The following is a 144,179-nucleotide window of genomic DNA, read 5'->3' as shown; positions in this document are numbered from 1 at the left end:
TGTAGATGTTCAATAGATGTTCAATAGATGTTCAATAACTGTCAACAACATTTCAACTAACACTCCACTAAAGGACTATTTATACTCTATGGAGTCAGACCCTACGGAGCGTAGCACAGTGTCGCAATGTTGTTTTTCATCACAAAAGGGGCAGCTCCTTGTAGCGCCCCCCGACATTCTACTTACTCCAGTGCCACATGAAAATTGTAATGCACTGTATCATTCCTTGCATAGCCATGGGGGCAGTGTTATGTAGACAATGAGGCTCGCTTGGTTCTTGATCTGATCTATAGGTTATGGTTAAGTAAAATAATCTCAGCGACTGTTCAAACAATAAACCAAACAACATTGTGGCCTTATTAGAATCCCCCACAGAATTATTTTGTTTAGAAGTAATAACTGTTGATTCCAGGCTATTGGTAAAAACAGCTGCGAGATATGTGCATTTTCTCTGTGACCAAATCATGATGACATTCTATTTTTAGCTAATATTGGAGTGAATACATTGAAGCGGTATATCAAATTGGGATAATATTGTAGGTTACACCAGCAAGTATAAGAATATTTTCCAGGGCATATTATTTCATTATAAATCGGATTATTTCACATGGCGATGTGGGAAGCTAATCAACTCCAGAATCACTTCAGCTTCAAGATTGCCATCTTGGTTTAGCTTGGCATTAAATAAGCAGCCTACAGTGCATTCGGAAAGTATTCAGACCCCTTCACCTTTTCCACATTTTGTTACGTTACAGCCTTATTCTAAAATGGGCTCAATTGTTTTTCCCCCCCTCATCAATCTACACACAATACCCCATAATGACAAAGCAGAAACAGGTTTTTAGAACTTTTAGCACATTTATTAAAAATATAAAACTGGGCCTCCTGAGTGGTGCAGCGTTCTAAGGCACTGCATCGCAGTGCTTGAGGCATCACTACAGACCCGGGTTCGCTCTCAGGCTGTGTCTGGGAGACCCACGAAGCGGCGTACAATTGGCCCAGCATCGTCCGGGTTAGGGAAGGGTTTGGCTGGCCGGGATTTCCTTGTCCTATCGCGCTCTAGCGACTCCTTGTGGCGGGCCGAGTGCCTGCAAGCTGACTTCGGTCGCCAGCTGGATGGTGTTTCCTCCGACACATTGTTGCGGCTGGCTTCGGGGTTAAGCGAGCAGTGTGTCAAGAAGCAGTGCGCCATGGCAGGGTCGTGTTTCAGAGGACGCATGGCTCTCAACCTTCGCCTCTCCCGAGTCCGTAGGTGAGTTGCAGCGATGGGACAGGACATTTACATAAGTATTCAGACCCTTTACTCAGTACTTTGTTGAAGCACCTTTGGCAGCTATTACAGCCTGGAGTCTTCTTGGGTATGACGCTACAAGCTTGGCACACCTGTATTTGAGGAGTTTCTCACATTCTTCTCTGCATATCCTCTCAAGCTCTGTCAGGTTGGATGGGGAGCGTCACTGCACAGCTATTTTCAGGTCTCTCAAGAGATGTTTGATCGGGTTCAAGTCCGGGCTCTGGCTGGGCCACTCAAGGACATTCAGAAACTTGTCCCAAAGCCACTCCTGAGTTGTCTTGTCTGTGTGCTTAGGGTTGTTGTCCGTTTGGAAGGTGAACCTTTGCCCCAGTCTGAGGTCCTGAGCACTATGAAGCAGGTTTTCATCAAGGATCTCTCTGTACTTTGCTCCGTTCATCTTTCCTTCGATCCTGACTATTCTCCCAGTCCCTACCGCTGAAAAACATCCCCACAGCATAATGCTGCTACCACCATGCATCACCATAGGGATGGTGCCAGGTTTCTTCCAGACGTGATTCTTGGAATTTAGGCCAAAGAGTTCAATTTTGGTTTCATCAGACCAGAGAATCTTGTTTCTCATGGTCTGAGTGCTTTAGGTGCCGTTTGGAAACTCCAAGCGGGCTGTCATGTGCCTTTCACTGAGGAGTGGCTTCCGTCTGGCCACTCTACCATAAAGGCCTGATTGGTGGAGTGCTGCATAGTTGGTTGTCCTTCTGGAAGGTTCTCCCATCTCCACAGAGGAACTCTGGAGCTCTGTCAGAGTGACCACCAGGTTCTTGGTCACCTCCATGACCAAGACCCTCCTCCCCCGATTGCTCAGTTCGGCCAGCTCTAGGAAGAGTCTTGGTGGTTCCAAACTTGTTCCATTTAAGAATGATGAAGGCCACTGTGTTCTTGGGGACCTTCAATGCTGCAGAAATTTTTTGGTACCCTTCCCCAGATCTGTGCCTCAACACAATCCTGTATCGGAGCTCTATGGACAATTCCTTTGACCTCATGGCTTGGTTTTTGCTCTGACATGCACTGTCAACTGTGGGACCTTATATAGACAGGTGTGTGCCTTTCCAAATCATGTCCAATCAATTGAATTTACCACAGGTGGACTCCAATCAAGTCAACAAAGGAAATAGGATGCACCTGAGCTAAATTTTGAGTCTAATAGCAAAGGGTCTGAATACTTATGTAAATAAGGTATTTCTGTTTCTAAAAACCTGTTTTCGCATTGTCATTATGGGGTATTGTGTGTAGATTGATGAGGGAAAAAATGAATTTAATCAATTTTAGAGTAAGGCTGTAATGTAACAATTTGTGGAAAAGGTCAAGGGGTCTGAATACTTTCCGAATGCACTGTATTTTGCATTGATAACCAAATATAATTTCAGCAACTGTTCAAACAATAAACCAAACAACATTGTAGCCTCATTAGAATCCCCCCAAAAGGTATTTTGTTTAGAAGTGATGATGTTATTCTAGGCAATTTGGAAACCTAAAAACAGATATCCTAGTGCTTTTTTTTTCTCTGTGACAAAAGATTATGACATTCTATATTTAGCTTATATGGGATTTAATACATTGAAGCAGCATATCAAATTGGGATAATGTTGTAGGTTACACCGGCAAGTATAAGAATATTTGCCAAGGCATATTATTTCATTATAAATCTGATTATTTCACATGGCGAAAGGCTAGCTGGCTTGCAATGTTTAGCCAACTTGCTAGCAAGGGAATACAACAAGACACGAATACAACAAATGAGAATACAAAAGAAAACCTCTGTCACCCCCTTGTGAATGTTGCTATTTGAGAATCTGGATCGGTGAGGTATCATGTTACCAAAAGGTGCACGTTTCTCAAAAAAATCTGACTCCACCCAGCGCATGCACGCGCATAGATCTATGCACGTTAAGTGTGTGGAAACCTTAACCCTAAGCCTAGCCCTAACCTTTACCCTAACCCTTATTCTAAACCTAACCCTAACCTTAGCAAGCAGTTGCTTATCAACAGATAGTTTGTTGATAGTATGGCCATCTGTAGATCATCTATATGGGACCATCCAAATAAAGTGTGACCAAAATATGTGAACAGCATATGCAGGAATTGTATTTGGGTTATTTCCAATGAGAGAGCATTAAAGACATCCTGTGACTCAACCCTCTGTCATTACTCTGAGTTTTTACTTAGCCAAGGTGTCACCTTGACGGAAATATACACTTCATGAGTAAAAGCCTCACGACTTGTGTAATGAACAAATAGAAAATGGGTGCAGTGGATGTATGCAAATGGTTGCCCAACACGTTTAAGATATGTTTTCCTTCCTTTCTCCACTTTCCCATTGACTGAGATAACATACATTCCATAATTCACGATGAGAGGACAGGGTATTATAGGCTTACATAGAGGCCATCCTGAAAGGACAGGATAACTGAACAGCCAGAGAGAGTTGGGTATTCTTTTCAGCCAGTGGATTGAAAAATTTTAACAAAGTCCCTGTGCCAATGTGTATTTGTTTATGTATTTGTTTATTTGGATCCCCATTAGCTTTTGCAGAAGCAGCAGCTACTCTTCCTGGGGTCCACAAGAAACACAAAACATGACAAGTAACAAAACACTGATACACTGATAGACAAGGACAGTCACAGAAATGTTAAACAACGATATACAAACAATACAACAAGCAAATGGTGTGTTAGAGTGTGTCTGTGTTCGAGTGTGTTTGTGTGTGTGTGTGTCCCCTCACAGTCCCCGCCATTCCATGAGATGTTGTTTAATCTCTTTTTTAAAGGTCATTTTGCTGTTTGCTTGAGTAATTGGCGATGGAAGGGCGTTCCATGCGATCATGGCTCTGTATAACACTGTGCGTTGCCGTAAATTCGTTTTGGACTTGGGGACTGTGAAGAGACCCCTGGTGGCAAATCTTGTGGGGTATGTATGGGTGTCTGAGCTGAATGTTATTTGATTATGTAGACAATCTGGAATTTTCATCACTGTTAAATTTTTTTCATACAAACTGGAAGAGAAGCAGTTCATCTCTCCTCAACCCTCAACCAGGAAAGACTGGCATGCATGTTGTTGATGTTAGTTCTGTTTGTGCAGTTAAGGGCAAGGCGTGCTGCTCTGTTTTGAGCCAGATGCATCTTTGCTAGGTATTGTTTTGCAGCACTTGACCATATTACTGGACAGTAATCAATATGGGACAAGACCAGAGCCTGAACAACTAGTACAGTTGATTTCTGTGTCAAAAACGCAGAAAATATTTTTATAACAGACATACCCCTCCCCATCTTCACAACAACTTTGTCAACATGACTTGACCATGATAATTGACCATCCAGTGCTATACCTAGGAGTTTAGCTTCCTCAATTTGTTCAATAGTCACACCCTTTATCCACAATTCCAGTTGAGGTTTAGGTCTTACAGAATGTTTTGAACCAAATACAATGCTTTTAGTTTTAGATGCATTTAAGACCATTTTATTATTAATCACCCATTCTGATACTGACTATAACTCCTTATTTAGAATTCCAGTGAGCTCACTGGCTTTGGGTGCTGACATGTAGAGTGTGGAATCATCTGTTTGCATAGTCATTCTAGCTTTGTGTAAGACCAGTGGCAAATCATTTGTAAAAATAGAGAAGAGTAACGGCTCAAGGCAACTGCCCTGAGGGACACCGCACTGTAAATATCTGATGTTAGAGATGCTTCCATTGAAGAACACTCTCTGGGTTCTATTGGATAAATAACTCTCCAACGATGTAATGACAGGTGATGTAAAGCCATAGCAAGTGAGTTTCTTCACTGAGCTTCTTCACTGATGTCATTGAGATAAGGCCATAACCTCAGTGACAGCAGGGAGAGTGATACATATTTTCCCCCAGACCTCATCCTCACAATATTGTTGTCATGCCAAATAATGTCCCCCGGCCAAAAAGTGATTTTGGAGATCATTACAGCCTAAATTATGTTATTTTCATCATCGCTATGCAAACAACGCTGATTTCCGCGACAATTTTGCTGTTTAAACTAGTTTTGTTTAGCTAATAAAATGAAAACATTACTTCGAACTACTTTTGGGTACCTTGTTAACATTACAACATGAAATCCATGTCTTAAACGTTGCTACGTTTCGGAAATGGCAAAGAAAATGTGTAATCTGCTTGACACGTTAAAGCTACATACCTTACAGATCACGAAGTCAGCTAATTTCCACTCCATTCATATGCAAATACAAGGCTTGTCTGGCTGTCATGTTTTTATTTTAACCTGCCCTTCCCTTATTTACACTGAAATAATATAATTTCAGTAGTCCTCTATTATGATTCATTTTTTTCTATCTCGCATAGCTCATTAGTACACCTTTGTGGTGAATATATATTTACATTTTAGTCATTTAGCAGATGCTCTTATCCAGAGCGACTTACATACAGTGAGTAAGTGCATTCATTATTTTTTTTATTTTTTTCATACTGGCCCCCCTTGGGAATCGAACCCACATCCCTGGCGTTGCAAGTGCCATGCTCTACCAACTGAGCTACAGGAGGCCTATGTATTGACATTGGCAATATTTTAGATTTTAATACATAAACTGATTTTTTTGTACACTTAGATGGCAATCATAGACTAAAATACTGAATTTTGGTGTGTGGAATATTGAGGAGGTGGTTGCTGTGTGGGTGGGAGGTTCTGCCTGTCACTTGTTCTCAACAGGCAGCCAGTCTCGGAAGGGTGACTTGAAGAGGGAGACTGCAAAGTCCAGGCACTGCTGCTCTCTTTGTTCTGAGTGTTTGCAGTGCTAGTGTTTTTAGTTAATCTGTGTATCTCACATATAATGTGCCCAGTATGATAGAGCAAGAAAACTAATGACAACATGACAATAACAGTAGCTGTAGATGATGTAATGAAAAGTTGGAGAGTGGTTGGTAATGGAGGACATCAGGTGGATCCACATCTGGTGTTGGGCAGAACCCCTTTGTCCTGGAGAACAGGAGCAGAGTTAAAGGGAACAGGGTAGGAGACAGAGACGTAAACAAGCAAACACACAGGTTACACTTCACTGTGCGAAAATTTGATGGATTAGTGCAGTGTTATAAATGGGTGATATGTACTTCCAACACTTTTGGAAGGTATAGCAAGCTGGTCCCCTTCCAACTCAGAGCACAGACAATCAGACTGATCCGAACTCACTGGTTCTGGTGGATGGGATACCTGTTGGGGGGCTCGGACAGTCGATGGTCCTAAAGTCATTTGGAGTAGTAAATTGAAGAGGTACATTTTTATAAGCTCAGCATAGCTACCATTTCTTGCTTTCTCAAATGTCAAGCAAAGCTTAACATACTTTGTCTATTGGGCTTCACCGAAGTGTAGGGCGTTAGTGCTTTCAGTGGTCGACCGTCCAACTGCTCAAACTGGAGAAGATTGTTGGCTTCCACCGAGGTAACCCTAGGAAGACCGAAGGACTCCCGAGTGGCGCAGTGGTCTAAGGCACTGCATCGCAGTGCTAGCTGTGCCACTAGAGATCCTGATTCGAGTCCAGGCTCTGTCGCAGCCGGCCGCGACCGGGAGACCCATGGGTGGCGCACAATTGGTCCAGCGTCGTCCAAGGTAGGGGAGGGTTTGGCCGGCAGGGATGTGGGTTCGTTTCCCACGGGGGGCCAGTATGATTTTTTTAAAATTATGTATGCATTCACTAACTGTAAGTCGCTCTGGATAAGAGTGTCTGCTAAATGACTAAAATGTAAAAAAAAATGTAAATGTAAGACAAAGAGAAAAATATCAGTGTTAGGGAAACTAAAACTAGCTTCAGGTTATTTTGTGTGCAAATGCAAATAGTTATTATCTGATATTTTTATATTCACCTTAACAGATGGTGACCCCAGCTAGGAGCAAAAGAGCAGCAAGGATTCCCAGGTCTCGCCAAGTAATTTACCCGGATGTCGTAGCACTTGGTCCCCATCTTGATTCTGCTCGGGTAGCTCTCCTTCGGTTTCTCCTGAGCCTTTCGATGTTCAGTCTCACCTTGATTGATAACAGGAATAAATGCAATTATATTTCATATTACAAATACATTTCTTACATATCTCTTGGAGGGCCAGAAAATAAATTAACAGCGGACAATCATTTTTACCTGGTCAAAAACCTCCACATCCTTCTCAGTCCGTGCCTGAAGGTGGTCCTCGAAGGCATTCTGATCTGGTTCGACAACATCCACCACATCAGGAGGGGTTTCAGTGATCTGAAAGTACATTATACAAAAATAACAATAGACAAACAACAACACATTTACATTTACGTCATTTAGCAGACGCTCTTATCCAGAGCGACTTACAAATAGACACTAAGTCAATGACAAATTTGAAAGAATACAGTATATGCAATAATTGTATATACAATTACATTGTTTACCTCAGTCAACAGCTGCGGCCCCCGTCCATACTCAGTGGAGGCCTGGATGCTGCTGTTGAGTGCGAAGATAATTACCTTCAGGTTGTTCTCCCACCCTTCCTGGTACCAATCACGGGACTTGCCCATGGAAGTGTTGAGGGTCTGGTTGGTCCGTTCACCAAACCTGGAGGAGGGGGTAGGAAAGCGATATCTATTGACAATGTAAGATATTGAAATATGTCTGATTATGTACCACGTAAAAACTAAAACAAATTGTAAAAAATGAAGAAAACAAATGTCCATCATCGCCTTGGAGGTGGCTTCGCCAGTCTCGTCCTTGATGGGTATCATACAAAACGAAAAAAGCTATTTTTGGTTCCAAGCACCCTTTTTAATGGGTTACAGAAGGGAATTTAGAGTTAAGCATGTAAGCTTCCTTTACTAACCTTAATGGGTATTGCCTCCACCCACTTGGTAAAGTGATCTGTCGCCGTCAGACACCAGCTGTTGCCATTCCTGGATTTCGTGAAGGGTCCGATGAGGTCCACCCCTAACATTTAAAGTGTTAGAGAGAACACTTACCCGTATCTGTCATACAGTATGCAGATTTTCATATTTGTAAGGATACTGACACACACACACACATTCTATAATATTGAACTCTGCTGTGGTTAAATAAAGCAACCATTACAAAACAACTTATCAGGGCAGAATTTTTATTGGGACACTTACCGATCGATCACGTGCCATAGTGAAACAACTTTGATGGGCTTCAACTCAGGCACCACAATCTTCGCCCTCTAAAACTTCTGGCAGGCTAGACAGGGTACTGACCTTTAAGCAAAAAGTGACAAATTGAAATATTGTGTGCTCTCTGATATGACATTCTTTGAAATCATAATAATTTCAGATATAATAGAATGTGATTGATAAACAAAAGGTTATTTCAATTGCCCAGCTGTCCACCTCCTTGACAAATCCCCGTCAGAAGAAGCATAGGTGTTATGACTTCCTCCGAAGCAGCCTCCTCTCCTTGTTCGGGCAGGCTTCGGCATTCATCCTCACTGGCCTTCTAGCCTCTTTTCATCATTCCATTTGTTTTGTCTTGTTTTTCACATACACCTGGTTCATATCCCCTCATCAGTCTCTGTATAAGTATTCCCTCTGCTCCCCATGTCTTTGTGTGTTATTGTTTCCATGTGGCAGTGTCGCTAGCTCGGTTGAGCATTATGTACTTTTATCGCCGGGATATTCAACCGTGTGTTTTTGTTTCCCAGTGCGCATTGAAGGCACACTGTATTTGGTTTACGCATTGCTGCTAACTGCTGTATTGGATGAATAAACCATATTCTGTGATTCCACCTCCTGCGCCTGACTCCGTCCGAATCACCCGCTACCGTAGGTTGATATTTGCAATCATGCACTTCACTCCGAATTGGCCAGCATGCATCTCGGTCAGCACGGCCTCCTTCTCCTCCTTAGTAAAAATCACCCTCCTGTGTGGCTGGCCATCCTTCCCCCGTAGGTACATTTGATTGCCTAACAAGTTGGAAGAGAAGAGTTGTTGAAATATTCGAGTCTGAGTACATTTGTACTGCTGTCTTTCTCTCTGTGTTTCTCTTTGTCTGTCTTCCTCTCTCTCCCTCTCTCACTTTCATCCTTTCTTTCTCATTTCCTTCCTTACCAATGGAATGGTATCAACCACGTTCGATACCATTCCATTTACTCCATTCCAGACATTATTATGAGCCATCCTCCCCTCAGCAGCCTCCACTGAACTATATGTATAGCTAGCAAAATGTAGTTGACCAACTAGCTAGATGGAAAATGGTTGTTGAAAAATGTTTGTACATAGCTAAATCCGTCCAGTTACCTAACAGAAGTTAACTGCTTAACGTTACCCTGAATTTCTCTGAATGTTGCGCCTCTTGTCGAGATCAGAGGTGCCTTCATAGTACTTAGTTTGGTTGGAAAGATAAAATAAAATCTCCTCAAGGGATGCCATTGAAGTGCATGCTACATACAAACAGAAAGCTACAATAACAGTTACAGTAGCTAGCTAGCTAACGTTAGCTAAATAAAACTGTCTGGCTAGCTAGCTGGCTAGCTAGCCAGCTACTGTAGCTGGCTAGCTGACTAGGCAGGCTGAGATAAATAAGTACAGTAGCTAGCAACATCAATCTAAAAACAGCTTAAATTATTTCTTCCTATTTAACAATATTTTCTTAAATAAAGACAAATATATGGTAAAGGAAGAGTGTTCTCTTTCCAGTCTTTTCGGTCCTCTAAAGCAGCAGGTAGTCAGCAGGTTGTCACTGTCAAAAACACCGTCCTTGGAGAGAAATTCTGAGGTAATAACTTTGCCCGCGTCCTCCTTCATTTGTGACCGCTACGAGGTAAAATAGAGCCAAGCAACCAGCATAGCAATGGACACTTTGGTTCATTACGTAATTTTGCAAGTTCTAGCAACAGCCCTAGCAACAGAAGCTAGAACTCATCGAATCCCATTGTGACGCAGGGGGGGACACTTTTTGGCAGGGGGAAACTATTTGGCATGACTGGCCCCAAGAAAAAAAGAGCGAGAGAGAGAGAGAGAGAGAGAGAGAGAGTGCGTGTATGTATGTGGTGCGCATGTTTGTACCATGCTATTTATTTACAAAGCCAAAGAGAAGAAAAGTGTTCCCATTTTTTTATCCCTGCCACTCTAACCAGAGTAAACAGTATGGGTGTGAACTCTGTACAGTGTGTGTTCCGGATTGCTGATACCCAACTGATTGCATCCGTGTGTGCTGCCTGATACCAGGGCTGTGAAATTCATTCCCATTTCCACTCTGTTTGCATGGCTTGAGACGCTGGTGTAACACATACATATACATACACGCATTCACAGCATTCTCACTGGGCACAGACGTCAATTCAATGTTTGTTCCCCATTGGTTCAGTGTAATTTCATTGAAATGACGTGGAAACAACATTGATTCAACCAGTGTGTGCCCAGTGGGTTGTGCCTGGTCAGTATTAGCTGTTGTTCTTATCTCAATGAGAGTTGCGATGGTTTGTGTGCTGACCATATTCCTGTGTGTTTTTTTCCCATGTGAGACTGGCCTTGGTTTCCTTCTCAGACAAGAAGGACATAGATAGACTATTGGGAAAAGTCTGACTGGGCATTTGAAATTTAAGGAGCAGTTCTCCATGGGTCATTTCCATTGGGGTTAACGCAGTTCATCTATGGTAATTAATTGATTAAAAAAACATCTGATTAAAGCTGGGATGCTAAATGGTGCAATATAAAGTCAGTAATGGAAAAACACACTTGCCAAGAGAGCACATCTTCAATAAAGACTGATGTAATCAAGTCAATTTACCTTACTTTACCCTCTGAGGTGTTCTTTAAAGTTTGTGCAATGCCTATTTGTAAGTTTCAATGGAGCTGATTAACTTTTGTAAAGCTGTAGCTGACTGTAAGAAGTAGAACGTAGCGATGGATTTAATGCTACGTCTTTCAAGCTCTGTTCAATGGGTAATTGACCTTTACTTTGATAGTGTAATCCATCACCAGTACCAGTCTTTGTGAACAGTTGTCAGTACTTACTGAGTAAATTGCAGCTTTGTATAATACTGCTGCAACACTGATGGACAACCTCTTAACAGTCCTGCATGGCACAATACCCTCTCAAACGTAGCCCATAATAGAATACAATATTTTCAGAAAGATGACTAAACATATATAATACTAGAAAGAATGCGTTCTTTGTGCATTTCAGTATGTCTGGCGTTTCCCCGTGTGTCTGAAAGGATCTTGGGAAAATACCTTTTTCCCATAGTTATAGTAATATTGTTATGTCTGGTATCCTAGAATATCATCAGTTAGAAGCAATGTTCCCTCCAAGCTGTGCTCATGCACGACCGCGCACCTCCTCCAGGACTGCCTCGCAGAAGAAATGCCAGGCCGTGCAGAGACACAAGAGATTTAACTTCACTGAGTTAGTATACTGTAGATCAAAAAAATTTCTGTGATCGAATCATCGTTATATATCAGTCCCTTTTCAATGCAATAAACCAAAACAGATCTAACTTTGCAAGATTGAGTCTGTGATTTTGTTATAGGCAGAGCCAGAGTGCAACGGAGTAGAATTCTATTGGCAGGGGTAGCCCACGAGCGGTCTTTCAATCTCCAGAGTGTGAATGCGCTTTTCAGAGAAGTTCAGATCAGAGCAAAGAGCCACGCATGTGCACATTTGTTGATATTCTTTGCTAGTTAGCGAGTTATTAGCCCAGTTATAGATAAGTATAGGTCAGCAATGGGGAGTTACTGCTTCCTACAAGAGCACGAAACGTGTAGGCTACATTTCAGACCGTCTTTTAAAAGCCAGACAGATGAAAAGCTCATGTCATAATTAAAGGGGCAGTGTGGTATTTTGAGACAGGCTTGAATATGCAAATAAGCCAATGGGCAGAGGGGTAGCCTACATTGTCTAATTCTTTGTATGGTAGTAATAATACATTTTATTTTGTAAAGTTGTTTCTTGAATCATACAACCCAATACAATGCAATTTACAGTCACCTATTTGGCCCATGGTGTTACAGACCAAGTAAAAAATCCTTAATTAAAAGTCTCATGCAATGTAGGCCTGCATTGAACACCACGTATAGGCCACAGTATGCTATATCATAGGCTATATCATAGAAATCAAAAGCTTTTTCCATGTGAAAATGTTACGGGATTTGCGCCATTGGTTTTGTTGGTAGGCCTACAATATGCTCAAATAGCCACAACTGTCTAAAACTGTAAGGATACAGCCTCAGTGTTCACTGTAAACGCACTCCGGAAGTTGTACAAAATTCTCACTACATTCAAGTTTCTGCTCACAAGACCAAAAATTAGCTCAGTGCCCAAAACATTAGAGGGAACATTGGTTAGAAGCCAATGAATTTGTTTCCTTCATGAATTGTATGTCCCTCATGGGTTTCTATTCAGAGCAGGAAATTGATTATGACTTCATATCTTTATATCCTTTGATCTTCACCACTATATCATATCATCAGCACTAGGTGATATGGTTCATTATAGAGGCCAATTTGACTGTAAATGACTTTTACCTGCTCATATTCCTGCACACGATCATCTTTAAGGGAATGAGCCCATCAGTATACGCCATGGACAAGATAAACATTATTAAAATGCTGCCATCATCTCAGGAGTTGATATTACTTCCCTGTTCTAATGATATTGTGCCCAATAAACCATTTCCCTGAGCCAGAATGGTAGCGCTGTCCAAATCCTCTTAGGCCCTAAACCTGGCCATTCCAAATGAGCTATCATTAGCATAATAGTGTCTGGTGCTGCTTGGTGATTTATTTTAATCAACCCCAGAGTCACTGGTAATTAGTACTGTGCTAGTAATGGATGCTGATGGACACACTAGCATCCTGTCATTTGTCACTGATCATTTTACATCATCCTCACAGTGGGTTCCGTGTAACCCTGTAGATAGGCTGATATCCCGTTTAGATTTCTTTAGCACTTTCCTTTTTTGGTCCCTGATATGAAAATATTGCAATTATGAATTTTGTCATGGTCTCCTTAAAGAGGATTCTGAAGAAGGCACATAAACGTGTCGTCATAGCACCCATCTAAACTCTTCATATTACTCACTATATCCCTAGTAAGATCTGCATTACAAATGCATCATCAAGTTTGAGCACTTGAGCTGTGAGATTTGACATCCAACTAATATTCCTCTAAAGCCGAGGACAGTGTGCTCAGAGCGAATTGGAGGAAATTTGCATTCGCTGCAGTGTTCCCGTCTTTGCCAGAGTCACTCAGCATTGTTTTTCCACAGGACCTGTAGTGATTGGAGTTGTGAAAGATAATAACAGGAATAATATCCAGTAGTGTATGAGACACAGAGGGAAGAGTCTCAGCTGATTGAGAAGGAAAAAGGTTGTTAAAATGCATAGGGTGAATAAATGGAATCAACTGCAGAATACATTACACAGCATCAGCTGTTTCAAGGACACGAAAGGTCAGCCTGTCTGGCAGTGGATGGAGCCGCTGGGATGATATTGTGTCAGACAGGCTGATGGTGGAGTACCGGGTGGTAGCTTAACATACCTTGCTTGGTCCTCGTTGAAGACGCTCTCTCATCTCTCCATCGATGATCTGAGGTGACAGACGATTGTTGGGACCACTCTGAAAATAATCCTTGGTTACCTTTCATTCAGAGCATACTGACAGCTTTGCTCAAAGTAATGACAACTAGCTAGCTAAATCAAACAAGAAGCAACATCGCTATTTATCTGAGAAGTCAGCTGTCAGCTTCAACGATGATTGACTGCGTGCGTGTGTATGCATCCCTTTTCGCCTGTGCACTTGTTCACACCCCCTCAAAGATTAAAAGGAGTTGATTGGTGTAACTGTATTGGTAGACAATTAATCTATACCTATCCAATGCTTTTACATCTTTGAGGGGAGTGAAGGCGAGTGGCCAGGGCTAATGATAAATAACTAATGACAGCACGATGCCTCTCGCTTCCAACAAGTTTAGGATAGGATATCGACTGCTTTGCTACCTAAAATCGAAATAATTCTGAACTGCTGAAATTACTGCAATACAGTTAATATATTTTGATCACTTTGCATGTCATTTTGGCCAGCTAATAGGCCTACCCACTTATCAAGCAACATCGAAAGAAAGTGTGAACCTTTTTTAAGCATGAAAAACACAGAGACTGCCGATAGGTACTTATCACAGTGGGAGGCTATTCCTTCTCTTGCTAGAACAAAAGCGGTACCTGCTGCGTGCCAACCCCGTAGCGACGAACCTGTAAAATTGCAATGCTAGTCAGTGGCCAACAACTTGACTTTGAGCCAATCAGAGAGCACAAACTCCCGCGTGGGGGAGCCAACCCCCGAAAACTAATTAAAAAATGCATTTTGTCCGTACATCCACGGATGAGCCAGTCACACTTCATATGTAATGTAGACTAATGCACACAAGACTAAATACTTCCTCCAAGCTAGCTAACCACTGTAGCTAGTATTGTCATTTTATATAATCACAATGGATTAACTAGTTTCCATGAAACAGCTACCTGTGTTAGCTACCGAATTAGTGCAGTGTCCTTTGCTACCTTGATAGCTATGTTGTGCTAGCTATCAAATATGCTAATGTTAGCTAGCTAGCTAAATGGCAGAATGGGCTTATGCAGAGTGAATTAAATTGTTTATTCATCATCTTGCTAGGTAGTTATCTAGCTGTGGCCATCTGGTTAGTATCAACAAGGGCTTTCTACAAAATAGCAACATTAGTGAAGATAGCTTGGAATCTAGACCAAAAGCATTACGTACGGATATGCATTGCCAAGTGAGCTGTGACACTCTCAAATCAGGGAAGTGAGCCAACGTTTTCACATTGGGCATGCTAGCTAACATTTAAAAAAACTTGGAAATTAACTGTTTTCCTTAATTAATCATACAAGTATTTTTACATTACAATAAAGTAAAGGGTTTAAAGTATCCAACACAACACAAATCTCAATTTCCACATTAACAGATTTTTGTTGCATTTTGGTTGCAACGAAAATCCGGAATAGAAATATACAGTATATACAGTGAGCTCCAAAAGTATTGGGACAATTTTGTTGTTGTTTTGGCTCTGTACTCCAGCACTTTGGATTTGAAATGATACAATGACTATGAGATTAATCTGCAGACTGTCCATTTTAATTTGAGGGTATTTTCATCCATATAGGGTGAACTGTTTAGAAATTACAGCACTTTTTGTACATAGCCCCCCCCATTTTAGGGGACCAAAAGTATTGGGACAAATTCACTTATGTGTATTAAAGTAGTACAAAGTTTTGTATTTGGTCCTATATTCCTAGCATGCAATGATTACATCAAGCTTGTGACTGTACAAACTTGTTGGATGCATTTGCTGTTTGTTTTGGTTGTATTTCAGATTATTTTGTGCCCAATAGAAATTAATGGTAAATAATGTATTGTGTCATTTTGGAGTCCCTTTTATTGTAAATAAGAATATAATATGTTTCTAAACACTTCTACTTAAAGTCTGATGTTATTTTATTTTATTTGTATCCAGCCAGGAGGGACAGAGCTTGTCTAGAACCTAATCTGTCCCACAGCTGTGATTGATGCAGCCGGTGGCTTAGAGAAGTCCAACGAGGGTATGGTCTCATTGGTATCTCAACAGGATGTATAATGGCAGCTTTGCAAATGACTGACTTTGTTTAATCATGGATTGATTGGGACAATAGTTGCCCGGGAAACCCGACTACCATGCATTCAGCGACTAGTCAAACTAGCTTCTGCTGCTCACTATCCCTCTAACGCTCTTTTACTCAGCTATGCCTATTGCACACAAACATTCATATAAGCAAACAAACACACACACACACACACACACACACACACACACACACACACACACACACACACACACACAGACAAGTATTTTCAAGCTATCACTCTTTCTCACTACTTTCTCCTTCCTCTCTCTTGCAGCTACCAACCCCCACCCACACTCTCCTCTCCTCCCCTGGGAAAAATTGTTTCAACATTGGCTGTATGGCCTGGGAGGCTCAACGTACATGTCTGTGAGCCCCTCCCTGCAGCTGTGCACCTGGAGTTGCTCTCATTCCTGTATGGCAGTGAACCCACACACCTGTTCACACCTGAGGCCTGCACCTCCACACCTCCACTGCCTCTCTCCTGTCCTGCCTTTGTTTCTTCCATCAACTCAGGGGATTGACGCGAACCAAGCGAACAGGCTGTAAATCTACTCTGATGTTGTCATAGGAATTGAATGGAATACTTTATGTGCAATACTATCAGTCCTAGCTGTGTCTCTTCATGGGATTGTGAGTATGGCAGTAGATGTTCAATAGTTCAACGAATTATACAAACACATTAGGAGGAGTATATAGTTGCATTGGTATATAGTTTTCACATCAAGCCAAGCTCACCCAGCCAGTTGAGCCAGACCCATACAGAACATCTTGGCATTGTCAATCAAAATGTTATTGTTGCTCTTAGTTTAACCTTTGGGTGTTAATCAGGATCGTAAATAACTGGCTATGGTTTTGGTTGAGCAATACAGGTTCACAGAGAAAGCAATGCCCTTCTATGGTAAATTGAAGCTGTATGTATTGTCAATCCCTGATTGATCCCTTTCAGGTGTTACTGTCTGTGCTGTTGTTTGCTGTGATCATTGGCCTCGGTTTGAACCTGGTAGGCTCATTCTCCATTGTCCTGACTGAGCTCTGAAGTGTCATACCATGTGTGACACTGACAGGGGTCTTCCTACATACCAGACACTGCTAATTTTAGAGAGTGGTGAATGTCCATTGAGACTGCTTAGCAGTTGTCTTTGGCCTGGTATGCTAAATACTGGGGGATTTCACATGGATTTGGCATGAAGAATTTTAATCTCAGGCATTTATCACATTACTGCTTTGTAAGCCCAAGCAGTTAGAATGTATGGGTATGCTTTATCCGTTATATCTACCCATCCCATCGTAAATCACTTTGGACTATTGAAGGGTCTTTCACTGTGGGTTAAAAGTAGCTATGCATTCTGTTGTTGGGCTACAACCACACCGTCCATGCATTATCATATACAATCCAGTGATCATGAGATTGTGAGTTGTTTTTTCAGAAGTTGACCCTCTGACCACCTGTCACAGCATCCCATATGGGTGGTGTGGCACTTGTTTAACACTAGGATGACACAATTTGCCATTGATTTGACTCCTCAAAATAGAGCAGGGAGGTCTAACAAACCCTGGTCCCACCTCTCTCACCCGCCCCACACAGAGGCTAGGGCTGTTGACAGGTATCTCACCATGCCATCTGTTGCTCTCTCTCACTGGGGCTCCAACTCAGCACACAAACATTTAATTGATTTAGCGGGGGATGTCTGCGCATCTGTGGAGGATAAGTGCGGAATTCCACGCAAACAACAAACTCTCCACATTTCCATACAAACATATTTGCTCCATTATGATGTTGGAGCTTGGCTCTTTATAATCAGCGCAGAGAATGGCATGCTTGATCAAATAATTAGAATGCATTACTGAGCGAAACAGGAATGTTCCAACAAAGATGACCTGTAAATGTCCTTAATTGGAGTGTGTCAGCCATGCACCTCTGTTAGGGGTGAAACATCTCTCTAATTTGGCCTGATTCCCAAAGAGGTAACTCTGGAATAAGGCTCCTCTATTTTCAGCCCAGTCCCTTGGAATAATAAACTTTCTCACACTGGTCTATTCCTCTGTGCACAATTCTGCGTATTAGCCGGCCCTGTCACTAGTGAGAGGCCAATTAGAGGGCCATTCTGCCTGGGCCGGCCCTCAGGGCTTGTTACCCTCTCTCTGTGTTTGGGGAAGCCAGTAGCCTAGCGCTGCCTTATTCATTGTGGTCATTAGGAACTCTCAGGCATCTCAGGCCCAGCTCAGACTCTCACTACTTTAATTATTTTCTGTTGTCTCTGAATTGATTAGTGGGTTGTCCAATGATAATAAGGGCCATTCCCATTCCCATCCAGAGCCCACTACATCCAGGTGCTTTGCTATGGAGGTCTCTCAGATACAGATGCCACATCAAAGCTGCTACTGACCAAGCTTAATTGGCTAGGTAATTTGTTTGAAATTGTCCCTTTTATCTGCCCCCCTACCCTCTTTATCTGTCTTTGAGTGTGTGTGTGCATTTTATTATGCATTGGATAATTAAATGCAGCATTCTCTATCCCTTGACAAAGTAAGACACACACATCTTGTTGCTTCTATGTATACTAGTCTGCTTTCCCAATATTCATACTTTCTCATGGGTGTTTGATTGTAGAGTGGCATATTTTTGACTCTCATCGCCATAATAGGAAAATAAACGGATGACGTTCTTAAAAACGGAGAAGTTTGTACGTGCAATGGAAGTTGGGGTCTCCTCAGTGGAACGGTAGCATATGGCCTTGGTAAATAGACCCACAGGGGTCTGAATAGAGGGGGCGGAAGAAAGGCCCTGAACTTTAGCAGTCTACAGAGGCTCTCTGGGCATCCCTTAGGCAGTGGGCCCCGTCAACACCACAGAACAGAGCTGCGTCTGAAAGGCTTTGAATAAAGAGCATCTTTAATGGGGCCCCTGTGAACAGCTCATGCTAATGCTATGTCACGCTGGAAACCTAATCAACTCTGGGCTGTCACTGGGCTGTCATTACCATACCTTTATCACAACAGTCCTTCACATACAGAGATGGAGGTTATGAGTGGGATGCATCTTCAGCTCAGTCTGAATAACAATGGATAAATATCCATCAAGCAAGCTATAAATCTCCTCACAAACATGTCCATCAAAGCAACATGCGGCAGGTAGCCTAGCGGTTAAGAGCGTTGGGCCAGTAACCGAAAGGTTCAGAGTGCCGTTCTGCCCTTGAGCAAGGCAGTTAACCCCCAACAACAACTGCTCCCCGGGCGCCGATGACGTGGACGTCGATTAAGGCAGGCCCCAACACCTCTCTGATTCAGAGAGGGTTAAATGCGGAAGACACATTTCAATTGAATGCATTCAGTTGTACAACTGACTAGGTATCCCCCTATCCCTTTCCCTAAAATTCCAAAACATCTACATATACACTGAGTGTACAAAACATTAGGAACTCTTTCCATGACATAGACTGACTAGGTGAATACAGGTGAAAGCTATAATCCCTTATAGATGTCACCTATCAAATCCACTTCAATCAGTGTAGATGAAGAGGAGACCGGTTAAAGAAGGATTTTTAAGCCTTGAGACAATTGAGACATGGATTGTGTATGTGTACCATTCAGAGGGTGACAAAATATTTAAGTGCCTTTGAACGGGGTATGGTAGTAGGTGCCAGGCACACCGGTTTGAGTGTGTTAAGAACTACAATGCTGATGGGTTTTTCACACTCAACAGTTTCCCATCGAGAATGGTCCACCACCCAAAGGACAACTTTGGGAAGCATTGGAGTCAACATGGGCCAGCATCCCTGTTGCATGCTTTTGACACCTTGTAGAGTCCATGCCCCAATGAATTCAGGCTGTTCTGAGGGCAAAAGGGGGTGCAACTCAATATTAGGAAGGTGTTGAACAGAACTACAATATCACATTAACTGGGAAACCAAAATCCTGTATTTTCTACAATAAATGTGCCTATTAATACATTTACAAAATATAATGAATAATACTATGCAGTAAACTTTTGTTATATCTCTGACAAAATGCATTCAGTTACATTTTCAAGGCTTTGTGAATATCAAACAGGCATGTGAAGGACAATAGTACCCAAGAGTATAAATAATGGTTTTCGGCTGATTCGGAAGTAAATTGATGACATATTTCATCCCATAACCCAGAAATAATTTACTTCACATCTTCTTCACTACATACACATCATTGTCGTGCATATTATCGGACGTAATGTATTGATATTAGGGCACTTTATGTCATTGATGACCACACAGCGTTTTCAGAGAGACATAAACCAAGTTGTTTTTAAGGATTAGAGGATATTCCCGAGGTTAACCCATGCAAACACACACGCCCACACACACTCAAACACACACACATTCTGCCCAAATGCCATGTGTTCGTCCTCTGATAATGTGGATATCCAAATGTTATTCTTGGCCTTTCTCCACTGAGGAATACTTTTCTTCCAACATCTGCTTAACAGTCACGTAAACTGAAAAAGTGAACTATCTTTAATTCCCCCAAATCTGCCAGTGTCCATGCATAATACTAACTTTAACTGAATTCAAATCAAGGGATATGAGAGAAATGCACATCCAAAGAGCACTGCCAGGATGTGGACTTGCTGCCTCTGGCCCTCCGGCCTCTATTGTCTCTGATCTGGAATGAAACCAAGCAAGACCATTTAACACCATCATGGTGATCTGGGGTGTGTTTACAGTATGTTGAAAGTAAACATTACACAGTTATAGATGAACATATGATAAATTGTCCACACAAAGAATGTAGCAGCTGTAAAGGCCTCCAAGTTAATTTTTAACTCATTTTGTACAGCCATTGTTTATCAAAGTAATTTGGGGTAAATTATTTTCATTTATTTTCATTGTCAGAGGGCAACAGCACATGAAATTATACAACAGAAAATCACGTCCCAAAATATAATTTTGCCTGGATGTTTATCACTGGGATGTTTCTCTGCCACACATAGACTTTGTTTCTGTGTTTACGATTCTTATCAGGTCTGACAGCTCTTTGTCACGGCAATCTTCATGCCTCATAATGCCTACATCTTGATCTACCACAGACAAAACAGAAAGCAAGAGGAAATCGGCAAAACAAGATGGAATGCAGGATGATATGTCTTTTAGTCTTTTCACTACTGCTTATGAAAAGATGTGATAAGGGACTTTATTGTTATTCATTCGCTCTGCTGCAAAGGCAGATGAGGGCTTGTCGTAAACACCCGGAGATGTCTCTCTCGCTCTTTCTCTCTCTCTCTCTCTACCTCTCTCTCTCTTTCTCTACCTCTCTCTCTCTTTCTCTACCTCTCTCTATACTGTCTCTCTCTCTCTTTCTCTTTCTCTCATTCCCCCTCTCTCTCTATCTGCATGTGAGAACCACAGCCACCTCGTACCAGAATGCACCTCTGCAGAGAGAGGCCCTCAGCAGCACAGCAGCAGCTTTTTTTTTTCAATGGGTTCGGGGGTCAGCCTTTTCCCACCAGATAATTATTTTTCAATTCATATACGATGGATGCATTATGGCCTCTCAATGAGAGGGAGGGCTTTCTTTCTGCATTCCTCCATGTTTCTGCTCTTGCAGAGGCCGGGTGAATAAGAAATCAGCATCTCTATAAAATGCTTTTCTACTCACAATCCACTCCCCCACTCCACCAACCCCCTAGCACCCCCCTCACCCCTCTGTCTGTGAAGTTGGGAAACCATAGGACGTTTATTTGCGATGCAAGCGCAAGTGTGAGAACGCTGGGCTTGGGAAAATTCTTCCCTGCGAGCTGAATAGATGCACCAAAGGACTCAGCGTCCCTCTGTCATTTCCAAATTGGACGTTTCAAGCCCTTTCTCAGGAACTGCTTCAGCAACAGAGTTTGTTCTGTGTCAGCAGAACAAATCATGGCTGTTGTTTTTTAAAACAAAAAACACAAGCTACATTACTGCCTACTTTGATTGAACTCTTTTGTGATGTAAGATTTTCTCTATTAATGTAGTTTTGGCCTTCTTTATCCTCTCTATCCTGTTTTGTCATTTGCATATAATAATGTAACTGCAATGGTTTTGTTTATGCAAAGGAAATGGCTGGGGAGGCAAAACAGTGTTAGAGGGCACAGATCGGATGCTTTCTGCATGGCTGTGGGACTGCTTAGCTACTGCCTTTCACAACTGAAAGGATACGATGCCAGTCACACAGTGGTCCCCAGCAGTTTCATTCAATTCTGCACCCATTAACTCTTTCTATTGGAATAAAACATCAAAGCCGGTCCCTGTCAGAGTTGTATCACAGAATGTGAGGCCAAAATAGAAAGGGGGCCAAAGTTCCCTTAAACTCGACATGGAATTGCCTTTAATAATGAGGTCCAATTTAACTGTCACTGATATGAATAATGCATCGTGGGTTGTGGTTATTGAGTTAATTTGTTGTTCAATTTTTTTCAGGTTGAAATATTCATGGTAAAATTTCCATTTAAAATGTACATTTTGGTAGAACTTAGTGCCTTTACGTATCCACAAAGAAGAGCACATACTCATGCCGTATACTGTATTTGCTTTCACCCGGTCTGTATATTGCTCAATTTCTGCCTTTTGTGTCTGTGCAGAAATCACTCTATGATATCTTCTCCTGACAGCTAGCGATTTTTTACAATTTCTTCCCACACTAATGAAATCACAGGAGGGAAACAGCCGGAGTACAGCTCCATGAAACTCTATCTCTGAGAAAGAGATTTACCAACAAGTCCTGATTGTACTACTAATAAAGCATGAATACTATCTAATGATTCACTGCATGCTGTTTGTGAAAGCACAGCATAATGAGGTAATACCAACAATTTGGCTGGAAGGATTATTCATGGGATGCATGATGAAGTCTTGATAAGAGAAATGGACACTTAACACAAGGCAGGCTTTGAAAACCCACACCTCCGCGACCATGTATCCCTTGGCTCATTTATAATGCCCCAGGCACATTATGTGAGAATGCATGGTGTTATTTCCATCACTAGACACTGAATCCTCATCCTGTACACACAAACCACTTTTAGGAACCCTATTGTCAAGCTCAGTAATGATGGCAAAACAGCTGACCTCACATAAGGATGGTTGTGAGATAAATGCCCAGTGCATTTAATGTGCTTAAGCTATTTATTAAAATCAATATCACATTAATTCTGCAAGCAATGAATTGTCTTTTTTCTCTCTCCCAAACAGACGTTCAATTGAATGTGCACAGACATGCAACACAGCTGGTTGGCTGAGAAAAATGTAAGAGGGAACTTCACTGGGGAATATTCCCATTTATTGATTTATTTTTAATATTTTGTATTTATGTATTTGGGGCATAATATTACAAGATTCTTTCATAAAACCAACAACAGCGAATTCTGTCAACTCTCTCATACCAAACTTTTATTCTGACCTAAAAATATATTTGTCAGAATTCTTTATCTGCTATCTTGACATTTGCTTTAGACACATACCTGTACATGATCATTATCTAGGGTAGCGAATGCTAATAATTGTCAATAACAGACAGTCCAATAATCAATAACACAACACAGCAGTGTTTACTCTGTTGCCTGGATTGATTGGATTAATGTGGTGTAACTGATGTTGTCTCATTCCGCTGAATATCATAATCATGGAATTCTGGGAACAAAAGTCTCTAGAGATGAAGTTGACACAAATCCAATCGCACAGGAATGGGGTATTTGTTTTTCATTTTAATCTGCTTCGGTTAATTTGCTGAATCTACTCAAACTGATCCTGGAATTTTCCTTTGCAATTCAGGCTCCAAATGTAAAGAGAAAAAAATATCAATTATATTTCTAAGCAGTAAGTGCTGGCTGCCTGTCAGTCTGCCTCTACTGCAGGTTGGCTGGGATATCTATTGTAACCCCTTTCACCAGCTTCTCTCCACACTCCTAGCTGCCTTCACTTGAGTATGCAGAAGTACCTTCAGAAAATGAGTAGGCTGGGTTTCACACTACCTCAATAAAATTCCTAAATTGCATAATGTTGGATGCTTACTGCAGTGCACTGTCAGAAGAAGACAGTGTGTCAGAACTAAAGATAACAGATGGAAGATACCAAGAAAGATTTGTGGTTACCTCAGAAATACTCATGTAGTCTAGCCAATATAAGCTTTTCTGAAATAGTACAACATAGGGAGTACTTTGTGTGTTTTGGGATATCACTTTAATTAATGCTGATGGTAAACGTGACAGCTGGGATGGCAATAGAGAAGCCAATCACAGGTGTTGTGTTGGGGCAGAGGGGGAATTCGGTGAGTGTTTGACAGAAGAGGCCATGTGTAGAAATGAGCTGACAGGTGGTTGGCCTGATCCTGCATGTGTCAGGCTGCCAGGCAGGATGGTTTTGCCTTGGGGAGCATCAGGGAAACACTGCTGCACTAATAAAGATGGCACAGGCTGAATTTACGACTGCCCAACAATCGCATGCATATAACATAGAAATAGAAATGTTCTCCATCCTAGCTTTAGCACCCTCACACTACCACAAAGACAAGCACTAGAGAGTAGGATATTTTACTAGCAGCTACAGTGGGGGAAAAAAAGTATTTAGTCAGCCACCAATTGTGCAAGTTCTCCCACTTAAAAAGATGAGAGAGGCCTGTAATTTTCATCATAGGTACACGTCAACTATGACAGACAAAATGAGAGAAAAAAAATCCAGAAAATCACATTGTAGGATTTTTAATGAATGTATTTGCAAATTATGGTGGAAAATAAATATTTGGTCAATAACAAAAGTTTCTCAATACTTTGTTATATACACTTTGTTGGCAATGACACAGGTCAAACATTTTCTGTAAGTCTTCACAAGGTTTTCACACACTGTTGCTGGAATTTTGGCCCATTCCTCCATGCAGATCTCCTCTAGAGCAGTGATGTTTTGGGGCTGTCGCTGGGCAACAAGACTTTCAACTCCCTCCAAAGATTTTCTATGGGGTTGAGATCTGGAGACTGGCTAGGCCACTCCAGGACCTTGAAATGCTTCTTACGAAGCCACTCCTTCGTTGCCCGGGGGGTGTGTTTGGGATCATTGTCATGCTGAAAGACCCAGCCACGTTTCATCTTCAATGCCCTTGCTGATGGAAGGAGGTTTTCACTCAAAATCTCACGATACATGGCCCCATTCATTCTTTCCTTTACACGGATCAGTCGTCCTGGTCCCTTTGCAGAAAAACAGCCCCAAAGCATGATGTTTCCACCCCCATGCTTCACAGTAGGTATGGTGTTCTTTGGATGCAACTCAGCATTCTTTGTCCTCCAAACACGACGAGTTGAGTTTTTACCAAAAAGTTATATTTTGGTTTCATCGGACCATATGACATTCTCCCAATCCTCTTCTGGATCATCCAAATGCACTCTAGCAAACTTCAGACGGGTCTGGACATGTACTGGCTTAAGCAGGGGGACACGTCTTGCACTGCAGGATTTGAGTCCCTGGCGGCGTAGTGTGTTACTGATGGTAGGCTTTGTTACTTTGGTCCCAGCTCTCTGCAGGTCATTCACTAGGTCCCCCCGTGTGGTTCTGGGATTTTTGCTCACCATTCTTGTGATCATTTTGACCCCACGGGGTGAGATCTTGTGTGGAGCCCCAGATCGAGGGAGATTATCAGTGGTCTTGTATGTCTTCCATTTCCTAATAATTGCTCCCACAGTTGATTTCTTCAAAACAAGCTGCTTAGCTATTGCAGATTCAGTCTTCCCAGCCTGGTGCAGGTCTACAATTTTGTTTCTGGTGTCCTTTGACAGCTCTTTGGTCTTGGCCATAGTGGAGTTTGGAGTGTGACTGTTTGAGGCTGTGGACAGGTGTCTTTTATACTGATAACAAGTTCAAACAGGTGCCATTAATACAGGTAACGAGTGGAGGACAGAGGAGCCTCTTAAAGAAGAAGTTACAGGTCTGTGAGAGCCAGAAATCTTGCTTGTTTGTAGGTGACCAAATAGTTATTTTCCACCATAATTTGCAAATAAATTCATTAAAAATCCTACAATGTGATTTTCTAGATTTCTTTTTCTCAATTTGTCTGTCATAGTTGACGTATACCTATGATGAAAATTACAGGCCTCTCTCATCTTTTTAAGTAGGAGAACTTGCACAATTGGTGGCTGACTAAATACTTTTTTCCCCCACTGTACCTCTTTCAAGGCCATTAAATGTGATTTATATAATTGTCCTTCCTGTACTTCTCACAATATGAAAGCTTCCTTAACCGGTGATCACAGTAGAGAAATACTGCTCTAAAGACTGGAGAGAAGAAAGTTGAGTAAATACTGCTGTCGTGGTAATGTTTTATGTGAAGAACAAGAGTTTCAAGAATTACACAAACTCTTGGTGCAAACTCAACATCTAAATTAAATATACTGTATTTGAATTGAATGTACAGTACATTTTCTAGAATGTCCTATGAAGAATATCCTTCAAAGGATTCCTGAAATTGTAGATACAGTACATTTTGTATTGCAATATTAAGTGTAATAAATCACCACAAGGTAAGAGATTTGCCTAATTTGCCTGTTTTGACATCCAGACTTTTGAGTGACTGATTGCACCTCTCCTCTCTGTATGTTCTAGTAGGAACATTAAACATTTCCTCAGCATCTTAGCTGGCTCTATCCCTGCCTTCCCTCTTGACATATTAGAGAGCCAGTACATCTTAGTGGCTGTTCTGTGTGCCTGAGTGAGTCATTCACAGTAATTTTTCATTTGTGTCTACTGTCATGTTTTTATCAATATCTTAACCCATAACAACAAATTGTGGAACAAATGCCGTAGTTAACCCCTAACAACCTCACCCCAGCAATGACAAATAGCCTGCTCCTCTTTTCCCTGTCTCCACCTTAGCTTTAGGTGTTAAAGTGGAAGGACGGCCTGTATTTTATGTCTGCAACAGTTTTTTATCATTCCCAGGAAGTTGAGGGACGGACACCCCCAGGTGCAAGGGTGTCAGCACACAGGCTGAGGAGGGAGACAAAAACACACATAAAGGGAAGCTGACTTTGATGAATGATGACTTAAAATACTTTGCAAAGTATGTTTCTCCAACCATATCAGCCCTTCTCACACAACGTATGTCAAAACACCTACAAATACACATAATGCATGCACTGACAGTCTCCCAACAGTATCCCACATACAGTGCCTTGCAAAAGTCTTCAGACCCCTTGGATTTCTTCAAATGTTATTGTGTTACAAAGTGGGATTAAAATGGATTTAACTGTCATTTCTTTTGTCAACAATCTAGACAAAATACTCTGTAATGTCAAAGTGGAAGAAAAATTCTAACATGTTTTAAAGATTAATAAAAATTAAATAACTAAAATATAGTCACTGCATAAGTATTCAGCTCCCTGAGTCAATACATGTTAGAAACACCTTTGGCATCGATTACAGCTGTGAGTCTTCTTAGGTAAGTCTATAAGAGCTTTGCACACTTGCATTATGCAATATTTGCCAATTGTTCTTAAAAAAATTATTCAAGCTCTGTCAAGATGTTGGGGATCATGGCTAGACAGCCATTTTCAAGTCTTGCCGTAGATTTTCAAGCAGATTTAAGTCAAAACTGTAACTTTGCCACTCAGGAACATACACTGTATTCTTGGTAAGCAACTCCAGTGTAGATTTGGCCTGGTGTTGTAGGTTATTGTCTTGCTGAAAGGTGAATTCCTCTCCCAGTCCTGGTGTAAAGCAGACTGAAGCAGGTTTTTCTCTAGGATTTTGCCTGTGCTTAGCTCCATCCCGTTTCTTTTTATCCTGAAAAACTCCCAAGTATTTGCCGATGTCAAGCATACCCATACCATGATGCAGCTACCACCATGCTTGAAAATTAGGAGGCAGTTGGATTTTGTGTTGGACTTTCCCCAAACATAAGGCTTTGCATTTAGGCCAAAAAGGGTTTTCTCTTGACCCGCTCCACTACAGCCCCGTCGATGTGAATGGGGGCATGTTCGGCCCTCCTTTTCCTGTAGTCCATGATCATCTCCTTTGTCTTGCTCATGTTGAGGGAGAGGTTGTTGTCCTGGCACCACACTGCCAAGTCCCTGACCTCCTCCCTGTAGGCTGTCTCATCATTGTCGATGACCAGGCCTACCACCATTGTGTCGTCAGCAAACTTAATGATGGTATTGGAGTCGTGCTTGGCCACACAGTCGTGGATGAACAGGGAGTACAGAAGGCGACTAAGCACGCACCCCTGAGGGAACCCTGTGTTGAGGATCAACGTGGCAGATGTGTTGTTGTGTCACGACTTCCTCAGAGGCTGCCTCCTCTCCTTGTTCGGGCAGGCTTCGGCGTTCGTCGTCATCTCATCATTCCATTTGTTTTATCTTGTTTATTAAACACACCTGGTTCATATCCCCTCATCAGTACCTGTATAAGTGTTTCCTCTGCCTCCTTGTCTTTGTGTGTGATTGATTATTTTGTATCGCCGGGTTATTTTCACCCATGTGCTTCGTTGTTTTCCAGTGCGCCTGTTTTCTGCAGTGAAGTGTTTGACGCATTGCTGCGTACTACTGTGTTCGGAATAAACCTTTTATTCTGTGATTTGCCCTCATGTGCCTGACTCCTTCAAATCGCACATCACAGAATCACACATCTCAACATGGAGTCAGCAGGAGAAGCGAACATGCCAGGAGTTGTGGCATGGGTCCGGGAGCATTCTGGTATGCTAGCCAGCTTGGGAGAAGCGATGGATCGGGTTGTCCAGGTCGTCCTACGCCTGGAGAGGAGAGGACCCGATCCTTCGAGACCAGCTGAGCGACCGAATCCAGCCACCCACACCCCAGCACCCAGAAGGACTCAACTATCACGACCAAGGGAGTATGATGGGACAGCTGCCCGCTGCCAGGTATTCCTCCTGCAGCTGGACCTCTACTTCACAACAGTCAGCCTGGCTCCATCAGAGCGGAAGAAGGTGTCTGCCCTCGTCTTCTGTCTCTTGGGGAAAGCCCTGGAGTGGGCCAACACGGTTTGGAGTGAACACCCGCCCAAAGGTAGAGAGGCGAACGAGAGGCTGGTCCACCTGAGGCAGGGGATGAGGACCGCACAGGACTTCGCCCTGGAGTTTCGTACTCTAGCGGCTGGGTCCGGGTGGAACGAGCGGGCCCTCATCGACCACTTCCGGTGCCATCTATGAGAGGACGTCTGAAGGGAGCTAGCCTGCCGGGACACCATGTTGTCCTTCAATCAACTGGTGGACATGGCCATCCGGTTGGACAACCAGCTGGCTGCTAGAGGAGGTCCTGGAAGGGGCCTGCCCGTTCCGGGAGAGCGGAGGACGATAGCGCCAGTGTCACTCGTTCCTGGTTTGCAAAGTGCTGGCCCGACTGTTGGAACATGACCTTTATGCCAAGGCAGAAAAGTGTCTGTTTTTCCAACAGTCAGTCTCCTTCCTCGGATACCGCATTACCACCTCAGGTGTGGAGATGGAGGGAGACCGCATTTCAGCCGTGCGTAATTGGCCAACTCCAACCACGGTTAAGGAGGTGCAGCGCTTTATTGGCTTTTCCAAATACTATCAGAGGTTTATCCGGGGCTTTGGCAAGGTCGCAGCTCCCATCACATCTCTGTTGAAGGGTGGGCCGTCCCGGCTCCGCTCGTCTGCTGAGGCTGACAGGGCCTTCAGTAACCTGAGGGTTCTGTTCACCTCAGCCCCGGTACTGGCCCATCCCGATCCATCACTACCGTTCGTAGTGGAGGTGGATGCGTCCGAGGTAGGGATAGGTGCTGTCCTGTCTCAACGCTCGGGCACTCCACCCAAGCTCCGCCCCTGTGCCTTCTTCTCCAAGAAGCTCAGCCCGGCGGAGCAGAACTACGACATAGGTGATCGGGAGCTGTTGGCTGTTGTCCAAGCCCTGACCATATTGAGGCACTGGCTCGAGGGGGACGGACCACCGTAACCTGGAGTACATCCGGGCAGCGAGGATGCTGAACCCTTGCCAGGCCAGGTGGGCCCTATTCTTCACCCGGTTTGATTTTACTCTGTCTTACATCCCGGGTACGAAGAACATGAAGGCAGGCACACTGTCACGGCTGTACGACACAGAGGAGAGGCCCATAGACAACACCCCCATACTCCCGGCCTCCTGCATTGTGGCGCCGGTAGTGTGGGCGATGGACATGGACATAGAGCGGGCATTACGCACAGGGCCATCTGAACCTCATTGTCCAGCTGGGATGCAGTACGTCCCGTCTCTTGTCCGTGACCATCTGATCTATTGGGCACACACGTCCCCCTTCTCTGGTCACCCAGGTATCAGTCATACAGTGCGCTGCCTTACCGTAAAGTACTGGTGGCCTACCTTGGCTAAGGACGTGAGGGTTTATGTCTCCTCCTGCTCAGTGTGTGCCCAGAGTAAGGCACCTAGGCACCTCCCAGCGGGTAAGTTACAGCCCATACCAGTTCCACAACGGCCATGGTCCTACTTGTGTATTGACTTCCTTACTGATCTTCCCCTCTCTCAAGGTAACACCACCATCCTGGTCGTTGTGGACCCCTTTTCCAAAGCCTGCCGCCTCCTTCCTCTGCCCGGTCTCCCCACGGCCCTGTAGACTGCGGAGGCCCTGTTTCCAAACGTCTTCTGGCACTACGGGGTGCCAGAGGACATAGTGTCTGACTGGGGTCCCCAGTTCAAATCCAGGGTCTGGAAAGCGTTCATGGAACGTCTGAGGGTCTCGGTCAGCCTGGCCTCTGGTTTTCACCCCAAGTCTAATGGACAGGTGGAACGGGTGAATCAGGATGTGGGTAGGTTCCAGCGGTCCTTCTCCCAGCACCGGCCGGAGGAGTGGTCGGTGTTCTTGCCATGGGCCGAATATGCCCAGAACTCTCTCCGCCACTCCTCCACTAACCTAACGCCATTTCAATGTGTTTTAGGTTATCAGCCGGTTCTGGCACCGTGGCATCAGAGCCAGACCGAGGCTCCTAAGGTGGATGACTGGTTTTGGCACACGGAGGAGACGTGGAACGCTGCTCACGTCCACCTCCAATGCGCAGTGCGTCGCCAGAAGGCCAACGCTGACCGCCACAACAGTGAGGCCCCGGTCTTTGTACCGGGTGATCAGGTCTGGCTCGCGACACGGAAACTGCCCCTCCGCCTGCCCTGCCGGAAGCTGAACCCGCGGTTTGTGGGGCCGTTCAAAGTCCTGAGGAGAATAAACAAGGTTACTTATAGGGTACTACTCCCTCCAGATTACCGCATTAACCCCTCATTCCATGTGTCTCTCCTCAGGTCGGTGGTGGTTGGTCCGCTCCAGGAGTCTGAGGTGCGGGAGGTCCCTCCGCCCCCTCTGGACATCGAGGGGGCCCCGGCGTACTCTGTCCGTTCCATCCTGGATTCGAGGCGTCGGGTGGGTGGCCTTCAGTACCTCGTGGATTGGGAGGGGTACGGTCCGATGGAGCGGTGCTGGGTCCCGGTGAGGGATATCCTCGATCCCTCCCTGTTGCACGATTTCCACCGTCGCCATCTGGCTCGCCCTGCTCCACGTCCTCCTGGTCGTCCCTGAGGCTGGTGTTGGCGCGCTGCTGGAGCTGCGTGTCAAGGAGGTGTACTGTCACGACTTCCTCCGAGGCTGCCTCCTCTCCTTGTTCGGGCAGGCTTCGGCGTTCATTGTCACCGGCCTTCTAGCCACAGCGGCTCCTCATCTCATCATTCCATTTGTTTTGTCTTGTTTATTATACACACCTGGTTCATATCCCCTCATCAGCACCTATATAAGTGTTCCCTCTGCCCCCTTGTCTTTGTGTGTGATTGTTTATTGTGGAGGTTCGATTAGCTCGGTGGAGCTTGTAGTGTCTGAGGGTCTATGATTTTGCTGACATTTACAAATGGTGTAACAGATTAACTTTACTCTGCTTTGCTGAAACATCTGGAAAGCATTACTAAAGTTCCTGGAAAAAAGGATATGGGAAGATATGTAGAAAAGCCAGGGATTGGGTATTAAAATCACGCCATACTATGTCACATAGGATATAAATGCCAGGTCTTGAACAAGGGGGGGAAGAATAGCGAATTACAGAATTGGGTCCTGCTGTTCTTCAGATATCTGCAGGTATCTGTAAATCTGACGCTGAAACTCTTTGTTATAATAAACCTTTATAAACAAAGTACAGTGTCGGCGGACTTCTTATCATCACGGCATTATCAGCAAAGTTTGTTTTGGACACCACATTAATGGCGACAATGTTTTTTTTTTTTGGGACGTGATACGTCTTTTCTCTGCATTCCATTCCTGGGCTACAAAGTGACTCCTGCTCAAGAAGCCGGCAGATAAGGTGAGCTTAATCACAAACATTGGGCGCTGGTCGTTTTGTGAGTCCAGAGTGTGTGCGTTCAGATGTACCGTCAAATTACTTGTGCGTGCGTTTTGCTGGTTTTTGCTGTGTGATGAGAATTCCGTTCAAAATTTTCTAAATTAGTTTGCGTTGAGAACAACGCAAAAAGTGGGGAGTGTCTATAGGGCACACCGATAGGGCACACCGATATTTGGCTTGAATAAAAGTAAAAGGAGTGTCCAGGAAAAGCATGAAGGAATAAGGCCAGGAATAAGGAAAAAGTATACTTTTTGGACGCCGTTAATTTAAGGAAGCCCTTGAAAACAAGGCGATCAATAGATGATGGGCCATGAATCTTGATAGTTATTAGACTAACTCTCAAGTCAGTTCTGGGAACTGCAGGTTGTAGAAGATATATTCAATTGTATGTTACCGCTCAGAATCTATTTGACGAAGTATTTGTCTGAAGTAATCCTCTCTTTTGAATGTCTACAACCTGAGGTAGCAGAAATTTAGAATGGAATATAAAGGAAAATAGGAACGGTGGTAAGCATGCTTTGTATAAACGGATCCATTATTTTCGTGTGTGTATGAGAAAACGGAGCCTGCGTGTGTGTGTGTGTGTGAGACAGAGAGAGAGTGGCTGCATGTCTGAACAGGTCTCTGATGAGTTCCAGCTGTGTGTCGACTCACGTTAGAATAAGATCTATGTTAGAGATTTATACATATATATGTTTTGGTTGAGAACAGGGATTTTTGTTTTCATAAGGAAATATAAAACCTCTAGAATGAAGTTAAGCCCTCTAGAATGAAGTTAAGCCCCTAGAATGAAGTTAAGCCCCTAGAATGAAGTTAAGGTTAAAAATCTTATGAGTCTCAGTTTGTGAGAACGTTAATAATTGTTAACTATATATATGAGCCCCCTGGAAGGACAATAAGTTTAAAAATCTTATGAGTCTCTATAAAAAGAGAACGTTTACTAACTAATCATGAGCCTACAGGGAGGACTTTTTTAAGAGTGTATATAGATGTTTCGTAATTGATAACAACATAACTATAAATCTGCAGATTAGGATAAGTGAAGATAAGAAACTTCGAAGTAGGATTTGTGTTCTATGTTCTGTGTTCCGAGTTCGTTTGTGAGTTTTGTTAAGTGTTATTGTTTGTCTATGGGAGGAGAGAACGGAGCGACAGCGGGTCTGTCTACTCTGTTGTTTAGCTGGGAGAGAGCTTTTTAAGAGAAGTTCCTTTCACTCTGAAATCACATTGGTGACTGAACTGCGCACGCGTAGGATTTTATGAGTTTAGAGTTACGTACAACAGATGTGCCACTCCCCTGCACTGAACTGCTGGGAGAGGCAGTCTCAGAGCAGACAAAAAAAGGGAGGGGGAATCTTGCACACAAGTGGAATGTTCTGCTTGTTGAATTAACTGTTGCTTGACTGTGAAACTGTTTGGTTGATATCGGTTGAGTTGGTGAATGAGAGATATATTGACGGATTAAAAATAATAATAATAAAATAAATAAATAAAATAAAATGTTATTGAGCTATTTATAATATTCCTGAGTTAAGCTCTTTGCTTATTTCTTAGCGTGAATGTGAAAATAAGTATGCATAAAATACTAAATTGTTGTCTGTTCCTTTTGTTTTTCTGTCATATGAGAGATGAGAAGGAGGAGACAGAGAGAGAGAGAGAGAGAGGAGGTGCTGACCAGTACATCAGCGACAACAACCCAGTCCAATCAAGGCCAGTACTGTTCTTATCCACAAAACCTACTTTCCCTTACAGGATATAATTGATACATTGTGTATACATAGAATATTTCATGTTGTGACCATTTCGCAGGAACTTGGCAACAGACTGATGAATTGATGTAATTGATAATTGCACATTAGAGTTTTTGTGAATGATTTGTTTTGATTAGAGTTGTGTTGGAAATCCAGCATTGACATTATTCTGTAAAATTAAGGTAATTGGGTGCTTATTAAGCAATTGGGTTGTGAGTGCTGTAGTCTTGCTGGATTACAGGTCTTTTCTTTTTGGATTGCTCTGAAGTTGACTACTTCCCTTTACTTTTCCTGATCGGATGTGGTAAGACTGCCACTAATCAATAATTTGGTAAAATAAAATTCATAAAATAAATTGATATATTGACTAATTAATTGATTAATTAATTATTTTTAATAAAAAATAAAAATAAAATAAAAGAAGGAAACACATAACAGAGTGGTTACAATGGGGAAAAGGGACATCAAAACTACAAAAGCAATTACTCCTCTTGATGTAGTACAGAATAGTAATCCTCTAGTTAATGGTATAGCAAAATTATCTGAAAAATGGAATAAACGTTGGCCTGACATTGAACAACCATGGCCAGTGGAAGGGACTCTTAACCCAGACGTCATCAAGATAATGCAAGTGCTTGTATCCACGTATAAGGCAGATCAAAAGAAGGGGAAAAAAGGACAACAACGTAAAGAAAAGAGACAAAGGGAGCTGGGTGTTCTTAAGCTGTTTGAAAATGAAGGACAAAAACTGATAAAAGATACAAAAGATAAGAGAGACAGAGGTACAGAGAAAATGGCAAAAGAGGTGAAGGTGACAGAAAAACTAATGGCAGAAGTCAATACACCTTTCTCACATATGGATTCAGCAAAAACACCCCCACCTTATGAGAAAGAAGCCAAGTTTAAGGACATTTATCCTCAGCTTCCAGTGATCATTCAGGAGGGTGACTATTGCATCAGAGATGAAGATGAACGAATAATAGAGAGAGGACAAGCAGAAACGACCATAAAGATGAATCCAAACTACAAAAGTAGGAAGAAAATGAGATGTCTGGAAACTAAGGGTAGAGTGAGGTGCAGGAGGATGGAACTTGATGATGATGATGATGATGATGATGATGATGATGATGATGATCAGAGTGATTCAGAAGAGATCATGGGTGGATATGACCCTGTCATCAGACAGAGGTTGGCCAGAGCGGAAAGAAGGGGTGATGGAAGTTGGAAGAAGAAGAATACAAGTGATTCGAGTTCTGATGAAAATGAAGATGGAGACAACGATGAAGATTTGGAGATTAAAGGTGCTTCATATTCAAGAGGATTTTATCCTACAATGACTAACACAGAAGAAATAGAAAGAGATATAGACCGATGCGTATCATACCTGTATAAGGCCAATAATTTAGAAGAAGTAAAAGAACTGGAAGAACAACTCAAGAAGCTGAAGATAAAGAAAAAGAAGCTGCTGAGGAAAGAATCCCAAGAATCTGAGAAGAAATATACATTGAGGCCAAGGAAAGAGGGCACTAGTAAGAAAATTATGCCGGTGATCATTCGAGGACAAAACCTAGAATATAAGCCTTTGCAGAATACCGATATGTCAGATATACTTGAGAAGCTGCCTACTCTTCAAGATGGAGCATATCCTTGGATTTCAAAGTTGGAAGAAATTACGGTGGGAACACAGTCTGCCATAGGAGACATTAAGATACTTTTGGCTAATCTCCTTGGGATTCCAGACATGGAAGAAATTTTTCAGAGAGCTGGACTTCATAGATATGTGGGGACTGCAGTGAACGACCCTGAATTGTTGGCTGCAAGTAGAAATCGGCTGTGGAGAGCACTGAGAGATACGTTTCCAACAAATGTGCATCCTGACAACATTCTGATTGACCCACTAGGACAACAAGAAAATCCGAGAGCCTACGTGTCAAGAGTTCATCAAGTGTGGAGAAATATTACTGGAAATGATCCAGATGTGAGTCAAATTGAGCAGTCAATTTTGAGAGCTAAACTACAGATGGGACTGCCCTCACCAGTAAGGAGCAAACTGGCAGAGGTGGTTGGACTTGGGAGCATGACAAAAGGTGTCTATACAGATCATATAGCCCATCAAGTGGATCTGTACCGGAAAAAGGAACAAAATCAGAAAGAACAGGACCAAGAAACTCTCAGAAAACTCAATCAAATACAACTGGTGGAGAAGAAGAAGGGGAAGAAAAGTTTTGGTTATGCAGAATCAGTGTGAACCAAATCAACAATCACTGCTACAGTTTCAACTGAACAAGGTCAAATGCAATGGTACCAGCCACAACAAGTGGTATAAGTTGTTTCATATCCATAGATAGTTTCTGGAAAGAAATAATTTCAGAGGAAGATACAGGAGCAAGTGAAGATCATCTGGAGGACAGGTGAACCCTTTAGGGGAAAGGAGCAAGGATTCTAGAGGTGCCCAGAAGATCCGAAAGGGGGAGTTTCAGCTGGTAGCACCAGTTAGGGAAAAAGATCCAACAATTGAAGTGAAAATAAACAATGGACTATGGGAAGTGATGATGGATAGCAGAAAGGCTTTTATCTGTGTTCAGCCTGAAGAGGTTACACATCTCACTATGTCAAATCAACTAATTATGAGAAGGATTTGGAGGAGTGAAGATCAGCGATTTCTGAAAATGATGATTTTGGCTCAAGGACAAGGAGAGTCATAAGCTGTACGGATGATAAATTAATCTGTTTGAAGTGTGAAGATGAATTGAGAATCTATGGAAGAAGAGATGTTGAAAAAAGTTCAAGAATGTTTGAGATATCAAAGTAGTACTGATATTGGATTTGTGAAATCAGCCCAATTGAGGTGAAAGTTGAACTTCGACCAGGAGCCAGACCTCCTTGGAAGAATCAGTATCCATTGAAAGATGAAGCAATCCAAGGGATTGAACCATAAATTGAAGGACTTTCGAAAACAAGTGTTTTGAAGAAAATGAAGAAAAAATTATAATAATCCTTAGAGTAGCAATCAATTATTGTTTTGGAGAAACCATGATGATTTAGTAAGCTATGGGTTAGCTAATGTTGTAAAGGGGAGATTAGGATAAAGATCACAAAGGAGTAGGATTTTTGGGAACCATATTTTCTTGAATAGATTGACTATGTCATAGGCAGGTGCATAATCTGTCTGAAAAATAATGTGTGACTGTTATCATTGGTTACATTCATATACCAAGAGGTGCATAAGAGGTCCAACTAAGCTAAAATATGCTCAGTCGGTTGCAAAGTTTTTGTGTAAAGAAGTCATAAGCAGGTGGGAATTTCCCGATTTAATATCCTCAGAAAATGGGAAAGAGTTTTGTGAATAAATCAGTGAAATGGTTTTTGAAAAAATTAGAGAAAGAAAATTTTTTGGGAAAAAGTCAGACTAAAATGTTATGAAAACTAGGGTTGAAATAACTCTAGGAAATTTGGAATATCTGATTGTGGGATAATTATATTATTGTGATATTTAGTGTTTTGTTATGAATCAAAGGGGGGAAATGGAATGTGATTCATTTTATATCTAATTTTATATATCATTTTTAGTTGATATTGATGTTTTAATTTGAATGTGTTGTTTTGCAAAATATACTGTTTGGTCTTTTCTTTTCTTCCAGAAGCATATGGGGGAATATGTAGAGGGACTCAAATACTCAAACATGGACAATATGAATGGACTGGAGGAAGTGGAACAAGGAAGGTGTGGAATGTTCAGATTCCATCATCGACGTCGCATTGAAAGTCGACACTGTGGAGGAGATGAAGTGTAGTGGACTACATTCCAGTGTTAAATTCTTTCTGTATTAATTTCTGAAGAATTATGTTTTCTGTTGTTGGGTACATGTGGGGACCTCAGATGTTTTTGTTTATTTCGTTGAAGTTTAGGGATATTGGGTCTAGGCAGGGACAGAGAGAATCCACAGGAGGGTCCGATGGGTCGACCAGCCTGAATGTGGACATTTTGATTGTATTTTGTTTGCTGGGGTTTTCATATGTATTCAATTGCATCATAGCTTAAAATTGTATTGATAAAGATTTATAAATTGATCTGGAGTACTTAGGTGGTCGCCTAGGGCAGAGGGGCCGTGAGAGAATTTTCCTGTCTTGACTGACTGATGGATATTTGGAATGAAAGCTGCCAGACAGGTTTTTCGCTCTTACACTCCATAACAATTTATTTACACTCCATAACAATTTATTTACACTCCATAACAATGTATTTACACTACATACAAACATTTGTCTATATAAACATGTGTTTACTCTCCATACATTTTGGTTTATTGCTAAAGTTACTCAAGAACAAAAATTGTTATTTGTCATAATCCTATTCTTTTTGTTTTCGAGACTTAATTAGTCTCGAAGGGGGGAAATATGTAGTGTCTGAGGGTCTATGATTTTGCTGACATTTGCAAATGGTGTAACAGATGAACTTTACTCTGCTTTGCTGAAACATCTGGAAAGCATTACTAAAGTTCCTGGAAAAAAGGATATGGGAAGATATGTAGAAAAGCCAGGGATTGGGTATTAAAATCACGCCATACTATGTCACATAGGATATAAATGCCAGGTCTTGAACAAGGGGGGGAAGAATAGCGAATTACAGAATTGGGTCCTGCTGTTCTTCAGATATCTGCAGGTATCTGTAAATCTGACGCTGAAACTCTTTGTTATAATAAACCTTTATAAACAAAGTACAGTGTCGGCGGACTTCTTATCATCACGGCATTATCAGCAAAGTTTGTTTTGGACACCACAAGCTCTTTGTTATTTTGTATCACCGGGTTATTTTCACCCATGTGCTTCGTTGTTTTCCAGTGCGCCTGTTTTCTGCACTGAAGTGTTTGACGCATTTCTGCGTACTACTGTGTTCGGTATACACCTTTTTTTTCTGTGATTTGCCCTCCTGTGCCTGACTCCTTCAAATCACACATCATATGTTTCCTACCCTTACCACCTGGGGGCGGCCCGTCAGGAAGTCCAGGATCCAGTTGCAGAGGGAGGTGTTTAGTCCCAGGGTCCTTAGCTTAGTGACGAGCTTTGTGGGCACTATGGTGTTGAACGCTGAGCTGTAGTCAATGAACAGCATTCTTATATACAGTTGAAGTCGGAAGTTTACATACACCTTACCAAATACATTTAAACTCAGTTTTTCACAATTCCTGACATTTAATCCTAGTAACAATTCCCTGTCTTATGTCAGTTAGGATCACCACTTTATTTTAAGAATGTGAAATGTCAGAATAATAGTAGAGAGAATGATTTATTTCAGCTTTTATTTATTTCATCACATTCCCAGTGGGTCAGAAGTTTACATACACTCAATTAATATTTGGTAGCATTGCCTTTAAATTGCTTAACTTGGGTCAAACGTTTTGGGTAGCCTTCCACAAGCTTCCCACAATAAGTGTGGTGAATTTTGGCCCATTCCTCCTGACAGAGCTGGTGTAACTGAGTCAGGTTTGTAGGCCTCCTTGCTCGCACACGCTTTTTCAGTTCTGCCCACACATTTTCTACATGATTGAGGTCAGAGCTGTGTGATGGCCACTCCAATACCTTGACTTTGTTGTCCTTAAGCCATTTTGCCACAACTTTGGAAGTATGCTTGGGGTCATTGTCCATTTGGAAGACCCATTTGCGACCAAGATTTAACTTCCTGACTGATGTCTTGAGATGTTGCTTCAATATATCCACATAATTTTCCTTCCTCATGATGCCATCTATTTTGTGAAGTGTACCAGTCCCTCCTGCAGCAAAGCACCCCCACAGCATGATGCTGCCACCCCCGTGCTTCATGGTTGGGATGATGTTCTTCGGCTTGCAAGCGTCCCCCTTTTTCCTCCAAACATAACAATGGTCATTATGGCTAAACAGTTCTATTTTTGTTTCATCAGACCAGAGGACATTTCTCCAAAAAGTACGATCTTTGTGTTGTGCAGTTGCAAAGTGTAGTCTGGCTTTTTTATGGCGGTTTTGGAGCAGTGGCTACTTCCTTGCTGAGCGGCCTTTCAGGTTATAGTGTGGATATAGATACTTTTGTACCTGTTTTCTCCAGCATCTTCACAAGGTCCTTTGCTGTTGCTCTCGATTGATTTGCACTTTTCACACCTAAGTACGTTCATCTCTAGGAGATAGAATGCTTCTCCTTCCTGAGCGGTATGACGGCTGCGTGGTCCCATGGTGTTTATACTTGAGTACTATTGTTTGTACAGATGAACATGGTACCTTCAGGCATTTGAAAATTGCTCCCAAGGATGATCCAGACTTGTGGAGGTCTACAATTACTCTTCTTAGGTCTTGGCTGATTTATTTTCATTTTCCCATGATGTCAAGCAAAGAGGCACTGAGTTTGAAGGTAGGCCTTGAAATACATCCACAGGTACACCTCCAATTGACTCAAATGATGTCAATTAGGAATTTTCCAAGCTGTTTAAAGGCACAGTCAACTTAGTGTATGTACACTTCTGACCCACTGGAATTGTGATACAATGAATTATAAGTGAAATAATCTGTCTGTAAACAATTGTTGGAACAATTACTTGTGTCATGCACAAAGTAGATGTCCTAACCGACTTGCCAAAACTATAGTTTGTTAACAAGAAATGGTGGAAAAACAAGAGTGGTTGAAAAAACGAGTTTTAAACGACTTCAACTGTAGGTGTTCCTTTTGACCAGGTGGGAAAGGGCAGTGTGGAGTGCGATTGAGATTGCGCCATCTGCGGATCTGTTGGGGCGGTATGCAAATTGGAGTGGGTCTAGGGTTCCCAGGATGATGGTGTTGATGTGAGCCATGACCAGCCTTTCAAAGCACTTCATGGCTACCGACATGAGTGCTACGGGGCGGTAGTCATTTAGGTAGGTTACCTTCACTTTCTTGGGCACAGGGATTATGGTGGTCTGCTTGAAACATGTAGGTATTACAGACTCGGTCAGGGAGAGGTTGAAAATGTCAGTGAAGACACTTGCCAGTTGGTCCGCGCATGCTCTGAGTACACATCCTGGTAATCCATCTGGCCTTGCGGCCTTGTGAATGTTGACCTGTTTAAAGGCCTTGCTCACTTCGGTACAGAGAGCGTGATCACACAGTCGTCCGGAACAGCTGGTGCTCTCATGCATGCTTCAGTGTTGCTTGCATCGAACCGAAAATAAAAGGCATTTAGCCCATCTGGTAGGCTCGTGTCACTGGGCAGCTCGTGGCTGGGTTTCCCTTTGTAGTCCGTAATAGTTTGCAAGCCCTGCCACATCCGTTGAGCATCAGAGTCGGTGTAGTAGGATTCAGTCTTAGTACTGTATTGACGCTTTACCTCTTTGATGGTTCATCTGAGGGCATAGTGGGATTTCTTATAAGCGTCCAGATTAGTGTCCCGCTCCTTGAAAGCGGAAGCTCTAGCCTTTACCTTGTTGTGGAAGTTACCTGTAATCCATGGCTTCTGGTTGGGATATGTAAGTACAGTCATTGTGGGGATGGCGATGTCGATGCACTTATTGATGAAGCCGGTGACTGAGGTGGTATACTCCTCAATGGTATTGGATGAATCCCGGAACATATTCCAGTCGGTACTAGCAAAACAGTCCTTTAGCGTAGCATCCGCGTCATCTGAACACTTCCGTCTTTAGTTTTTGCTTGAATGCAGGAATCAGGAGGATAGAATTATGATCAGATTTGCCAAATGGAGTGCGAGGGAGAGCTTTGTACGCATCTCTGTGTGTGGAGTAAAGGTGGTCTAGAGTTATTTATTCCTCTGGATGAGCATTTTCTTGTTTGCTTATGGCCTTATACAGCTCGTTGAGTGCGGTCTTAGTGCCAGCGTCGGTTTGTTGTGGTAAATAGACGGCTACGAAAAATATACATAACTCTCTTGGTAGATAGTGTGGTCTACCTCAGACGAGCAATACCTCGAGACTACCTTAATATTAGACACCAGCTGTTATTGACAAATAGACACACACCCCCACCCCTCGTCTTACCGGACGTAGCTGTTCTGTCCTGCCGATGTACGGAAAACCCAGCCAACTGTATATTATCCGTGTTGTCGTTCAGCTTCGACTCAGTGAAACATAAGATATTACCGTTTTTAATGTCCCGTTGGAAGGATAGTCTTGAATGGAGCTCATCCAGTTTATTCTACGGTGATTGCATGTTGGCCAATAGAACGGATGGTAGAGGCGGGTTACCCACTCGCCGACGAATTCGCACAAGGCACCCTGATCTGCACCCCCCGTATTTCCTTATTTTCTTCATGCGAATGACGGGGATTTGGGCCTTTTCCGGGAGCAACATTATATCCTTTGCGTCAGACTCATTAAAGAAAAAATCTTTGTCCAGTTCGAGGTGAGTAATTGCTGTTCTGATATCCAGAAGCTCTTTTTGGTCATAAAAGACTGTAGCATCAACATTATGTACAAAATAATTGCAAACGATGTGAAAAAAACACACAAAATAGCACAATTAGTTAGGAGCCTGTAAAACGGCAGCAAACCCCTCCAGCGCCATTCTTCATACATGCACATTCATTATTTTCTATCTCTCCTTCCTTCTCATCCAGTGTGAGGAAAAGCTCATCCTCAGTTTGCTATCCTACCAGAGGCAAGTAAAATCAGAGGAGTAAAGACACAAATATTGACCATAGCTCCATGTTGTTCTACCCTCATTGTAACCTAAGTTTCCTTACCTGCCACAGTATTCCCACTGTACAAAAAGTTGTGCATGCCGGGGCTTGCTTTTCTAGTCTGCCATTCTGACATATGGGTCTTTCTATAAATAATTGGGCCAATGTGTGACATTGGGATCAACATTTCAAAATGGTTTGAAACTAAAATAAAAGGGATTTTCATGCAGTTCCACATGTATACTTAGAGGAATAAAAGTGAATATATGCAAATTGACCCATAATAATATAGGCCTAGGACTATACATCCTTTAAGCAGGGTTCATACAGACATTGGCAAGTCAAATTCAAGGACTTTAAGGGACTTTTTCAAGTACTTAATTGTAATTTTGAAGGACCTCAATGTTATGCAATTGTATAATTGTACATATAGGGTGTAATATAGACCCCCCCCCCCCCCCCCCCCCCCTTTTAGGCAAAAAGTACCAAAAAGAAGGCCATTACCACTTTAACAATAATGCATTTTTTAGGCTTTTGCCAATGCATTGATTTTTAGCAATTATTATTACATTCTAAAATATGTGAGAATAATGTGGACAATGCCTGACTGAATAGATTGCATGCATGCATGGTGATTTTTCTGTAGCCTATGTGGCTGACGCAAGCCATGAATAGTGGTAGCATTAATCTCACCATCGCTGTTTTTATAATGAGAAAGTAACTAAAAACCAGGTTCCTTTTTTAATGGAGGAATTTGTATGGAAAGACAAGTTGAAGCCAACATTAGATGTTGTCGTCCTCATAATAGAGTACCACAGTAGCAGTCAAACAAGGAAATGGTTCCAATCGTTTTTCCACCATTCATGTCTTCCCACAGGGGATTTTAGAAACAGTTTTGTGTAGGCTTACCCTGTCGTGACATTTTGATAACCATGTAAATCTCTCTAGGGCAAGGTGACTTTTATCAATATATTCGCCTGTATTTACCCCCCAAAAATGAGATGCTAATTAGCTGCTAATGTGGCTATCATAAAGAACTACAACTTTCATGATGATCTGGACGAGTCTGTCGAATCAAGGCAAAGGTAAGAATCTCTGGATTAACTATCTAATGTTAGCTAAATGTAGTCATTAATAAATTGGCTACATTTCTTTAAATTGACAATTATTTGAACTGTCTTGTGCATGTTTTACATTGACACAATACCTGTTAGCAAAGGTGTCAGCTAGAGATGACATGCAGGAGCTTGCAGGGATTTATAGTCTTGCATGATATCTACTTTGATGCTAATTAGCATTTTTGAATCTGAGAGTAAATAGAGCCTAATATATTAATAAAAGTCACCTTGTCCGAGAGAGATTTATATGGTTATCAAAACATCCCGCAAGGGTAAGCCTACAAGAAACACAGCCCTTATTTTAAGTGTTTCTAAAATTCCCTATGGGAAAAATGAATTGTGGAAAAACGATTAGAACCATTTCCCTGTTTGACCACTAGGTTTTATGGGTATTATGACACCTCCACTGTGGGGCTCTATAACCGAACATACAACAGAGTAGTGCAACACCCTTCAATTAAAGCAGCGGGAAACAAACTAAAAGAGGGCAGGAGAACTTATAAATTGGCTACAATAATTACAATAACTTTTCAAGCACCAAATTGAGGAAATGTCTGATATTCAAGGTAGGCCTATTCCAGTACTTACATTTCTGAGATCCAAATTCAAGTTCAAGTAGGCTACTTCAAGCCCCCTTTTATTGTTTAAAATTGCAGGTCTAACATGGAAAACAAAATGTATTTGTCATATTATTTCATTACCAGATCATATTGTGAATAAGCCCACTAGGCTATGTAATTTGTAGTCATTATATCCAGAATAAAATAATAGGAATAGCATTGGGTGTTGCGCAATAGTCTATCCTACACAATAGTGCACAATAGACTTGGTGTCCAATCCGAGGCACAAAAACATATGAAAACATGAACTCATTACCTTGATACTTTCTCTGTTAAATCAAGCAGACAACAACAGATGATCAGCATGAATTTGCTAGGGATATTAGATCCAATGTGGATCCAGGCACAACTGTCTTCACCAGTATAACGAATGAAACACCAAAATATTTCGATAACATTCTTCGATAACACCTTTTTTCCAGCACTTGGGCTGTTGTTGAGTCGCATGCGATATCACAACAGCTGTTCATCACTTGACTGTCATTCGAAAACTTCCTTCCTGGATCAGATGATGATGTGTGAAAATATCAGGGTGTAACTAATCAGCTGGGCCCCAAATGCGCATCCAACAAGTATTATTCATAATTATTGAAGAACCACGTTAATGACTGTATCAATTTAGGTTTTAAGTATCAAGGTAAGGTGACTTTTTTGGTTAGAAGCATTCGATTTTGCAATGCAATCATTATTTTGGATTTGTGTGCCCATGAGAACAGTTTTCACCCTGTAACATAAGGAGACCTGAAATATTAGGTAGTTACACTGCATTTCTGAGATCTCTATACAAAAAACTGTCTGACAGCTAGATCCAGGATTCTTACAGGGTTCAAGTTCAATGTCTAATTTAACTGATTAATGCTTAATATATGATATAACGACAACTTACACTGCCATAAATGCAAAGACAGAAAAGTAATGTTTTATGTCACACGATTTTGGACAAATCCATAGACACCAACCATGATAAAGGGTTAAACATTTTAAATCAACTTGTGAATTGATAGAGATTGAATATAGATAGCTATGATCCCCCTTATATCTTAATGTAATGACATGAGAAAAATGTGCATATTATCAATGACTTATCAACAGCTGTAACAATTTGTCCAGTGTAGGAAATCCTCACTGGTACCCCAGTTTATAGAAAGACCCACATACAAAGGCAGTGCTCATCCCAGTTTTGTGTTCTGGATTAAGAGAGCAGGTATGCTGAAGCCACAAAGAGTGCCACATTCAAATTACTGCTTCCGTTTTTTCAAGACACTCTCACATTTACAGGCAAAGCTTTAGTACTGTATAAGTGTCTGGAGCTATAAAAGTGTGATCTTAAATTGCCTATTGAGCTACACCCCCCTGGGCATTGAAATGACATGGAAATAACTGTGATTCAATTTATTCCATTCCAGCCATCAAAATGAGCCTGTCCTCCTATAGCTCCTCCCACCAGCCTCCACTGATATATGCCTGGTAGACCTGAGAAAACAAACAATTCATCAAATCAGATTCAACCTATAGAGTTTAACCACAGTGTGGAACCACTGCTGAGGGAGAGAGAACATGACTGTTGTTTTTGCAGAAAAAATGACTGTCATTTTAATTAATGTGGTTCAATGTGTATAGGCCAAATAAACTTTTCTCTCAAAAGTCTTTGCTTTACTTTCAGTTTTGTTGATGAAAGAAGGGTGAATACCCATGAGTGAGGAGGGTGTCAGCCACTCTGGATGTAGAAGCAGGGTCTGCCTGTGCGCATCTCTGGGTCCTTAACTCCCTCTCTTTTTGATCCCTCCTTCTTTACCCCTCTCCCTCCAAACTGTCTGTATCCATCTAACTTTTTCCTCACTCTCCCTGCCTATTTTTATTTGAGCTGTTTGCCTCTGTGGTTTCAATTCGATGCCTTTAAATAATACATTTTATTCTCTCCATTGTGCAGAAACTACACTGGTTAAAAATTGCCTCACTGAAACTGGGGGTTTTACTTCTTTGTCAGCCTGCTATATTGTGTCAAAGGATTTGCAGGTGCAAAAAGGAGAACTTTGTAAATTTTTAGAGACGGGGCAGGGGAGGTGTGTGTGTTTATAAATAAACAATCTAATTTCAATAGAGAGAGATGATCCCAAAACAGAGGTAAGCATGTCTGTGCAGGTTAAGGATGGAAATGTTTACCGCTTGATGCGAGAATGGAAGACTTAACAGAACTTTCAACACTTAATATTTTCTCATTAGGTGTGCATTGGGAAAAGTTAATTTGTTAGTCATGGGTTAAATATGTGACAAGCAACTGCATGAACTGAGATGACGGCATGTATTGTAGCACAGAGAGGGCAAACAATATTGCTAAGAGCACAGAGGCCTCATTCCTCAACAGCTCACTCAGTATCTTTTTATGTGTTAATACAAGAAAAACAGTCAGCCTTTGTTCAATATTGATAGATGCAACAAGAGGCAAGTATGGGCAGATACCCTGAGAGTGTCTCTAGCTGTAGAAGTCTTGGCTTTGTGATCTGACAGGAATTCAGTTTCTTATCTAAAACTGCTGTTTTAGCCTCTGTGTGGGCTATACTGATTAGGGTTTAATCCCAGTGACCAGTTTTATTTGATTCTTTACTTAACAAGTCAGTTAAGAACAAATTATTATTTACAATGACGGCCTACCACAGCCAAACCCGGATGACGCTGGGCTAATTGTGCGCTGCCCTATGGGACTCCCAATCACAGCCGGATAGTGACATCTCAAGCACTGAGACGCAGTGCCTTAGACCCCTGCGCCACTCGGGAGCCTGGTATCCCGGGACTTCCCAACCAAGCTCTTTCCCGTTTCCCGAGAAAAATATTGACGGGTCACGTGGACCAATAATAGAAACATTTTACGCAGCACTAATGCAAAAAAACACAAAATATACACGTACGAATAGCTGCATGAACCAGACATATCAACTTTGTCTTCATTCATAGCCTACATTAGACCAGTCATCAGAACGCGACAGGGCCAGCGTTATGTGCGGGCCTTAGGGGGCCTGGCCCGCCCTACCGTACCTCCTTGCCCAAATAAAATATTTAAATATTGATCATTTATTTGACCAAGACTCGTGCCGACAGAAAGATGCATCAATCTCAGAAAAAGCATCAGAGCAAGCAAAACAGCGCCCCTCTGTCTCAGTATGTGTAGCCCGTGTATCTGATACTGTCTGGTCAAAAAGTGCATGGCATGTCATACTATTTTTGGCCAGACAGCATCAAATACATGGCTACATATAGTAAAACAGAGGGGCGTTGTTTCGCTCGCTCGGATGCTTTCTCTGGTGAGATAGTTTCGTTGAAGGAAAGTTGGCGGGTGCACAGTACATTGTTCGGATGCTGGAATTATTTTGGACGAACATACAAAGGTAACATACTTTTTGGAATAGGTGGCGCGTCCAATAGGCTTAAAGTAAATTGAAATGCATTTGCCCAAATATACTCATGTCTATACAGAAATAAAAATAATAATTCAAAATACTTCACCAGAGACCAAGACTTAGCCACAGACTCTCCAGTCACCCTAGTCATAGACTGTTCTCTCTGCTACCGCACGGCAAGCGGTACCGGAGTGCCAAGTCTAGGTCCAAAAGACTTCTCAACAGCTTCTACCCCCAAGCCATAAGACTCCTGAACAGCTAATCATGGCTACCCGGACTATTTGCACTGCCCCCCCACCCCATCCTTTTTACGCTGCTCTGTTAAGTATTTATGCATAGTCACTTTAACTCTACCCACATGTACATATTACCTCAACTACCTCAACTAGCCGGTGCCCCCGCACATTGACTATGCAACGGTACCCCCCTGTATATATAGCCTCCCTACTGTCACTTTATTCTATTGTATATATAGCCTCCCTACTGTCACTTTATTTTTTACTTCTGCTCTTTTTTTCTCAACACTTTTTTGTTGTTGTTTTATTCTTACTTTTTTGTTTAAAATAAATGCACTGTTGGTTAAGGGCTGTAAGTAAGCATTTCACTGTAATGTCTGCACCTGTTGTATTCGGCGCATGTGACCAATAAAATTTGATTTGATTTGATTTGATTTGATCAATAGCATCTTTTAAATTCAAATCACAAGTGCATAGGCCTATGCCTATTTGGGAAACACGCAATTTGGGCAGAGTGCGTGGCAATTGGCCTAGCTGATTATAGAGTTGCGGCTGCCAGTAAAAGGTGTGAAGATAATATGTCTTGAGTATAATTTAAAATGTTGAGACAATAAGAAGGGGAGGGGTGTGTGGCAGAGATATAGACAAATCTCTCTCCACAAGGCATGCACTCAGCTCTCCAGAATGCGCTCAGCTGTCTCCCGCCAATTCTTGCGCATTCATTGTTTCATTGTGTGAATTGTTTATTTTTATCAATTCCCCATTACATATGTCACCAGTAGTGAATGTACCATTCATCCCTGTAATTTGGTTACATACATTCTGTTAATGCATGTATTAATTACAGTCATTTACTGTTCTCATTCTTGGAGTGGAAACGTTGTTTGCAGAGTTCACAACCTGCTACACTTGTGAGAAACAAGTTTTGGTTTAATTCATAACCATCATTTATGAGTTTTGTAAATGTTTTCATTGTCTTTTGATTGCTCCATGTGAGCAATGAGCATGTGTCTGGTTTCTCTGTCCTGTTAATGTTGAGGGAGCGTTCACATGCCTGAGCACGCATAGAAGTACCTGGCCTGCTGCACGCAAATGTGGGAAAGTGCCCATTTGGGGATGTCTGATTTCTGATTATCTTAACTCACCACTTCCACCATTAATAAGCTGAGCTTCTCAGTAATTGGACTGTTCCTTTTTACGGTACTACATCCTGTTTATGTTTAGCCTCAGCCCAAACATGGTTAGTTTATTGTTGTTTCGGTTATTTCTAATTGTACTATATCACTGTAGACCCCCCAGCCTAGCTAAACATGCCTTAGTTAGCTCCTTTGTTCCTCCCCCCATACACTCAGAGACCGACTCAATTGATGCCTCTAGAGATACTATCTCTTTCATTGTTACCCAACGCTTAGGTTTACCTCCACTTTACTCATATCCTTCCATATCCTTGTCTGTACATAATGCCCTGAATCTTTTCTATAACACCCGGAAATCTGCCCCCTTTATTCTATGTACCCAACGCACTAGAAGACCAGTTCTTAAAGCCTTTAGCCGTATCCTTATTCTAGTCCTCCTCTGTTCCTCTGGTGATGTAGAGGCTAACCAAGGCCCTGTAGCCCCCAGTATCACTCCTACTCCCCAGGAGCTATCATTTGATGACTTCTGTAATCGCAAAAGTCTTGGTTTCTTGCACATAAATATCAGAAGTCTACTTCCTAAGTTTGAGTTATTCACTGCGTTAGCACACTCTGCCAACCCTGATGTTCTAGCAGTGTCTGAATCCTGGCTCAGGAAGGCCACCAAAAATTCTGAAATTTCCATCCCCAACTATAACATTTTCCGTCTAGATAGAACTGCCAAAGGGGGTGGAGTTGCAATCTACTGTAGAGATAGCCTGCAGAGCTCTATCATACTATCCAGGTCTGTGCCCAAACAGTTTGAGCTTCTACTTCTAAAAATCCACCTTTCCAGAAATAAGTCTCTCACTGTTGCCGCTTGCTACAGACCCCCCTCAGCCCCCAGCTGTGCCCTGGACACCATATGTGAATTGATTGCCCCCCATTTATCCTCTGAGTTTGTACTGCTTGGTGACCTCAATTGGGATATGCTTAATACCCCAGCCATCCTACAATCCAAGCTAGATGCCCTCAACCTCACGCAAATTATCAACGAACCTACCAGGTACAACCCTAAATCCTTAAACATGGGTACCCTAATAGATATCATCCTGACTAACATACCCTCTAAATACACCTCAGCTGTCTTCAACCAGGATCTCAGCGATCACTGCCTTATTGCCTGCGTCCGTAACGGGTCCGCGGTCAAACGACCACCCCTCATCACTGTCAAACGCTCCCTAAAACACTTTAGCGAGGAGGCCTTCCTAATTGACCTGGCCCAGGTATCCTGGATGGATATAGATCTCATTCCGTCAGTAGAGGATGCCTGGTTGTTCCTTAAAGGTAATTTCCTCTCAATCTTAAATAAACATGCCCCATTCAAAAAATACAGAACTAAGAACCGATATAGCCCCTGGTTCTCCTCAGACTTGACTGCCCTTGACCAGCACAAAAACATCCTGTGGCGTACAGCATTAGCATCAAATAGCCCCCGCGATATGCAACTTTTCAGGGAAGTTAGGAACCAATATACACAAGCAGTCAGGAAAACAAAGGCTAACTTTTTCAAACAGAAATTTGCATCCTGTAGCACTAACTCCAAAAAGTTTTGGGACACTGTAAAGTCCATGGAGAATAAGAGCACTTCCTCCCAGCTGCCCACTGCACTGAGGCTAGGAAACACTATCACCACCGATAAATCTACAATAATCGAGAATTTCAACAAGCATTTTGCTACAGCTGGCCATGCTTTCCATCTGGCTACCACTAACCCGGCCACCAACTCTGCACCCTCTGCTGCAACTTGCCCATGCCCCCCCCGCTTCTCCTTCACACAAATTCAGACAGCTGATGTTTTGAAAGCGCTGCAAAATCTGGACCCCTACAAATCAGCTGGGCTAGACAATCTGGACCCTTTCTTTCTAAAACTAGCCGCCGAAATTGTCGCAACCCCTATTACTAGTCTGTTCAACCTCTCTTTCATAACGTCTGAGATCCCCAGAGATTGGAAAGCTGCCGCGGTCATCCCCCTCTTCAAAGGGGGTGACACTCTAGATCCAAACTGATACAGACCTATATCCATCCTGCCCTGCCTTTCGAAAGTATTCGAAAGCCAAGTTAACAAACAGATCATCGACCATTTCGAATACCACCGTACCTTCTCCGCTATGCAATCCGGTTTCCGAGCTGGTCACGGGTGCACTTCAGCCACGCTCAAGGTCCTAAACGATATTATAACCACGATTGATAATAGACAGTACTGTGCAGCCGTCTTCATCGACCTGGCCAAGGCTTTCGACTCTGTCAACCACCGCATTCTTATTGGCAGACTAAATAGCCTTGGTTTCTCAAATGACTGCCTCGCCTGGTTCACCAACTACTTCTCAGATAGAGTTCAGTGTGTCAAATCGGAGGGCCTGTTGTCTGGACCTATGGCAGTCTCTATGGGGGTGCCACAGGGTTCAATTCTTGGGCCGACACTTTTCTCCGTGTATATCAATGATGTCGCTCTTGCTGCTGGTGACTCTCAGATCCACCTCTACGCAGACGACACCATTTTGTATACATCTGGCCCTTCATTGGACACTGTGTTAACAAACCTCCAAACGAGCTTCAATGCCATACAACAATCCTTCAGTAGCCTTCAACTGCTCTTAAACACTAGTAAAACTAAATGCATGCTTTTCAATCGAACGCTGCTAGCACCCGCCCACCCGACTAGAATCACCACTCTCGACGGGTCTGACCTAGAGTATGTGGACAACTACAAATATCTAGGTGTCTGGTTAGACTGTAAACTCAACTTCCAGACTCACATAAAGAATCTCCAATCCAAAGTTAAATCTAGAATCGGCTTCCTATTTCGCAACAAAGCCTCCTTCACTCATGCTGCCAAACATGCCCTCGTAAAACTGACTATCCTACCGATCCTTGACTTCGGCGATGTCATTTACAAAATAGCCTCCAACACTCTACTCAGCAAATTGGATGTAGTCTATCACAGTGCCATCCGTTTTGTCTCCAAAGCCCCATACACTACCCACCACTGTGACCTGTACGCTCTTGTTGGCTGGTCCTCACTACATGTTCGTCGTCAAACCCACTGGCTCCAGGCCATCTATAAATCACTGCTAGGCAAATCCCCGCCTTATCTTAGCTCATTGGTCACCATAGCAGCACCCACCCGTAGTCTGCGCTCCAGCAGGTATATCTCACTGGTCATTCCCAAAGCCAACACCTCCTTTGGCCGCCAATTCCTTCCAGTTCTCTGCTGCCAATGACTGGAACGAATTGCAAAAATCTCTGAAGCTGGAGGCTCTTATCTCCCTCAATAACTTTAAGCATCAGTTGTCAGAGCACCTTACCGATCACTGCACCTGTACACAGCCCATCTGAAATTAGCCCACCCAACTACCTCATCCCTATATTGTTATTTATTTTGCTCTTTTGCACCCCAGTATCTCTATTTGCACATCATCTCTTGCACATCTAGCATTCCAGTGTTAATACTATTGTAATTATTCTGCACTATAGCCTATTTATTGCCTTACCTCCATAACTTGCTACATTTGCACACACTGTATATATATTTTCTGTTGTATTTCTGACTTTATGTTTTTTTTTACCCCATATGTAACTCTGTGTTGTTTTTATTGCACTACTTTGCTTTATCTTGGCCAGGTCGCAGTTGTAAATGAGAACCTGTTCTCAACTGGCTTACCTGGTTAAATAAAGGTGAAATAAAATAAAAAAATAAAAATTGTGTCTTCACCTCACACAGGAAGTAAACTATGTCCGTTTTTTTTACATCCATTGCTAATTATAATAGTTCCTCAATCCTCACAATATTTGAAAAAATATTTCTTACACTCTCCCCCTCGATAATCACCAAGCCTCGGTGTGAAAGAGCAAAATATAATAATCTGGAAACGTCATAGAATACTTTTTCCTTGCGCAAAAAAACAGCTGTCTGTCCGGAGTTCACTGGTGCTGGAAATTCTGAGGGCCTGGAATAGGCTAGTTGATACAATGTTGCTAGTTCGCTAGTGACAGTTGATCGGTAGAAATGGTAGGATAAATTGTAAGCTTCCCCAAACTTTAAACTCACGCGCCACCTATGAAGTGAATTGTTTGACAATCAGATGAAAACACCATGACTGGTTGTGTTCATTCCACATTAAAAGGTAATACATTTTTAGAGTTAAATTACATCTTTACTATAAACCCATTTAAAAATGTTTTGCAAGTGCACATATGAGGTCCTGTGAAAAAAACCTGCCCCCCCCTATGGAAATCAAATGCCTGTCCAAGTGATTCGTTCTGGCGCCGGGCAGCCTGTGTAACAGTTTTGCTTCCGTCCCTCTCCTCGCCCTAACCTGGGCTCGAACCAGGGACCCTCTGCACACATCGACAACAGTCACCCTCGAAGCACCGTTACCCGTCGCTCCACAAAAGCCGCGGCCCTTGCAGAGCAAGGGAAACAACTACTTCAAGGTCTCAGAGCGAGTGACGTCACCGATTGAAATGCTCCTAGCGCGCATCGCTAACTAGCTAGCCATTTCACACCGGTTACACCTGCAACCCTAGCAGCCTACCATATTTAGCCTACAACTCAATGTAAAGTTCCAAATATAAAACATCACTTAGGCTACTTGCATGACTTCTATAAATTGCATTGCCTATCATGTGTAGGCTACACGCGTTCTCTCACAGTCAGAAATGTCAAAACTCTCTTTGTGGCACTGGCAGAGGCTCAACATATAAACTGCAGCTACTCACTGTTAACTAAATGGCTGATAGGCTACTAAATGGTCATCACTAGTCATAAACCCCGCATATTTCTACAATTTATCTTCCATAAATTAGATTTTAAACCTAACCCTAACCTTAACACCAAAGCTTAACCACGCTACTAACCTTATGCCTAACCCTAAACTTAAATGAAGATCAAAAAGCAACAAACTAAAAAAATAACATTAATATTTAGGATATAGGCATAGACAATTTTGAAATTGTGGCTTTGGTATCTAGTAGAAACCTACATTGTGTCCACAAACGCGCTCGAGAAAATAGAAATTCGCAACATTGTTCCATGATGTTACAATAACAAAAGCGAGTGCACAGGCTTGACTCAGATTACCTGGGGATTTGATAAATCTCTGCTCTATCCATGGTGTTGACTCTCTGCTACTAGGCCTATTTGCTTGTCTGTATGCTTAGCGAAAAATCTGAGATGTTCCCTGTGACAAAGTAAGCACAATAAACAGATTATCATACAGTAAAAACAGCGAAAACCTTCCGAAATTCGCCTAATAGCCAGGTGCAAGGGGAGAGAAAAGGGCCAACAAGCTAGTTGATATCTTTCAGTCAAAGGTAAGCTAAAATGAACTAAACTGAACCAAAATATAAACGCAACATGCAACAATTTCAAAGATTTTACTGAGTTACAGTTCATATAAGAAAATTGAATTGAAATAAATAAATTAGGCCCTAATCTATGGATTTCACATGACTGGGAATACAGATATGCATCTGTTGGTCACAGATACCTTAAAAAAAGGTAGGGGTGTGGATCAGAAAACCAGTCAGTATCACCATTTGCCTCATGCAGCGATACACATCTCCTTCACATAAATTGATCAGGATGTTGATTGTGGCCTGTGGAATGTTGTCCTACTCCACTTCAATGGCTGTGCGAAGTTGCTTGATATTGGCGGGAACTGGAACACGCTGTCATACACGTTGATCCAGAGCATCCCAAACATGCTCAATGGGTGGTGACATGTCTGTTGAGTATGCAAGCCATTGAAGAACTGGGATAGTAACTGGTCAAATCCAATTTAGTTTGTTGTCCGTAGCTTATGACTGCCCATACCATAACCCTACCACCATCATGGGGCACTCTGTTCGCAACATTGACATCAGCAAATGGCTCGCCCACACGACGCCATACACGCTTTCTGTCATCTGCCCAGTACAGTTGAAATCGGGAAGAGCACACCACTCCAGTGTGCCAGTGGCCATCGAAGGTGAGCATTTACCCACTGAAGTCGGTTACAACGCCGAACTGCAGTCAGGTCAAGACCCTGGTAAGGATGACCAGCACGCAGATGAGCTTCACTGAGACGGTTTCTGACAGTTTGTGCAGAAATTCTTCGGTTGTGCAAAGCCACAGTTTCATCAGCTGTCCGGGTGGCTGGTCTCAAACGATCCTGCAGGTGAAGAAGCCAGATGTGGAGGTCCAGGGCTGGCGTCGTTATATGTGGTCTGTGGTTGTGAGGCTAGTTTGTTGGACGTACTGCCAAATTCTCTAAAATGACATTGGAGGCACCTTATAGCGGCCATTCCTGCAGTCAGCATGCCAATTGCACACTCCCTCAAAACTTGAGAGATCTGTGGCATTGTGTTGTGTGACAAAACTGCACTTTTTTTTTTGTCCCCAACACAAGGTGCACCTGTATAATGATCATGCTGTTTAATTAGCTTCATGATATGCCACACCTGTCAGGTGGATGTATTATCTTGCCAAAGGGGAAATTATCACTAACAGGGATGTAAACAAATTTGTGCACAACGTTTCAGAGAAATACACTTTTTGTGCGTAGGGAACATTGATTTCAGCTCATGAAACATGGGACCAACACTACATGTTGCGTTTATATTTTTGTTCAGTATAACTTTAGGCTGTAGACTAATAACCTCATAATATTTTAGGCCTACATTTAAACTAGGCTACATCAACAATTTCTGTGGTGACTTTGACATAACTTTGAGTTGATTAAATTATGTCAAATAGGCTACAACAAGAAACCATGAGATTCCTGTCCATAAATCTTAATTTACAGTGGTATAATCAAGTCAGATTATTTTCCGCTGGTATTATACACTGAGTGTACAACACATTAGGAACACCTGCTCTTTCCATGATATAGACTGACCAGGTGAATACAGGTGAACACTATGATCCCTTATTGATGTCACGTGTTAAATCCACTTCAATCAGTGTAGATGAAGGGGAGGAGACAGGTTAATTATGTATGTTTAAGCCTTGAGACAATTGAGACATGGATTGTGTATGTGTGCCATTCAGAAGGTGAATGGGCAAGACAAAAGATTTAAGTGCCTTTGAACGGGGTATGGTAGTAGGTGCCAGGCTCACCGGTTTGTGTCAAGAACTGCAACGATAGCGTTTTTTCACGCTCAACAGTTTCCCGTGTGCATCAAGAATGGTCCACCAACCAAAGGACATCCAGCCAACTACACAAGTGTGGGAAGCATTGGAGTCAACATGAGCCAGCATCCCTGTGTAACACTTTCGACACCTTGTAGAGTCCATGCCCCGACGAATTGAGGCTGTTCTGAGGGCAAAAAGGGGGGGGGGGTGCAACTCAATGTTAGGAAAGTGTTCTTAAGGTTTTGTACACTCAGTGTATGCTTTTAAATAGCATTTCCGGTTTGAACGGGAATATTGCGATATTAACGGGATAATTGCAATTTTCTTGGGAAGGACAATTGGTAGATTTTCAGGGAAATATTAAACCCTGATATTGACTAAAAGCTCGGGATTTATTTTCAGAGCTCCACACTGAGTGATATTGGCAGAAGTGCCAATGTATCACGAGTATAACTGTACACGCACATACACACACTCAGGTGTATGCACACTCAAATATACACACGCACATGCGCACACACACAGACAGACAAACACACACACATTCACAAGCACACACACATATGCACACAAAATCAATACAGCTGAATTACTCTCAAACAGTTTGGATTCCAACATTACCCCATCTCTCTCTCTCTCTCTCTCTCTCTCTCTCTCTCTCTCTCTCTCTCTCTCTCTCTCTCTCTCTCTCTCTCTCTCTCTCTCTCTCTTTCTCTCTCTGGATGTGTGTCCATGCAGATCTGCTGAGAATTGTTTGAGCATTCTTTCTCCTGTCAGAGGTGTGTGGGAGGGGGACAGCCAGGCGTTCTGCCAAATGGGGTACAGGTGGGTCTTGAGAAAAGAGATGTAGAGTTTAGATCTAGGCGCTGGACTGCTGAAATAATAGAATTCATGACAAAGATCCAGCTGAGATCGCTGGTGCAGATCAACTTACTGTGGAAAATGGGCTGATAGCCGCAGGAAAGCAAATGAACATGTGTCAGCCATCTGGAGAACTCACCCAAAACAAGGTGCATCCTCTGAGCTCAGACAAAGGAGTCATTTTACTTTTTGAAAAGCTTTGCTCTGTTTCTGTATTCTCGACTGCACATGAATTTCCAAGCTGTTGTTTTCATTTGAGTTGTCAGTACTGTACAATCTGACTGGAACACAGATTAGTTACGCAATAGTAATCCTCTTGTTGTGCTTTGCCTTACAATGCAGCAGTGTTACACAGGCTAAATTAGTTACATCCCACTGGGCACACACTGGTTGAATCAATGTTGTGTCAACGTAATTTGTCAACATATTGTGACATAGAATCAACATGGAAAATACATTTGATTTGAAAAAAGTAATCAACCAGTACTGTTTTCATCTAACTTCAACCAACGTTGTAAACTAATTAGGGTACAACTTCAACTTTAATACATTGACTTAACCTGACTAACAGGTTGTTACATCAATCTTATTTCAAAGTAATCATCAGAACTACACTATATATACAAAAGTATGTGGACACCCCTTCAAATTAGTGGATTTGGCTATTTCACCCCAACCGTTGCTGACAGGGGCATAAAATTGAGCACACAGCCATGCAATCTCCATAGAAAAACATTGGCAGTGACTTTCAACGTGGCACCGTCATAGGATGCCACCTTTCCAACAAGTCAGTTCGTCAAATTTCTGCCCTGCTAGAGCTGCCCCGGTCAACTGTAAGTACTGTTATTGTGAAGTGGAAATGACTAGGAGCAACAGCGCGTAGCGCGTAGCGCGTAGCGCGTAGCGCGTAAAAATCGTCTGTCCTCGGTTGCAACACTCACTACCGAGTTCCAAACTGCGTCTGGAAGCAACGTCAGCACAAGAGCTGTTTGTCTTAAGCTTAATGAAAGTGGTTTCCATGGCCGTGCAGCCACACACAAGCCTAAGATCACCATGCCCAATGCCCAGCGTCGGCTGGAGTGGTGTAAAGCTTGCCGTCATTGGAATCTGGAGCAGTGGAAACGCGTTCTCTGGAGTGATAAATCACACTTCACCGTATGGCAGTCCGACGGACGAATCTGTGTTTGGCGGATCCCAGGAGAACGCTACCTGACCCAATGCATAGTGCCAACAGTTTGGTGGAGGAGGAATAATGGTCTGGGGTTGTTTTTCATGGTTCGGGCTAGGCCCCTTAGTTACAGTGAAGGGAAATCTTAATGCTACAGCATACAATGACATTCTGACGATTCTGTGCTTTCAACTTTATGGCAACAGTTTGGGGAAGGCCCTTTCCTGTTTCAGCATGACAATGCCCCCGTGCACAAAGCGAGGTGCATACAGAAATGGTTTGTCGAGATCGGTGTGGTAGAACTTGACTGGCCTGCATAGAACCCTGACCTCAACCCTATCAAACACCTTTGGGATGAATTGGAACGCTGACTGCAAGCCAGGCTTTTGTGACTGAATGGAAGCAAGTCCCTGCAGCAATATTCCAACATCTAGTGGAAAGCCTTCCCAGAAGAGTGGAGGCTGTTATGGCAGCAAAGGGGGGTCGAACTCCATATTAATGCCCATGATTTTGGAATGACATGTTCGACGAGCAGGTGTCCACATACTTTTGGTCATGTAGTGTATGTATATGTTGTAATAAATAGAAATTCCACGTAGAAACAATAAATCTTTTTCATCTTCCACTACCGGTCAAAAGTATTAGAACACCAACTCATTCAAGGGTTTTTCTTTATTTTCACTATTTTCTACATTGTAGAATAATAGTGAAGACATCAAAACTATGAAATAACACACATGGAATCATGTAGTAACCAAAAAAGTGTTAAACAAATCAAAATATATTTTATATTTGAGATTCTTCAAATAGCCACCCTTTGCCTTGATGACAGCTTTGCACACTCTTGGCATTCTCTCAACCAGCTTCATGAGGTAGTCACCTGGAATGCATTTCAATTAACAGGTGGGCCTTCTTAAAAGTACATTTGTGGAATTTCTTTCCTTCTTAATGAGTTTTGTTGTGTTGTGACAAGGTATACGGGGTATACAGAAGATAGCCCTATTTGGTAAAAGACCAAGTCCATGTTATGGCAAGAACAGCTCAAATAAGCAAAGAGAAACGGCAGTCCATCATTACTTTAAGAGATGAAGGTCAGTCAATACGGAACATTTCATGAACTCTTTAAGTTTCTTTAAGTGCAGTCGCAAAAATCATCAAGCGCTATGATGAAACTGGCTCTCATGAGGACCGCCACAGGAATGGAAGACCAAGAGTTACTTCTGCTGCAGAGGATAAGTTCATTAGAGTTACCAGCCTCAGAAATTGCAGCCCTAATAAATGCTTCACAGAGTTCAAGTAACAGACACATCTCAACAGCAACTGTTCAGAGGAGACTGTGTGAATCAGGCCTTCACGGTCAAATTGCTGCAAAGAAACCACTACTAAAGGACATCAATAATAAGAAGAGACTTGCTTGGGCCAAGAAACACGAGCAATGGACATTAGACCGATGGAAATTTGTCCTTTGGTCTGGAGTCCAAATTGGAGATTTTTGGTTCCAACCTCTGTGTCTTTGTGAGACGCGGTGTGGGTGAACGGATGATCTCCACATGTGTATTTCCCACCGTAAAGCATGGAGGAGGAGGTGTTATGGTGTGGGGGTGCTTTGCTGGTGACACTGTCTGTGATTTATTTAGAATTCAAGGCACACTTAACCAGCATGGCTACCACAGCCTTCTGCAGCGATACGCCATCACATTTGGTTTATGCTTAGTGGAACTATCATTTGTTTTTCAACAGGACAATGAACCAACACACCTCCAGGCTGTGTAAGGGCTATTTTACCAAGAAGGAGAGTGATGGAGTGCTGCATTAGATGACCTGGCCTCCACAATCCCCCGACCTTAACCAAATTGAGATGGTTTGGGATGAGTCGGACTGCAGGTGAAGGAACAGAAGCCAACAAGTGCTCAGCATATGTGGAAACTCCTTCAAGACTGTTGGAAAAGCATTACATATGATATTTGACCTTGTTTCAATATTGATAGTAAAATGGTACATTTGAATCAACATCATGCCATCAACCTGTATAAAGAGGTACATTGAAATAAACTGCGCAGTACAGTCCAACGATTCCTGCCTGAACAGTGACTCTTATTGGTATATGAGGGGTAATGCAATTCAAGAAGAACAAATCTACCATCTAAATGCCTACCTTTATGTACCCTGCTTAGCTTTAGAAAACTATCTGTGTTCGATTGAGCTAAGCTATGATGTCAACACATTTAGACATTGATCAGCTTCCATACTCATTTGTGTAGACTACCTAAATAACGTTGAATAGTTAAAAGTAACTCTTACTTTTCTTACACAAGCTGTATGTGAAAGTAAATTATAATGTCAATGTTTATAATGCTGATTGAAATAAGATGGAAACACTACTGATTGTTCACTAGTTTACTCCAATTAGGGAAGGGGTGGTGGGGTTGGAAAGTAATAAAGGGAAATATATATTTTTAAAGGATATGTATATATATATATGTATGTGTATACAGTGAGGGAAAAAAGTATTTGATCCACTGCTGATTTTGGACGTTTGCCCACTGACAAAGACATGATCAGTCTATAATTTTAATGGTAGGTTTATTTGAACAGTGAGAGACAGAATAACAACAAAAAAATCCAGAAAAACGCATGTCAAAAATGTTATAAATTGATTTGCATTTTAATGAGGGAAATAAGTATTTGACCCCTCTGCAAAACATGACTTAGTACTTGGTGGAAAAACCCTTGTTGGCAATCACAGAGGTCAGACGTTTCTTGTAGTTGGCCACCAGGTTTGCACACATCTCAGGAGGGATTCTGTCCCACTCCTCTTTGCAGATCTTCTCCAAGTCATTAAGGTTTCGAGGCTGACGTTTGGCAAGTCGAACCTTCAGCTCCCTCCACAGATTTTCTATGGGATTAAGGTCTGGAGACTGGCTAGGCCACTCCAGGACCTTAATGTGCTTCTTCTTGAGCCACTCCTTTGTTGCCTAGGCTGTGTGTTTTGGGTCATTGTCATGCTGGAATACCCATCCACAACCCATTTTCAATGCCCTGGCTGAGGGAAGGAGGTTCTCACCCAAGATTTGACGGTACATGGCCCCGTCCATCGTCCCTTTGATGCGGTGAAGTTGTCCTGTCCCCTTAGCAGAAAAACACCCCCAATGAAAAATGTTTCCACCTCCATGTTTGACGGTGGGGATGGTGTTCTTGGGGTCATAGGCAACATTCCTCCTCCTCCAAACACGGTGAGTTGAGTTGATGCCAAAGAGCTCGATTTTGGTCTCATCTGACCACAACACTTTCACCCAGTTCTCCTCTGAATCATTCAGATGTTCATTGGCAAACTTCAGACGGCCCTGTATATGTGCTTTCTTGAGCAGGGGGACCTTGCGGGCGCTGCAGGATTTCAGTCCTTCACGGCGTAGTGTGTTACCAATAGTTTTCTTGGTGACTATGGTCCCATCTGCCTTGAGATCATTGACAAGATCCTCCCGTGTAGTTCTGGGCTGATTCTTCACCGTTCTCATAATCATTGCAACTCCACGAGGTGAGATCTTGCATGGAGCCCCAGGCTGAGGGAGATTGACAGTTCTTTTGTGTTTCTTCCATTTGCGAAAAATCGCACCAACTGTTGTCACCTTCTCACCAAGCTGCTTGGCGATGGTCTTGTAGCCCATTGTCAGGTCGTGTTGTAGGTGTGGTGTAGGAATCAAACGCAGGAAGCAGACTGAATTCCAAAAAGCTGTATTCCTGCCTAAACACAGGCAACAGGACAAAATAAGCCTGACAGCAAAATACGCACGAAGGCGAAAAGACAATGCGCACAAACAGGTGCGTCAGGATGAAATAAGTGCACACACAAGTGCAACGAACGCTCCAGCAAACAGTGGAGAAAATAACGCTCAACCGAGCAATACACAGACTGACGGTAACAATCACACACAACACAAGACAAACACAACGAGAAACTTATAGGACACTAATTACTACAAAACAGAAACAGGTGTAGAAACAAACAGACAAAAGCAAACGAACATGAAACATCAATCGGTGGCAGCTAGAATTCCGGAGACGACGAACGCCGAAGCCTGCCCGAACAAGGGAGAGAGGCAGCCTCGGCCGAAACCGTGACAGTACCCCCCCCTTGACGCGCGGCTCCAGACGCGCGCCGACTCCGGCCTTGGGGACGACCCGGAGGCCGCGGCGCAGGGCGCGTCGGATACCCCCGATGGAATTCCGTCAGGAGCGACGGGTCCAAGATGTCTCTCCTCGGCACCCAGCACCGCTCCTCCGGACCGTACCCCTCCCACTCCACTAGATACTGAAGACCCCCTCTCCGACGTCTAGAATCCAAGATGGATCTCACGGTGTACGCCGGTACCCCCTCGATGTCCAACGGGGGCGGGGGGGTCTCCAAGATCTCATGTTCTTGGAGTGGGCCTGCTACCACCGGCCTGAGAAGGGACACATGGAACGAGGGGTTAATACACTTATACTCAACTGGTAACTGTAATCTATAACATACCTCGTTCAACCTTCTCAGGACTTTAAATGGCCCTACAAACCGCCGACCCAGCTTCCGACAGGGCAGGCGGAGGGGCAGGTTTCTGGCAGAGAGCCAGACTCGATCTCCAGGTGCGTACACTGGCCCCTCACTGCGGTGTAGGTCGGCGCTCGTCTTCTGTCGACGTATGGCACGCTGCAGATGGACGTGTGCAGCGTCCCACGTCTCCTCCGAGCGCCGCACCCACTCATCCACAGCGGGGGCCTCGATCTGGCTCTCATGCCATGGTGCCAGAACCGGCTGGTACCCCAAAACACACTGAAAAGGGGTTAGTTGGGTGGAGGAGTGGCGGAGAGAGTTCTGTGCCATCTCGGCCCAGGGCACATATCTCGCCCACTCCTCCGGCCGATCCCGGCAGTACGTTCTGAGAAACCTACCCACATCCTGGTTAACGCGTTCCACCTGCCCATTACTCTCCGGGTGGTAACCCGAGGTGAGGCTCACCGAGACCCCCAACCGCTCCATAAAAGCTCTCCAGACTCTGGAGGTGAATTGGGGACCTCGGTCAGCCACAATGTCCTCGGGCACCCCGTAGTGCCAGAACACATGGGTGAATATAGCTTCGGCGGTCTGCAGGGCAGTAGGAAGACCCGGCATGGGGAGCAAACGACAGGCCTTAGAGAACCGGTCCACAACGACCAGGATGGTAGTATTCCCTTGAGAGAGGGGAAGGTCAGTTATAAAATCCACCGAGAGGTGGGACCATGGTCGTTGTGGAACGGGCAGGGGCAGTAACTTACCCCTAGGCAGATGTCTAGGCGCCTTACACTGGGCGCACACCGAGCAGGAGGAAACATAAACCCTCACATCCCTGGCCAACGTGGGCCACCAATATTTGGCACTAAGACAGTGCACTGTCCGGCCGATACCCGGGTGTCCAGAGGAGGGTGACGTGTGAGCCCAATAGATCAATCGATCCCGACACTCGAGCGGAACATACTTCCGACCCTCCGGGCATTGTGGTGGACTAGGGTCGGTGCGTAATGCCCGCTCGAGCTCAGAATCGAGCTCCCACACCACCGGTGCCACTAGACACGACTCCGGCAGTATGGGAGTGGGCTCCACGAACCTCTCCTCCCCGTCATACAGCCGAGACAGCGCATCTGCCTTCCCGTTTTGTGACCCAGGGATGTAGGTGATCTTAAAAGAGAAACGGGTCAAAAACAAACTCCATCTAGCCTGCCGAGGGTTCAGCCTCCTCGCTGCCCGGATGTACTCCAGGTTACGGTGGTCCGTCAAAATGAGGAAAGGGTGTTGAGCCCCCTCAAGCCAGTGCCTCCACACCTTAAGGGCCTGTACCACAGCTAACAGCTCCCTGTCCCCTATGTCATAATTTCGCTCCGCCGGGCTGAGCTTCTTGGAATAGAAGGCACAGGGGCGGAGTTTAGGTGGCGCGCCTGACCGTTGTGAAAGCACGGCGCCAATACCGGCCTCAGACGCGTCCACCTCTACCTGAAATGGTAAAGAGGGATCCGGATGCGCCAGCACCGGAGCCGAGGTAAACAGGTCCTTCAGCCTCCCAAACGCCCTGTCCGCCTCGACTGACCACTGCAGACGCACCGGACCCCCCTTCAAGAGAGACGTGATGGGAGCTGCCACTTGCCCAAAACCCCGGATAAACCTCCGGTAGTAATTCGCAAACCCCAAAAACTGCTGCCCCTCTTTCACAGTGGTTGGTGTTTGCCAATTACGCACGGCCGACGCTCGGTCTACCTCCATCTTCACCCCGGACGCTGACAACTGATACCCCAAAAAGGAGATAGACTCCTGGAAAAACAGACACTTCTCTGCCTTCACATACAGGTCGTGCTCCACCAGCCTCCGCAACACTCTGCGCACCAGGGCCACATGCTCGACACGGGTAGGTGAGTACACGAGAATGTCATCTATGTACACAACGACTCCCTGTCCCTGCATGTCCCTGAAGATCTCATCCACAAAGGATTGGAAGACCGACGGAGCATTCATCAACCCGTATGGCATGACTAGATACTCGTAATGGCCCGAGGTGGTACTAAAGGCTGTTTTCCATTCATCATCCTTCTTGATGCGCACCAAGTTGTACGCGCTCCTGAGATCTAATTTCGTGAAGAAACGCGCCCCATGCAACGACTCAGTCATGGTCGCAATCAGCGGGAGTGGATAACTATACTTCACCGTAATCTGATTGAGACCACGGTAATCGATGCACGGACGCAAACCACCATCCTTCTTCTTCACGAAAAAGAAACTAGAGGACGCGGGGGAAGTGGACGGCCGTATGTATCCTTGTCTCAGCGATTCGTCTATGTAAATCTCCATAGCTTTCTTCTCCTCCTGAGACAGAGGATACACATGACTCCGTGGGAGCGCAGCTCCTGCCTGAAGGTTTATCGCACAATCCCCCTGCCTATGGGGTGGCAACCGCGTCGCCCTCACCTTACTAAACGCGATAGCCAAATCCCCATACTCAGGTGGAATGTGCAATGCGGGCACCTGGTTTGGACTCTCCACCGAGGTAGCCCCTACGGAAACGCCCAAACATCTACCCACACACTGAGCAGACCACTCCATCAGAGCCCTCTCCTGCCACGAAATCACTGGGTTATGGGTACTCAACCAGGGCATGCCCAGCACCACCGGATACGCAGGAGAGTCAATCAGGAACAGCTGAATCATCTCCTGATGATCCCCCTGCGCACACATCCTAAGTGGCGCCGTGACCTCCCTGATCAAGCCCGTACCCAACGGACGACTATCTAGGGCGTGAACGGGAAAAGGAACATCAACAGGAATGAGGGGAATCCCTAACGCTAAACAAAACTTTTTATCAATAAAATTCCCAGCTGCGCCTGAATCTACCAGCGCCTTATGCTGGGCATGAGGTGCTACCTGTGGAAAACATACAGGCATACAGAAATGGGCAACAGAGAGCTCTGGGTGAGTGGGGCGCCTACTCACCTGGAAGGAATCCCCAGTGCGGGACCTGTCGTCATCTCCCCTAGGAGGCCATCCCCAGCACCTAGCCGCGGTGTGTCCTCCCCGACCACAGTTGGTGCAGTGGATGGACCCCCTAGTCTGCCGACTCCTCCTATCTCTAGCGCCAGCGCCCCCGAGCTCCATAGGACACGGCTCGGATGCGCTGGAGGATGGAATGGACGGACCCCCCTCAGGACGTCCGCGGGTAGCCAATAGGTTATCTAACCTGATTGACATGTCGACCAGCTGGTCGAAAGTGAGACTGGTGTCCCGACAGGCCAGCTCCCGACGGACGTCCTCTCTGAGGCTACATCGGTATAGATCGATGAGGGCCCGCTCATTCCACCCTGCATCTGCCGCTAGAGTACGGAATTCGAGTGCGAATTCCTGGGCACTCCTCCTCCCCTGCCTGAGGAAGACCAGACGCTCCCCCGCCGCTTTCCCCTCCGGGGGATGGTCGAACACCGCCCTAAAGCGGCGGGAGAACTCGGTGTATGTAATAGTCGTGGCGTCGATCTTCCTCCACTCCGCGTTGGCCCACTCCAACGCTTTACCGGCCAGGCAGGAGATCAGGGCGGACACGCTCTCATGCCCTGAAGGTGCCGGATGTACTGTGGCCAGGTACAGCTCTACCTGGAGCAGGAATCCCTGACACCCAGCTGCGGTCCCGTCGTAGGACCTCGGGAGAGATAGTCGGACTCCGCGAGGTTCCGGCGCTGGACTGGGTGGGCTGGCCGATGGTGCTGGCAGGGCGGCTGGCGGTGGAGGCGGACCCCAGCCTCGGAGGGTGGTCATCACCTCCTGCAGGGCGGCCCCCATCTGCAGGAGCTGCTCTTGCTGTTCCCGAACCTGGGTTTCCAGTCTTGAATGTGCTGCTTCGGCTCCTGCTGATTCCATACTGTATGGTGTGTGATTCTGTCAGGTCGTGTTGTAGGTGTGGTGTAGGAATCAAACGCAGGAAGCAGACTGAATTCCAAAAAGCTGTATTCCTGCCTAAACACAGGCAACAGGACAAAATAAGCCTGACAGCAAAATACGCACGAAGGCGAAAAGACAATGCGCACAAACAGGTGCGTCAGGATGAAATAAGTGCACACACAAGTGCAACGAACGCTCCAGCAAACAGTGGAGAAAATAACGCTCAACCGAGCAATACACAGACTGACGGTAACAATCACACACAACACAAGACAAACACAACGAGAAACTTATAGGACACTAATTACTACAAAACAGAAACAGGTGTAGAAACAAACAGACAAAAGCAAACGAACATGAAACATCAATCGGTGGCAGCTAGAATTCCGGAGACGACGAACGCCGAAGCCTGCCCGAACAAGGGAGAGAGGCAGCCTCGGCCGAAACCGTGACACCCATTCCAGCCTTGTGTAGGTCTACAATCTTGTCCCTGACATCCTTGGAGAGCTCTTTGGTCTTGTCCATGGTGGAGAGTTTGGAATCTGATTGATTGATTGCTTCTGTGGACAGTTGTCTTTTATACAGGTAACAAGCTGAGATTAGGAGCACTCCCTTTAAGAGTGTGCGCCTAATCTCAGCTCGTTACCTGTATAAAAGACACCTGGGAGCCAGAAATCTTTCTGATTGAGAGGGGGTCAAATACTTATTTCCCTCATTAAAATGCAAATCAATTTATAACATTTTTGACATGCTTTTTTTCTGGATTTTTTTGTTGTTATTCTGTCTCTCACTGTTCAAATAAACCTACCATTAAAATTATATGCTGATCATTTCTTTGTCAGTGGGCAAACGTACAAAATCAGCAGGGGATCAAATACTTTTTTCCCTCACTGTATGTATGTGTATGTATGTATATGTATGTATATACATAGCCAAACACTTGTTGTTGTTTTTAAAAAGTGGCACTTCGTCCAATAAGTGGCATATCATAATGTCACATATTTTTGGGCCAAGATGTGGTCTTTCCCACGCTTTGCTTTGATTGGACGGAGAGGGGGATACTGAGTATTGTTTCCAATTGGACTGGCAGAGAGACAGACTTTTTCCAGTATTCCAGTTTACTATTCTCTTTTACACATTGGACTTATAAAAAGTAACTCCCATATCACTTGAGTGAAAACAAAAGCATGTGCACATCTGCTAATATAATTTGAGTTGCATTTTACCAGGGATGGCCCCTTTTGGAGTTAAATAAATGTTTTTACCAGCCAAGTATTAAACTACAGATATTAACACATACACACATAATACGTGTCACACTTAGTTGGGCATATTGCACATGAAACAGGAGGAGAATTAAAGAAGGCATGTCAACACTTTCTTTTACAGTCAGACTGAGGGAGAATGGTGAGGTTGGGTATCTGGTGTCTGCTTATACCATGTTTAATTAAAGTTCCTGGTGAAAGGACTAGACTACATGTTGAGACAAGGAAGATAATGGCAGCGCGGCCTAAAGGCAACTATGACTCACTGGTATTATTTTGGCATTGGGAGTTGTGTTGGGCTTCAGCTTTCTGTCTCCCAACTATTGGCTGAGAGTGTTGTACTGAGGACCTATCTGTATCAGGTGCTGCTGCTCCGCTGCAGTGTCACGGAGACATGTCAAAGACATCAGGTTTCATACCATTCCTCTGCATCACCCCTCCTGTCAATGTTTTGGCTGGTGGTGTCAACCATAAAACTTTGAAAACATGGTGTACCATCCACCCTGAGTTTTGTGAACATATAATTGTGTCTACACTGTGTCCCTGGGTGGTTTTATGGCTGAATAACAAATCATTATTCTGTGTATTTCAGCATCAGGAATTTCTTCTTAAAATAGTTTTGAATTAATAGAGTTCTACTGTAACAGCCAAGTTTGAGCAATTCCAATATCATCTTAAAGAAAACAATCAATAACAACATCATTTAGCTCAGAGGAGAGGTCTGTTGTCTCGGAGGGCTGGGGATATCTGTAAGTCATTTGGGGATATCTGTAAGTCATTTTCCTGTAATCAGCTGTCTGCCCACTCTTTAATTAATGTGGACCTGAGCGCCGACATTTTCATGGCTCATTAACGAGCTACAGTGTACTTTAGGGAGACGGAGTGGACAACACGGGGGCAGAGGGAAATTAACATGTATCACACAGAGTTCCATGACATCCCTGTCTAACCAACAATATCAGTAGTCTACTGGGAGCAGCATCTAATGGGATACTGCTACTAGCCTACTCTCCAGCACATTGAGCTGATAGCATGTCTTAATGAGTTTCAAATTAATCTGCTATTCCAGCCACCACAGCATTCTACACTCCGCTAAATTTAAGAAGACTATAAATATTTCAGTATGTAAATGATCTTGTTCCAAGTCCTTAGAGTTACAAATTATTTTCCCGCTATGGAATAAAGATAGAATTACGCTCTGAACTGGTATCAAGCTATTGACCCATGATATTGGCTTCAAGCACAGTTAAAGGATTTCATATGTACACTGAATATGAACGTGTTTATAAGGTTATCTTGACAGGCCTACTTACAGGAAAGGTCACATGCTTGTTGCAATATAAAAATACATCTATATTTCAGAACAAAAATATGCAACATGCCACAATTTCAAAGATTTTACTGAGTTACAGTTCATATAAGGAAATCAGTCAATTTAAATAAATTATATTAGGCCCTAATCTATGGATCTCACATGACTGGGGATACAGATATGCAGGTAGGGGCGTGGATAAGAAAACCAGTCAGTATTGCCATCGATAAAATGCAATTGTGTTTGTTGTCCGTAGCTTCTGCCATCTGCCTGGTACAGTTGAAACTGGGATTCATCAAGGAAGAGCACACTTCTCCAGCATGCCAGTGGCCATCGAAGGTGAGAATTTGCCCACTGAAGTCGGTTACTAACAGGGATGTAAAAAAAAAAATTGCACAAATTTGCGAGAAATAAGCTTTTTGTGCATATGGAACATTTCTGGGATATTTTATTTCAGCTCATGAAACATGGGACCAACACTTTACATGTTGCATTTATAGTTTTGTTCAGTACATTTTTGTCAATTTTAATGGAAAACTATTACAGTAAGGTTACCCTGAAATGATTTGATATTGTTATAAAAAAGGCTGCATTGGGCCTTTAAGAGCTGTCTATTCTGTCCGAGGAACCGGTCGCCCTCATAATTACACAAACACCATTTCAAAGCTCTGCTCTCCACTATTGCCCGAGCATGAAAGCTGAAAAATGATTTAAGGCTGCCGATAATTGGCTTGCAGCTGCAATAACTTTAGCTCTCGCTGCAGCCATTGTGACAGGATGCCACAAAAGGAAGGGCAAGCCTTAGCCCCTGCAGCTGTGCACACAGGACAACACTACAGGACACTGGTAAAGTTCAACAGCAGAGCAGAAGAAACAAAGAAATAAAAGGGCTCCAAAGAATTTACAGACATACTGCTTATTTTCTAATGGCAGATTCCCAGATGTTGGTGACGCTCAACTTTACATGCAAACAAAACAAAATGTTGGGTATGCAGGTTGTGGATGGCATTGGAATTGATCTACATTCCCCAGGTGTTTATATCCTTGTTGAGTGATGTGTTACTGTGTCATTACTCTGAATTGCAGAGAGAGAGAGAGAGAGAGAGAGAGAGAGAGAGAGAGAGAGAGAGAGAGAGAGAGAGAGAGAGAGAGAGAGAGAGAGAGAGAGAGAGAGAGAGAGAGAGAGAGAGAGAGAGGCGCTAGCTGTAGCTGAAACATCAGTGGAAGACTTTGCCAGTGTCTGTGAATATGCCTCTCTAACACATACAGCAGGCATTGGTGTCTGTTTATTAATGATTCAGTCCAAACGACAGTCACACGTAGAGTGGGAAAGGGTTCAACTAAGATAATGCATTTTTCAGCAAATGTTGTCATTTCTAGATCTGCCTCTGTTAAAAACCAGAGCAAGATATACACTGAGTGTACGTTCTTAGAAAAAAAGGGTGCTATCTAGAACCTAAAGGGGTTCTTCGGCTGTCCCCATAGGATAACCCTTTGAAGAACCCTTCTTGGTTCCAGGTAGAACCCTCTTTGAGTTCTACCTGGAACCAAAAAGGGTTCTACTTGGAACCAAAAAGGGTTCTCCTATGCGGACAGCCGAAGAATCGTTTTGGAACCCTTTTTTCTAAGAGTGTACAAAACATTAGCAACACCTTCCTAATATTGAGTTACACCCCCTTTTGCCCTCAGAACAGCCTCAATTCGTCGGGGCATGGACTCTACAAGGTGTCGAAAGCATTCCACAGGGATGCTGGCCCATGTTGACTCCAATGCTTCCCACAGTTGTGTCAAGTTGGCTGGATGTCCTTTGGGTGGTGGACCATTCTTGATACACACAAGAAACTATTGCGCTTGAAAAACCCAGCAGTGTTGCAGTTCCCTGACATACTCAAACCAGTGCGACTGGCACCTACTATTATACCCCATTCAAAGGCACTTAAATATTTTGTCTTGCCCATTCACCCTCTGAATGGCACACCTACACAATACATGTCTCAATTGTCTCAAGGCTTAAAAATCTTTCTTTAACCTGTCTCCTCCCCTTCATCTACACTGATTGAAGTGGATTTAATAGGTGACATCAATAAAGGATCATAGCTTTCACCTGGATTCAGCTGGTCAGTCTATGTCATGGAAAGAGCCGGTGTTCCTAATGTTTTGTCCATTCAGTGTATTACAGGTTCCACATAAAGTCTAGTCTATAGCTGTCTATTGAAAGGTATTTTTTATAGAGATTTGCATTAGTAATAGCTTGGATAAGCATGACAGGTCTCTATGTATGATTCATAATACAACAGCTCACACAGATCAGAGTAGAAGGTTCATATTTATCTAGTCATATTTTGTGGATTATCTGCGGTCTCCATGCAAGGTGGGTTCTGTTGACATAATCTGTATTGCACAGTAATTTTCCCTCTCACATGAATGACAAATAATGATCTCTACCTCTTTCACCCACATGTATCATTTCTGCAATGTGTACCAACAGGCGATATGAATGTTTGATCAAATACTAAACACAAAATGGCAACACAGGCTGTTTCTATGACAACTAAACCAAATATTGGCATGGTGTCAATGTCTGTTGTTAATTTTGGGACTGTCAGTGAACTAATTTCACTTATATATTATTTGACTAAAGACAGCCATCTAAGATACTGTGCATTCCAAAATCTGTGCAAAGTGGCAGCTCATCTCAATGTGGGAAATTATATTCCATGTCCTCAGAAAATTGGGATCTACCCTCTCCATTTGGGAGACATTATGCAGCAAGAAATTAACAAGGCAGCTGTTTTATTGAGATAAGCCTCTGTACTGTGGGATAAATGAACAATACCAAACATGCAAATAGCAGCAGGCCTGTTGTTCTCCAACCCATACTGCATTGCAATGTTTTTGACAAACCACATGCATTATTCCAAGGACCATTCTGTTTGCTGTGTATGGCTCTGCACTTATATATGTTCCTAATGGTCATTAAGTTTGACATGCAGTGTCATTCAGTCTGATCATCTCTATTTTGATCAGGACTATTTATACTTGGGAAAGGATTCAACTTTAATACACATTCCCTCGTCCAGTTTGGTACATGTCTAGAATTAAACATTGCACATCATTCTCACTGTATCAGTGTCTGGGCTTAAAAATATATATATTCACCTTCACTACCTAGAATGAGAATGGGTTTTTTATAATGAGGGTTTAAGCATTCTACTCCATACCTCTGTGTGTAAGGTTCTGTCAATTTACGGCTTTCCTGCATGTCACATTATTACTGACTATGTCTGAGTAATTCTATGCAGTGCCTGCTCTCTACATAACACCAGCAAATAGATTAAATTCATTCTCACTTCTCATTATCAATGACAATGATGCTGAGCATCCACCCCTCATTTCAGATGTCATTCATGTAGGCTATGATACCTTTGAGTCCCATTTTATTTGAGTTTGTACACCAGCTTTGACGAGAAGACATGGACCCATCTTCATTTTTCTTTGTTTGCCGTTGTATTCAATTTAGTTTGATTGACCCAGTGATATTCAGATTGGGAAACAGCACACAATTCTTTATTCAGCTGAACAAGGTGCCTAATACATAACGTATGTGTAATATATGCATCCATTTAGGTCTATGCAGTCCATATCAGTCTAGTGTGTTTACACTCTGTGAAGGCCTCTAGGTCAAACTGGTAATGATGAAATCAGATTTTAATGTCTATTTAACTTCTTGATGGAACACATTTCCTTTTCATATCGACTTTGTCTTGAAACATGTTTGTTTTTTAGTATGTAAGCAAATTATATTTGTCCTCATCATGATTTAATAATACAGTCAATAATACCATAATGGAATCATTCTAAAATGTATGAAAAGAAAACAAAATCACCTGTGTTGTTTTACCCATGCCATTACTAGAATGTATCATCTCTGTCATCTGATCTCACACCCTTATACAGTATTTCCACTGTCATATCCGAGTGACTAACATTTTTGGCAGTAGTCTATTGTTTGACTCACAACACTGGCATCAATAGTTGGACTCGTGGATCAGATTACAAATAAAGATACACTACATGGCCAAAGGTATGTGGACACCCCTTCAAATTAGTGGATTCTGCTATTTCAGCCACACCCGTTGCTGACAGGTGTATAAAATCGAGCACACTGCCATGCACTCTCCATAGACAAACAGTGTCAGTAGAATGACCTTACTGAAGAGCTCAGTGACTTTCAACTTGGCACCGTCATAGGATGCCACCTTTCCAACAAGTCAGTTTGTCAAATTTCTGCCCTGCTAGAGCTGCCCCGTTAAGTGTTGTTATTGTGAAGTGGAAACGTCTAGGAGCAACAACGGCTCAGCCGTGAAGTGGTAGGCCACACAAGCTCACAGAACGGGACCGCCGAGTGCTGAAGTGCGTAGCATCTGTCCTCGGTTGCAACACTCACTACCGAGTTCCAAACTGCCTCTGGAAGCAACGTCAGCACAATATAACTGTTCGTCTGGAGCTTCATGAAATGGGTTTCCATGGCCGAGCAGCCGCACACAAGCCTAAGATCACCATCCACAATGCCAAGTGTCGGCTGGAGTGGTGTAAAGCTCGCAGCCATTGGACTCTGGAGCAGTGGAAACACATTTTCTGGATTGATGAATCACGCTTCACCATCGGGCAGTCGGACGGGCGAATCTGGGTTTGGCGGATGCCAGGAGAAGGCTACCTGCCTGAATGCAAAGTGCCAACTGTAAAGTTTGGTGGAGGAGGAAAAGTGGTCCTGGGCTGTTTTTCATGGTTTGGGCTAGGCCCCTTAGTTCCAGTGAAGGAAAATGTTAATGCTACAGCATACAATGACATTCTAGACGATTCTGTTTGGGGAAGGCCATTTCCTGTTTCATCATGACAATGCCCCCGTGCACAAAGCGAGGTCCGTACAGAAATGGTTTGTCGAGATCAGAGCCCTGGTTTGTCGAGATCAGAGCCCTGACCTCAACCCAATCGAACACCTTTGGGATGAATTGGAACGGCGACTGCGAGCCAGGCCTAATCGCCCAACATCAGTGCCCGACCTCACTAATGCTCTTGTGGCTGAATGGAAGAAAGTCCCCGCAGCAATGTTCCAACATCTAGTGGAAAGCCTTCCCAGAAGAGTGGAGGCTGTTATAGCAGCAAAGGGGGGACCAACTCCATATTAATACTCATGATTTTGGAATGAGATGTTCGACGACCAGGTGTCCTCATACTTTTGGTCATGTAGTGTACAATGCAAATCAGTGTCAGTATTAATAGCTAAATTGCCACACAGAAGGTGTCTCAAGCATGACTTCTGTATTGCCATTGGTCACCAGTATGGGGCCTGAAGGTGCCTCCATCACCTCTCTGTCTCTGTCCTGACATGTCATGATAAATATGTCAGTTCAGATGTGAGCTTTGTGAAAAATGGCCCAGTGGAACCAGTGCCTTGGGCTGTCGGTATGTTTCGTTCCCGTCAACACAATGAATGACCACATAATTTCTTATCGCCCATTGATAGAAAAACTGAAGAAGTCTCTTGATAACATTTACTGTATTGTAGCACTGCATTTTATGAAGGTTCTATATTATCAAGGGCAACTCTTCATTTATAAATACTGAAGGAATATCTATTGTTCTTCTTATTTGTGAGGAGAATTACACATAAATAATTGTTGTCACCTCACCTGTCAACTGTTGTTGTGGATTAAGTTAATGCATTTTTCATGAAGTCCACAGGAGTCGGGATTATCTCGTTAAACGCTGTGTGAAAGAGAGATAAATGAACATATTTCTTTCAGTTGGCACAACAATCACAGGAGGGGGTGTGCTTCTCAGACAGCCCTGACAAATCTGTCTGGTGTATGTCTGCAAAATGCACAGACACCTCGGCAGATATTCGGCTCACTGACAACTGCCTGATTAACTCTTGGCACCTTGTTGTTATGCTAGGTAGTAAACAGGTGGGCCTAGAAGCCATTAGGCAGTCAAAATGCTAGCATCCCGTGCTATTCAAGTCAATGTAAACACTCATTTAAGAAATAATCTCTGTAATTTGTTAGAGAATCCTGAATACTTATCTCTGTACCGCTATAATCCCCTAAATACTTGTTATGTCAATACATAGTTCAGTGGTCAATTTACCACTTAAAGTAACACATTACAACATTATCCACATTTTGTAAGTGACAAATTCAAAAAACGTATATGACTGATTGTTACTGTTCAATGATTGGTATTAGGTAAAATTTAACATTATGAGTGTTCTGCACCTATTTGCATTCCCGTGCAAACAAATCAGAATCTGGAATATCCCCCAAGCAAAAACAGAGCGATGGCTGAGAATGTAAACAAACCTGTATCCAAACAGAGGCTGTCATCACAAGCTTAGATTTACGAGAGGTTATAATGATAAGCAGATGAAATGAATACTGTTTTCAAAAAAGGTAATTTTTTATCGTCATACAATACTTTCTTTTTCACTTGCGGCCAAATGCAAGGGAGGCACAAATAGCATGCAAAATTGTTGTGATCTTAGCAATGTGCTGAAAAATAACTTTAAAAACAATCCCAGACATATGATGTCCTTGCAGTTGACCTTTGAACATTAGGAAGACAGTTACTCTTTCCTGTATAGCTCTCTGATGGCTCATTCATCCTTTTTCACTGATGATGGGGAAAGTAAAAACATTGAGAGGAAGCATTAACCTAACAATACCCATTTTAATTACCCTAGTTTATTTACCTGCTGTCGACGCCATTGTTTTTTATTTTGTTGTCCCATGTATGACCCAAGTCTATTCTGTAAGGTTGATTATCATCTATAGCCAAGGTGACATTTACACACAAAATGTGATTTACAGATATCATTTATAGAGCTAGAATGGTGTCAGATATAGGGGTATTTACTTTTACCACCTTGCATTTAAATGCCTTACATACACATTACAAAGGTGTTTCATATATTAGCCTGACCCTTCCAACACCTTATCTGCCACCTTAACCTTTAAGCAAAATAAATTAGATAAAGCTTTGAGAGTGCAATCAGAAATATTTCCTTTTCAAAACAGTGTCAAAGCGACACTTTTAGAAATGTAAGGTATAGAACAGGGTGATACTATTACAGGGTAATACTACTTGATAGAGCAGTGTCTACATCATTACATCTGGATTCCTCATATAATGGAACACTATAAATGCTTCACTGTAATATTTTCTGTAATTGTATATGGCACAATAGATAGCATAGGCTAGTTAATGCAGTATAGGACATTTGGAAAATCCCCTTGAGTTGAATAACCACATCTATACTTCATTGTCATAGACACTTTCAGTCATGTGAGCAAAAAGAACATGGTTTGTTTATTATGACTATTTTTGTATTTTTGGGTCATGCATAGATTCATTGAATAAACTTAAGAGAAAGTCTAGTAGACAGCACATCACCATTTGATTTCTGACTCCTTTTTACATTAACAAATTGGAAAATAAATGGTTTTGCTAGTATCAGGGGCTCATGATCTCCTTTCATGATTATTAAAAGGAATATCCTGAGCTGACAGTTTGAGCCTTCCCAAATCCCATTTTCACCTCCAGTTTCTATTTCACTGGCTGGTGTTTTCTGTGGGTGTAGACCTAACTGATTTGGTATAATGGATTAAATGAAACATAATGAGATTCCTCATGTCAGTATTCAGTGGTGAAGGCAAATTAAAGGAAATCACAGGGAGCCACAGGAAGGCTTTATTGATCCTTTATTTTACTCTGTGTAATAATATGGCTGATTGCATCTGATTTGTTCTGAAACAATGACAGATGAAATACAATGAGCTTGACATCTTTATATCTTAACGCTAAAAATACAATGGGCCTTCTATAGTGTGTCTATCTACTATGTCAGCGCAGTAAATCATTCTACAAAACTGCAGAGTCTGTCATACTGATGTCAACTGACTAGTTGTATTAATTGACCATAGGCCTCTTGCTGCAGCGAGGCAGGCACCCACTCCACCAGCTGTGTTTGAGACAGGGGGCCAGCATCCGGCACTTCTAAAGCCATTATTTTCACACTGGGGTGGCAGCCTTTCGTGTGTGCTGTTACATCAATGTAAAAATGCTGCTTCTCAATGGCTATCAATGATGGGCAGACCTGAGCTGTGACTGCAAATTATTACATTGTTATGTTCCCAGTAAGTCAGGTTCAGATAGATGAATGTGATGGACTCAGAAATGTTGCAGTATCTACAGTATGATAGTAGCTGCCCAAGAGTAGCAATACTTTTCTCAGGTTTGACATGGCACTCAATGCATTAAGCATGTTTATGACACCATTTGAAGAACTGGGCAACTTTCACAGATATATGTAGTGGTTCATGTCCTGAAATATGTTCAAAAACATAGGCTACCTGTTTCTGCTGCCAATCCATGTTGGATGTTTTCCTGTCCAGCTACAGCTGGAAAGAAGGCATAATACACCACTGCAAATGTCTATATGGTTGACCAATCACTTGTTTGATGGATTTTCCTAATCACAGGGAGTTTGGGGCAGTGAGAGCCTTCTCCTCAGAGGGATGGGGATGGAGGCCGGCCTTGTAATGGTTCTCTAGAAGGAGGGGGTGGTCTGATAACTCTTCTTGATTTTGATCCTTAAACACAGGTGCAGTGTAAATCCCCTGTTCCCCATCTGTCTTTGAATCTGATCCATTCTTTACCTTCCCGTTTCTAAATGTGGCCAAATCCAAAGGTAGTTTTTCATTTCTAATGCATAGTCATGTTGGATTTGGACCGAAGCTCTAGTCTTGCACTGTACTACTGTCTATTGCTGTTTCTCTTTCAATCTCAATTATGTAAATAGTAGGCTATTTTGGCATAAATGTGAAATAGGCCTACTGTCTATTGAGTTGTTAGATACTACTGAATTTCGCTACACCCGCAATAACATCTGCTGAATATGTGTATGTGACCAATACAATTTGATTTGATTTGTAGCCTACTATAACAATGTCTGCATCACTATTATCACCATTTGATAACAGTGTTTATAGTGGTTATAGTTGTAATACAGAGTAGTGGGAGGAACGAAATGTGGAGGAGGAGCATGAATCTGAGTTATTGTGGTTTATTAACATTTGCTGCAGCAGCTTGTGCTTAATGTTTGGAGAATAATCATCCCCAGTCTAAACATTCGCCAATTGCCTGAAACGGCGTGATGTGTCGGGGGACTGAAGTGGGGTCCCAGCGACGTCATGCAGAGCCAATCATTGTCTCTCTCACACTTTCTAACTAGCCATTTCACAACAGTGATGCGAGGAAACGAGAGATATCAGCAGTCCATGTGGAGCAGCAGCGGTGTCCCGATGGCTCTTCCTCTCAACGTCAACGAGAACCAACTAAACTGAGCGCAGGAATACAAGGGCAAAGATGAGAACAACTGTTGGAGTTAAATTCTATTCATATTTTATGAGACATGTTCGTTATATTGGGTGACTGTTTGGTCAACGGAATGAGGCAGACGAATAGCCTCCAAGTGTCGGAGAATCAGTGAATTGACCAGGTTCTCAATCTCAACTATCAGCGAATTATTGTGTGAAAAAAATCACTTGAATTTCACACTCGTTATCTGATACATCATCGAAGGAAACCATGCATGGAAGGCGGCATTTCCCACCAATTTAAACAATGTTATATGCGCTACATTTGGATTAGCGTGCAGTATAAGACCTAGCTAACGGTATTTCGGGTGGAATTTCGGAGTCGGGCTTCTTGCGCTAGCATTTGCGCTTTCCTCGCGTTCGGCAGCTAAACTTGGAGAGCTCCATGCAGTCGCGAAGGTTGGTATTGGCCGTTTCTCAATATACTGACAATTGGGCTATTTTCAGAGAGATATTTAAATCTGAAATCTAAATTCATAATTTCGATGGAGAGTGGTGATTTTTCTGTCAATGGGTCATTTTTGTCTAAGGGTTCTTTCCTATTTTTGTCAGTGGACTATAGGAGACTAACGTTACTTATCTTGTCAAGAGTAATGGTTATCCATGTGTTGATTACCCTTCTAATAAATTAGCCCTGCCTTGTGTGCTAGGCTGTAGACAATTTCTTTATACTACATTTTTGTGGCAAAAAAATAGCAATAGCCTACACAGTACGGGCTACAAAATAGAATTTGCAATACAAGTTGTCCAGCTGTAATAACATGTTTTGAATGTAATTATAAGCATGGCAATGTGTTGACATATGGCATTGCTATATCAATAATTGTATAGCCTCATAGGCCTATGTGTAATTGTAAATTCATAATTTTTGAGAATATTTCTATGTACTCAATATGATGATATTAGGCCTACAATATCGTCTGCTTCTCCTCTTTCACATTGCTCAAATCAAACCCTTTACGCACGCATTATTCAGGAAAAACTGCAATTGGAAGCTTATTTGTATTTTGAATAAATAAAAAAGAGAATGGGCTTCGTTATTCGCAGTGATAGAAAGGAAATGGGAAAGTATCAAGATTCAATGTCGATGACTGACTGACAGTTGTAGGCTACTGTACCCTAATAATTGCGCTAAAGCGCCACAAAGCCTAATTTTATGACAGATAAACTTGTCCCCGCACTCATAATGCCATGTGCGTTTGTCATGATGAGAGGTATGATATCTAGACTTAATAACGGTGCGGTCTGTTGGAAAGTGTGAAGTAACTTCACCGGTGTCATACAGTATATAGGCTAAGACAGACCATATGTGTCTATGGGCCAGATGCATTATTAGTGTATCTCCGCAAAATATAGCCTAATGAGACCAACTGGAACACTGTAGTAACCTAAGTTTATGAATTTCAATCGACATGTAGGCCTAGGTCTTGTAAGCATATGGATAGGCCCTACGTTTAAATTCCAAGGTCAGTGATGACACAATGAGATCAAGACATCCATTTGTTCTATGGATTGATTAAGCTTGCGGTGAATGTGGTTTTATCTAGCATTTCAGGAGGCATTACATGGGGGCCTTTGATATGTGCTATTAGGCCTACAGATGTAGGATCTTAATTTGTAGTGTATGTGAGGTTTAAAAAGGCTTCTGATGTTTGTAATTTCCACTTTTACATTTCAAACTTGATTTTCCCTTACGAAAAATGTATCAACCCCTACAAAAAGTCCATTAATTATAATCCACATTTCCTGTTGCTGCAGGAGTATTTTCCTGCTGTAGCAAACTGGCTCAAATTAAGATCCTACATCTGTACAGTGAGATGAGATTGAATCTTCTACAAGTCTAGGCTACATGTCAATTACCACACATTCATAAGCAATGCAAAATACCTCCCAGTCCTTACAGAACATAAGTGAGTATGTTAAGAAATATAGCCTACTATCACTGTAATACCACTCAAGTTGCCCAACCAAACACTAAAACACATGTAGTTCCAACATACTATGCTGTTTAATTTGGTTTGATAATTCAGAGTCATATTAATCTATAGCCATTGCCCATGTTCTATCTCTTTCCAGACAAATAATTAGTCTGGATGGTGTTTGGTGGTTCTCCAGTAGGCTAATGTCCCCAGGGATTTTCATCAACCCCAATAGACTAGTATAACACATAGAGATAGATAGAAGTCCCATCTTTGTATAAGTGCCATTATAGCATATGTGACAACATGGGCAGTGCCACTGAGGCTATCTCCATTTTAAAGTAGTACATTTTCTTCTTCTTCATTGGCTGATTTCTCCCAACTCATAGGAATCCCCACCCAGTTGACTGCTTTAAAACGGTGGATGCCCTCAATGGCAATGCTTGAGCTTCTGTACCTCTTATAGCAGGGTTCCCCAACTGAACAGTACTGAACAAAAATGGAAATTCAACATGCAAAGTGTTGGTCCCATGTTTCATGAGCTAAATAAAAGATTTACATTTACATTTTAGTCATTTAGCAGACGCTCTTATCCAGAGCGACTTACAGTCAGTGAATACATTTATTTTTTTTATACTGGCCCCCCGTGGGAATCGAACCCACAACCCTGGCGTTGCAAACGCCATGCTCTATCAACTGAGCTACATCCCTGCCGGCCATTCCCTCCCCTACCCTGGACAACGCTGGGCCAATTGTGCGCCGCCCATGAGTCTCCCGGTCGCGGCCGGCTGCGACAGAGCCTGGATTCGAACCAGGATCACTAGTGGCACAGTTAGCACTGCAATGCAGTGCCTTAGACCACTGCGCCACTCAGGAGCTAAAAGATCCCAGAAATGTTCCATACACACCAAAAACTTATTTCTCTCAAATGTGTTTACATCCTTGTTAGTGAGCATTTATCCCCTGCTAAAATAATCCATCCACCTGACAGGTGTGGCATATCAAGAAGCTGATTAAACAGCATGATCATTACACAGGTGCACCGTGTGCTGGGGACAATAAAAGGCCACTCTAGGCTCTGTGTGGTTTTGTCACACAACACAATGCCACAGATGTCTCAAGTTTTGAGGGAGTGTGCAATTGGCATGCTGACTGCAGGAATGTCCAGCAGAGCTGTTGCCAGATAATTGAATGTTCATTTCTCTACGATAAGTTTTAGCGAATTTGGCAGTACATCCAACCAGCCTCACAACCGCAGACCACGTGTAACCATGTCACCCCAGGACCTCCACATTCGGCATCTTCACCTGCGGGATCGTCTGAGGGGGGAGGGGGTACTGAGGAGTATTTATGTCTGTAATAAAGCCCTTTTGTGGTGAAAAACTCATTCTGATTGGCTGGGCCTGGCTGCCCAGTGAGTGGGCCTGGCTCCCAAGTAGATAGGCCTATGCCCTCCCAGGCCCACCCATGGCTGCGCCCCTGCCCAGTCATTTGAAATCCATAGATTAGGGTCTAATGAATTTATTTATATTGACTGATTTCCTTATATGAACTGTAACTCCGTAAAATCTTTGAAATTGTTGCACATTGCATTTATATTTTTGTTCAGTGTAGTTAATAAGCATGGTTAATACGTTTCATATTAACTATTTTATTTTATTTATTTAACCTTTATTTTACTAGGCAAGTCAGTTAACAACAAATTCTTATTTACAATGAAGGCCTACACCGGCCAAACCCGGACGACGCTGGGCCAATTGTGCGCCGCCCTATGGGACTCCCAATCACGGCCGGTTGTAATTCAGCCTGGAATCGAACCAGGGGGTCTGTAGTGACGCCTCAAGCACCGAGATGCAGTGCTTTAGACCGTTGCGCCACTATAGGTCAAGGCACACGAGAAGTGAGAGTCACCATGTTACAGGCTTACCTGCTCCAACATATATTTACGCAGCATATAATATTAGTTATGTTAGCATGTACTGTTAGCAGGAAAGCAAAATACAGTTCCCATCAAACTATTGAGAAGTGACCCAACGTGACTACAACGCACAAGTCTACACATTGAGATGTAATTTGACACTTAGGAGGGGCGGAAGGCTGGAACAACCGCACCTCATTGGCCCAGTCACTAGTACGCGATAGCCTAAACTGCGCCTTCTTGGCACTGAGAAAGTTCGATTAAGCTGAACCGTGGTGCACCGGTCGATGGCCCGTTACGTGACCGGGCAAAAACGGTGAGGGAGGAGAGCCTTCTCAAATCGAACAGTAATCTGCGCTGCTCGATTATGTTGGCAACAAGGGAGCATTGGGCATCGTTCAGAAACATACAACATCTCTTTTCCATAAAATATCTGTTAACATTTTCAAACTAGTCTTCATTGAGAAGGCAGATTAAGCATATTTTTTTTCAACAAAAGCAATTACTTTTGAAAACATAAAATCCTACTCATTACTCCACGTGTTTAACCTAGGTGACTACTTCACATTTGTTTTGAGCCAGCGTCGGCCAAAGTTGGGGATCTGGCTCACGCAGGTTTTGTCTAGGGGGCAGCTTTTGTCCAAATTTAGTTTTCATAGCAGGTTTAGGAGAATTTACGCTGCAGGTTAGGATCATTAACGTAGCAGGTTAGGAGGATTTGGTTAAGGTTAGCTAAAATGTACCAAAAAAATAAACTTTCGACTTCAATTTGATAAAAGCTGTATCCCATCTAGACATGATCGCTCACGCCCGGGAGGCAACTAAATTCCAAAAGGAATGCAATCACTTTTCAGCATGTGCAAAACAGGGCCAGATATAATCGAATCCCCTCGCTCCCTAAATGGAAGATCGATTGCCTGCTTTCACTGTTTGCTGAGGAATTCGAGTGCAGTCAATAGGCTTCTAGAAAGAGGGCGAAGTTACTTCGAGAGTTCGAACCAAGTTCTTGTTCGAGGACATGACTGCATTCCTTAACTCCAGACCTCATGTAGCCTTCTGCTTTGAGTTATTAAACCAGATAGACGATACGAATTTCTCCTAATTCATTTTTTTCCACCTTCTCATTTGATTCGACCAGGGAGAGGAGAGAAGTGCGACCCCGTGCTGGATGGATGGTTATGGGGAAAGGAGCAGGAGGACCTTCGGCGCTTAAAGTCGGCAAGATCCTTGTTGTGTTTCTTTGCCTGTTTCCTTCTGGTAAGACAATATTAGAGATACTAATTTAATCATGCGTCTGTTAACTGTGCTAATATGATTATTATGTAGTTATTACAACCCTTGTTTAGTTATACGCTCTTGAGGTCTTGCAAGGTTAGACCAGTACCACGATGATTGCAAAATCCACACAATGAAAAGGACAAGACACATTGTTACATTGAGGCAATATTCATGGATACATTGTTCAATTGAAACAAGCTTAATTAGAATGGATACATACATGCATTGTTATATTTAGCAAAAGCGTTTGCCTTAGCAGCACATTTTCTACAAATGTAGCATCCATCTGCAAGTTTTGCAGCTTACATAGTATTAACAAGACAATATTTGAGTGTATCAACAAAAATAGAAGACTTACTTAATAAATTGCACGTCAACACTGGTAAAATGCATAAAATATCAGAGACCTGTGGAATCGACGGTGTCGGTGCAAACAGCCAATTCTGTCGCTTTTCATGTGCTCCATGTTGTGAGTTTGAGGCCTAGGCTATTTTTACTTTCTGTTAAAGTGATAGAAATAACGTTTTATTTTCATTTAACCATTTTACACAGCTCTAGGCTACTCAAGTGCTATATCCCCGTGTGGTTGTGTTTGTTTGGGGGGATGGGGGATAGGGCTTACGGATTCGACCCCCCTTTACTAAACTAGCCTACTTTCTTGATTTGACTTTTTATTTTGGCACCGGTCAAAACAAGTAAAGCCAAATAAGTTACTCTGAACTGCACATCGACTTTCCCCATGAGTAATTCGTAACCATGCTTAGGTTATTAATTGTTTGATCTGCATGGTTCTAGTAAAATAAAAAACGTAATAACACAGCTAATAATGGGCTTACTTGAGCCCCCTCCCCGTTTATGAGATGCAAAAATACCCTATCCATGCCCCATCGAACTCAATTTGCACATTTGCCGACCTTTATCGGTTTCTCTTTCAAGTCACTTACTGACAAACAAAAAGTGATAATGCAAGTGTTCGTTTTTGACGTTTATTAGTTTATTGCCATTTATCAGATGGGTGATAAATGCCTTTTGTTGCTGAGGCGGGAGTGTTGTGTGATTTGTGGGGGGTGGAATCGTTGTTGTGGTGTGGTAGAGCCATCAGTATTCAACTGAAAGTGTGAATTCAAAGTATTGGCTGCTCAGTTCTGAGGGAACGTTTGGTGGAGGAAAGTTCCATGAAGGCCTAAACTGAAGTGTGTTTATTAGGCGAAAGCTAGGAGATCCAATTGTATTGGTATTTGCTTTTAATTACGTCTATTATTTCTTATATACCCACACCCTATTCCATGCCACCCAAAGCGACTTAAATTTCAGGTCATGTAATTTAAGTACCAGGGAATGCCTGTTGGAAATTGCGTTACTCTTTGATTACAGCCTTCTACAATGGACAGGTGGATATCTTATATCCAGTTTGAACTGTGGAATGGTGAGACCTCTCTTCTGTTCCGCCTTCTGGTCCTGGAGCCAGTTTCTTTCCTGTTTCTTTTAATGGAGTCGTCGGAGCGCCAGCCCCCTCCCATTGCTGATGAAACTCAACCTAATCCCTTTACACAGGGCTAATTTATGACTCTGCTGGTCTCTTCTCAATGGCAAATTACATTGTCTTCATTCAGAGCTGTAAGACTACCCCCTCCCACATTGGCTCACACAAACTCATACCCCCTCTGGTTCACCTCAACAAGAGCTGGATTCTGAATAGAACAATTTAAAGGGGAGGTATTTCCTCACCCCTGGTGTGTTTTTTAAATACTAATTTCTGGCTTTTAGCCATGCAACAGGATGATATAGTATAAATGCAAACACTAGGTAGGATACCTACCGGTGAATTTATGCAGTTAACACTTCTGAGTAGCTTGTTTTGACTAATTGATGAGGTGTGTGTTGGTGTTTTTACTAATTTATCCCCCAATGTCCCTGTGGAAATCAAGTTAGTATATTTTTTACGAGTTAAATTAATACACCACGTCTTCCACAAAAATATATATTTTTGTTGATGATGCATTAACTTTTGCATGTTGACTGAATCTCTTGGAAACAGTAAACCTCACTTTGTGTGCTGTATGTTCTCTAAGAATGAGGCTGTATTCATCTAGTGTTATGAAATCTCAGAGCAGAATTGATTTGAACTTGGCAAATTGCAGACACTTGTAATCCTCATATTTGGTGGAATTTTGGGTTTCGTTACACATGAGGTCAGAGTTATTTAATGGAAATAAATGCTCAATTTGTCTTGAGACAATGAAAAAAACATGGAAAAACTCGAAGGACGCTGCAGGGCTTTTTGGAATTATAGGAGTCTAAAGACAAGCCATTGCCCTTACATAGGTTATTGTTTAAGGGTCCAAACACACAGATAAGACTGTATAACACTTGCTTTTCTTTTCTTTTTTTAGTACATTAAAAAAACAGTCCATTGTAGGTATTGGTTTTCCATTGTTGTGTGAACTATGGTCCTAATGTTTTCTTCTCTCTACAGTGAGTCTGCAGTGTAAGATCCTCAAGTGTAACTCAGAGTTTTGGGCCTCCACCTCAAGCTCTGGCCCGGAGGAGGAGTTCTGTACAGCGCTGCGGGCGTACAACAACTGTGTACGCCGCACCGCACGCACTTGCAGAGGCGACTTGGCCTACCACTCAGCCCAACATGGCATAGAGGACCTCATGAGCCAGAACAACTGCTCCAAGGAGGGGCCTACAACTCAGCCTCGAGCCCGGACCCCCGCTCCACCCCCACCACCACAGCTCCAGCCTGACAGCCAGGAGCGCTCCGATGGGCCAGAGCAGTGTCATTACGAACGCAGCCTTCCTCGCCAATCCTCACTACCCAACTACACCCACTGTGGCTTCTTTGGAGACCCGCACCTCCGTACCTTCAGCGATGACTTCCAGACCTGCAAGGTTGAGGGAGCCTGGCCCCTTATCCATAACAAATACCTGTCTGTTCAGGTGACCAACACACCTGTGGTGCCTGGTTCCTCTGCTACGGCCACCAGCAAGGTGAGAGGAGCCTCTACATCTCTCTATCATATTCACATGTTGAATCCATGACATATTGACTGTATCGTGGGTACAGCACAGTTACAGAGTGTCTGGGGATGCCGGACATTGCTAACTACTGATCAAGTATTTAGTTATTAATTCATTGCCAAGGACTGAAACCTTGCAAAACTACTCACTTGAAGTAAAATGACACCACTTTTCTTATCATCATAGATATACATGCAAAACTTCTGATAACACCTGTCTTCTCACTGCTGCGGAGGAGTTTAGAAGTGTACTATATAAGTAAAGAACTCAGAAATAGCAAAAAGATAGCTTGTTAGCAAACTGCGTTAAAATGCCAGGTAGAGGTTTTTAGGAAAGGGAACATTTCGTTGTCCCTCCTGACCAAGGCTGCTACTCCTCTATTCTGCCATTTTCTTACTAAAGAAAGCCCTTTCAGGGAAAGGGAAATATGTTGGCCTGCTTGTTTGAATCAGTAAACTGATAAATTGTAATAATATAAAATAATAATATGCCATTTAGCAGACGCTTTTATCCAAAGCGACTTACAGTCATGCGTGCATACATTTTTGTGTATGGGTGGTCCTGGGGATCGAACCCACTACCTTGGCGTTACAAGCGAAATTGTACTGCAGTGATTAATTTGTAGGAGCTCTCAAATCAAGAAATAGTATCATAAGTAAGACATTCGTATGTAAGGTTCTTGGCCGCTTTAATGTGGGTAGAGAAGTAGGAACAGCCGTGGGACTGTTTCACTGTGGACTCTGGTTAATGTTTGGATCAGTTCCATCGCAGACCAAGAGGCAATGCACAGACCAATTGTTGGGATCTTGATAAGGTTTACAAATGATATGCCAGTATTATAACAGCAGTATAAACATCAAACATTACCAGGTGGCTCCAGCCCTCTCGCTTTTTTTTGTTGACAGCCAAGACTAATGTTAGGCCCACTGTATGTGTAGCAGTCCATACCCTAGCATTGTGTGTATGTGGGTTAGAAACTGTTGTTTTAACTAAGTGCTCAAGCCATGCAGGAAACTGCAGGCATTTTCTCCACATTAGTTGGCCCTCATACCTCATCAATTATCATTGTTTTGCTACTACGGTACATTGGACGGCCTGGAGGGCTTACCCTGAAATGTCTTTCACTAACTTAAGGTGAAAACAAAGAACCCTGAGCATTTGTAGTCTGCGAATTCACGTAATATTCGGTCCACATTTGGTACAATTTTGGCAGTTGTGATTGTGTGACCAATAGGCCTCCATGCGCTGTATCCTGACTGCAGGGTTTACACTGAGACTTTGTCCTCAATCACATAAAGAGAGAGGCCAATTTTCCATCATCAGACCTAATGATGCACTTTCAGCATTCAGGCTTTTTTCTGTGCGCTTAAGGTAATTATATTTTTACACAGCTGTACTTGGAAACAAATTAGACAGCTTTTTAAGTTATTCAGTCTGGACAAGGGGAAAACAAGGCTACAGCCTATACAAACAAGACTTCCCTGGGTATAGACCATGGGATTGCTGGAGCTCTGCTTAATATTGGCTCCTGCTACAGGGTATGGGAACTGTCTGCTGTATACTCTACCGGTGTGACATGCTAGCAGTTCCTATAGACTTCCAGTCATTGAGCCAACGACTATACATTTAAAAGCTAGTCACTGCAGAAATATATAAAAAATGACATATCTTTTTTTAGCGGTGGCAACAATTTAAATGAATATAGGGGAAACACTGACTACCTTCATTCAGGAGGAGGGTTGATGAAGCAATTTATTTCTTTATGCACATGGTTTTTGTAGAGGTTTTTACATGTTCTTAGATAAAGTTGTCCTTCGAAAACAGAGGGGTCGGTGGAGATTGAGGGGTGGGCTGAGTGCTGGGGTGGCAGATGACTTGACTGGGTAATAACAGGGCATTTTGGTGCTCCACTTCCCCCTCCCCCTGCCCCCTCCGCTCTGAGATCAGAGCCTCTCGGCTGTCCTGGGGTCACTTTTGTGACAACGGCTCACTGGCGTCCTAATGAAACCATGCAAGCGGAGAAGTGACCAGCCTTAGTTAATTAGCCACAGAGCAGAGCATGCTCTCCCCTCCTGGCCCAGTGCCACTCCCCGGAGCACAGTTCTGGGGTTCACAGGCAGGTTTTTCACCACTATGAATGGCTCGTCTTTGTGTCTGCACACTATGGCCCGATTTAACATGGCCTATACCCGTGTTTTCTGAGGCCGTTTACTTTGGCCTCCCCAATGTTGAGGCAGAGCTGAAATGTGACACTGAACTGGGGTGGGGTCTGCATTACACAAACTACTGGTGTTCTTAATGCCAAAGCACAAAGATACCCCTCAGTCATTTGTGTAGCCCTACCACTAACTATTTTCCACATAAAAATGACAATATAGAGGTTCCATACAGTTTTTAAATTCAACTGGTGTTCAATGATTTAATTAATTTGATGTCTATATGTACCTTTCTATTTTCAGCCTCAAAAGGCTCCTTAATTACCTGAAACATATTGAATGAGCTAACTATTGTTGTGCTGACTGCTATTTCTAATCTTCTCCCCTCTCTCTCTTGCTACAGTTGACAATCATCTTCAAGAACTTCCAGGAGTGTGTGGACCAGAAGATGTATCACGCAGAGACAGACGAGCTGCCTGCGGCATTCGCCGACGGCTCCAAGAACGGTGGAGACCGCCACGGGGCCAACACGCTGCGCATCGTGGAGAAGGTGCCTGGGCAGCAGGTAGAGATCCACGCACGCTACATCGGTACAACCATCGTGGTCCGGCAGGTGGGCCGATACCTGACCTTTGCTGTGCGGATGCCAGAGGAAGTAGTGAACTCTGTAGAAGACCGAGACAACCAGGACCTGTACCTCTGCCTGCACGGCTGCCCTGCCAACCAGCGCATCGACTTCAGGACATTCAGGGCCCGTGCAGTGGAGGACCACGGCCCAAGCAAGAGCAGGACGGGCAGCCCTCCCCATGGGTTTACCTACCAGGCTGCCATGGCTAAGTGTAAAGAGCGCCTCCCGGTGGAGGACCTCTACTTCCAGTCCTGTGTGTTCGACCTGCTTTCCTCTGGGGACATCAACTTCACCATGGCTGCCTACTATGCCTTTGAGGATGTGAAAATGCTCCACTCCAACAAGGACAAATACCACATTTATGAAAAGGATGCATTTGGGAGTAATGCGGCACCAAGGGAATCAGATGTGTTCTCGCTAGTGCTCCTCAACTTTCTGGCTGTGTTGTTGTTCATTTATAGTCCCCTGCCAACATCATCCTCATTATCCTAGCTGTCAGTGGGTGTGAAACAGTGCTCTCACCATGTCATACTTCACTTCCACTGCTCTGTCCTCAGTGGCTGGTGGCCAGTGGAGTCAGCGAGGCCTTCCATGCCTCTGAGGGGACAGAGCAGCCCATGTGTTTTCAAACTCATCCCAGCCATGGTCTCATCATTGTTTTGTTGTTGTCATCATGTGTTGACTTCCATCTGGTGGAGAGGTGAGTGCTCTGTGCTCCCACCTATCATTGCATTCATTCAGCTGGTTTAAGGACGGGTCCTTTGATGAAGGGAGCGGTGGTGAGTGAGGAGAGCCCAGGAGCCCCAGTACTTTGGATATCCAGCTGGGATTAAATCCCACATTCCCACTGGGACTGCATGCACCTATGGGAAACAAGACGAGATTATCTCTTGCAGAAAGAAGAGTTTGCTGATCTTCTCACTGGTGCCAAGCCAGTGGAGCTCTCTGTGGCTCATGGGTCTGGGCTAGAGGACATGACAGGGGCTTTTGTTAACCTCTGGCCAGAAGCAGCTCCCTGTTTGTGATGAGCTTCCAGCTTTGGAAAAGCCGTAGCTTTTTGGAGGAAGCGCTCGGCCAAAAGGATGTCAGAGCAGCGAGTCTAGTTGTCTGCTGTGGAGATTAACAGGTCATAATGCCAGGTCTTTTGTAAGATTGTGTTGTTTGTTGGTCCGTGTGTGTCCGTCTGTGTGTGTGCGCACCTCTGTGGTTAATTGTGTGCTCCAGAAATGGCTGTGTTGATTGAGTGCATGTGTGTGTGTGTGTGCTGTTGTCCTCAAAAGTGCAAGAAATCTTTATTTGGAAGAAATGTTTCCTAATGTTGTTATATTGCAACCCAGGTTCCAATATAGAACCGTCATGGTGGCCTAGGGTCAGTTGAAACGGCCTCTGCCTGCCAAGGGGTTACTTCTAAGTGAACTGGCAGACAGTAAAACAAACAAAAAAAACTTTTACCTGTCAATCAGTGTCAAAAAGACTCAGTCCAAGTATTGGTGTTTAAAGTGTTAATTATGATACATTTCTTTTTTGTATCGGGTCTAATTAGGAATGTAGATGTTCATAAGAAAAAGAAACCTGAACAAACTTTACCAAGGGCACACATAATGCAGAAACGCAGATCACGTTTACAGAGTATATCTCATCTCTTCATTCAACCGATCAACCAACTTTCATGTACAGTGTACCATGGCCAAGAAATAGATTTCTACAGGTCATTTGTAAATGATTTGTCTCTTGTCTAGGCAGTCAACAGTTCCCCGCAGATGTAGGTATCTTGGCCATGTAATGGCTTTGAGAAAGGTATAGTCACACTAGCTAGGTTAAAATAAAATATTTTCCCACCAGTGGTGTGTTTCCACCAAACGGATTTGTTGCGGATAAAAATCAGTGTGTGATGACGTAGTGCACACAAAATGTACTTTAAGTTCAATGTGTTTCCATTACATTTTCAACTGTCACAAAAACTGTTGGTTAAATAGCAAATGTGCCTCCTCTGGTCTTGGCACAGGGGCTCTAGCCAACAGCTGGCAGATACAGTGTGGGTAGGCTAGTCTACATGATTAGATTATTATGGATAAGAGCAAGAATATTTGTCAAACGGCAGTCAAGCATCAATCATCATGTCACCAGAAGAAGACCCTCAATATTTATTGGAAAGGAGCATCAAGCTCATCACCGTGCACTTTCACCACCCTGTGAAGTTCATCATAATTTATTTCATCTGTAGTCTAATAAACTGCATGCTTTCCCAATTGGTAGTGGGAGGACACACCATATCATCACGTGACTCCAAGTTCTTCGATATGATGGTTATTATATCAATATTTGCGCATAAAGGAGTTTCCACTGCCATTTCTCGCATAATTAATTTTACCTACACAAAAAGATCCCACCATGTCAAATGAACAAATTATCTCTCTGCATTTATAAAATTGTACCAAAAGTTCCTGTTTCTAACACAGCTGTCGTGATTTGTTATATACGGTATGACTTTACTCGCATAAAAACTGTAGATGGAAACATGGTTACTGACCACCCCGTAGAGAGCAGGTCCTGTATGTAAAAGAGGGTGTTGACATGGCTCCGCTATAGGGAACGTATGACTTGCATCTGTCTGTAGACCTGTGAATTTATGGCTTCAATCTTTGCCAAAGAACAAGCCCTGGTGCCAACAACTTCCCAACAGCTGAATTTTCACTTCTCTCTTTCTCTCTCTGAGGACTTCTGCAATAGAGTTCAAGTTGAATTGTGTAGAACACTGGAAGGTGCTACTACATGAACTTAGTGGATGGACTTATTTAGCCAGCATGGTAATAAATAAGCTGTCAGTTTCTGGTTTTGAATTTGATCTTTTGTCATATGCAGGACCTGTGTGACATGCATGCATCTACAGCAATGGAGGCTGGTGGGAGGAGCTATAGGAGGACGGGCTGATTGTAATGGCTGGAATTGAATAAATGGAAATGAGTCAAACCTGTGGTTTCCATATGTTTGATGTGTTTGATACCGTTCCATTAATTCCATTCCAGCCATTACAATCAGCCCATCCTCCTATAGCTCCTCCCACCAGCCTCCACTGATCTACAGTACCATTTTGATGTGTTGTAGTTTCCCCATTGCATTGTCTGCGTAATCATTTAATTCACTAGTAAGCCTAAGGGCTCAATTCAATTCGTACCGCGGAAGTTCAGCGCTATGAGCCGACATATGCAGCATTTACCGTGAATGCAGTCTCTGCGAACGCCAGGAACCTTGCCTTTAAATGTCAATCATGCTATAGCGCTGAACTTCCAAGATACAGATTTAACCGAGTTCTAAATCTTGAGGAGGCTGAGGTACTAATACTTCAAAGGCCTGTTATATGAAGAAGACATTGAACCTTTCATTCTGGTTGGATCTTGATTCACATTATTTGTTGTATACCCAAGTAAGGATAAAACCTTGTCAGACGATTGATTTGCTTAGAGTTTTTTTATTTTATTTAATCTCGGTATAATATTTTTGGGTTTTACCTTCCTAGTCCCTTAGCACTCATCTATTAAACAACTTAACAAGGTAATATATCCTTACACTGAAGTATTTGGCAGGTCTAACTACTGCTATGGGAGCATGTACTGGTGCAGTTTGTTCTTAGTCTGGCCTAAAAAGATGATCAAAGAAACAATAATGATTGTAACACTGAATCTTGTGTTTATAGATGTAATTTGTATTGTGAGTTTGATATATGGTTCTACATGTGTAATGTGTGATTGCATATACGTTTGTGAGTTGTTGAGTTGCTAAACTATTGTATATTATCTGTTGTGTTGAATTTATCACTACAGTTTTGTATATGAGAAAAGGTTAGGTGAATGTGACCTTTTTATTTAAAAAGGATTTTGTGAAAACGTGAACACCACAAAACTGCATATTACATAGCTGTAGGGTCGTCAGGGCCTAGTTTTCAGCTATCTATCAATGGCAGGGATCCTATCCTGGTTACTGTAGTTTCAGAGCATTCCTTTGCCTGCTCAGGAGCAGACACAAGTTAACCTGGATTCCATCCAGGTGGATATCTACAAAGGGAATACAAGAAAGTGAGTTTTTTTGGTGTTCATGTCTTTAATTTTAAAGCACTTTATGTTTTTTTTCACTTAGCTCTTACTTGGTTTGAACTTGATTGTGAATAGAGGTTGTCAGACTTGTAACAGTAGAAAATATGGAATAAAAAAAACTGTGTATGTAGGACAAAAGCGGTGCCACACACCAACTGTTTATACTGTAAATTATTTATTAAATAAAAGATAGTGTCTTGTTAACTTTGTGGTTGTGGTCTATCTTGTGGTTAACCTCTTTGTTTTATAGTGATTCCCAGTGATGGTGTTGCGTTCAGCGCCTTGATTTGCCTAGTTACACTGCCCCCTGGTGTAAGCAGTTTGTAAGGGTATGAATACATTTAAACTGCTCCGGGGAGTCCTGACATTCTTATCATACAAAACAAGCATCTCGAAGGCTTGCTGAGCCATAGTAATCCAGGTGATAGCCATGCATGTTCATATTAGCATATACAGTGCATTCGGGAAGTATTCAGACCCCTTCACCTTTTCCACATTGTTACGTTACAGCCTTATTTTTAAATGGATTCAATAAATACAAATCCTCATTAATCTACACAAAATAGGCCATAATGACACAGCGAAAACAGGTTTTTAGAAATGTTTGCAAATGTATTAAAAATAAAAAACAAATACCTTATTTACAGAAGTATTCAGAACCTTTGCTATGAGACTCGAAATTGAGATCAGGTGGATCCTGTTTCCATTGATCATCCTTGAGACATGTCTACAACTTGATTGGAGTCCACCTGTGGTAAATTCAATTGATTGGACATGATTTGGAAAGGCACACACCTGTCTACAGAAGGTCCCACAGTTGACGGTGCATGTCAGAGCAAAAACCAAGCCATGTCCAAGGAATTGTCTGTAGAGCTATGAGACAGGATTGTGTCAAGGCACAGATCTGGGGAAGGGTAGCAAAAAATGTCTGCAGCATTGAAGGTCCCCAAGAAGACAGTGGCCTCCATCATTCTTAAATGGAAGAAGTATGGAACCACCAAGACACTTCCTAGAGCTGGCTGCCCGGCCGAACTGAGCAATCGGGGGAGAAGGGCCTTGGTCAGGGAGGTGACCAAGAACCCGATGGTCACTGACAGAGCTCCAGAGTTCCTCTGTGGAGAACCTTCCAGAAGGACAACCATCTCTGCAGCACTCCACCAATCAGGCCTTAATGGTAGTGTCCAGACGGAAGCCACTCCTCAGTAAAAGGCACATGACAGCCCGCTTGGCACATAAAGGACTCTCAGACCATGAGAAAGATTCTCTGGTCTGATGAAACCAAGATTGAACTCTTTGGCCTGAATGCCAAGCATCATGTCTGAAGGAAACCATGCACCGCTCATCACCTGGCCAATACCATCCCTACGGTGAAGCATGGTAATGGCAGTATCATGCTGTGGGGATGTTTTTCAGCAGCAGGGACTGGGAGACTAGTCAGGATCGAGGGAAAGATGAACTGAGCAAAGTACAGAGAGAAACTTATGTAAATGTGATATCAGTTTTGTATTTTTTTTATACATTTGCAAACATTTCTAAAAACCAGTTTTTGCTTTATTGTGGGGTACTGTGTGTAGATTGATAAGGCTGTAACATAACAAAATGTGGAAAAAGTGAAGGGGTCTGAATATTTTCCGAATGCACTGTAAATGTTGTGTGAAGGGTCAAGATTCCCAATGGCATCCTTAATAGCATTCACAAAGCAATTAACCTTTATCATAATCAGACTGTTGGTCTTATACTTTACATTTTACTGGATGAATAAACAAGTGACCATACGTTTCATAATGTAGGAAAGTTTAATACATATGTCTATTAACATTTTTACAGTACATTTCATGTGAAGAGTGGCTTTCACAAATATAAATTATTTAGGCTTGTTTTCAAGAGGACAGGTCCAGGGACTGTAGCATGGAGAAAAGGAAGGTGGTGTTGGTTGGCTATTCCTTGTAACAGATCTGCCCACAGAGGACATAATACACAGATTCACCTGTGTAATGCTGTTTATCCTTTTCCCAAAAGCTTTTGGGGAGTTGCAGAAGAACATGACAAACAAATTTGTTCCCACTACCAGTTTTCGCTTAACAAGCATTACACAATCATCCATTGAGAACAATCTCAAAACATGACTGTTTAATACGGCATCATCTCTGTAGTAGAGTACAGTAATGTACATGAACCCATATACAGTATGATCCCATATACAGTATGAACCCATATACAGTATGAACCCATACACAGAAATAAGGCACAAATGGAGAAGCACACCAAAACACCAGCAATCAGAAGAACCAGAGCAGGGCCAGTCTCTGGTTTGGCACTGAACCAGATTGACCAATAACAGCTTGTCATCAACCACATCAGTAAACACTCAAATGTACCTTCGAAAATCTACCAGCAGTTAGTTACATTGCTGTCGCTGGGAATCAAACAATCTTTTAACTATAGAGAATAAGAAAAAAACATAGTTCAATACTTTTATGGGTGGAATAAAGCGGTAGAGTGCAGTACTTCTAGTGCAATGTAAGATGCAAAAGTACCATTCATTCATAAGACAGAGTAAAATGGTTGAAATAGCTTAATTCTTTGCACATCTACAAATAAATGTTATTAGGGATAGCTTAAACATAGTCATAGTGTTCTTCTGAACCTTTGCACAAGGAATGACCTTAAATACTGCTTAGAAAGTTGTCCTTTTCATTAGGTCCTCAACTTATCAGCGAGTAAGTGGTTTTATCAACTTAAAAATGAAACTTGCAATGATGCATGTCTTTACAGAAGAATGACTATCAACACTAATGAGAAATGCTCATTAAAACCTTTTAAATAGTCATTCTGAGGACTAGGTACTGGCAGCTGACTCATTTACTATTCCTCTTCAATCTCGACATAAGGATGCACTCCCATTTTGATTTGGGGAAGAAGGTGCATTTCTTTATGAAATTATGATAGTTTCACAACCAGGTCAACATTAAGATTTATAAACATTTCAAGGTGAGGGTGACATGATAAACAATTTTTACAGAAACGTTTCTATGGACATCGTTATAATGGCATAAAGCTAAACACAAAGAAAATCTAAGTCATGGTTCCTTTGGGAATAATCCCATACCTCTAACATTCAAAAGGCCAAATACTTCAGGCACTTTTTATGTTCCAAGATCACTCAACATCGACCTTTTAGGCATTGTAAGCTTTCCCCAGATAATAGTCCATGGGACTAATCATCCATAGGCATTCTACAGACTCAGCGCTAACACTGACTGATCACCTGTCATTTCAACTAAAGAAAAATAAACGGTGTAATAGATTTCAAGATGCTGAACTCTGTTCTACATGGGCACAGAAACAGTTCGCTAACACAGTCACACCTGGAGGAGGGGTTTGGAGAGTTTGGTGTTTGCTGGTAAACAGAGTATTTGTCAACTCCCCTTCTGACTGTGAGGGTATGTCAGGCCAAGCAAACCAGTGAGTCTAGCCAGCCCAGACCTGTCCTTCAGCAGCATGTGGAGTTCCCACTGTGTTCATCACCTGAACAGAATACACTCACATTGCCCTTCAGCAGCAGTCCTCATGTCTTCCTGTTGTTCCAGTTTAAATCAGCCCCAGCTGCTTTCAACTCTGCAGTCCGCTCTGCGGTTGGCGAGCGCGAGTCCTGGGGGGACTTCTGAGCCTGTGGGGAGCGTGGGTCCAGCAGGGGAGGGGGCCGGGTGAAGTGTTCTGGCCCTGCTGGCCCCGGGGGACCCCTGTGCTCTGGCATCCTCACCCTGAAGTCCTGGGGATGGCCTCCTCCACTCCCCCTGAAGTCTTGGGGAGAACGGAAGTCATCGCTGCGTCTCCGCTTTGAGTCTGGATGTCTGGAGCGAGAGGGATGATGTCTTACAGAGCTTACTACTACAGAGCTACAAGCTATCACAACACTTATGGTTTTAGCATTACATTCCAATACTGACAAATACAAATCTCTACATTGTGCTTGAAAAGGCCTAATTCTCACCTGTCGTAATAGGCCCGACGGTCCCTGTGTTCTCGGTCGCTGTCATACTGGTCATATGGCCTCTTCCGAGGGGAGCTGCTGCTGCCGCCACTACGGTAACTACTAGAGCTGCTGCGGTAGGAGTCTTCACGCAGACGACGGTCGCCATAGTGATGGTCCTTATACCGATGGGTGTCGTATGGATGATGTCGCTCGCCTTGCCAGGGCTGGTTGCTATTTCCAGGGTAGTTGTATTTACGGTCTCTCTGCCAATCTCCTCGATCTTTTATAATGAGATAAAATAGTGGCCCATGAGGTGTCATGTACTCATATCGAAAATGTTATAGAAATCCCCACAATTGCTGCCAAGCATACTTCATACCAAATAAACAGCTCTTACCATCATTTCCAAAGTGTCGCTTGTTGGACTGGTTGTAGCCTTCTCTGTGGGGACCATGGGGGGATGTGGGAGAGGGGTGGGGCATGCCTGGATGAGACTTGGATGATGGCTGGGTGCCGGTGGAGTCTCGACTGGAACCAGACGGCTCTGCTCTGAAAGGCTTCTTCCTGCCCGACGGGTCATCCCCCTTTTTTCTATGCTCCTTCTGAAAATTAGCAAAGGACAATGGAAGGGTTAAGCAGAGGACCAAGCAAAAATATCAGACAAATAAGGTTTGTCTGATTGTACATGTTATAGAAGTTTTGATATTGCGAGAAAAGAGACCAGCTCACCTCCTCCTCCCGAGAACGCTTCTTTTGAGCCATCTTGTACAGCTTGTGAAGCTTCCTCGCTCCGAACTCTGTGAACTTAGACACAAAAATCCAGAGGTTCCTGCCAAACAAAGAGGCATCTTGGTAAGTCATGTTAAGTCACAGAGAAGAGAGTTAATATGGAGAACTATTTTAATGAAACTCAATGGCATCAGAATTAAAAACATACATTGACCTAAATGACCAAGGAGTTGGCTTCATAATCAAACCTTCAGTGCACATACACTGAGTTTACAAAACATGCTCTTTCCATGACATAGAATGACCAGGTGAAAGCTATGAGCCCTTATCGATGTCACCAGTTAAATCCACTTCAATCAGTGTAGATGAAAGGGAGGAGACAGGATAAACAACGCTCAACAGTTTCCTGAGTGTATCAAGAATGGTCCACCACCCAAAGGGCATCCAGTGAACTTGACACAACTGTGGGAAGCATTGGAGTCAACATGGGCCCGCATCCCTGTGGAATGCTTTCGACCTTGTAGAGTCCATACAAAAAAGCGTGCAACTCAATATTAGGAAGGTGTTCCTAATGTTTTGTACACTCAGTGTATGACTTATGGTTGGCTGAGGGCTTACCGACGCCATGTTTTGACATGCTCTGGGTCGCTGTAGGCTTTAAGGCACTCAGTGATGCGGTCTCCTATCTTCAGCAGGCAGGTGCGTGTGTGTTGGAGCTGCTCCTGAACCGACAGGCCCTCGTCAGGCTTATCTAGCTGTTTCAGGGCCTTCTTCACCGGCCTCATGCGCTCCTTACACTGGACGGACAGACACACTAAGTACAAGAGAGCTCCAAGCCAAAGATTATCCATGCGTTTCAATTATCCTCAGCTGTAACAGAACATCCATTATGTTTGACATGTTAAATGGCTTATTAACACCTACATTAGTCTTCAATGTAGTGAATAATTGTCTTCATCCTGTCCATGTCGGTGGGTAACTAGCATGGCCATGCTCTAGTCGTGACAGGGTGTAATAACTCACTATGCTGAAGTTCTCCTGGTCCAGCTCATCGTCCTCCTCTCCGATGGGAACAGGGTCACTCCCAGCAGTAATGTGGACCGGCCCCTGGGGCTTCTTCCCTTTGGCTTCTTTAGCCTGAGACACGGACAAACAAAACAGACACCACTAAGCAGGTTAACACAGATCTCCATACAAACACCTGCACAGTGACACCATTCCCCCCGGTGATCCAGGAGTAATCTGATAACCTAATCTGTACACCCATCTTCCACCTACATCCACCACCAACAACACAGACAAAGCTAAAAGTTTCCCCATTTGTTCAGAAACAGGAAAGGTTAGTGGGTGAGAAATTGTATACTACCGCAGCACAATGCATAACATTTGCGACTGCTAAAGTACCTTTTCTTTTTTTGCCTTGGGACGTTTTTTGTCTTTGTCCACGTCCTTCTCTTTTTTAGGAGTTCCCTGTTTTTCTTTGTTCTCTTTGTTCTCCTTTTTCTTCTGTCTCTTTTTTGTGGGAGTTTTTTCTGTCCCGTCATCCTGGTTAAATAAAGAACACAGAACGGTAAATAAGTAAACTAGTTCTGGTGGACTACAAACAAAGACTGCATCACATTGCCCTTGTGTTCTCTATCCCGGTATTCTGTAACCAACAGGAACCTCCCTTGTGAAAAGGTAGGTGGTTGATAGGCAGGTAGTGCTGGGTCCTTTGAGGTGACTTACCCTCACCTCCCCTTCCTCTGAGGGGTTGTCTGACATGCGGGGGGAGGAGATGTCATTGCCCTGCTCATCTTTAGGGGCCTTGTTCTCTTTCTTCACCCGAGGCTTCCTCTTCTTCACTTTGGCCTGGGGGTGAGGGGAGAGATATGATGAGCCAAGGGGGTATATACTGTGCAGAAACCAATACCAGACAGACTGTATATTTATAATTGAAGAGAGGTCCTGGTAAACAGAGCAGCCATGTCTTTGCTCACCTCCTCCTTAGTGACATCTTTACTGTCCGCTTCTTTCTTCAGCATCTTCAGAAGGTAGTCTGATCTGGCCTGCAACTGCTTCCCTTGAGGTTTCTTCTCTGGGTCATCGGGGAGAATCTGTGCATATAGAATACAATTAGTTACCAGGAGCCAATCTAACGCACAGCTTTATAGTTTCATCGAGTTCCACAGCTATCTGAGAACATTTTTATTCGGACATTCTGATGGTTACCTTGTCTGCAAGTTTGAGATCTGGGTCTGTCTTCATCAGATCCCAGTTACCGTAGCCATGCTCATAGACCCCCAGCAACAGTTGAGTGTCATCCTGCAGATCCCAGTCCACGTCAAAGTGAGGCACCTTCACTCTGCAGGTCAGTTGGAACCTATGGTGGGAAGAGGAGGGGAGGTAGTTAAAGCCTCTGGTACTGTAGCCCATCAAGATGATGCCCTGGTGTCTGCATCAGTTGTTACCCCTTTGACCCACATCCGTTATAGTAATATTTATTTTCTGTGCATATTAATCTGATCAAATGTTTCACAGGCCTCAGATATCTGCAATGGTAACTTACTGGTTTCTCTCAGCAAGATTGGCTGGCACAGCTTTGTGCAATGGCTCAAACTCCTCCTCATGCTGGATGATGGACTTGGCATTGACCTGCACTCCTGAGATCTTGATGTTAATACCTCTGCGCTTCCCAGGACCTTTGGCTAAAGGAACCGGGTATACATGAGTCAAAACATAAGAACACACAGTCTCAGCCCTAATTCCTAAAAACCTGAGTCATGCAGTCAGACAGGCAGTCACACTCACCTTCACTGGGGTTCTCTCTGAGGTGCTCTTCATGCTCTTGGACAGCCGTCACACAGCTGCTGTGGATCAGCTCTCCCAGTCTCTTCAGGTCTGCCTGGGATTTGTCCACCAGCTCAGAGTCCCGGGCAATGCCCTCCAGCCTTTCAAGCGGAGCTCCAAATTTCTTATAAGCCTTGATGAACCTGGTGAAGGAAAGAGTAAAACAGTAACTAAGTGTTTAATGAAACATTGAGAAACCATTCAGTCTAAATGACCAAAGAGACCTACAAACCTGCGGATCTCTGCATCAGTGAATCCCTCCACGTTGTTCTTGCGGGCTCTGGGCCTTCCTCTCCTCTTTGGCTTCTTGTCATCGCCGCTGTCATCCGTCTCGCTCTCAGAGCCAGAGGAGCGGTGCTTCAGCTTGGAGCCAACATCACTGTCACTGTCGTTGGCCTGGGCCTGCAAATGATAGACAATACAACCTTCAGACACAACAAGCAAAACCTATTTCCTACTGAATGTAATTGCCCAGTGCCTTTTTGTGTTATGGATACTTCTGAATAATGAAATGTTTAAGGAGGTTATTTTCTCTACTATAATATGAAATAAAATCAAGAGAAAATCTCATCAATAATTATAATTAAATCACCATAATGATTCATTTTGAGGTGTCTCTTCCATGCATTTCATGAATTTAGATAATCTTCAACAGCAGAGGATATTATCTGTGTGATATAAATACCCACTGCTGCATCACAAGGGACAATGCTGCTATAAAACCTAATGATTCATTAAGGAAGCTTCTCATGCAGTAGATTCACATACACACACAGTGGAATCACCAGGGATTCACCTACACTGTGAGGCAGGCAGTAAACACCTAATTACCACCCCATCCAACCCCCCCGACGGAGAGCAGGAGAGGATGAAAGTAAACAGTTCAGCAGCACACACACACTCCCTGGGGGAGCCCCTTCACACACAGCCACCTGAGCTGCACCATGGAGCAGTCACATCTCTGACGTGCTCCAGAGATCTAATTTGAGATGTGTATTCTCTCCTGCTTACCCTCTTGTTGGAGCTTCTGCTTCTAGGCAGCATGTAAATGTCCTCCATCTCCTTCTGCTTCTGCTCCTCCTCCAGCCTCCGCCGCTGGTCCTCAGGGATGATGTCGTCCCAGTCAGGCACTGTCCGCTCCACCAGCTCTGGAGCACTCTCCTCCATGTTGGAGAAGTTGGCCACCTGGAGGGACACATACATGTACTGTCTGAGACTGGGAGTAGAGTGGCTAGAGTAATAGCTAAATGTATTACTAGAAGTATTGTTAAAAGCAGGTTGAGAGTTGGAGCAACTTCTAGGTACCTTGAACTGAGAGAGAAGCTCATCTGTGGCACTTGATCCCTGGTCGCTTTCTCTGGTTTCAGCCAACCGCAAGATCTCATCAATATCCATCTCCTGCAAGGGCAAATAGAGAACGGTACAAGGTAAATCACAAGGAACACAACAGACATTCTGCAAATATGGAAGTTTGAAAATTGATCACTCATACAACTGAACTTTCAACAGAGCATATTATCAATATAAATGTGTGTCTGTGTACCGTAGGTTCAGTCTCCTCTCCCTCTGCCTCTTTGAACAGATCTTCAGCTCCAAACTTCAGGATGGCAGTCAACTCATCTTTATTGAATGGGTTGGAACTGTGAAAAGATGTTGATGTTAAGTTAAGAACCTGAGGGACCTCATGTTTTCAGTCAAACAAAAATATAACTTAAAGACTAGCAGACTGCATGGTGAAGTTTCCTCACTTTGAATTTCCGGAGTTGTTATCCAGTACAGTTCGACCAGTGGTGTCCATTCTCTGAATTACAAGATGGTCCAAAACCATCTTCTTCTTGGCTCTCTCAATAATGTCCTCCTCCACAGATCCCTTTGTGACCAAGCGATAGATATTCACCTGTTCAGCAATACAAGAAAGGAGACATTTAAACATCTCACTTGGCAAGTTGGAAGACAAACATTTTCCATGATGGCTCTGCCAAAGAAAATGTATGCCAAACTGATTACTAACTTCATACTGTACCTTACAGGTTTTATTCATTAGGATTAAATCACCAGAATCAGACCAACAATCTTGTGCTTAGCTAAACCTTCCCTCAATACTAAGGACAGTGGGTCTAGTTGTGGTTACCTGCTTCTTCTGGCCGATCCTGTGAGCCCTGGCCTGAGCCTGCAGGTCGTTCTGAGGGTTCCAGTCAGAGTCAAAGATGACCACAGTGTCTGCAGAGGCCAGGTTGATACCCAAACCTCCAGCTCTTGTGGACAGCAGGAAACAGAAATCCTGGACAGAGAGAGGGGGAGATTATTATTCTCAAAACAAATCACATAGTGCACCACACCCAACATGCTGAACATCACAGAGGTGAAGGGATGAAATGCCTGAAGTAGAGAACATGTCAAGAGTGATAATTGTTCTTGTGGCTTTTATGGTGTGGGTTCACACTTTATTTGGATATTCCCATATAGATGATCCACAGATGGTCATATATCAACAAACTATCTGTTGATAAGAAACTGCTTGCTAAGGTTACAGTAAGGCTTAGGTTTAGAAAAAGGGTTAGGATAAGGGTTAAGGTTAGAGCTAGGGTTAGTAGATAGTTAGTTGAAATGTTGTTGACAGTTATTGAACATCAACTGAACATCTACAAACCATCTACTTGGGACTATCCAAATAAAGTGTTACCTGATGTGGTAAAACACACCAGGTAACAGTCACAGCCATTTTGTTTCTACCATTTTGTTTTGCTAAGTTGACCTCATTAACAGAATATCATAACTTCTGAGGAAAATCAATCTGAACACTAAATGAAACAATGTATTGACTGTCATGTTAATCATGTTAATGTATGGTATCACTGTGGTTATCATCACAGTCGATCATCACAGTAGATTGGGCTCCCGAGTGGTCTAAGGCTCTGCATCTCAGTGCTTGAGGCGTCACTACAGACCCCCTGGTTTGATTCCAGGCTGTATCACAACCGACCGTGATTGGGAGTCCCATAGGGCGGCGCACAATTGGCCCAGCGTCGTCCGGGTTTGGCCGGTGTAGGCCATCTTTGTAAATAAGAATTTGTTCTTAACCGACTTGCCTAGTTAAATAAAGGTTAAAAAAAAAAAAAAAAAAAAAAAAGATACATCACCTGACACAAACATCAACATTCGCTGATTAAGTGAAATTATATACCACCCGAGTTCCGATGCAGATTCAGGTCTGACATAGACACTTCAAATATCAACGCCTCCAATGTCCAGACCTGCAATCTGCAATAGCTAAAACATTGCATAGTACAGATTACATACCTCAGAGCCTTCAGCATTAAAGTGGTCAAGTGCTTGTTTTCGTATTTCTCCCTTTATGGAGCCATCCAGGCGCTGAGGAAAGAGGGAAGGAGAGAGACTTCAGGCCTTGGAACCTTGCCTGAACTCCCACCCCTAAGATCCCACTTGGCAATGCTCAGCTATACATGGCATTATACGATCAATCAGACAAGCAGCATATTGTCAAAAAGCATTAAAGCAGTAAAACTATGTCTAGCTATTTACCTGTGCTAAGACTCAGTGTGAAGACCAAGCGGTCACTCTGGCTCTGGGGACAAGCCAGTCCCCATCAAAAATAACTTGAGGATAAAAATAACTCAGTATGCCAGAGCATGTTTGCGGCAACACTGACACATGAGCAGGTTAACACCTGAGTGGACTCCAACCCTGCTCCAATATCTCTAACAGCTACTGAAAACACCCTCACTAAGTCACCATAATAAAGATGGAATAACATATAATGGAGATCTAAGAGAACAAGGACAAGTCATACAGAATAAAAGAACAGGAGGTACACTACAGAAGGTTTGGACCTGCTGCCTTGCCATCCCCTGGGCTGTGTTATACCCTACCTGGAATGGGTAGCGCTTCAGGGCCAGGTACTCAGCCAGGATGTCCAACATGCGCACCATCTGGGAGAAGATGAGGACTCGGTTGCCCCTCTCCCGAAGTCTGGTCAGTAGCTTGTCCAGAAGAACCAGCTTCCCACTGCCCCTCACCAACGCCTGAGATACGCACAAGGTCAGAGGTCAAACATAGGGAAATGAACATCTCTTCTCCACCCCTAACAAACCAATAAATTAGTGTGGTTGCATGTAATCATGCTCTGCTGCCATTTTAACCAATGAGGGTATTTCTAAATGTTCAAAACAGCAAAAACAGAGTCCTACCTGCAGGTGCTCCTGTGGAGTGTCACACTCCTCCTCAGGCTGTTTGATAAGGAAACCATGGTTAGTGCACTTCTTCAGCTCCATGACAATGTTGAGGAAGCCAGAGGAGCTGCCTCGGGTGCCTTTCTGCAGGGCCCTGAAGTTCCTGGTAAGAATCCACCTGAAACAAGCACCAAAACACACCACCAGTTAACTTCAGGGACAAGGGGTAAGACTTTAGATACTGCTCAAATCATGTGTCCAGATAGGCAGACATGGATAGAGAGAAAAGCTACAGATGAGGGAACGTACTTGTAGTACTGCTTCTGCACGGCAGACATGTCCACACGGAGGATCTGTTCTACCTTAGCAGGCAGGGATTTCTCCACATCCTTCTTGACACGCCTCAGGAGGAAGGGCTCAAGGACTTTGTGGAGGCTCTGGTAGCCATTGTCAGTCCCTTTACCATGCTCACTTTCAAAATCTTCCCAATTTTCAAACCTTCAGAGGGGGAAAGTACAATAGCATCGGGATAAGAACACTGTAAATGAATACAAATGCACAGGTTGTTCTTCTCAAAGTCAAAATCTGCCTAAATGTACATGATGTATTTTATAGAGAGAAGTACATACTTGTCAGGCATGAGGAAGTGCAGAAGGGACCACAGCTCTTTGAGAGAATTCTGCAGTGGTGTCCCTGTGATTAGAAGTCTGTGGTTGGACCGGAACTCGATCAGGGTTTTGTACAACAGGGAGTCGTCATTCTTTAGCCTGTGAGCTTCGTCCACACCCAGGAAAGACCAGTTTATGTTCCCCAACACCCCCTATGGACAGATCACACACATTGAGAGTTGTATTCAATCAAACAATTCATGTTTTCTTTGTCTTTTGTAAAATAAACAACAAAATGTGTACTATTTCGGCCAGTACAAATCAAAGCTGATACAGTATATCGAAATATATCTGTCTGAAAATACTTCCAAGAAATACAGATGCCTTACCTTGTCTTTCAGTAGGATTTCATACGTGGTTATAAGTGCATTGAACTTTATTCTTTTCGTCTGATGGCATACCCACTCATAGTCACGGATCTGTTAAACACAAAAGGAACGCAGAGGGGGACACTCATTTTTGGTTGGCAACAAGACTACAACGCTTCTTTCGAGTTTTGTAAAGAGGAGATTTCTGTACCGATTTCCTGCTCATCACGTCTCCCAGGTAGACCACCACATTCATGTCGGGGGCCCAGGTGTCAAACTCTCTCTGCCAGGAGGTGAGGGTGGACAGGGGCACCACCACCAGGGAGGGCCCATACAGCTGGTGCTGGTGGAACATGTAGGACAGGAATGAGATGGTCTGGATGGTTTTCCCCAGACCCATCTCATCAGCCAGGATCACACTATTGCACCTGAAAAACACAGACCATGGAGTCTTAGTGTTACATTGATTAGTGCTACCAACTATCTAATTCCAGGTAATTAACAGTACACCTCAGTATAGTATCAAGTACATCCACTAAATGTGATGTTCAAAACCTTAATAATCTCTACGGTTTCTCTAGTGTCCCTCATGACTTGATGTGTACCTGCACCAGGAGTGAGCCAGCCAGTTCAGTCCATCTAACTGGTAATCTCTCAGCTGTAGGTTCTCATCCCCAATGTACAATGGCTGGTTCTTTAGTGCAACAAATCTGGGCCTCTGTTTCAACACCTGAAATTAGAGTTACAAAATCACTGCACTATTCTGAAATTACAATAGCTATATATTGTAAATTCTTGTGTTCTAGCTGATACTAGTAAACTTTTAAATAAAAACAACTGTGATAGGAGTATTGATGTGCAATCTATCTAGTCGGGACACTTTCCTCACTCACTTTGCAGTCTTTGGAGGGGACTGTTTTACTGGAGTTCCTGTAGGTGAAGCTGTCTATACAGTGCTGGAACTTCTTCCCCAGCAGAGCTCCATCCTCCCAGGTGCACTCTGAATAGGGCAGGCCCATCCACTTACACAGGTACTCTGGCTCATTGGTCGAAGCACCATTCTTGTGGCTGTGAGCTGGTGTACAGTGAAAACAACATCTTTAGTGAAAGTGTTTTTCAGAAAAAGTTGTTTTCATCAAAATGTGCTTAGTATGATAATGATGAAGATACACTACAAGACCAAATGTATGTGAACAACTGCTCGTCGAACATCTCATTCCAAAATCATGGGTATTAATATGGAGTTGGTCCCCCCTTTGCTGCTATAACAGCCTCCACTCTTCTGGAAAGGAGGCATCCTATGATGGTGCCACGTTGAAAGTCACTGAGCTCTTCAGTAAGGCCATTCTACTGCCAATGTTTGTCTATGCATGGCTGTGTGCTCGATTTTATACACCTGTCAGCAACGGGTGTGGCTAAAATAGCCGAATCCACTAATTTTACGGGTGTCCAAATACTTTTGTATATATATAGTGTATGATAATAGTGTATGATAATGTTGGTGATGATATGAGGGACTTACAGGGGAAATCCGAGGGTCCCTGTGTCTTCCCGGTTTTAGTCGCTAAAAAAAACAAAAAAAGACACCTCAAATTACATTCCCCAAATCGCCATAATTGTTGATTACACCAATTCTGTAAATATATTATAAAGTGTGACATATTTTTGATAAGAAAGATGTTAAGTCTGTTGTAATAATCACAATTTTGTCAAACAAATATATTTTAATCGAAGGAGTTGAGTTTCTTACCAATGACTCTCTCCAGAATATGGAACTGCTTATTTAAATCAGTGGTTAGCTCTTGTTGGCAGTTGTAATATTCTGAATCCTCAGGGGATGCTTTGCTCAACCTATGGAAGATAATCAGTGTCAATAAGTAAAAGAACACATCAACAGTGAAAGGTACAACTTCAGTTGTAGCTACTATACATGTGTACACAACAAGCCCTCACCAAGCATTAAGCTCATCATTCTTCTTCTTGAAGTTGTCTAGTTTCTTGAGTCCCTTGACCTTCTGTTGAGTGAGGGAGTCGATGCTCTCCCAGGTGTTGTGGATGTAGGACCAGCCTTTCCACTTGATCAGGTAATGGGTCTCTCCCTCATCCTTCTCTGGGTCAAAGTCTGCTCCTGGGTCCCCGTTTTCCTCCACAGCATACTGGGTAGTGGAAGCCCCGCAGGCTAAAATGGATACACACAAAATTCAGACATTCATATTTTCAATATCTGAATATTATTCACAGTTTAGATTCCTAACCAGGAGGCAGCCGCTAGTAAACAGATGCCTTATCTAGCAGGGTAATATGAGCGCCACGGTTGCTGTCTCAACACCAGAGGGTGCTACAAAGCAGGATCAATTAGTTATCCTGCTAACTTTGATAAGCAACCAAAAATAATTATCGATATTCTGGTTAATTAAAAAAGCCTAACTTAGATATGCGTTTTCATTTGTTGAATCAATTAGACCATGCCCATTACAAGCCTATCAGAATATTTAGGCAAGTTATCTGGCTAACTCCTTGATCCTGCTTTGTAGTATAGCCCTCTGCTGGCAATGTCTATCTAGATGGGTTAACACAATACAGGTGAGATACCGATAAGATACTAAGTGAGGATGCATCACCTCCTTTTTTGCCTGTCCTGGTGTCCATGATCTTCTCAATGGTCTCGCTGTCCTCTTCCGGCTCCACCTCAGCTCCCTCCATCTCTATCAGGTCGTCAGAGTCCGTCTCAAAGTCATTTTGGTCCTCCTTGTAACTGGAACAAACCAACACAATGCATGTCATGCACGGTAATGTGACAGAAGCAATGTGGAACAGCACTGTGGAACAGCAACAACACTTTCCTTCATATTTTAGATTGAACTAGTGAAACATTGACATACCTGACTTTGGCAGCCACCCTTCGCCGGGTTTGTCTCTTTGGGGTATCTTCATCATCATCATCATCATCATCGTCGTCGTCGTCATCATCATCTTCCTCCACAGATGACTCTTGTTTCCTGGTTTTCCTTCCCTTCGGAGGCTGCTGTTTTTTGACTGTAGATGATTTGGTCTGTGGTCTGTAAAATATTGAGTCAAATACACACACATGAATACCACTTCTAACCACTCTGCAAGACAGCCTACTTACTAGTCTTTCTCTAACAGCTCTAGCTGACTATAATCACTCCTAACAACCTGACTCACACCAATGGCCTTGAGACAGCTTTCAAACCTCCGACCTCAGCAATATGAATAATGTATTGTTGATAGGGCTACAGGTGAATTTCTTCATTAAATTCCAAGTGATCAATGGGGGGAAATCCTAAAGTCAACCCACAAAAGGAAAAAAAACGGGACATTCTCCAAATATTTTATGTATTAGTTTGTTCAGCCATGAAGCTGATATGTTAGCACACCTTCTTCAGGACATCATTTTGGTTGACTTTGGGATATTTAACTGTTCTTTTTTTGGTCATCCTTATGAGTCTAAATGCAAATATTCACTGCAATATAACAATATAGAATAGTATATGCATATCATAGTTGATATAACATATTAAATGCGCAGTAATAAATCATACACAGAAGAACATTTCGAACAATTAACAGATTGGAATTTACAGATTTCATTTTTTGTATGTGATTGAAGGCTAAAAATAAGTCCAGTCTGTATGACTTTCAAAGCCAAAAAAAGCACTACAATAGCCAGTTTCTAATCACACACAATGGACATGAAAGTGGACAGATAAGCTGTCTGAAGGCCAGGCTTCACTACACCCTTACCTTCTAGCAGGAAGTCGTCTGGATCTAACTTTTTTCTCTTCCTGCTCACTGTCTGCACTGCTGGCATCCTCCTCCTCCTGCTCATCATCATCATCATCATCATCCGATTCATCACTTTTCCAGGTATTTCTTACAACACAGAAATACCACAAGTTCACCCTTTGGGTTTATTATTGCTCTACACCGGGCTTAGGGTGCTCTGGTTAGCAAGATTTGATCAGATAACTAAGCATAAACTAAAGTTCTGAAGACTACCTCAGTATTGTGGTCCTCTGTAGCTCAACTGGTAGAGCACGGCGCTTGTAACGCCAAGGTAGTGGGTTCGATCCCCGGGACCACCCATACACAAAAATGTATGCACGCATGACTGTAAGTCGCTTTGGATAAAAGCGTCTGCTAAATGGCATATTATTTATTATTTATTATTATTGCTGTCTGAATCTCCTAATGAGCCACTTTAGACAAGCACAAACACCCACATATGCATGAAAATGGCAAGGACAGAATACAGAAAATAATTTGACAACATAATGACAAATACAAACACCACTGAATTGAAAGATCAAAACAAATATATGTCATGCACTTAGATCTAGATTGTCATGGGATACTATGGCTATACGTTCATGATATCAAGCAAGAAAGTGAGCCAAGGTTATGGCAGAGTCTAATTGGATGACAGCAAGTGCATTTTGGGAGCAAAGAAAAACGACAGGGATTGGCCAGTAACGCAAACATGTGCTACAGATAACTAACGTCATCTATGGCATCTGTCTGTTTTACTAACCCATTTCCAATTGATTTGACAAGTAGACCTAAGTCATGATTCAAATGAGTTCTTCTACAAATAGCCTAACTTTGAGCAGAATTTGGCACAATATAGTACATTCATCTCATGACATGATAGATTTAAGTGGATACGTTTAGAAGAAAATAAAACTGAAATGATATTAATAAGGAGTAAAAGTCTAATAATCTCAACACTCACTCTTTCTTCTTCTGTCGTGGTGCTTTTCTTTTAGGACTTTCACCTTCGGAGTCACTGCTACCCTGCAAGTGTGTTGAAATTGATTACATCTCAATGAGAGATTAGGCTTTGCCATAAGGGGTTGCAGCTAAATTGACTGAGACACCAATAAATCCACATCACATTCACTAGATGGTAAAACGTCTGTATGTGCAAACCCCTTTGGGGAAAATTGACATTTTCAGTGGGGTCTGACTTTCAGTGCATTTAAGTTTTTTTTAAATGCATTTCCATTCAGCAGTATTTCATGTTGCACTTCTTACCCCAGCTCCAATATTGAGACGAGCAGGTTCTTGTCTACTGCGATTTGACCGCCTGACCCCATAGACATCTGGATGCTCTTCCCACATCTGGAATCAAATACCAAATTGGATCATCGTATCCTTGCCATTTTCAGTCTCCATCCCAATCCCTGTCTTTCTAAATGTGCAGTGTCCATGCATAAAAGCTGTTGTGTAACTAATGGTGCGATATATCCCCGAGCAGACTTGGTGAAGAATCTGTCGATGTGCCCTTGTGAAAGGCACTTAACCCTAATTGCTCCTGAATCTGAACTGAATCTGAAGACGCTCTGGATAAGAGTGTCTGCTAAATGACAAAAATTGTAATATAGTGCATGTGTCCTCTTTCCGGCCTAGTCTAGAAAATCTGACATACAATCTAGAAACCATCAGGCAAATAATAAATCAGGTAAATAATGGTATAACCAAATATGGGGAAAGGAGGATACCTAGTCAGTTGTACAACAATGCATTCAACTGAAATAGTGCTTATATATTTGCATAGACTACAAACAGACTTGGCATTGGGCTTCAATTTATTTCCAAAGTTTCAAGGGCCTTTCAGCCCTACATAACATAACTCAGGCAAACCAGTCTGGAGTACAGGCCTTGCTTTGTTTACCTTCTTCACATCTGACAGATTGTCTTTCTTTTTAACTGGTGGTCTGTCCTTGACCTCTGCCGAGGCCTGCTGGGATTCACTCTCAGACCCAGACTGGCTCCCAGATTCAGAAGAGCTGTTGGACTCTCCTGAGTGGTGCGATCTTCTCCTCTCCCTGCCCTGCTCACTCTCCGACTGACTCCCAGACTCCAACCCAGAGTGGTTCGATTCTTCTGAGGCCGAATTGCTATGGTATCAAAAATGTGGAATTTCAGTCTATATAAAACATTACCACATTTACTTAATAGCACCCCGTTATAGTGCGGTACTTTCATTTGGTAAGCTATGCAATGATTGTCCTTTTCAATAATGAGCCCATTTTATGAACAGTTTCTCCAACCTCCCACCTACTGTTGTCAGACACTGATTTCGCTCAACAAATGAAGATCACTTTATTCGTCCAAATTGTACACAAGGTCCAACGAACCTGTGTACAATTTGTACAAATGTGTACAATGTGACTTCCGCTTTATACTAATCCCTCTGAAAGACACATACAGGTTGGAGAGGTTGGAGCAGGGGGCTGCCACACTTGGCGCCCATGGAGCCGTTGTTGTGGGGTGTTAAGCGCCTTGCTCAAGGGCACAACAGCAGCCAATGTTATCTAGGATGTGTGTAGGAAATGTTAACCTAGGCTTATTTCACAATGTAGAAAAAGCTGCAGAATGTGTAACATGTTATCTAAGTGAATGGAGTTCCTGTAGTACTGAAAAGACCACACACAAAATGCTAATGCCTTTAGGTGGAAAGGAAACAGAAGACTCATTACATCACCATAGTGTGCTCAGATTAACTTTTTCATAACAAGCCCATTCTCTACATGCCAATCCAATCCTCTTACACAGATCTTTAAAAATACTTACATAACCCAATGCAGGAGAACTTGCTGGAAGCCACATAAGTGCTTCTCAATCTGGGGTGTGTGTTATGTCCATACTAATATTGTCGTCATGTTGAAAGACCTTTCCACAATATTTAAAAGTTCCCCACACTAAAAATATTTTTGCATTCATTCAATTCCTAACATAGCCTACAAATCTTCACAAATAACCATTGTTTTAAAACAGTAGAGGGCGCCAAATAAGTCCTATGGTTGCCAGTGCCACATCAGTACATACACAGGGCCAATAGTGACTCAACCCAACATGAAGCTCCTGAGATTCTTTCCAAGACCTAATTATAACATCTAGACCTGAAGTAATATTCACCTCAAGAGCACATCACAACCTATCATATAATTTTGTCAATGCAAACATTAGGCTACATTTAACTAATGTATGTAAACCATGACAGAACCATGCCCTGATACATTCAAAACGCATCTAACCAAAAAAATGCCATATTCATACTGTACCTTACCTTGAAAATGTTACATGCAACTAAAAAAGATTAGAAGAAATGTCAACATTCAATTTAAATTGAATGTCTTTATTTAATGAAACCAGAACACATGAATCACTGCAACATGTATTTATTAAACTGTAATTCTTACATAATAAGCCCAGCAAATTACAAGGGAGTAAGCCTGTCTATGCCCCGTATGAAAAATGTATGCACTCACTAACTGTAAGTCGCTCTGGATAAGAGAGTGTCTGCTAAATGACTAAAATGTCAAATGTAAATATTGCCTTACTAACATGATGGAATGTGCAGTACCCTGAACAGACTACAGGGGGTACTCAGGTCCAGCATCAATCCATTTTCAATATAGATCATATCCACAGTCTACTACCTTAAATGGTTAAAACATGGAGCAGGCTTCTACAATAGAAAAAAATAAAGCATTTGTAGCCATGCTTTATTACATATGTTTAGTCACTTATGACATTGAATTGCTGTAGTTATATGCATAAAAACTATTAGTAGATAGATTTTCTATAATTAATATTTAATTAGAAAATATAAATCTAACTGATGAAATGTTTATACAACCATTCAGATAAGAAAAATAAAGTTCTTATTGTGATATGAAAAGCTATTGAATTGTGATATTAAGTTAATATAATTTATCGACCATTCAGTCACCAGCGACAAATGCTCAAACCCCCATAAGCAGGTGACTCCCTTCATTGAGAGGTCAGACATAGGCAGGACAAAAAAATGAAGTGAATGATTATAGGCTGGTGGGTTGCTAGGTGAGGAATGAGCCAATCCCCGCTCAAATTAAAAGCCTCTGACCTTTGAAACACTTCCTGTTTCCCTTTCTTGTAGTTCTGAGCACACTTCTAATACAGAAAGTACAAAGCAAGAGCCATTTTGTGACTTTAAAGTAGACTCCACTTCTTGCCCTGTATTTCAAAATAATATTTAATGAAGTGATCTGCTCTCCCAGTGTATTTTGATTACATGTGCTTGAAAAGTAGTCCTCCATCAGGACGAGAGCAGTCAAAAGTGTGGTAGAGGATTAGGATTTTGACAGACTTTGGATAAATGTGCATGGTTACTAAAATGGCTGCCAACAGGATAGCAAATGCACTACACAGCATTTATTGTGTGACAATGTCTTCATGTCATGTATTTGTGACCCATTATCAATTGAATTCAGGAGTAGAGGAAGTTAAGCTGAAACATTTGCATTGTTTGACAATCTAAAACAAATGCAATACTTCTCTCTTTGATGAGGAACCCAAACAGGCCTGTAGTTGTAATGTAGGCCTATAGTAAGAAATGTAAGCCATGTAATAGGAGACATGTTGGCCCCATCAGGCTTTAATTATGATATCCAGTCACCAATTATACATAGGCCTACATATGACAGTTACTTCCATGACTGAATTCTAAAACTATCACAGGTGTAAGAGGTGTAAGCAATGTGCACTTACCATCCCCCAGAGAATGAAATGAATTCAATTTGATGGATAACCAGATATTATGTTCCACTCAAGACTACCATTAGATTATGCAAGCAAGAATAATTATTTGACATTAGTAGACATGACTTTATCTCCCACGTGGCCTCAAAATAACCTGAGCACATGAGGTCCTTTAAAAAGATATATAACTTTTTATTGATTATGATAAATTACATTGTTTTGTGTTCCTTCTGTTTTCCAACACAAACAGATAATAACATTTAAATCATTTAAATCGAAACTTTAGATTATACTTTTATCTGTAAAATAAAACAATCAATCAAGTCATTGAGACCATGAAAACATCTGCAATACATGATATTTACCATCCTGGCACTTAGCTATTAGCCTATTCCATGGTATCAGAATATAAAAGGAACTCTTAATCACAAATACAATACAGGCACAGCTGAATAAAGGGATACTTTGCATTGAGGACATCACTCAATTGAACCAGCTGTCCTATAAAATCTGTAAAATGTAGTTCAACCATTGCCACATAAACTGACTATGAACAGAATAGCCTAATCTATAAATAATAAATGAGTGAACACCAAATATGTGCAAAATATAGCATGTCAATGGTTAGTCTGATTTGTGTACCAGTGAAGTTCACTAAAGAAAAAGAGCTACATCAATGCCAATAACCCCACTGAAATTGTTCTCTGAATGACATTATAAATCTCAACATTGGTTCCCCATATAAGTTAATGAGAATGCATACTTTTTCAGTATATACCTAATCTAATAACTATTTCAAATGGCTATCCATAACAAAAACATGTAAAAGTTAAATACATTTTACAAGAGGACTGACTATAAGTGAAGCCGTTTTCAAATAGGCCTACAATAATATTGAGCCTCCCTTTATGACAGAAGCCTATGTGAGAAATGAAGTAGGTTGTAACTGAAGACAAGATATCCAGGAGGTAAATACATCTACAACAGGCCAAATAGAAACTAAAATCTAGTGAACATTCAGTCGTGATTGACTGTATGGCGTACAATATATTTAACAGTTCTCGTTAAAATAATGCATACTTTATAGTTTAGGCTACCCACATTTAAGCTTTCTAAAACGAATGTTGTCAACTGTTTAAAATGAAGACAAATGAGTCTTTAAAACTTAACTCCATAGTTGTCAATGCAGAAAAAAAAAGTTGATAGCGCCTATTGGATATTAATTTGAATACTTCCCTTCATCCACACATGCTGTTGACATGAGTAAATTGGAGTTCTAAAATGTTTCAAAAAGAATAAGTGATGCATGTTCAAATGGTGCAATGCAGTATCGACTAATAAGACAAGGTCATATCACATTGTAACGATGGAACAACAAATATTGAACTCATGCATTTGTTCTTGGGGAAAACGTAATTTAAACTTATTCTATGTTGTATACATGTGTGTAAAGATGCAATACCATGGGCCTGAAAGTTCAGTCTTTAGTGTAACAAAATGTTAGGAAAATTAGGGTGTGGCTATTAAACAAGACCAAGGTCATTGGTTTGAAACTGGTACAAATCGTGAAAACGATGTAGCAAATGTGTCCACAGGCGATCAACCATGCTTGTCAAGGTAAACAATGAAAACAGATGTCAAAAAAGTTAAATAGATGATCGTACCTTGATGCATTGCTTTGAGTCGAACCGTCATCTTCTTGCTTTTTATTCTTATTCTTCATCATCGTGTTATCTTGAAAACGTTGGATTGATTATCGTATGTGCTGGTATTTGCTGTCAAAAGTTAGAAGAGTGATGAACTATCATAAAAGTCCCATAAGATTGTTTTTGCTCAGAGGACAGTAAAAGCCTTGACGTTACGAAATAAGACAACATTGTGTCAGGCGTTTAAACTGGGATTATTCATATTAATATATAAATTATCGATGACATCCTGTAATTAAAAAGCCAAGTGTTGATAATTTCAATTAGATCCACCGACCGAGCCACATGCACTAATTCTAACTGCGTCATCAGACAAAGGACGACCAAAATGTGATAATAAATAAAACAATCGATTGTAGGTATTATAAAATGTCAACATACCTATTCCATGTACAGTAAGGTATAATGAAGTATTAGATTCACATCCGCAAAGTAGGCTATAGACTATTTAATACTAATGACAAAAAAAAGAGCCATTTAGAAAAGGTTGAATGAAAATAAACATTAGGAAAAAAATACCAATGTTGATAATAGGATATTGAAGCCTCAACACAAGTGATCGTGAGACGAAAGACTAGAGCTCTTCACAGAGCACACGAAAAATGGAGGAGCGCCATGGCTGCCAGACCTAGGCAGAGAAGACAACGACTCGCGTATACACTCTGCAAAACGGATCTACACGACGAAAAACTCATTAAATAAAGCAAAAAACCTAATCTACTGTTCACTATAGTAATAGTTCTTATTTTAAATAAAAAAATATTCATAGCGCGGCATATTCCAGCTTGATGTCATGAAAAAGAAAAGGGCTGACAAAAGCCCAATGAATTGCTCCCCTTCCCAAGGCTCATCCGCCATCTAGAGCTCCTTCCTAGCTCTGAAAGCTTTGCCTTTGATTGACGTTATTTCCATTTACCCCACACTCAGGTGATGTCCCAAGTCCCACCCCCTTTATTTTGTATAAAAACTGCAAACCTATAGTACGTTATTATTTCATAAAACGTTGCTTCACTTCAAGAGGATAGCCTTAGTCTTTGCCAAAGTCAGATCCATATAGATTTTTCTTTTTAAAGGGTTGAATATGTACAATATTACAAAAATTGTATTAAACACTAAGACCCATCACTTCCTGTTCAGACAGGAAATATGACTTCAGGAGCCATTTTAGAGGCAGAGCCTTGGCCACCATTTCAGTTCTTGCCAAAAACTCAGTTTTAACTCTGTGTGTTATGTAGAAATGATGAGTATAATTGTATGGATTAGCCAGCCCCTTCACCATGGAATGTGTTGATCATTAGAAGCCATACCCTTTAACTTGACTTCAGTATTTCGTAAGTTTTTTTCAATGTTTGCTAATCATGAGCCGGATTGTGAACACAGAAGTCCTACAAAAACTGTATGATGTAATAAACTTTTCAATTAAATTAATCTGACCAGGGATGTAATGGTAGAAAAAAAAAGTAGCTAAATATTGCTCGAGATGGAGACAAGTAACAAACACTTGAGCAAAAAAACTTTTGCGTAATAGGTGTAAATGTTCACAAAATAAAAAGTTGCGGAAATGATTACTTGCATTTACCCTCTAATTCCCTCGATCCTATGTAAAGTTAGGTCTAATTATTAGCTAGCACTATTAATGTCAATTTAGGAGTAATCGGAAGCCCCAGAAAATACCCAAAACTTGATTTCATTTGAGTAAAATTGATTCAGTTTGAGAGAATTCTCACATTTAGCAAAAAGACAATAGTCTTGTAACATTCTTGGGTAGCATATTGATCAATGAAAGGTAGTCAGAAGTAAAAAATGCATTGTTTTATTTAACATAAATAACATATCCCATTAGGAAAATCACAGAAGTAGAAAAGTACAGTGTAACTGAATGCAGTAAAAGCAACCATTACAATATTCAAACAATTGAGTCCAAAGAATTGCCAGCACATCCAAAGCACAAGAGTCCATGTCAAAGTAATTCCAATTGATGCATCTTATCCAGTAAAATAAAATCCAGAAAAATCCAAGTCAGCTTTTCAAAAATCCAATTAGCGCCCAAATCAACACCGCCATCTTCATGACAAAGCAGTGGTCTTCACTTCAATGTCCAGTAGAATGGGGTCTTTAATGGAATTAAGAAAAAGGAAATGAGTCGAAAACCCCAATTACATTAAATTAGGAATTCACTTTTGTCCTAACCCATCAGTTGGAATTTCCCTGCGAAAATAGCGTCAATAACACCAAAAAAGATTCCAACTGAATAGCTAGCTGAAAGTCGAGTTGGTAATGAAACCCATAAGTTAAAATGTCTATATTATAGCAGTGACAAATATCGCTATTCAAATCAATGCAAAAAAATCCAGGATGTTTATCTAAGAGCATTAAGGGATGAATCCTTACTACCCATACAATGGGTAATATGCAAACAGATTGGACAAAATGTGAATATCATGCACCATACACAAAAATGTATGCACGCATGACTGTAAGTCGCTTTGGATAAAAGCGTCTGCTAAATGGCATAGTATTATTATTTATCATTTTAAGATTCAGCCCTATTCGCCTCAAATGGCTTTGTGCCTTCTAGTAGTGCAATTTCTGTTTTAAATGCCAATAAATGCTCATGATTTTCAAATATGAACGTTAGACAACTAAGTGAATATTTTTGGGGGGATGGAATACTAAAAGTAATGCAAGTCAGCTGTTAAAATTTCCACAAAAAGCAATCATTTAAAACCTTTACAAAACTCTGATTCTCACGATAGTGTTTTAACGAAAAATCTAACGTCAAATATTCTTATGCTTCGTTCACCTGCTCCCTGGAAGTAGGAAACTCAGGAGTACGACGACTATTTGCTACTTGGAAGCTCGTTATGATTGGTTTTGGATGTCGGAAACTCGTAATTACGGCGATTCTGGGAGCTTTCCAGAGGTATCCCAGTCCCAAGTTTCCGATGATTCCGAGAGCACATGAACGCAGCATTATGCAATTTAATAGCAACCATTCAACACATTTTACAACTGAATAATTTGAAAACAGCAACAAAGACAAAACAGGAAATACAACTAAATTGCATGCACAAGTAAAAGCTAAGCAAATGGAATGTTCCAAAATGTCTTCATCAAAACATATTACAGTTCAGTATAACTTATTTTAGCATGGATAATGTAAAGTAGTTTTATCTGACAACAATAAACATTAATGCAACCCATGGTTTGTGATCTACTTTTGGGTTTACAGTATGTTCATTAGAATAAATATACAATAAGGTGGTGACATTAACTTGACAGGATTTTTTATTATTATTTTACTGTCAGGCTAGGCCAAACTACTTAAACTGCCCACTAGGGGGTTCACAGGTATCAAATTGAGCACACGCTGGCATGAGTTAATCTCATAATCCTGCAAAATTATTTAAAAAACTTTCAGCCAACTGATATTGATGAACTTTTAGAGTTGTATCTAAACTATTCCAGCTTGATTTGTTAACGAAACACAAAACTATGCCAATAGTAATCATGCATGGAGTTAAACTGCACAAAATATGCTAAATGTACTTCCTCTGCATGCACCCTGCCACGAAAACTTCCACACGACCAGAAGAGATTCACCAAGGAAGAGAGGAAATCACAAAAATGGGTATGTGGTACGAGAATAATAATTTTAATAAGAACGAGAATAATAAAGAGTCCTCAAAATGTCATTCACATGAACCAAGAAAAATTAGAGGCAGGTTCCGACCCAAGATCTCAGTTCATGACCAGCAAGTGAAAACAAAGTGAGGATTTTTGGAGGATCCTCCCAAAAAAAACTACTGATTACGAGAAAGCATCTCATATTCAAAGTACAAGGAAATATCCATTGGGCCCTTAGTTTGAAGTTCTAACTCAGGGGACATGCACAGAAATCCATTAGTAGGGATGGGTTGGGTCTAATTAATACAGGGTTATTTCACCTTTTTACTGAAGATATATATATATATATAGATACACACACACAACTGGTCAAAAGTTTTAGAACACCTACTCATTCAAGGGTTTCTTTATTTGTACTATTTTTTACATTGTAGAATAATAGTGAAGACATAAACTATTAAATAACACATATGGAATCATGTAGTAACCAAAAGAGTATTAAACAAATCAAAATATTTTATATTTGAGATTCTTCAAATAGCCACCCTTTGCCAAGAGTGTGCAAAGCTGTCATTCTCTCAACCAGCTTCATGAGGTAGTCACCTGGAATGCATTTGAATTAACTGCTGTGCCTTGTTAAAAGTTAATTTGTGGAATTTCTTTCCTTCTTAATGCGGTGGTCCTCTGTAGCTCAGCTGGTAGAGCACGGCGCTTGTAACGCCAGGGTAGTGGGTTCGATCCCCGGGACCACCCATACACAAAGATGTATGCACGCATGACTGTAAGTCGCTTTGGATAAAAGTGTCTGCTAAATGGCATATTATTATTATAATGCGTTTGAGCCAATCAGTTGTGTTGTGACAAGGTAAGGGGGGTATACAGAAGATAGCCCTATTTGGTAAAAGACCAAGTCCATATTATGGCAAGAACAGCTCAAATAAGCAAAGAGAAACGACAGTCCATCATTACTTTATGACATGAAGGTCAGTCAATACGGAAAATTTCAAGAACTTTGAACGTTTCTTCAAGTGCAGTCGCAAAAACCATCAAGCACTATGATGAAACTGGCTCTCATGAGGACCGCCACAGGAAAGGAAGACCCAGAGTTACCTCTGCTGCAGAGGATAAGTTCATTAGTTACCAGCCTCAGAAATTGCAGCCCAAATAAATGCTTCACAGAGTTCAAGTCACAGACACATCTCAACATCAACTGTTCAGAGGAGACTGTGTGAATCAGGCCTTCATGGTCGAATTGCTGCAAAGAAACCACTACTAAAGGACACCAATAAGAAGAAGAGACTTGCTTGGGCCAAGAAACACGAGCAATGGACATTAGACCGGTGGATATTCGTCCTTTGGTCTGGAGTGCAAATTGGAGATTTTTGGTTCCAACCGCCGTGTCTTTGTGAGACGCGGTGTGGGTGAACGGATTATCTCCACATGTGTATTTACCACCGTAAAGCATGGAGGTGGTGGTGTTGCTTTGCTGGTGACACGGTCGGATTTATTTAGAATTCAAGGCACACTTAACCAGCATGGTTAGCACAGCATTCTGCAGCGATACGCCATCCCATCTGGTTTGGGCTTAGTGGGACTATCATTTGTTTTTCAACAGGACAATGACCCACCACACCTCCAGGCTGTGTAAGGGCTATTTTACCAAGAAGGAGCGTGATGGAGTGCTGCATCAGCTCCCCCGACCTCAACCAAATTGAGATGGTTTGGGATGAGTCGGACCGCAGAATGAAGGAAAAGCAGCCAACAAGTGTTCAGCATATGTGGGAACACCTTCAAGACTGTTGGAAAAGCATTCCAGGTGAAGCTGGTTGAGAGAATGCCAAGAGTGTGCAAAGCTGTCATCAAGGCAAAGGGTGGCTATTTGAAGAATCTCAAATAAAAAACATTTTTTGATTTGTTACTACATGATTCCATGTGTGATATTTCATAGTTTTGATGTCTTCACTATTATTTTACAATGTACAAAATAGTACAAATAAAGAAAAACCCTGGAATGAGTAGGTGTTCTAAAACTTTTGACCGGTAGTGTGTGTGTGTATATATAACAAAAGACAGCGTGGCCTAAGTGTGATCTTTTGACTTTTAGAAAAGTGAAATTCCTCCCAAATAAGTCTCAAAATACTGAATCATAATGGTAGTAGTATGTAGGTTACTTTAATATCCCAGATGGGAAATAGGTAGAATAGCATAATGCAGTAGTCTATGTATTTTGTCAGAATACACTGACCTTACCCTGACCAAGTGAAAAAAGTAGCTTCATCCATCTATTACGATTAAAATGAAAGTTGATTAATTAATATATATATATATATATATATATATATATATATATATATATATATATATATATATATATATATATATATATATATATATATATTAATTAATTAATTAATTAATTAAAGGATAGATTTGGGCAGTTGTGAATAATCATAGTACATGTTGACCTGGCATATGCCACAGGCAAGAAAATAATCAGGGAATATTTGAAAGTAGGAGGAAACCTCTTGATGCTTAAAGAAGCTATCAAGAATGAATGGCAAATTCCAGCTCCTAGGGAAAATATGCTGCTTCTAGGGGAAGTATGAGCATATTTGAAGTAAATGTTTTAAAGGGCTAGTCCTTCACGTAGCATACGCCTGCGTCGCGCAATGACAAAGTCTTCAGGTAACGCTAGTTAGCATTGGCTGGCGAAATTAGCTCCAACTTCCTTCATACTGCACGCAGAGACATAAAAATGGTATCCACAAGTTCATTGGACGCTGGGTAAGTAGAAAAACAGAATCTCGCAGTATCCCTTTAAATCATTGTGATAAGATAGGATGCCCTTGTAACAGGGCTTCTTATACCAAAGGAAGAGATTAGTACCTTTAAACTGATTTAGCTTAAGTGTGGAAGTTTCTGTTCAGTGGCATGTAACAATGAGTGAAACTATTTATAGCTTTCACCATGCAGCGAGAAAAAAAAGTTACCTTTCACTGGAATACACATCTTTCAATAATACTGCAAGATGAGGTAGAATGTCATGGTGGTAGATCTCAGTTGATCTCAATTGGTTAAAATCAGTGTTCCAAATTATACCACATCACTGGGAACCCTACTCCCATTCCCAATAAATAGGCCTAGCCCTGGATTGTTATGGATGCTAAAGATCACGTGCTATGTTTTAAGGCCCTGTGTTTTGAGCAAACGTGACATGCCTTGATTTGAACCTTTATTTAAAAGCTATGCTACTTAAATGTTATTAAACAGAATTAATGCTTTTCTAAGAAATTGATTTAGTACAGAGTATTGACATTACATTTATAGCAGACATTTGAAGAAACATTCCATTTGTTACAGCAAACAACACAGACAAGACTTACATAGCTGTCTTCTTACTTCATGGGGAGGGAATGGAACAGACAGTCAGTCCATGTCTTGATTCTGTTAGGGATAAGATGAGAAATTAGGTGACCATCAAATACACCAGACCACGAGTTGTGTCATGAATACTCACTCATACTGGCCAATTATTTGAAAATGTGGTCAACTCTAGGAATGGAGTTACTGATCTAGGCTTTTACTTCATAACGTTTTTGCAAACCAAAAGACAAGTTCTCCAAAATGTGACCACTCAAATGATCAGGTTTCCTAGTGCTATGCGTTATGCTCAGTTCAAGTATTGTCAGAATTATAAAAAAAAAAAAATGGGTTCCTGACTTTATTTTATTGAATGACCCTCCAAGATGCAATCACAACATTCTGCAACCCTAGTCTACGAGTTGTGACATTATATTACAGACCTTTCACCTTTTCAACCAAACGATTTACAGATTTATCAAATATGTGTGTGTGTATTATCAATTATTATGATAACCATGTTTCATATTAAGAGAATACTACATGGCATCTTCTTGATTGGTAATGTAGCCAATTTGACCAACTTAGCAAGCTAGCTAACTTATTAGCAATTTGAGTTAGCTTATTAGCATTACTTACTACATTAACTAATCTCATTCATCCAGAAACATTCTAACGTCTAAAGAACCTGAACAGACTTAAGTCATATAGCACCTTAACTGGTAAATACTTGTTTCCAAGGAGCACTTGAACACAAGGATAATAATAATGGCTACTTTTACGATAACGATCATACGTTTTAGACCTATGCAAGATTGAGTTGAGCCAAATGAATAGGCATATTATTAAAAGCCCTTTAATTTGCGGTGTTCTTTACTTGTCTGAGATAATTTCTTTACTTACCCATTGGCTAGCTAGCCATTTTTTTTGTTCTGATGTATGAATGTCAGTTACAGTTCTCCCAAAGAGGATAAACAGCACTTTTTACAAGCACTTAAGAGACCTTGGCAGTGAATCAAATTCCGAAAATAAGTCAAACCACAAAATGTGAACGTAACATAATCTGTGAAGATTTGAAGCAGCGTCATCGTAGCAATAAAAGCTAACTTTAATAGTGAATTATATTGCCCTCTTGCTGTCTTAACGAGTATAACACTGCCCACAAGTGTGTTCAGTGATTTTTTTCAAATACACATTTATTCATTTTTAACACATTTTCCTATTACCACTTCTTTTCAAGTATTGAATGGGCGCAGACTAAATGCCAAGTGAGTACACAATACAAATGTTACAATGTAGTGTTAGGATACACTATAACACACACCCATATCATATTTTACATGAAAGAAGAGATGTTATTCAAATGTTTTGTTTTCAGGTTTTATTATCTTCTCAGTTTTTAATTAAAAGCGAACACTTTATACTTACAAGTCTTGATCATTCCGATCCCCCTAGACATCAATTTGGCGGGCCATCCAGTTGACAAACCTTCAAAAGTACAAATACAAAAGTGAAAACAGGCCAACAGCACAACCTATTGGTTAGTCTTATATAGCAGTCAGGAGAAACGTACTTGCTAAATTAAACATACTCACTGTTAATCATTAATAGTCATAAAATGCAATCACAAGCTCAGTTTATTACACAAACCTACCATTTTTTGAATATCAAAACTTTGGTATTCTTCTTTCACCCCATTATTCAAACTTCAATGGTTCCTGAAAAAAATAATGATTTTTTAAAATTATTATAACATGATAGATTACGACAACGATTTTAAATGTCACCAAATCTGGCAGAATGTCATACATTGTCTGATACAAGATATTCTATACATCTGTACAGAATGTAATATTCTAAATGTTACTACAAATGCTAGAGGCAACCATATACTGGATCAACTAATATCTACCCATAATTAATTGGTGATCTAAATTCATTTGCATATGGCAAATGATATGCATTTACACTTTTCGAATTCATGCATGTCCAAAAATACTATACTTTCAACTTGAAATATGCGTTGTGGCCATTTATCCAACCATTTGTGTTTGTATCAAAATTTGTAAGAATTGTTAATGGAACACTAAGATTAAACTGTTAGCCAATTTATGACCACAATATAGCAGCTGATCAATGATACCTTATTTAAATATAGTGTTCCTAAACAGCGAAATCTTGAGACTTGGCTGAATCAACGTCTCAGCACCAGGGACCTTTATATTAAGCTTAAATAAAGATAACATAGCATCAACTTGACTACATGAAATATCCATGAAACACAAATCTCATCCTCACTGTATGGACATTTTTCAATAACCTGGCCAGGATAGCATTAAGTAGCTGTTGTGTCTTGGAAAAGAGTGTATTTCTTAATAATTCCTCTATGAAATGTGATCAAGTGAATCGTTTAGTATTTGTGAAGTGTGAAAAACCTACTCCCATAACTAAAAGAATAACCCCCAAAAGATTTATGGAATTATTTCAGTAACTTTTATTTCCATTCTGTAACACAAAGAGTTAAAAGCCAACACCCTATTTTATATTTTTGAAAAATAGCTTATATATGCTCCTCAAGACATTGCAGTTTCATTTGAACATAAAACTTTGGTGTTATGTGTTTAGAAAGAGCAACATTATCTAACATATTGTTTTACTTTTAATTTAATTTAATAATTTTAACTACTGTTAAAATGAGCCGAAATATTAAGTTAGGCATAACTATACCTGTCTGGAATGTTTTCCAACATTTAACACCTAAACCTGGCAATAAAGCCTTTTCTAACAGATATCTTTTTTTTTTGTATGGAAAAACATCAAAATTCACTCTTATATAATATAACATCTCTTGAAATCACAATATAAAGCGTCATACTTTCATGTTACTCTCAACACACTTAAATCAACATTTAATGTTAAGGTGTAACGTTACTCAATTTAGTTAATTCTCTTCTGTCAATTTCAGACAAGGGCATTTGCCCTTTCAAGGACAAAGCACATTTTAAATGCGTAGGTTCTAGAACTCGAAAGTGTACCCAATAATAATGTTACTTTGTACTTGACTTAAGTTAACGCAACACCATTTCCCCCCCCCTATTCATCCCACGAATTAGAATTAACACCACGAACATTATGTCCGAATTATTATTTTTTAAATTCTTAACCGTGAACACACCATGGCCATTTTTACAACAGACCGTCGAACCCTCGCTCTTTCCACCATATTGCCACATCTTCTAAACGCGCCTTTACTGGGGAAAACTGTTTTTGTTTTTTAGATTCTTACCCACATGTGAGACGGGCGCTATCCCCCGTCTTCTACCCGCGCGACCGCCGCATTTCTTGCAGATTTTCGTCGTTTTATCGAGATCTTCACCGTGACTGTTGTGCGTCTCTATCATACTGTGCTGGATGCTTGTCTCTTCCGTCTGTCCTTCTCCCTGGGTCTGCATGAACTGTTATCCTATTCAATAGCTCTGCCCCCTCTCTTTCAACGTAAGCGCACACAACTTCCTCTGAAAAACACCAGCATCCTGGGTGGCAAGCAGAGCCGCTACTCTAATGGTTTAGATAATTACTATAAAGCTATTTATTGAGGTCAATATGCAACATTGTGGCTCTACATTTATTTTATGCACTTGTCTGAAATGTATCAAATGTTAAAACTAGGAGATACATTGTGGCAACATTTCCCTTGTATTGTCCAAAGAGCTATGATCAAAGGGTTAGACTGTCTGTTTTGCATTTAATGTTTGTTCTTCCTAAGAAATGTTTTGTGTTTGAAGAGGTAAGATGTGTAAACCAACTTCATTAGTGAAATAGTTTAGTTTTGAACATCAAACAATCCTGAACCTCCTGTCCTGTATATTTCAGTACACTTATTTCATCATGTGTTGCATAGCTATAGGCTATTCAATTAAATAATTATACAACACTGTCGATATAGATGTCTAAATCTACCAGTGTCAAACTAATGTAGGCTTAACACGGATTTCTGTGTTAATCAACAAATGAACTTACTACCACATTTGTAATTGTTTGCCTATAAGATGTTGGGATCTAACTGCTTGTATTGATAATAACTTGTATTAATATTGCAAATAATATGCATTGACCATGTAAGAACCAGTTGCATACAGATATAATTGAAGAATGTCATGGATAGACTATAATGGCATGTCTTTGTAGGAAGCAGCAATAACACATACGCCATTTTGAATGTACTGTTCAGTCCTCAGTACTCCACCCCATCACCAACCAATAAGATGTGAGCTGGAACAGCTTTGGCTGTTTTGCAGTGGAAGATTTCCTTTAAAAAGATCCATATCCTAGCAACAAGAGTTGTAAGCCCCCATTCAAATGAAAAACGGCAACCTTCATTCCCTCATTGGACAGATCACAGAAACATATTTGCACTGGAAAAACAAAATGGTGCCAGTTGAGCTAGAAGTTACCCTTCACTACAGATCTGGGATCAGATTACCCTACCAACCTTAACTGGGGGAAAAAAATATCTGATCCTGTATCAGTGGTTAGGGGCAAGTTCTACCTCCTGCTGAAATCCAGAAAGACACATTGTGATTTGTGATGGACAAAGAGAGGATATATTAATGCAACATTGATCAAACTTCTTATTGTCATTGTTGAACATTACAAAATATTGCTTTTCTTTTTTTAACAGCCCATAAAATCATAAAGGTTGTAGTTGGTTACACGTACTTGCTTACACATGCTCTAGAACTAAAGTATTGCCAGTCGATATGCCCATTTATGAAGTTTATGATCATTTTAACTGCACTGTTTGTATTGTATTAGACTGAAAGAGTAGGCCACAGTTTCCTTATTCACTGGTTTGAATACCAGGTATCCAAGCAACAGTAACCAGATCTACTCGTTTTCTGCGTTGGTGTCCGACTTACAATTCCTGCCGAACAGACAACAGATCTGATAAAAACAAATATAGAGTTATTTAATTTTGATAAAACCAGTAGTGTGTCAGACGAAGAGTAATTAGATTTCTGCTCTTGTTGTAAAATTAATAAATTAAATACTCTATACTCAATAGTTAGCCCAATATTGGACTAAAGGAGCCTAACGTTACTCCTTAGTCCAAGGACCTTACATGTTCTGTAAAAAAAAGGGTGATTTGTCTCTGGAAGCCAAAGCAGCCAAATACTGAATCATAAATCCCTATACTTTCATATTCCCACGGGGGGCCAGTATGAAAAAATTATAATAATGTATGCACTCACTAACTGTAAGTCGCTCTGGATAAGAGCGTCTGCTAAATGACTGTAAATGTAAATGTAAATATCACATCAAATACACACACTGTACACCAGAGGAGGCTGGGTGGAGGAGCTATAGGAGGACAGGCTCATTGTAATGGCTGGAATGGAATAAATGGAACGGTACCAAACACATCAAACATATGGAAACCACATGTTTGACTCCGTTATATTACAGCCATTACAATGAGCCCGTCCTCCTATAGCTCATCGACCAGCCTCCACTGCTGTACACTGTTTTAACAGTTTCAGCCGACAGTATGTTTCAGTGACAACACCTTTGTTGCGTCTGTCTACCGTTTACACACAGGTGTTCGGAGACGCAGATGGCTAATTAGCACAGGTAGTCCACTCTGTCTTCTATCTGTTTTCTGTAAACAAGAGCTGTAATATAGAAATATGGCAGTGTGGGAACCCTAACCCTATAAAAGGTGTATCAATTTAACCTTTTGTTTTTTGAAAATGATACTTATGCTTCCGAAACTGTACCACAAGCGATGCGTGTTAATGTTCAGACCGAGCATCCCTCCTAAAATAATGACTTATGTGTAATGTAATAGAACTGAGAGCCATGATCAAGGGCTAAGTCAATAGTAGGTATACAGGCAAGTTGATATTGTAACGAGTCACCCAGAAAACATTAGTACATAATTATTTAGCCAGCATGTAATTATTTTACAAAAACAACCTGTTTATTATTTTATAGGTTTGGGTAACTTTATGGTCTGGGTTATTTTACAAGTCACAATGCAAAATAATATTATTGTAAGCTTACTAAGAGCTTCAGCACATCCCAGATTGAAATTTCACCCATGGCGACAACTATGTCTATAGCCGCTATGAACAGTTGGGAAGCAAAGGACTATGCTGATCCCAGTGTCATGGGGAATAAATGCCGCCATCTAGTGTCTATTAGAGCGCAATTGGTTATATATGCTCTCATTGTATTATGTGTGGTCAATAACCTTCAACTTTTTGTAGAAAACAATGCATCAGCTTGTTTATAACAGTGCAGGCTCCTCAGAGGGGGAATGGGAGGACCATCCTCCTCAGTGAATTTCATTAAAATAAAAATGGTACAACATTGAACAAGTTATCCTTTTTAGATAAAACTATACTAAATATATTCATGTCATTAAAACACACTGTTTTACAATGAAGGTCTACAGTAGCCTCAACAGCACTCTGTAGGGTAGCACCATGGTGTAGCCAGAGGCCAGCTAGCTTCCGTCCTCCTCTTGGTACATTGACTTCAATACAAAACCTAGGAGGCTCTTGGTTCTCACCCCCTTCCATAGACTTACACAGTAATTATGACAACTTCCGGAGGATGTCCTCCAACCTATCAGAGCACTTGCAGCATGAACTGACATGTTGTCCACCCAATCAAAGGATCAGAGAATGAATATAGTACTGAAAGCATAAGCTACAGCTAGCTAGCACTGCAGTGCATAACATGTGGTGAGTAGTTGACTCAAAGAGAGAGAAAGACAGTTGAACAGTTTTCAACAAATTAATTTCTTCAAAAAGTAAGGAAAAGCGAGAGATATTGTCATTTCTTTTCATTTTCACTTACTTAGCTAGCAGATGGAGCTGGCTGGTTTAGTTACTCAAACACCCGGCTCAGAGGGATGCTATGTTAGCTAGCTGGCTATGATTATCCAACACAACACTGGAACTCTTCCAAGTCAAGGTTTTATTAATTTATTGCCACCGGGGCCCACCGGTGTAACTGCTTACTGACTATACAGTGTAACGTTACTGCATGATTGTAGCAGGTTTACTAACGCATTAGTTCTATTAGCTAATGTTGACTAGGACGTTACTTTAGTTAATATGGGGACAACAATGTAGGATGCCAGTGTAGCGTTCATGACATGGTTTGGCTTTGAAAGGTTTTTTCGCCTGGTCACATACAGCTGATGTGCTGTTCAATGAAGTCCACAAACTAAGGGAAAAGGTGAGAGGAGGAGTGTGCATAGAGGTGAGAAGGAATACAACGTGGCTGCTATGAAAGTGAACTGTGTTTATGCGTGATCAGGGGTGTATTCATTCTGCCTATTCTGTTGAAAAAAGTTTCTTAAACGGAAGCAAACGAAACAGGAATAAAAATACCTGAATTTGTCCAATAGAAACGCTCATTTGCAACTGTTGGACTAATGATTATACCCTAGATAAGCTAGAGGCAGGCAAGAGTGTGCAAGGCGGTATTGAATCTGTCACTGTCTGTCATCTCAAATTTATACCTCGACCTGTGTGCACCTACATTGTAAACTTACATTCATAGGCTAGGTTGTAGCAACCTCATGATGGGTATAGGGAAAATTCAAGTATCATGTAGTAGCCTAAACCTATTGATGTTACATTGAACTGGGTGAATGGCATATGAATGACAGTCATCCAACATGCTGTAATAGAAATAAGGCCATGCTCATGAAAAAAATAATCGTACTCCCTCATCATAAACGGCACTGACCGCCACTGGTTTACAATATATACCCTCTTTGTGTTGCAAATTAATGTATTACATGTAGTGGTGTATGAATTCCGGCCTGCCATGATGACCTGCTGGTTGAGGCTTACAGGCACCAACTAAAGAGGAAATGAAAGTGGGATTAAATAACAGCACTTGTTCACTACTTTCCACAAATATAAAATCATTGGATTGGTGTAGGCATGGGCTAGAGGGAGTTTCCATATACCAGTAATTTCCTTTCAAATGTATGAAGGGAAGTGAACAAGTGCACACTTCAGGAGAAAGGAGAGATTTTGGGACACAACCATAGACTTGGTCCCGTATGCATCGTTTCTTTGTGACCACTGAAAGATGCAGTTGGTTTTTATTGTGTAGTACTGTGTGATTATGTTTTATGTACTGTCTTTTTAAGCACATGACCAAATTAATTTCCCCCTGGTGGGATAATACATTTGATCTGAATCTGAAAGTGTGGAGCTCCGCAGCGCAGCGCAGCGCAGCGCAGCGATTTGCACTTGGAACTGAGTGAAGTGGCAAAAGTGAAGGCCAAAGGTATAACTTGGCTAACGACCACACCATATTTAGTGTTTTGGAATTACCCTTAAATGTGTCTGAGTTCTCTGTCCCTTCTCTAAGTGGGCACTTGTGCACTCCTCCCCACGAACGTAAAAACATTGGATTGGTGTAAGCATGAGGTAGAGGAAGTTTTCGCCATGTCTTACCAGTCCTTCCCATGAAGTGCACACTTCCGGAGAAAGGACAGAGAATTGGGACTCGAGGCTTAACTCATTCTGGTCTCAATAGGGTTTCTCTGAAGGGGAACTGAGCAATTTAATGTAAATGAGCAATCAAAATTGGGCTATGATCTGGGAAAACAGGAAACAACCATACCTCTGGACTGCATCACTTCCTGTCTGAGGCTGCACCTAAACAAACAGAAAGAAAAGGGTTTATACATCAGCCAGAGCCCAATAACATTTCTCCCACTCCCCAAAGTGTTTTCAATGAATGTCAATTATTTAAAGCATTTCATTTTTCTAAGCATGGGCTAGGCTAGCCCTTCCCTTATGTTTCGATTCAGCTATACACAAGTTATGTTCCAGGTCAATTTGACCAAGTACAGTAAGTGCAGTCAACACAGAAATTACAGTAAGTACAGTTTCCCTTATCTAAATGTAGCTGTGAATGTCCTCTTTCAGATGCTCTTTTCCCTGTGGTTATAGCCCCAACCATTCAACTGTTAGAGCCAAATGTTTGATGCATGTAAAAAGTAATATATCCGTCAGCTCGACTGTGATCCGATGTAGTAAATCATAATTTGTCAAAACTCTGTTTTAGCTCAACTTCAGATCAGTGTTGCTCAGCCTCTGAGCATCATAAGCACCATTCCTGTGCAGAAAGCAGCTTGTTTCTAGGACACACCATCCAAAAGCTATATAGACCAAGGTCAAGGTCAAATTGCGGGAGTCAAATTGCAGGTCAAATTGGCCCAGAACATCATGGATGGCACTTTTCCGATACCAGGTCACATGTTTTATATTTTTAAATGACGTGTTTTACAAGTTTGAGACCCGTATCTAGGAGAGTAGATGAAGGGACATGGTGATGACCCTTTATCTAGTAGAATCTTAGTGATTTCAAAAAAAATATTAAAATACTACTAGATAAAGGGTCTTCACCATAAGTCCCTAGCCTTCCCCACCCGGAAAATAAGGGAAGGGCTAGGGACTTATCATTGTATTTTTTTATGCACTAGGGGTCGTAAGAGTGTACTCAGAGAGAAGGGGAAGAAACACAATTGGGCTCAGGTGTACAACTCAGTCAACAAGATTGTTTTGGTTAATTACACAGACAATTGGTCTCGCTTGTGACAAACTGTTCCAAAAAAAGCAGCCCACTGACATCTTTCTAAGAAAAACAAAATGCTAGGTGGAGACTTTTACAGCCCTCTAACCAATTGTACTATTATGTGTTTTTTTCGCGTTCTTTCTGTACTTAATGTTTCTGCCATCGTCTCTTATAACCAAAAAGAGCTTCTGGATATCAGGACAGCGATTACTCACCTCGTATTGGACGAAGATTTTTTCTTCAACGAGTCGGACGCGAAGGATATCCTACAGACACCCGACAAGGCCCAAATCCCCGTCATTCGCAGGAGAAAGAGACGGAGATATCGTGAACGTAGGTCGGGGTGCCTTGTAAGGATCCGACGGCGAGCGAGTAAACTGCCTCTTCCATCCATCCTATTCGCCAATGTTCAATCATTTGAAAATCAATTAGATGACCTACGATTACGGTTATCCTACCAACAGGACATTAAAAACTGTAATATCTTATGTTTCACCGAGTCGTGGCTGAACGACGACATGGACAACATACAGCTGACGGGATATACGCTACATCAGCAGGATAGAATGGCTGACTCCGGTAAGACAAGGGGTGGCGGTCTGTGTATATTTGTAAACAACAGCTGGTGCACAAAATCAAATACTAAGGAAGTCTCAAGGTTTTGCTCGCCTGAGGTAGAGTATCTTATGATAAGCTGTAGACCACACTATTTACCAAGATAGTTTTCATCTATATTTTTCATAGCTGTCTATTTACCACCACAAACCAATGCTGGCATTAAGATTGCACTCAATGAGCTGTATAAGGCCATAAGTAAACAGGAAAACGCTCATCCAGAGGCAGCGCTCCTAGTGGCTGGGGACTTAATGCAGGGAAACTTAAATCCGTTCGACCTAATTTCTACCAGCATATTAAATGTGCAAACAGAGGAAAAAAAAACTCTAGACCACCTTTACTCCACACACAGAGACGCATGCAAAGCTCTCCCTCGCCCTCCATTTGGCAAATCTGACCATAACTCTATTCTCCTGATTCCTGCTTTATAAGCAAAAACTAAAGCAGGAAGCACCAGTGACTCGGTTAATAAAAAAGTGGTCAGATGACACAGATGTTAAGCTACAGGACTGTTTTTCTGCACAGACTGGAACATGTTACGGGATTCTTCAGATAGCATTGAGGAGTACACCACATCAGTCACTGGCTTCATCAATAAGTGCATCGATGACGTCGTCCCCACAGTGACCATACGTACATACCCCAACCAGAAGCCATGGATTACAGGCAACATCCGCACTGAGCTAAAGGGTAGAGCTGCAGCTTTCAAGGAGCGGGACTCTAACCCGGACGCTTATAAGAAATCCCGCTATGCCCTCCGACGAACCATCAAACAGGCAAAGAGTCAATACAGGTCTAAGATTGAATCGTACTACACCGGCTCTGATGCTCGTCGGATGTGGCAGGGCTTGAAAACGATTACAGACTACAAAGGGAAGCACAGCCGCGAGCTGCCCAGTGACACAAGCCTACCAGACGAACTAAACCACTTCTATGCTCGCTTCGAGGCAAGCAACACTGAAGCATGCATGAGAGCACCAATTGTTCCGGATGACAATGTGATCACTCTCTCCATGGCCGATGTGAGTAAGACTTTTAAGCAGGTCAACATTCACAAGGCCGCAGGGCCAGACGGATTACCAGGACGTGTACTCCGAGCATGTGCTGACCAACTGGCAAGTGTCTTCACTGACATTTACAACATGTCCCTGACTGAGTCTGTAATACCAACATGTTTCAAGCAGACCACAATAGTCCCCGTGGCCAAGGACACTAAGATAACCTGCCTAAATGACTACCGACATTATCCCAGAAACCCTAGACCCACTCCAATTTGCATACCATCCCAACAGATCCACAGATTATGCAATCTCTATTGCACTCCACACTGCCCTTTCCCACCTGGACAAGAGGAACACCTACGTGAGAATACTATTAATTGACAACAGCTCAGCGTTCAACACCATAGTGCCCTCAAAACTCATCACTAAGTTAAGGATCCTGGGACTAAACACCTCCCTCTGCAACTGGATCCTGGACTTTCTGACGGGCCACCCCCAGGTGGTAAGGGTAGGTAACAACACATCTGCCACGCTGATCCTCAACACGGGGGCCCCTCAGGGGTGCGTGCTTAGTCCCCTCCTGTACTCCCTGTTCACCCATGACTGCATGGCCAGGCACGACTCCAACACCATCATTAAGTTTGCAGACGACACAACAGTGGTAGGCCTGATCACCGACAACGATGAGACAGCCTATAGGGAGGAGGTCAGAGACCTGGCCGTGTGGTGCCAGGATAACAACCTCTCCCTCAACGTGACCAAGACAAAGGAGATGATTGTGGACTACAGGGAAAAAAAGAGGACTGAGCACGCCCACATTCTCATCGACGGGGCTGTAGTGGAACAGGTTGAGAGCTTCAAGTTCCTTGGTGTCCACATCACCAACAAACTATCATGGTCCAAACACACCAAGACAGTCGTGAAGAGGGCACGACAAAGCCTATTCACCCTCAGGAGATTGAAAAGATTTGGCATGGGTCCTCAGATCCTCAAAAAGTTATACAGCTGCACCATCGAGCATCCTGACTGGTTGCATCACCGCCTGGTATGGCAACTGCTCGGCCTCCAACCGCAAGGCACTACAGAGGGTAGTGCGAACGGCCCAGTACATCACTGGGGCCAAGCTTCCTGCCATCCAGGACCTCTATACCAGGCGGTGTCAGAGGAAGGCCCTCAAAATTGTCAAAGACTCCAGCCACCCTAGTCATAGACTGTTCTCTCTGCTACCGCACGGCAAGCGGTACCGGAGCGCCAAGTCTAGGTCCAAAAGGCTTCTCAACAGCTTCTACCCCCAAGCCATAAGACTCCTGAACAGCTAATCATGGCTAGCCGGACTATTTGCACTGCCCCCCCACCCCCACCCCATCTTTTTACGCTGCTGCTACTCTGTTAATTATTTATGCATAGTCACTTTAACTCTGTTAAATTACAAAATGTAAAATGTGGCAAATAAAATTTGATTTGATAAAATGAACAGATATTTAGATGTCTAGATTGCTAAAATAATGTGGTCCCAAATATTACATTCCTATAGATTTCAGACAGCTACATGCAACTAACTATCTGAGTGAGAAGACTAGTGGTGCTTTCAAGACAACTGGGAACTGGGAAAAAGAGGTCAAATCATGACGTCAGTGAACTTCAGTTCAGAAAGTCGGAGCTCTATAAAGATGCCCAAGTTTCCGAGTTGGATGACCATTCAAAACGATTTTTCCCAGTTAGAGTTCCCAGGTGTCTTGAACACACTGAAGTCTGAGATTTTCGAGTTCCCAGTTGTTTTGAACGCCACATATCCAGCACCATCAGAAGGGTCATACAAGGATAGTTCACCCAAATTACGAAATGACATATTGGTTTCCTTACGATCTATAGACAAGGTATGACAGCAATCCATACTTTAGTTTTTCTGGCACTGTTTCCACATGCTAACGTTTTAGCAATTGTGGCACAAATACCATGACATGGGCTGATATTATCATTTATCATGCATCATGTTCAAATAATCAGTGACTTTGTTGAGTTTTTAAATTAATTGTGCGAAAAATGCTAATATCAGTCCCATGACTTGAATGGGATTTGTGTTACAAATGCTAAACTGTTAGCATGTGGAAACAGTGCCAGGGAAACTAAACCAAAGCATGGATCACTGTCATACCTTGTCCATAGACTGCTTACAGAGTAAGGAATCCAATGTGTAATCTGGGTGAAATATCACTTTAAAGACATTTCAATCGATGTACTCTCAATATAAGGCTCCCTACTGATCAAAGTGTCTGGGGCGCCCACAATACTCAGAATGTTATGTTTGTCGCCTTTATTTAATGCATGAAAAAGAAAATGTCCAGATTCCCTCTCTCCAGCAGGGCTCCAGCATCATTTTAAAAACATTTTAGTCATTTTAGCAGACGCTCTTATCCAGAGCGACTTGCAGTTAGTGAGTGCATAATTTTTTTTTTTTCATACTGAACAGTTTTCGAACTACACATAACAGGGCTCAGTCTTCCAGCTGTAGATGATCCCCATTCCGTCTTCCCTGCAACATTCCAAATTAAATCAAGAAAGGATTGTAGGCTACATGGAGCAACGCGCCTTGACAGTACTGATTTTGCGCCGTTTCGTGGGGTCGTCACTATTTACCACAGCCACAAAGTCAGAAGGCCCGCCTACTCAACCAATCAGATGAGGGAGTGTGATGCGTATGCCCGCCGGTTTACAGGGGCAGATGAGGGACATTCATTTATTTTATCTAGTTATCCAGCAATGATTTGGTTATTTATTAGCTATAATAAAACCAACCGTTCTAAATGCAAAGTGGTAATCCGATGTGTTATTCAAATGTAGCTTGCAAGCTTATCATGATGTTTGCCCTTACTCATAGTTACTTGTCTCAACATTTACATTTTAGTCATTTAGCAGACGCTCTTATCCAGAGCGACTTACAGTTAGTGAGTGCATACATTTTCATACTGAAATAGGTTTACTCCAATATCTGCATCGTTTTTAAAATGGCATGTAGACAAACAAATCGACACATCTTGATTTTATTTTATTTTCAAATTCAACAAGTAATCCACAAGTAAAACGTACACAGTTTCACAGAAATTGGTTGCTTTAAGATTGAACTTCAACACTGTTACTTTATTTGGCACCTAGGCACTTACTATAGTCACTTATTTATTTAACTTAACATAGCCTTGCAGTCTACCTTTTTGGTATTTTGTGCCAGTTTCTGTCTACAAAAGCATGGTCTTCAAGCTATGGAAGATGGCTAAACATTTAATAATAATAATTGATTGGACTCAGTGTAAGGGGAAACTCACCACCCTAACCCCACTTACATACTCTTTATTTTATTGTCCCATCCACCCCCCTCTTTTTACAGGTATTTTGTTACATATACATTATTCAAACACTTTACACACATGGCACTTTTATACACAGTATTACATGATAGGAATACAGTTTGATATACATATTACACCTAAAATGGTACTCATCATTACATACTCTTGCAATAAGTGCCATGGGATCTTTAGTGACCACAGAGTTATGACAACCGTTTAAAGTCCCATCTTCTTAAATTTTATTGAGGAACATTCCATTTTTAGTTAGGAATTCAACATTATTACAATTCAATTAATGTTGTAAAAGTGTTTGGTATAAATTACAATGTTCAGTCTTTGAACTTACTGCCTTGTTCATTTCAGCAGGATATTTCTCTTTGGCTTTTGTTTGTCTCTTTCCCTTGGTGGCATTCATACGTCTTTGTGCCCTCAACTTGAAACAGAACACCATTGAATGGGAGACTTTTTTTAAAACCAAACACATGCCATTTTGATTGGTCAGGTAGGCGAGCCTTCTGAGCTGGCATACGCATCATCATACTCCCTCATCTGATTGGTTGGGTAGGCGAGCGTTCTGACTTTGTGGCTGTGGTAACTAGTGACGACCGTTTCGTGGCTGCTGCCATCTTGCTAGTTCCGGTTTTACTGGGACTACTCCACTCCGCCTGCACAGTGTACACTAGTACCAGATTAGTAGCGGAGCAGCGTGAGCATGAGCGTAAGCAGCTTTTGGGCATTCTGCCAATGTTGCCATTGACGTGGATCTGCATGGCTACAACTAGTTAGGGAGAGGAAATCTGCTTTTTCACCACCAGTGGGGAAGGGGAAATCTGCAGGCACTACAACCACTCTAATGATGAAAAGTAATTTTGTGTATGCAGTTGTGTGCAAGTGTCAGGAGTGCTGTATGTGGAAGGTGCGGGAATCAGGCGCAGGACACAGAAGCTTCGTTCAACGGTCTTTAGTGAATCAATACGAGCATGCCATACGGGTTGATGAATGCTCCTTCAGTCTTCCAATCCTTCGTGGATGAGATTTTCAGGGACATGCAGGGGCAGGGTGTGGTCGTGTACATAGATGACATCCTGGTTTACTCGCCTACCCTTGACATACAGGTCGTGCTCCAACAGCCTACCCAACACACGACGCACCAGGGCTACATGCTCGTCTCGGGTAGGCGAGTAAACCAGGATGTCATCTATGTACACGACCACACCCTGCCCCTGCATGTCCCTGAAAATCTCATCCACGAAGGATTGGAAGACTGAAGGAGCATTCATCAACCCGTATGGCATGACGAGATACTCGTAATGACCCGAGGTGGTACTAAATGCCGTTTTCCATTCATCGCCCTCCCTAATGCGCACCAAGTTATATGCGCTCCTGAGATCCAGTTTCGTGAAGAAACGGGCTCCGTGCAAAGACTCAGTCATAGTCGCAATCAGAGGGAGTGGATAACTGTACTTCACAGTGATCTGATTGAGACTACGGTAATCTATGCACGGGCGCAACCCTCCATCCTTTTTCTTCACAAAAAAGAAGCTCGAGGACGCAGGAGAAGTGGAGGGCCGTATGTATCCTTGTCTTAGAGATTCGGCTATGTAAGTTTCCATAGCCCTCTTCTCCTCTTGGGACAGAGGATACACATGGCTCCGCGGAAGCGCTGCTCCTGCCTGGAGGTCTATCGCACAATCCCCCTGTCTATGAGGAGGCAAACGCGTTGCCCTCGATTTACTAAACACAAGTGCCAAATCCTCATACTCAGTGGGAATGCGCAGTGAGGACACCTGGTTTGGACTCTCCATCGAGGTCGCCCCCACGGAAACACCCAAACATCTCCTCTCACACTGGGCAGACCACTCCTTAAGAGCCCTCTCTTGCCACGAAATAGAAGGATCATGGGTACTCAACCAGGGAATTCCCAGCACCACCGGATACGCAGGAGAGTCGATAAGATATAGCTGGATAGTTTCCTCATGACCCCCCTGCGTACACATCCTAAGTGGCGCTGTGACTTCCCTGATCAACCCCGATCCCAACGGACGGCTATCTAGGGCATGAACAGGAAATGGGATGTCAACAGGAAGTAGGGGAATCCCTAATTCTAAACAAAATTTACGATCAACAAAATTCCCAGCTGCGCCTGAATCTACTAGCACCTTATGCTGGGAATGAGGTGCAACCTGTGGAAATCGCACAGGTATACAGAAGTGCACAACAGAGAGCTCTGGGTAAGTGGGACGCCTACTCACCTGGAAGGACTCCCCAGTGCAGGGCCTGCCGTCCTCTCCCCTAGGAGACCCTCCCCAAAACCTGGCCGCGGTGTGTCCTCCACGGCCACAGTTGGTGCAGGGGATGGCCCCCCTCGTGCTCCTTCCCCTCTTCTCTCTAGCGCCAGCACCCCCGAGCTCCATATGGCTCGGCTCGGAGGTGCTGGAGGGTGGAATGGACGAACCCCACTCGGAACGTCCGCAGGTGGCCAGCAGGGTGTCCAGCCGGATGGACATGTCCACCAACTGGTCGAACGTGAGACTGGTATCCCTGCAGGCCAGCTCTCGACGGACGTCCTCCCGAAGACTACAACGATAATGATCGATGAGGGCCCGCTCATTCCACCCTGCGTCAGCCGCTAGAGTCCGGAACTCCAGTGCAAATTCCTGGGCGCTCCTCCTCCCCTGCCGGAGGTAGAATAGACGCTCCCCCGCCGCTTTCCCCTCAGGTGGGTGGTCGAACACAGCCCTGAAGCGGCGGGAGAACTCCGCGTATGTGATCGTGGCGGCGTCTATCCTCCTCCATTCGGCGTTGGCCCACTCCAACGCCTTGCCGGTGAGACAGGAGATGAGGGCGGAAACGCTCTCGTGTCCCGAGGGCGCCGGGTGTACGGTGGCCAGGTATAGTTCCACCTGCAGGAGGAACCCCTGACACCCGGCAGCGGTACCATCATACGCCCTCGGGACAGAGAGCCGAATCCCACTGGGTTCCGGAGCTTGGATGGGCGGACTGGCCGATGGTGATGGCAAGGTAGGGGGAGATGTGGGTGCCCCTCTGTTCTCCCATCGGTGCAGAGTGTTTATTACGTCCTGAAGGGCGGTCCCGATGCGGTTGATCTGGTCGTTCTGCTCGCGGACGCGCTCCTCCAGGGACTCGGATGCTAGTGCTGCTCCTGCTGATTCCATCTTGGTGTGTTATTCTGTCAGGAGTGCTGTATGTGGAAGGTGCGGGAATCAGGCGCAGGACACAGAAGCTTCGTTCAACAGTCTTTAGTGAATCAATACGAGCAAAAGTGCCCGGAGACGAGCGATACGCACACAGGCGTAAACGAACAGGAAAAATACTAACGCGCACAACAAGTGCGAAAACCTCTCCTAAAACACAAGGAGGGAAAACCAAAACAGACACGAAGACAGGTAGCTCAATAACACACAACACATGACTAACAAAACGAGAACTTATAGGACACATAATCAACGCTAACTAACCACAGGTGTACAACAATCAGACAAAAGCAAACGAACATAGAAACATACAACGGTGGTAGCTAGTACTCCGGGGACGACGACCGCCGAAACCTGCCCGAGCAAGGAGGAGGAGCAGCCTCGGCAGATTCCGTGACAGCAAGTAACTTATTGAGGACTAAATCATACATGCTCTAGTTAGCACTACATGTGCACCTCAGGAGACCTAGCAGTTGTATGATACTTTCTATTCAACACAACGCAATCACAACAATACATGCCACTTGTTACAAAATGAAAAGTTGGTGAAAGAAGTTTCTGCAAAAGTTATGCCGTTATGATTTGCCTGGTAATAATTCGAGCTGTGTCCCAATTAATCAGTCAATTAATCAGTAAAGTTGTGTTGTATAACAACATTTACACAAATTGTAAATTAGACAGTATTTGATACAAGCGTTATGTACAAGTAGTATAATATACCAACTCCAGGATTCTATAAGACGCTCACAACATTATGTATTTACTGAGCCACTGACATTGTGAGTTATGACAGATATACTTTTTGCTGTGACATTAGGGGGTCCATCCTTTCTAACCCCTGCCAAGAGATCTCTTTGACCTGTCTTTTCAACATGAGTACAGCATGAGGTACTTTATTTCTGTCCTGCTATTCAAAAACAATCAAGTGCTTCAACAGAGTAAGAATGACAAAATAAAGTGTCACAAGCTGGGCTAGAACTCCGGTCTCAGATGTGGGGAGCTGGGGGTTCTACCCCTTAGCCACAGAGGAGGTATAGTTGGACCCAAATGAAACACCCAAGGCAATACTCCAGGTAAGTAGATTTAATGTAACAAAAAGGTTCTTTGCACTTCAAAAATAGTCCAACAAAAGTTATTCTCAGAAAGAGGTATATTAACAGAGGTAGAGTAACAAAACAGGAGGCAAAACAAAATAACTCCACGAGGGGAGAAAAACAAACTAAAGATAACTTAGAAACGCTTACTTGGAAAGACATGGTGGGACAAAGCAGGAGACACATAGCCAGGACTCAAAAACCAAGTGAGGAACAGGGGAAAAAACACAGCTAAAATACTCTAGGTGAAACAAGGCACAGGTGACCTGGATCAAGCTAATAAGGACACACGAGGAAGAACTAAGGCAGAGGGGAACACAGATGACCTCTAGAGGCCCGGAGACAAACAGGAGGCAGGAAGCTGACATAAAGAACCCCTTACAGAAGTGGAAGGTTGTGCATCCTGATGTAACTATATTCTAATCTGCTCCTACTTATATTAATTCGTTTGTATATGTTATCTCTAAATAGTTCAATAAAGTTTTCTACTTGTACTGGCCGCCTACTTGTTGTTTTCTTTCTTGTTCTACACAAATACCATCAAGACCTCCAATGGTGTCAGGTTACATACCGACTTCAGCTGGTCCACTGTATCAGTTCACCTCAGTTTATAAGAGAATGGAGTTTGACTTTTAACATTGCAGCCCTGAGGGATTGATGGAAGAGGAACTCCACTTTATACGACTACAGGATATGATTAGAGATTGGTCGGAGAGTTACAAAGCAATCACATCATAGAGTGGAAAATTCCACAGCTAATCTTTTCATATGTAATAACTGATAACTAATTATGAGCAGATATTAAACAATGAAACTGTTTAATAACCTGCCAGCTTCTAAGAAATACACACAACAATGTTAAAATGCAATAGCTAAAGGATTTGTGCATTAAAATGCTATTTTGTTTGTCTGGGTAGCAAATTGGCCAAATCAAGCGCAGATTGAGCAATGTTTCTGTTGTCCCCTCCAGAAATTGGACAGTGATGAGCTGAGCTGGTAATCCCTCTTCTCTGCATCTGGGGACATAGTGTCCATCAACAGGGCATGGATATCATCAGCCTGAAGGAGGAGGAGGAGTTACTAGGTGATAAGGGGTGATAAGGGGTTTCCCCAGGCATGCATGTAAAAATATATTGGATGGGAATTATAGTGAGCAGATTATGTCATTGTAAGTCAGAAATTTAGTTGTGCAACTAGAAAGAAATAACACATGCATACATCCACCATGTCTACCATTATGAGCAAAAAACATACACTGAGTATACAAAACATTAAGAACACCTGCTCTTTCCATGACATAGACTGACCAGGTGAATCCAGGTGAAAGCTATGATCCCTTATTGATGTCACTTGTTAAATCCACTTCAATCTGTGTAGATGAAGGGGAGGAGACAGGTTAAAGAAGGATTTTCAAGCCTTGACACAACTGAGACATATATTGTGTATATGTGCCATTCAGAGGGTGAATGGGCAAGACAAACTAATTAAGTGCCTTTGAACAGAGTATGGTAGTAGGTCTCAGGCGCATCGGTTTGTGTCAAGAACTGTAACACTGCTGGGTTTTTCATGCTCAAC

The 144,179-nt window shown here is 42.3% G+C and overlaps 2 protein-coding genes and 1 long non-coding RNA gene across 4 annotated transcripts; 1 reads left to right on the top strand and 2 right to left on the bottom strand.

Moving 5' to 3' along the window:
* Positions 1 to 82,893: 82,893 nt before the first annotated feature.
* On the top strand, positions 82,894 to 90,184 carry LOC311137515 (repulsive guidance molecule A-like; the record flags this gene model as incomplete). Its single annotated transcript, XM_084172042.1, has 4 exons — positions 82,894 to 82,922; positions 83,745 to 83,863; positions 86,361 to 86,878; positions 89,468 to 90,184. 4 exons carry the CDS (start codon positions 82,894 to 82,896, stop codon positions 90,182 to 90,184), a joined length of 1,383 nt encoding a protein of 460 aa, XP_084028168.1.
* Positions 90,185 to 95,563: 5,379 nt separating this feature from the next.
* Positions 95,564 to 117,615, bottom strand: LOC311137728 (chromodomain-helicase-DNA-binding protein 2-like). 2 transcript variants are annotated; one of them, XM_084172291.1, is made up of 38 exons: positions 117,118 to 117,615; positions 116,695 to 116,805; positions 112,179 to 112,404; positions 111,539 to 111,625; positions 111,237 to 111,298; positions 110,249 to 110,377; positions 109,366 to 109,542; positions 109,105 to 109,238; positions 108,437 to 108,662; positions 108,234 to 108,334; positions 108,006 to 108,047; positions 107,377 to 107,558; positions 107,089 to 107,213; positions 106,695 to 106,911; positions 106,505 to 106,594; positions 106,137 to 106,327; positions 105,817 to 106,005; positions 105,526 to 105,685; positions 105,208 to 105,360; positions 104,618 to 104,689; positions 103,449 to 103,598; positions 103,066 to 103,214; positions 102,861 to 102,957; positions 102,623 to 102,715; positions 102,329 to 102,502; positions 101,550 to 101,719; positions 101,279 to 101,460; positions 101,037 to 101,175; positions 100,700 to 100,850; positions 100,468 to 100,584; positions 100,217 to 100,339; positions 99,893 to 100,033; positions 99,512 to 99,625; positions 99,107 to 99,285; positions 98,489 to 98,588; positions 98,157 to 98,361; positions 97,778 to 98,039; positions 95,564 to 97,637 (listed from the first exon to the last, which is right to left on the bottom strand). In XM_084172291.1, the coding sequence occupies exons 2-38, from the start codon at positions 116,754 to 116,756 to the stop codon at positions 97,352 to 97,354; spliced, it is 5,457 nt and encodes a 1,818-aa protein (XP_084028417.1). In that variant the 5' UTR covers positions 116,757 to 116,805; positions 117,118 to 117,615; the 3' UTR covers positions 95,564 to 97,351. The 2 variants fall into 2 exon arrangements, with proteins under 2 accessions (XP_084028417.1, XP_084028418.1); XM_084172292.1 differs by lacking the exon at positions 110,249 to 110,377.
* A 918-nt stretch (positions 117,616 to 118,533) lies between these two features.
* Positions 118,534 to 127,187, bottom strand: LOC311137729. The gene is made up of 5 exons (XR_014613968.1): positions 127,010 to 127,187; positions 125,378 to 125,441; positions 125,152 to 125,211; positions 123,747 to 123,807; positions 118,534 to 118,849 (listed from the first exon to the last, which is right to left on the bottom strand). It is a non-coding gene; the product is annotated as an uncharacterized lncRNA (long non-coding RNA).
* Between the last annotated feature and the right edge of the window lie 16,992 nt (positions 127,188 to 144,179).

Source organism: Coregonus lavaretus, assembly GCF_964263955.1.
Source record: "Coregonus lavaretus genome assembly, chromosome: 11".
Lineage (NCBI taxonomy): Eukaryota > Metazoa > Chordata > Actinopteri > Salmoniformes > Salmonidae > Coregonus > Coregonus lavaretus.
Note: the sequence above shows the minus strand (reverse complement) of the source record. Positions and strands in the feature narration are given on the sequence as shown.

What these genes read in the sequence shown, in the direction of transcription:
- LOC311137728 (XM_084172291.1), bottom strand. Translation starts at nt 116,756, where the DNA reads ATGATGAAGAATAAGAATAAAAAGCAAGAAGATGACGGTTCGACTCAA. An exon ending in ACTCAAAGCAATGCATCAAG is followed by an intron (nt 112,405 to 116,694) that starts GTACGATCATCT and finishes TTGATACCATAG; the next exon opens with CAATTCGGCCTCAGAAGAAT. An exon ending in CACTTCCTCATGCCTGACAA is followed by an intron (nt 106,006 to 106,136) that starts GTATGTACTTCT and finishes CCCCCTCTGAAG; the next exon opens with GTTTGAAAATTGGGAAGATT.